The sequence below is a fragment of the Ranitomeya variabilis genome, chromosome 2, assembly GCF_051348905.1.
Source record: "Ranitomeya variabilis isolate aRanVar5 chromosome 2, aRanVar5.hap1, whole genome shotgun sequence".
NCBI lineage: Eukaryota > Metazoa > Chordata > Amphibia > Anura > Dendrobatidae > Ranitomeya > Ranitomeya variabilis.
Genome location: NC_135233.1, coordinates 447582465 through 447724964, shown reverse-complemented (window position 1 = coordinate 447724964; position 142500 = coordinate 447582465). Strand labels below are relative to the sequence as shown.

Genomic DNA, 142500 nt, shown 5'->3' with positions numbered 1-142500 from the left:
TGACCCACCAAGTGCTTCACAGAAGTTTATAATGTAGAGCCGTAAAAATAAAAAATCATATTTTTTCACAAAAATTATTTTTTCGCCCCCAATTTTTTATTTTCCCAAGTGTAACATAAGAAACTGGACACCAAAAGTTGTTGTGCAATTTGTCCTGAGTATGCTGATACCCCATATGTGTGGGTAAACCACTGTTTGGGCGCATGGCAGAGCTCAGAAGGGAAGGAGCGCCATTTGACTTTTCAATGCAAAGTTGACTGGAATTGAAATGGGATGCCATGTCGCGTTTGGAGAGCCCCTGATGTGCCTAAACATTGAAACCCCCCACAAGTGACACCATTTTGGAAAGAAGACCCCCTAAGGAACTTATCTAGATGTGTTGTGAAAACTTTGAACCTCCAAGTGTTTCGCTACATTTTATAACGCAGAGCCGTGAAAATAAACATTCTTTTTTTTTTTCCACAAAAATTATTTTTTAGACCCCAGTTTTGTATTTTCCCAAGGGTAACAGGAGAAATTGGACCCCAAATGTTGTTGTCAAATTTGTCCTGAGTATGCTGATACCCCATATGTGGGGGTTAACCACCGTTTGGGCGCATGGCAGAGCTCGGAAGGGAAGGCGCAGCATTTGGAATGCAGACTTAGATGGATTGGTCTGCAGGCGTCACATTGCATTTGCAGAGCCCCTGATGTACCTAAACAGTAGAAACCCCATACAAGTGACCCCATATTGGAAAATAGACCCCCCCAAGGAACTTATCTAGATGTATTGTGAGAACTTTGAACCCCCAAGTGTTTCAGTACAGTTTATAACGCAGAGCCGTGAAAATTAAAAATCATTTTTTTCCACACAAATTATTTTTTAGCCCCCAGTTTTGTATTTTCCCAAGGGTAAGAGGAGAAATTGGACCCCAAAAGTTGTTGTCCAATTTGTCCTGAGTACAATGATACCCAGGGCCATATTCGCCACTAGGCACGTGAGGGCATGTGCCTAGGGCGCCAGGATGGGAGGAGGGGGAGCAGAGCCACGCATACAAGAATGGGAGGAGGGGGAGCAGAGCCACGCATACAAGAATGGGAGGAGGGGGAGCAGAGCCACGCATACAAGGCTGGGAGGACGGGGAGCAGAGCCACGCACACAAAGATGGGAGGAGGGGGGAGCAGAGCCACGCATACAAGGATGGGAGGAGGGGGCAGCAGAGCCACACATACAAGGATGGGAGGAGGAGAGCCATGCATACAAAGATGGGAGGAGGGGGGAGCAGAGCCACGCATACAAAGATTGGAGGAGGGGGAGCAGAGCCACGCATACAAGGATGGGAGGAGGGGGGAGCAGAGCCATGCATACAAGGATGGGAGGAGGGGGAGCAGAGCCAAGCATACAAAGATGGGAGGAGGGGGAGCAGAGCCATGCATACAACAGGGGGAGCCATGCATACAAAGATGGGAGGAAGGGGAGCAGAGCCACGCATACAAAGATGGGATAAGGGGGAGCAGAGCCATGCATACAAGGATGGGAGGGGGAGGCCATGCATACAAAGATGAGAGGAGGGGGAGCAGAGCCATGCATACAGGATGGGAGGGGGGAGCCATGCATACAAGGTGGGACAGGGGAGCCATGCATACAACAGGGGGAGTCACACAGAGCAGAACAGGACGGGTGGAACCACACACACCGGGATAGGAATGAGGGGACAATGCATACCCGGCTTATACTCGAGTCAATAAGCTTACCCAGTGGAGCTGAAGACACCAAAGATTAAGTGCACGGGGATGGGGGGGATTTATTATGTGTGGAGAATTTGAGTGGGGATGGGGGTTTTAATGTGTGGGGTGAGATTTGGAGTGGGGATGGGGGGGATTTAATGTGTGTGAGGAGATTTGAGGACACAAAATGAATAGCAAAGGGGGAGATTGGGAAACAGTACAGGGGAATGGGCGGCATGTATGAGGAAATAGTACTGGGGGAATGGGGGGCATGTATGAGGAAACAGTACTGGGGAATAGGGGGCATGTATGAGGAAACAGTACTGGGGGAATGAGGGGCATATATGAGGAAACAGTATGGGAGATGGGTGCAGACATTATGGGGAGCGACGGGGGAATGTATGTGGACACAGTATGAGTAGCGATGTGAAAAATGTATGTGGACAGAGTACGGGGAGTGAGGGTGATGGGATGTGTGCAGACACAGTATGGGGAGTCAGGTGAGCAGGCTGTATAGAAAGTGAGGAGGTAAATATATGAGACAGTATGGTGAACAGGAGGAATGTGAGAGGAGACAGTATGAGTAGGGAGGGGAATAGTGTGAGGAGACAGTATGGTGGGACAAAACTGAGTGGGCACAGAATAGAAACTGAGTAGTGGGGGTGTAGCATGGGGGACAGTGTAAGGGCACAGCCAGGAGGGGGCAGTATACCAAGGAGGGGGAGTATGATGAGAGAGTACAGTATAAATACTGGGCCCTATAGGGGGGACACAGTGTGAGAGGACAGTGTGAAGAGGGGGCCGGTATGGAAAGGAGAGGTCAGTGTGAAGAGCATGTACCATAAGAGGAACAGTGTGGGGGTAATATTTTGTGCAGACAATATAGTGAGGGGCAATTTTTTATTCAGGAACATTATAATGACACTTGTATCTTTAAGGGCATCATGTGGATATTTTATGCAAAAGAGCAGAGAAGATGGAAGTCTGCAGAGACGGCTGTGGATGAGAAAACTCATCATGGGATCTGGACAAGATGAAGAAAAGAAGGAGAACGACTCCAGAGACGATGTCATCTATAAGGTACCTGGATGTAAATGTTATTTGTGATACTGACTAACTCTCATGTTTTTATTTATATTAGGAGCATTAAAGGGAATGTCCAAGTTTGTAATGAGTCTGAAGTCATTCTTTGTGACTGCAGACTTCTGAATTTTCACAGTGTGCACTGCACGCTGTCAGGATTCTCTCATGTCGGCAATTTACATACATGCGGTCTTGTGCTGACTAGACATGTGTGGCCTCTCTCAATGTAAATGAACTGAGCGAGGTCGGGCACGTCTAGTCAGAATGTGGTCAGAAGTATACAAATCACATGCTTGTGCTGACATGACTGTCCACCGGCAAGGGAGAATCCTAAAAGTGTGCAGTGCATTAGTTGTGAGAATTGAGAAACCTGCAATGTCAGGATTCTGCCCTGCAGGTTCCAGTAGTCGTCACATGGACACGTCACTCATATGCGACTTTCATACTTATGGTCCTGTGACAGCGAGCTTCTTTTCCTGCTTCTCTCAGTTTTTCACTGAACATTGAGAGCATTAGGGAGAGGAGCTCGTCGGTACATGACTAAGTGTGCAAATCGCATATGTCCGGGGGGGGAACCAAACTGAATTCTTGCCCCAGGTGCCAGAAACCCTAGATACACCTCTGCCGGTATGCTACTGCAAGCAGTGATTACCGGGTCCAGTGGAGGGAGGTCTGTGCACAGTGCAGCACAGGCAGTGAGGCAGGGACTGAGGGTGTGCACAGAGAGAATGGAGACCCGGAGACTGCCAGTCCCTGTCTACGCCCTAGGCTGGAGCCCTCATTATCATGGGAATATGTCAGGTAATAAATTGTTTTTCTAAAGCTTTATAGTGTAGTTTTAGGTCAGGGAGGGATGATTAGGGATGAGCTAGCAAGGTTCAGGGACAGTTAGTGATGGCTACTTGCGGACATGTGCGGCACTTGAGGTTTTGCACTTGTGGGGAGACAAAAAAACACTGCTAGCAGTGTTTTTTTCCATTGCTGCAAGTACCGCATTTGCCGGATTGCTGAAAATCCGCAAGTGCCGCACATGTCTGCAAGTCCCATAGGGAATGAATGAGGCCGAACGCAGTGTTGCCGTAAGTGATCTGTTACGCGGCAGATGCGGAAAAACTGCTGGATCTGCTGCGAAAAGCTCCTTTCACATCAGCGATTTTTGCCAGTCACTGCTGATAGTGTCATATTCACCAATGGGGGAGGCAGCACTAAAAGTGCCTAGGGCAGCAGAAACTCTAAATACAGCCCTGCTGACACCCCATATGTTGGGGTAAACCCCTGTTTGGGTGCACGGGAGAGCTCGGAAGAGAAGGAGAACTGTTTTACTTTTTCAACACAGAATTGGTTGGAATTGAGATCGGACGCCATGTTGCGTTTGGAGAGCCTCTGATGTGCCTAAACAGTGGAAACCCCCAATTCTAACTGAAACCCTAACCCAAACACACCCCTAACCCTAATCCTAACCATAACCCTAACCACACCCCTAACCCTAATCACAAACGTAAATGTAATCCAAACCTTAACTTTAGCACCAACCCTAACCCTAACTTTAACCCCAACCCTAACCCCAACCCTAATTTTAGCCCCAACCCTAACTTTAGCCTCAACCCTAACTTTAGCCCCAACCCTAACCTTAAATTTAGCCCCAACTCTAACCCTAACTTTAGCCCCAACCCTAACTTTAGCCCCAACCCTAACCCTAACTTTAGCCCCAACCCTAACTTTAGCCCCAACCCTAACCCTAACTTTAGCCCCAACCCTAACCCCAACCCTAACTTTAGCCCCAACCCTAACCCTAACTTTAACCCCAACCCTAACCCCAACCCTAACTTTAGCCCCAACCCTAACTTTAGCCCCAACCCTAACTTTAGCCCCAACCCTAACCTAACTTTAGCCCCATCCCTACCTCTAACTTTAGCCCCAACCCTAACCCCAACCCTAACCCCAACCCTAACCCCAACCCTAACTTTAGCCCCAACCTTAACCCTAACTTTAGCCCCAACCCTAACCCTAACCCTAATGGGAAAATGGAAATAAATACATTTTTTAAAATTGTATTATTTTTCCCTAACTAAGGGGGTGATGAAGGGGGGGTTGATTTACTTTTATAACTTTTTTTTAGCGGATTTTTATGATTGGCAGCCATCACACACTAAAAGACGCTTTTTATTGCAAAAAATAGTTTTTGCGTCTCCACATTTTGAGAGCTATAATTTTTCCATATTTTGGTCCACAGAGTCATGTGAGGTCTTGTTTTTTGCAGGACGAGTTGACGTTTTTATTGGTACCATTTTCGGGCACGTGACTTTTTTTATCGCTTTTTATTCCGATTTTTGTGAGGTAGAATGAACAAAAACCAGCTATTCAGGAATTTGTTTGGGAGGGGCGCTTATACCTTTCCACATTTGGTAAAATTGATAAAGCAGTTTTATTCTTCGGGTCAGAACAATTACAGCGATACCTCATTTATATCTTTTTTTATGTTTTAGCGCCTTTATACGATAAAAACTATTTTATATAAAAAATAATTACTTTTGCATCGCTTTACTCTGAGGACTATAACTTTTTTATTTTTTTGCTGATGATGCTGTATGGCAGCTCGTTTTTTGCAGGAGAAGATGACTTTTTCAGCCGTACCATGGTTATTTATATCCGTCTTTTTGATCGCGTGTTATTCCACTTTTTGTTTGACAGTATGATAATAAAGCGTTGTTTTTTTGCCTCGTTTTTTTTTTACGGTGTTCACTGAAGGGGTTAACTAGTGGGACAGTTTTATAGGTCGGTCGTTACGGACGCGACGATACTAAATATGTGTACTTTTATTGTTTTCTCTATTTAGGTAAAGAAATTTATTTATTGGAACAATATTTTTCTTTTTCTTTATTTAGGAATTTTTTATTTTTATTTTTTACACATGTAAATATTTTTTTTTTTACATTGCCCCAGGGAGGGATATCACATTATAGTGACAGATCGCTGATCTGACACTTTGCAGTGCACTATGACAGATCAGTGATCTGACAGGCACTGCAAGGAGGCTTCCCGACGCTTGCTCTGAGCAGGCGCTTGAAAGCCACCTCCCTGCAGAACCCAGAAGGCCCCCCGTGGCCATTTTGGATCCGGGCCTGCAGTGAGGAGGAGGTAGGAGACCCTCGGAGCAACACGATCGCATCGCATTGCTCCGAGGGTCTCAGGGAAGCACGTAGGGAGCCCCCTCCCTGCGCAATGCTTCCCTGTGTCGCTGGAATGCTACAATCATCTTTGATCGCAGTGTGCCGGGCGTTAATGTGCCAGGAGCGGTCCGTGACCGCTCCTGGCACATAGAGCCGAATGTCAGCTGCGATAGTCAGCTGACACCCGGCCCCGATCAGCCGCGCTCCCCCTGTGAGCGCCGCTGATCGGTGATGACGTACTATCCCGTTGGTGGTCATAGGGGCCCATACCACCTCGACGGGATAGTACATCAGATGTCAGAAAGGGGATAAGGGGGTCTGGGTTTTCTTAGTTTAGGGGACTTGGAGGAATCTGCATTTGTTTAAAGAGGAACTCTACTTTCACGTAACTTTTCTTGAATATGCGTTCATGTGTAAGTTAACCCCTTCTCGCCACAGCCCTTTTTCGTTTATGCGTTTTTATTTTTCGCTCCCCTCCTTCCCAGAGCCATAACTTTTTTATTTTTCCATCAATATGGCCATGTGAGGGCTTATTTTTTGAAAAACGAGTTGTACTTTTGAACGACACCATTGGTTTTACCATGTCTTGTACTACAAGAGTTGTTTAATTTTGTATAAAAAAGCAGATCACAAACATGGCACAAAACTAAAGTCATTTCAAATGGCAACTATCTGGCTTTAAGAAACACTAAAAGAAATCAAGAACAAAAAATGTGGTAGTCTGTAATGGTTAACTTTTTTTAACCAATCATAGGGGAAAAATTATGGAATCTCTCAATTCTGAGGAAAAAATTATGGAACCATCCTGTAAATTTTCATACCCAAAAATAACTCCTGCATCAGATTAGATTTGCTCGTTAGTCTGCATCTAAAAAGGAGTGATCACAACTTGGAGAGCTGTTGCACCAAGTGGACTGACGTGACTCATGGCTCCATTACGAGAGATGTCAATTGAAACAAAAGAGAGGATTACCAAACTCTTAAAAGAGGGTAAATCATCGCACAATGTTGCAAAAGATGTTGGTTGTTCACAGTCAGCTGTGTCTAAAATCTGGACCAAATACAAACAACATGAGAAGTTTGTTAACGGTAAACATACTGGTAGACCAAGGAAGACATTAAAGCGTCAAGACCAGAAACTTAAAGCAATATGTCTCCAAAACAGGAAATGCACAACAAAACAAATGAGGAACGAATAAGGAAACTGGAGTCAACGTCTGTCACCGAACTGTAAGAAACCACCTAAGGCCAGTCTCGCACGTCCAGATAATTCCGGTACCGGAGAAATTGATACCGGAGTTATCCGTGTCCATGTGCTCACGTGGCACATCAGTGTGGCACACGTGCGGCAGCCGTGTGCCGCCCGTGTGCCACCTGAGGACCGCACGGACCGTGCAGGAGAGACAGCGCTACTGTAAGCGCTGTCCCCCCTGTGTGTGGTGCGGAAGGTGGCATTCATCTCTTCTCCCCCGCAGGAGAGAAGAGATGAGAAATCAAGTTTTTTTGGGGGGGGTCACCTGTCGCCTCCCACCCCCTGTGCGCCAGCCCGCTTGCAGAGAAATACTCACCCAGCTCACGAGATGCCTTCTCTCAGCGCCGGCAGCTTGTCCTGTGTGAGCGGTCACGTGGTACCGCTCATTACAGTGATGAATATGTGGCTCCACCCCTATGGGGGTGGGAGGCGACAGGTGACCCCCAAACTTTATTTTTAACAAAAAAAAACCAACTTGATTTCTCATCTCTTCTCTCCTGCGGGGGAGAAGAGATGAATGCTGCCTTCAGCTTACTGTAGCGCTGTCTCTCCTGCGGGCGGTACGTGCACACGGAGGAGAGTGCACACTGTTCTCCGTGTGCACGTGTGCGGGACGCTTTGCGGGCCGTGCTGCCGGAGAAAAACGGACATGTCTCCGTGTTTTCAACACGGACACACGGTCCGTGAAAACACGGAGACGTGCATAGACCCATTCATTTGAATGGGTCTAAGTGTTTCAGCGTCTCCGGTACGTGAGAAAACTGTCACTACACGTACCGGAGACACTGACGTGTGAAACCGGCCTAAAGGAAATGGGATTTACATGCAGAAAAGCTAAATGAAAGCCATCATTAACACCTAAGCAGAAAAAAAACAAGGTTACAATGGGCTAAGGAAAAGCAATCGTGGACTGTGGATGACTGGATGAAAGTCATATTCAGTGATAAATCGAGAATCTGCATTGGGCAAGTTGATGATGCTGGAACTTCTGTTTGGTGCAATTTCAATGAGATTTATAAAGATGACTGCCTGAAGAGAACATGCAAATTTCCACAGTCATTGATGATATGGGGCTGCATGTCAGGTAAAGGCACTGGAGAGATGGCTTTCATTACATATTCAATAAATGCACAAGTTTATGTTGATATTTTGGACTCTATTCTTATCCCATCAATTGAAAGGATGTTTGGGGATGATGAAATCATTTTTCAAGATGATATATCCTGCCATAGAGCAAAAAGTGTGCAAACATTCCTTGAAAAAAGACACATAAGGTCAATGTCATGGCCTGCACATAGTCCGGATCTCAATCCAATTGAAAATCTTTGGTGGAAGTTGAAGAAAATGGTCCATGACAAGGCTCCAACCTGCAAAGCTGATCTGGCAACAGCAATCAGAGAAAGTTGGAGCCAGATTGATGAAGAGTACTGTGTGACACTCATTAAGTCCATGCCTCAGAGACTGCAAGCTGTTATAAAAGCCAGAGGTGGTGCAACAAAATACTAGATTGCTGCTATGTAGCTGAATTGCAGGCTTGCTATAAGTGCCGACCACAAGGTGGCGCTCACAGCAAACCGGCATCAGTAACCATAGAGGTCTCAAGGGCCTCTATGGTTACTATCCTGACGCATCGCTGACCCCCGATCATGTGACGGGGATCGGCGATGCACTCATTTCAGGCCGCGCGTTTGACAGCAGCATTTAACTGGTTAACAGCGGCGGGTGAATCGCGATTTCACCCACTGCTATTGTGCGCACATGTCAGCTGTACAAAACAGCTGACATGTTGCGACTTTGATGTGGGCTCACCGCCGGAGATCAAATCAAAGGGGGAGACACAACATGCGTCGTACTAGTACGGGGCATGTCGTGAAGGGGTTTTTGACGAATAACCCAATTTCTGGCCATTATATGACTTGTGTCCTGCATTTTCACAATTTTCTTTCCTCTGAAGACTCTTTCACTTAATTTCAGATTGGGGGAGTAGACTGGCTGCTATGATCTCTCTCTTACACTGCACAACACTAAGGCTACTTTCACATTTGCGTTTTAATCTGCAGCGTTTAATCCGCAAACGCAAGAACACGAAAAACGCAAGAAAATGCATGTAAACGCAGCGTTTTAAAACCGCATGCGGTTAACGCATGCGTCATTAAAACACTGCGTTTACATGCTTTTTTATGCGTTTTTCATGCGTTTGCGTTTTTTGTGCGCATGTTGAAAAAATTTACAGGAGAAAAATCTAGATCACAAGAAACAGCCAATGGGACTACAGAGGGCGTGTATTACGGGATATCTATATATAGACCCTAGGACAGCTGAAATCTTCAGATTTTGCTCCTGTATCCTGTGACAAGATGGATCTTCACATGGATAGCTTTTACTTCAAACTGGATCTAAGCATCAAGATTTTTCTGGCGTGTGTGTTTGCTTGGGAGCAACACCGAAACTGGGAAAGACAGAGAAGGACACGGCATAGGCGTTTTTGGCAACACCCCATTGTAGAACTGCGGGAGAGCCGTGGTGCATATCACACCCTGTATGGCGAGCTCAATGAGAACCCAGGAAAATTCCCGGAATATACAAGGATGTCACAAGACTCTTTCTGGGATTTGCTTGATCGCGTCCAAGGAGCCATCTGGAGACAGGACACACAGCTCCGTAGAGCGATTCCACCAGAGGAACGTCTCCTGGTTACCTTAAGGTACGTAATAATTCTAAACAAATGCTAGTCATAATTTTTGCTGGTCTGACATGTATTTTTGGCATTTTTGTAAATTATTTTTTCTTTCTACAGATTTCTAGCAACTGGAGAGAGCTTGTCATCCCTTCATTTCCAGTACCGCCTTGGAATTTCCACCCTGTCCGGAATTGTTTTTGACACCTGCCGGGCTTTATGGACCATTCTCCATGAAGAATTTATACCCATACCCACGGAGGACATGTGGATGGAAATTGCTGAAAAATTTTGGACTGTTTGTGATTTTCCCAACTGTTTGGGTGCGGTGGATGGGAAGCACATCCGGATTATCAAACCAGCCAGAACGGGATCACAGTTCTTCAACTATAAGAAATATTTTTCACTTGTTCTCATGGCAATAGCCGATGCGGACTGTCGCTTCATTGCTGTGGACATTGGTGCTTTTGGCGGTGGCAACGATTCACAGACTTTTAAAAACTCTGATATGGGCCGACGTGCTTATGGAAAAAATTTTAATTTCCCACAGCCGCAACCACTCCCCAACACTCAAGGCCCACCGCTGCCATTTGTAATGGTTGGGGATGAGGCCTTTCAGATGAGTGAAAATCTCCTGAAGCCCTATTCAAGTCGGGACTTGAACTGCACAAAATGGATCTATAACTACAGACTAACCAGGGCCCGCAGAACAGTAGAGTGTGCCTTTGGGATTATGGTGTCCAAATGGCGCATTCTAGCAAGTGCCATAAATCTAAAAATGGAGACAGTGGATGAGGTGGTAAAAGCCTGTGTGGTTCTCCACAATTTCATTATGGCTAAGGAGCGACCCACCATAGAACTTGATGAACCTGTTGCAAACCCTTTGCCTGATTACCGTCATCACCCGCTGCGGTCAACAGTTGAAGTAGGCCACATGCGGGACCAATTTGCTGCCTTTTTTTATTCTGACATTGGACGTGCGCCATGGCAGGACAATATGGTGTAAAATGTCCTGCTGGCTTCGGGTCTGTAAAGTTATGTTTTAAATGTTAATAATGTTTTTTCTAATAAAATAATTGTGTTTTACTTTCTTCACCATGTCTCCTATCTATTTCCTTAACAAACCACTTTGGGTTTTTGGGCTTAGGTTGTTGGCGTCATTGCGTCCTGTCTCGGTTCACCAGTAGCTATTTGCCGCAGACTGTAGAGATGATGGCTGTTAGGTCTCGCAGTATTTGTCCAGTACTTAACATCAGTATTTGTAAGCCAAAACCAGGAGTGGTAGTTAAATGCTTAGTGGTGCATATGTGTTTATTGAACTTTTCCTCACATAGTTCCACTCCAGGTTTTGGCTTACAAATAGTGCTGTAAAATACTGAGCAAATACTGACAGTGTGACGGCAGCCTACACCACAGATCTATAGTCATCAAGTCAGGTGTCAGAAATAATGAATTCATGATGCAAATGGCTCTTGAATTCATTTTTCCTGACACTTGTCCGGGTGAGTATAGATATGCCATGTATGACGTACATTGTCCCTTCACTTTGTGTGAAATATATGTAATGTACCAAGAAGATAAAATGGAGGTAATACAATGCATTTCTCAAATCAGCAGGTCAGGGGTCATAAATAATGTTTCTGATAAGACACGACCTGTTGAGTATAGTTGTGCTGTGTATTACCACCATTTTGTCTTCTGTGTGCGACAAAAAGTCACGGAGTAAACAGAAAGAAGGGTTTTTGGAGAAAATACAAGTGTTATTTTTGGGGTCAACCTCATATCTCTAAACCAAACACACACCAAGCTTCAGTGTTCTGCTAAGTAAGTACTGGAGGTTGGAGGTGGCCCCCAAAAAAGTGTTCGACGCATTTTTTGTTATTGGCGCATGGTGTGTATTGACGGCGGCGAAATACACAATTAACCAAACCTTATTGGGGCAAAACACAGGTTTATTTTATTAAACACAAACAAGAAAAAAATTTTTTAACTGCGTCTGCTTGGGGTTGAGTGACAATATTGTGGGGTGTCGAGCTGTGAGGTCTGGCTTACTGTCGCCGACATAGGGGTGGCAGGAGAAGGCGCTATAAAACTGCTGGGGTCAGGAAATTCAGGGATTGGGCTAGACACATGAGAGGGCTGAGACACACTGGAAGGGTGAGACAAACCAGACATTACAGACACATTGGGAGGTGAGGGGGTAGGGATAGCTATGGGGTTTTTTTGTTTTGTTTTGCCTTTCCCTTTCTTGGGTTGGCGCGGGTGTCCTGGGAGCCTTGTTGGGCTAATTGGTATCGGCCTGGCCGTGGTGGCCGACCTGTCGCGGTCTGTGTGCCTTTGCAGCGGCATAGTTGTTGTGGTGGCGGGTAACGCCAGGGCAGGGTCCGGCAGCGGCATTGTTGTTGTGGTGGCGGGAAACGCCAGGGCAGGGTCCGGCAGCGGCGCTCTTGTGGTGGCGGGGAACGCCAGGGCAGGGTCCGGCAGCGGCACTCTTGTGGTGGCGGGGAACGCCAGGGAAGGGTCCGGCAGCGCCACTCTTGTGGTGGCGGGGAACGCCAGGGCAGGGTCCTGCGGCTGCAGCATGGTGGTGGCAGTGGAGGAGGTCCAAGCAGGAGCAGCGGTTGTCATGGTGGTGGCGGTGGGCTGTCCGACTGCACTCGCCATGGTGGTGGTGCTATAGTGGTGTCCGGCAGTGCTTGGAATGGAAGTGGCCGTGCAGTGGTACGCAGCAGAGGTCAGCAATGACGTAAAGCGTGACAGTGTGGGCACAGGTGGAAATGCCCCCACTTTCTGCTGAAAATACAGACTCTGCTGCATAGCCTGCACGTAAGCAGCATTGCAGGCCTGCATAACAGTAATCTGGAGATCGGGACTATGGTGTTCCGACATGCCCTGTTCTATCTGATTAAAAAAATGATGTGCTGGCCTCTGGAGGTCGGCTTTCACTTGGGCAAGGGCTGTGGTAACCTCCTGGATACGTGTACTCATATGACTAATGGCAGTATCCAGTCGGTCACCCATCGCCTTGAGTCCCTCGTGGAAGACCGAGCTCAAGTGCAAAAACTCGGGCATGAGTGACCTGTCCGCGGCCCTCTGCCGCTGCCGGGAGGAGCCCATAAAAAATTGGCTAGAGGCAGAGGACTGGGGAAGGGGAACACCTGATGGACCAGCTTCCTGGTCTCCAGGTTGTGCGGCAGGCCCACTTGCTGCAGCGCTGGAGGATGGCTGGGACGGGTCCGTGGCTGACTGATGAAGGACCGCTCCAGAACCTGGGCCAACAGTGGAGCTCCAAGTGCTGTGAAAAAACATTAATACAAAACATTTACAAAAAGATAACTCCAGAGTTATATAAACATTCAGATAGGCAGAGGTCACACTAGCACTATTTGGAGTGAATTTTACATCAGAGTTTGCAAGCCAGGAGTACAACAGTAGGAAGAAAAGTTTAATAAAACCATATGCTCAACTTCTGCATGCATCAACCACTCCTTGTTTTGGATTCAAAATACTGATGTAAAATATGAAGAGACGATGGAGGCGATACAAGCCATATCTCTATACAAGCCATATCTATACTCACCAGGACAAGTGCCAGGAAAAATGAATTCAGGAGCCATTTGCATCATGAATTCATTATTTCTGACACCTGACTTGATGACTATAGATCTGTTGTGTAGGCTGCCATCACACTGTCAGTATTTGCTCAGTATTTCAAATCAGTATTGGTAAGCCAAAACCTGGAGAGGAACTATGTGAGGAAAAGTATTCAAAGAACACGTACCCCACTTCTGCATGTATCAATCACTCATGGTTTTGGATTCCAAATACTGATTCAAAATAGTGACCCAAAAATGCTAGCATTACAAAACTTTTTTTTTTTTTAACCAATATACTTACGTTCTTCGTGCAAGGACCGGTCTCAAAAACGCAAGGATGCGGTGGTACTTGTATTTTCGTATCCTTGCTCCAGAACCACTTGGAAGTCGGCTCTCTTGGCGCAGGTCCTTGTTGAAGCGGTCCTTCATCGATCGCCAACGTGTTTTGACTTTTGACACTGTTGACAAAACAAAACATAATAGTTAGGACAATGGTCTTTTGACCGTGGTCACACAACTGTGTGTGCTGTGAAAAAGTAATGACTTTCTCTCATCATACACAGTTGTGTGAGCATGGCCAAGGTCTTGACTGCATCACACTGCATTGTTATACTTACCAAATGCAGAACGGACCCGAGTCGGGGCATTGGCCCAGCCATCCCACAACGCTGTGGCCACCTCATTCCAAAGCCGCCGGATCATCACGTTGTTGGCGTGCAGTGGATCCCGGGTGTCCCACAACGGGACTCGCTCATGGACCAGGGAGATGAGGTGTTCATTCTCAATGAGGTCCTCATCCCCTTCTGGAATCTAAAAACAAAAAGGACATTAATTTTTGAGACATTAACATAAGGAAGACAGAAAACAGAATCAGAGGAATGGCATGAATATTGAAATAAAAAAAAAACACTGGTGCTGAAGCAAAAGGGAAAGAAAGAGAGAAGTAGAAAGAAATGAAGATTCAAGAATTGTAAAATGAGGATACAATAAACAGTCAGCCAGGTATACTTACACGCTGCCGCCGTGCCACCCGACCGTGACTACGCTGCTCCTGCCCAGTCTCCTGCCCAGTCTCTTCCGCTGTAGAAGAAGTGGTCTGAAAAAAGGAAAATATACATTGTCATATGTGTAGATGTGACAGTGAATACTTACCAATCTGAGGAGGTGAATACTCACTTCGCTGACATGTTCCCCTTGTGCAGGCCCAGGCGTTTGCTCATCAGAAGAAGAAGACATTCTGATGTGTGCAGAAAGAAAGAAATGGCAGAAATTAGGGCATATAGAGACAGAAAATAGAAAAGAAATGCATTGGATAGGATATACTCACATAGTTCTGAGGCTTGTTTGCTGCTCCAAGGGGTTGTGGGGCGTCTAGTCTGCAAGATAGTCTGATGAGTAGTGAACTGCAAATGTCCACTACCTCCCTTTATCACCTTGTATGTGGGGGGTGGCTTATCAGTGTCTAGACATGTTTTTCTCAATTGAGACGCATGCGTCGACAAACGCAACCAAACGCATGTGCTGAAAAACGCATGCGTTTACATAGACTACAATGCGGTTTTTTGGCGCAAACCTTGCGCAATCAGCCGCATACGTTTCCAGGCGGCAAATTGACGCCTCTAAAAATTACTACATGTTGCATTTCCGCACCAAGACGCAGGCGACTAGACGACGCATGCGTCGTCAAACGCGGCAAAACGCAAACAATCAAAAACGCATGCGTTCCTAATGTTAAATATAGGAATACACAACGCATGCGGATATTTGCGGAAGAAACGCTACGGACACAACCGCAAATGTGAAAGCGGCCTAACAGAGGGGTTTTTCCTGATTTTTATTTAATTTTTTTTTATAAAATGAGAAGTAGCATTGTGGAAATGATACAGCAGTACTCAGCAATGTAAATGCTAATCCGGCTCTGGGACGAGGTAAAAGACTTGTTGGAAAGTTCAGTATGTTATCTATGTCTCTCTCTGTCTGTTTTCTCACTCTGCTTGTCTTTCTTCCTCCCTCTCTCCTCTCAATAGACTATGATTGACTGTATAACCTAACACCCCAATATGTTGGTGTTAGGATACCACCTGCACCCCTGCATGTGTCCTCTCCCTCCCCCTGCAGGTACACCGGCATGTGTACTTACCTGTCCGCGCTCCCTTGGCGACTGTCTGTTCCCAGAACCTGTGCACGGCATCCAGGACTCCTGGGAGTGGGCTTAGGGCATGCGTACTCCCTGACTCTTAAAGGGCTAGCGCACGCACTTCTGAAGACATCTTCAGCCAATATCTGGGAGATATTTTGTTTACAAGGCACCCTCCTCTATTAGGAGGTGCCTTACCACCTTAGTTAGTTTGTGCTTTTCTGCTAGTTAGTTGTTAGGTCCCCATTCTCCTGATCCAGTCTGCTCTGTTTATATGTCAGTCCACCCTGCTATTCCCACACCCTGATCCATCTGACCTGTACCTGTGCCGCTTACCTACCCAGTCTGAACTTGCACATAAGTAACTGCATCTGTGATCCCATACACATGCGTAACAGTTGTCAGTCCTTTTTGTCTTGAGCAAGACAGATTTGATCTTTTTTTCAGCGTGGATGATAAATTCAGGAAGCAATTGAGAGGAAGAAGTTGGTAATAAGTGGAGAAAGAAGCAGATTTCTTTGATAAGACATTTCACAGTATTACTTATGGTCTATTCCCCTGTACTATTGATTTATGCAGTTTACTCCCTTTCTATTTAAAGTCTTGTATTTGTTTAGCTGCTCTGGGCATTGTATGCATTAATGGATCTGTTGTGTGTTCTTTATTTTGGGATGTACTAAATGGGAAAATATGTGCTATTAATGATTCAAATTCCTTATGTTGGGAGAAGTTCAAAATAAACAAAGGGGCATTAAGCCCAAAAATGTTTTCTGTTCCTTTCTTTGGAATTTCCCTAATGTTCCTTCTCATACATGGCAGGTCTGACTATATATTCAATAGAGCAGACAATGGGTCAGACGTAAAAGTTGAAGTGGAGTGCAAAATGGCCATATTCTGCTCATCTTTCTTTTCGATTTAATGAGCTTTCTTCGGTAATGTGCCCCAGTTTTTTATAAATAAAGTGGCTCGTGAAAGTATTCCCCCTCCTGGGAATTTTTCGTATTTTGCTACAACTCCCATCCTGGAATTCACTATTTTTTTCAGCGTTTGCATCAGTTCATGTAAAGAACATGCCTACAACTGTGAACATTTGGTTTTCTTTTTATTGTGAAACAAACAACAACTACAACAAAATAACTGAAAACTTTAGTGTCCATAACTATTTATCCCCCTAAAGTCAGTACTTTGTAGAGCCTCCTTTTTACAATTACAGCTGCAAGTCGCTTGGGATAAGTCTCTATCAGCTTTCTACATCTTACCACTTGGATTTTTGCCCATTCCTCAAGGCAAAACTGCTCCAGCTCCTTCAAGTTAGATGGTTTATCTGACGCAGAGTCACTTCTTGTAACAACTCTGCTGGCATCACTACATGGCCTCCCATCCCTCACAGACCATCTTACTCACTGCTCCATGTCATGTTGTGTTCTGTCTGTTGCCAGCTCCATATTCTGTGCCTCTGCTCTCTGCATGCTTCCTGGCTGTGTGCATAGGGGGGCAGCGCCAGAACTCTCTGGTTCTTATAGAATCAGGGCGCACCTGTCTAATGTGTTCCTGACCAATTACCAAGAGGCCTCCAGTATTTAGGGCAGCTCCACCCTGTGGACTGGGCCTGTGCAATGTGTTAACTCCGTTACATAGTTACATAGTTATTAAGGTTGAAGGAAGACTTTAAGTCCATCTAGTTCAACCCATAGCCTAGCATGCCCTAACATGTTGATCCAGGGGAAGGCAAAAAAAACCCATGTGGTAAGAGTAAGCTCCATCATGGGGAAAAAAATTCCTTCCCGACCCCACATACGGCAATCAGACTAGTTCCCTGGATCAACGCCTTATCAAGGAATCTAATATATATACCCTGTAATATTATACTTTTCCAGAAAGGTATCCAGTCCCCTCTTAAATTGAAGCAATGAGTCACTCATTACAACATCATATGGCAGACAGTTAGTGTTTTGCTTCTGAGCTGCCAGGCCTTGCTCTGTGTTCCTCCTTCTCTGAAGGTTCTACTCCTAGCTTTGCCTTGATATTGTCTGTCTGCCCTCCAGGAGGCTGTATATCCTGGTCTCAGTGTTTCTGTTCTAGCCTTGCCTTGATTTTGTTGTCCGCCCTCCAAGAGGCAGAATATCCTGGTCCCTGTGTCTTTGTTCTAGTACCTTGTCTTGTTCCATTACCTTGTCTGAACTTTGTCCTACCTCTGTCTCCTTGTCTGTGGCTTCTCTCCCTGCTGTGTCTTTCCTTGTGTCCTCTCTGTTTGCTTATGCTCCACACTCTTGCGGCTCTTGTGACTTTGCCTGTGCTCTGCTCTCTTGCAGCTTTATCTCTGCTCCGCACTCCTGTGGTTCTGCTCCATTCTACTTTGCTCCGCTCCTGTTGCTGCAGGAATCTCTTGCTGCAGCTCCTCTCCGCATTCCTTGCGGTTCCGCTCTGCTTAGCTTCTGCTGCTGCAGAAATCTCTTGCTGCAGCTCCTCTTCACATTGCTTGCGCTTCCGCTCTGCTTAGCTTCTGTTGCTGCTCTATCTCTTGCTGCTCTACCGCTGCTATCCCCAGCCTTGCGGTTCTCTTCCTGTGTGAACAGGTCCCAACCTGTTCCTTCATACTTTTTTACTTCCTGCTTGTTTCCTTACCTGCATCTCCTGTGTGAACAGGTCCCAACCTGTTCCTTCATACTTCATTCCTTCCTGCTTGTTTCAATACCTGCACCTCCTATGTGAACAGGTCTCAACCTGTCCCTTCATACTTCATATCCGTACCTGTACCTCCTGTGTGATCAGGTCCCTACGTGTTCCTTCATACACCACACCAACCTGCCCTGTGTCTCTGCCGTTCCTGCCAGCCCTGTGTCTCTGCTGTTCATGCCAGCCCTGTGTCTCTGCCGTTCGTGCCAGCCCTGTGTCTCTGCCGTTCGTGCCAGCCCTGTGTCTCTGCCGTTCGTGCCAGCCCTGTGTCTATGCCGTTCCTGCCAGCCCTGTGTCTCTGCCGTTCCTGCCAGCCCTGTGTCTCTGCCGTTCCTGCCAGCCCTGTGTCTCTGCCGTTCCTGCCAGCCCTGTGTCTCTGCCGTTCCTGCCAGCCCTGTGTCTCTGCCGTTCCTGCCAGCCCTGTGTCTCTGCCATTCCTGCCAGCCCTGTGTCTCTGCCAGCCCTGTGTCTCAGCCATGGCAGCCTACTCATCCTAGTTTCATCCGTGCTTATCTGCCAGTCCTGCCTGATGCCCGCACCAATCCTGGTGTTCCTGTTTCCCAAGTGGGATCAGCAGCCACAGCCAGACACCACCCTGGAGTAGCACCTGGCAGCTGCCTGCCACACAAGCCTGACCTCACCATCAGAGGCTCCACTGAAGACCAAGGCAGCTGTCATAGTCATGCCCCTTCCAGGGTAGTCTGGTTTGTGGCACAGTGGGGCCACAAACCCCTGAGCTCACGCCCACCAGTCAGGGCGTGAGCGTGACACTTCTCATGGACAAGCCGTGAGTCGGGATAGTCAAGGAGACTGAGCTCAAAAGTCAGGAGTGTACATCATAAATAGAAGGAAGAGACAAAGGCGTAGTCAGGTAGCAGTCCGAGGTGAAAATACCAGTAGGATAGCAGATCAGAGTAAAGGGGATACACGGATGGTCAGAACGAGGTCCAAGGGCAGGCAACAAAAGATCAACAAACAGAACACAAGGCTTAGAAAGACAAACCACAGCAAAGCTGAATGTACGTCTGGCAAAGGTCTGGGACTAACAGCCCACTTAAGTAGCTTGGCAATCACCTGGAACAATGAACACCTGGAGACAGTAACTACCTCCCAGTCACAGATAGGATGGTCAAGCTGCCAATCAAATCATTGACAGCTCAGCACGGCCCTGCACCAGACTGGCGACTGAGCTGTCAAAGTTCTGAGCCCCCCCCTGTACCAGAATGGACAGCTAAGCCATCAGTAACAGCATCCCACACACACTGAGTGGTTAAATCTTAACAGATTCTTCTGGTGATGTCACAGAGATACAGTGAGAAGAGTCAGAAGATCACAGTGTCTGGCTACACATGCACTTGCAGTGGATGCATCTGCTTTGCCTTTCGGTTAGCTGTGCAGATTTCCCTTGTTGTGGTTTTGCAAGGGTTAAACAGTTCTGTTTCTCTCCTAGAGCTCTGTGTCCTGAGTTATCTCAGCTGTTTTGATTTTCTCCACTCCTCTCTGGTATAAATACTCATATCTTAGCTTGAGTAGTTGCCAGTGTTAGCTTGCTATATCCTGAAGTTGGTTTGGTATGTGGCATAAGAAGCCCTTTCGGAGTCGCCTCTGGAGATTGCTGTTTGGAAGTTTGTTTGGTGTTGTCCTTCTCCTCATCTCCCCTTTAGTTTGTCTCACCCTTTTTCTTCCGTTATTTACCATTCCTTAGTCTGGGTGTGCCCATGCAGTTCTTTATGGCCCCATAGATGCCCCATATAATGCTCCATGCAGTTATGGCCCCATATAATGCTCCATACAGTTATGGCCCCATATTATGCTCCTTGCAGTTATGGCCCCATATAATGCTCCATACAGTTATGGAGCCCCATATAATGCCCCATATAATGCTCCATACAGTTATGGCCCGATATAATGCCCCATATAATGCTCCATGCAGTTATGGCCCCATATAATGCTCCATATAGTTATTGCCCCATAGATGCCCCATATAATGCTCCATACAGTTATGGCCCTATATACAGTAATGCCCCATATAATGCTCCAAACAGTTATTGCCCCATAGATGCCCCATATAATGCTCTATACAGTTATGGCCCCATATAATGCTCCATGCAGTTCTTTATGGCCCCATAGACGCTCCATATAGCATTGTGCCACATGTAATGCTGCTGCTGCAATAAAAAAAAAATTACATACTCACCTCTCGTCACTGCTCCTCAGCGTCCCGTCTCTCCGCAATGACTGTTCAGGCAGAGGCCGGCGCGCACACTAATACGTCATCGCGCTTTCTGACCTGCACAGTCACAGAAAGACGACGGGAATACGGAGCGGCGCCCGGCGAATGGCACGCGGAAAGGTGAATATGAAATACTCACCTGGTCCCGGCGCTCCTGACGCTGTCCCTGCCTGTCCCATGGTACCGCAGCTTCTTCCTGTTATGAGCGGTCACCAGGTACCGCTCATTACAGTAATGAATATGTAGCTCCGCCCCTATGGGAGTTGAGTCCATAGTCATTACTTTAATGAGTGGTACCACGTGACCGCTGAATAGAGGAAGAGCTGCAGCGAGGGAGACCATGGGACAGGCTGGGACAGCGTTAGGAGCTCCGGGACCATGTGAGTATGCGACACTGCTCTCTCCCCCTCACCCGCCGACCCTACTGCCGACCATGACTCGAGTATAAGCTGAAAGGGGCACTTTCAGCCCAAAAATTTGGGCTGAAAATCTCGGCTTATACTCGAGTATATACGGTAATTGTCACGACTCTGTTGTCGAGTGTCCTGGAACCAGGTGCTCCTTCCCTGTCCCTAACGCTAGGAGAAAGCCCTAGCTCTCCCTACTCACTGGATTACTTCTGATGGTGAAGATGCTGGGGCCACTTACCTTGCCTTAACACCTCAATCCGCTCTCCATCTGTACCCTTCCCTCACCCAGGGAAGAGGGAGGTAGTAGTGTACAACAATATACTAACCAGACTTAACAAGGTAATAGAAACAGGGGCAATGGGAAATGCTAAACATACCAAATATACATACACATATAACAGAGGCATGCACCAGGGAGTGGAGGATGGGGTTAAACCAAAGTACGCGAAGACAGGGAATTATCACACACTCAAAAACCAAGTAACAGACACAGATAAATCCAACAACCGCCTACTCAAATAACCACCAACAACCTCCTCCAAGCCACACAGCAAAAGCTAGCTCTGACAATGTGTGTAGGTCAGGACCCAGATTATATAGGAGGTGGGAGTGGCTAGCAGTGCTCTGCTGACAGCCTTAGCTCCAGGAGCTCTCAACAGAGCAGATTAACCCCTGCGCTGGCCAAAGAAATCTACACCATTTAATAAGAAGGTGAAGTACTTCTAATTAGTGCAGGAGTAGGAGAAATGAGACCCTGCGGACTACTGGGTCTTCTCTGTCATGGTAACCCTGTGACAATAATTATATATATACACACGTGGTCAAAATTGTTGGTACCCCTCATTTAATGACAGAAAAACCCGCAATGGTCACAGAAATAACTTGAATCTGACAAAAGTAGTAATAAATGAAAAATCTATGAAAAAGAACAAATAAAAGTCAGACATTGCTTTTCAACCATGCTTCCACATAATTAAAAAAAACAAACTCATGAAATAGACCTGGACAGAAATAATGGTACCCTTAACTTAATATTTTGTTGCACAACCTTTTGAGGCAACCACTGCAATCAAATGATTCCTGTAACTGTCAATGAGACTTCTGCACCTCTTGACGGGTATTTCTGCCCACTCCTCAAGAGCAAACTGCTCCAGTTGTCTCGTGTTTGAAGATTGACTTTTCCATGCGGCATGTTTCAGCTCTTTCCAAAGATGCTCAATAGGATTTAGGTCAGGGCTCGTAGAAGGCCACTTCAGAATAGTCCAATGTTTTCCTCTTGGGTGTTGATCAAAAAATGAAAAGAACAAACATCTAGATTTATTCAGTTTGGAGTATGAGCCACATGCAGAAATCCCGGCACTTACAGCCTCGGCTGCTATCAGTCAGGTTATTAATGATCATCTGAGGAAGGTTCTGCTGCTGAATGCACTTGGGCAAATCATCAAGATCCGCTGCTGGCAGCTCCTGTGTAATCACTGACTAATGACGTCCCAGATGTGCTCAATGGGAAATAAGTCTGGATATGCTGCAGGCAAATGTCAGCACGTTTAGGCCACACACACTGTTCACAGTAGAACCAGCAACATGTGGCCTGGGGTTGTAGTATTGAAAAAGGCTCCAGGGACACTTAGGAGAAATGGCCGCACCACTGGTTCCATTAATGCATTAATCTGGGAGAAGATCCCTCAGGAGAACATCCACCGCCTCATCAGGAGCATGCCTAGGTGTTGTAGTGAGGTCATACAGGCGCGTAGAGGCCACAAACACTACTGAGCATCATTTCCTGGTCTTGGGGCATTTTCACTGAAGATGGATCAGCCTGTAATTTGATTTTAAATATAATTCCAAATTTAGAGCTCAATGAGATATTAATTTTATTTACATTGATCACACACAAAAATAGACATAACTCTCAGACCAAAGAAAAAATTGCAGCATGCCTGAGTTGGAATTGATTATCTGATAGCACTCGGTCATGCAAGTAAATTAGTCTGTGAAAACCATTGGAATGCACTCGGCTGACATCTCAGGGTGGTCCGATTTTGGCGGACCGTCAGAATGAAGAAGATGGAGACATTTATTTCCCATCTTCTCCTCCTCTGAGAAAATTGGATCACACTCTGATCAAACTGTGATCTGCTACTGCGACATAGAGTAAAAAAAAATAATCAAATGTTTTTGTATTTTCTGCCAGTGGTTGCCATAGACTTCTATGCAAGTTTCGCGTGTCTTGTGTGCAGGGCCGGACAGCCATCGGGCACTTCCGGCAAATGCCAGAACGGCCGGTGCCAGTAGTGGGCCGCTGCACTCTTTCCCCCCGCCAGTGCCGCCGCCGCCGTATTCAACTATACCGGCGTCTATGACGCCGGTATAGTTCAATGCAATGATGGAGGAGAGAGCGTCCGCTGACACTCCCTCTCCCATCATTCCCTGCTCTGCCTCTGACACTGCGGGTGCGCGATGACGTCATATCATCGCGCACCTGCTGTGTCCCGGGCAGACTGCAGCTGCCGAGACGGGAGCAGGGAACAGCGCGGGCAAGAGGAAAGGTGAGGAGAGTGTTTTGGTTTTTTTACTGGACTGTGGGGCCATTATCGGGGGGGAGAGAGATGAGATGTGGGCTGTGCTGTATATACCACTGTGTGGGCTGTGCTGTATATACCACTGTGTGGACTGTGCTGTATATACCACTGTGAGGGCTGTGTGTTGTGGATTCTGTTTTTGGGCTCCCTCTGGTGGTTACAACTGGTACTGGGTGACTTTGGTGGGTTGCAGCCTCTGGTTTCCACCTGTCCATCAGAGGCTGGGTGTTTCCTATTTAACCTGGCTTTCCTGTCATTCCCTTGCCGGCTATCAATGTATCAGTGTGTCTCTGTTACCTTTGCTACCTGCTCCTAAAGTCTTCAGGACAAGCTAAGTCTGAATTTCCCTGTTTCATGTTTGCTTCCATGTTTTTAGTCCAGCTTGCAGATATGTAGTTCTCTGCGGCTGGTTGCTCTAGTGGGCTGAAATTACCACTCATGTACCATGAGTTGGCACATGAGTTCAAGTAATTTCAGGATGGTATTTTGAAGGGTTTTAAGCTGACCGGGCAGTTCACCTTTTGTATCCTCTGCTATCTAGCTTTAGCGGGCCTCATTTTGCTGAATCTGTTTTCATAACTACGTTTGTGCCTTCCTCTCATTTCACCGTCATTACATGTGGGGGGCTGCTATTTCTGTGGGAATATTTCTCTGGAGGCAAGAGAGGTCTGTTATTCTTCTGATAGGGGAAGCTAGATCTCCGGCTGGCGCGAGACGTCTAGAGTCCCCCCAGGAACGTTCCCCGGCTGCTGTTAGTTGAGTGTTGAGGTTCAGGATCGCGGTCAGCTCAGGTTCCATCACCCTAGAGCTCGTCCTGTTTTTTGCCCGTGTTCTTTTGTTATTTCCCTGCCATTGGGAACATGACAGCTGTGCTGTATATACCTCTGTGTGGGCTGTGCTGTATATGCCACTGTGAGGGCTGTGCTGTATATACCTCTGTGTGGGCTGTGCTGTTTATACCACTGTGTTGGCTGTGCTGTATATACCACTGTGTGGGCTGTGCTGTATATACCACTGTGTGGGCTGTGCTGTATATACCACTGTGTGGGCTGTGCTGTATATACCACTGTGTTGGCTGTGCTGTATATACCACTGTGTGGGCTGTGCTGTATATACCACTGTGTTGGCTGTGCTGTATATACCACTGTGTGGGCTGTGCTGTATATACCACTGTGTGGGCTGTGCTGTATATACCACTGTGTGGGCTGTGCTGTATATACCACTGTGTGGGCTGTGCCGTATATACATATGTATGGGCTGTGCTGTATATACCACTGTGTGGGCTGTGCTGTATACTATTTATAGAAAGAAGAAGGAAAGCAGCGCAATAAAGGTGCACACACAGTCATTTATATTAAATGTGAAAGAGAAGCTTTATTGAGGCCAAGTTAAAGTGCACATGCATTAAAAACATTTAAAAACATAGAACATACATATTCAATATCCTCTGAATATGGGGATATGAAAAAGTAGCAGGCTACCCTGGGGAGAATAATCCCTAAAGACACCCCAGTGAGTTTCACACAAAAATATGCATAACAGTGTTAGAAGTTACACGTGCATTTTTAGGCTCCGGTGATATGCCTACCCTCTAATGGAACAATCTCAAGCACTATAAGAGTCAATTTGTGCAAAGAATTATATGACTGATAACAGATGATTATATGCAAATGAGTCAGGACTGTTACCTCTGTGGTCAAAAATTCATATATAAACTTGAAATAAGCGACATATATGGTAACAGTTATTGCACAAAATTAATGCTAGCTCATCTATTAGCAAAAGTTGTAAAGTCCATAGTTCCGTATATTGAAAATGAGGGTGCTCCCACCGGAATGCCTATTACATGCACTGCCTATAATCCTCAATAAAATGAACTACCATTAATACTCACTGAGGATGGTGGATGTTATGACCTGGTGGTTAAGGAGCAACATGGGACGAGCTCTGAGGAGGTGGTATCTGTACTGACCGCAGTTCCTAATCCTAACACCAACACTAGAAGTAGCCGTGGGATGTTCCTGTCACACCCTAGACACCTCGTCACAGCCTGAGAACTAACTACCCCTAAAGATGGAAACAGAAAGCTATCTTGCCTCAGAGAAAACCCCAAAGGAAAGATAGCCCCCCACAAATATTGACTGTGAGTGGAGAGGGAAATGACATACACAGAATGAAAACAAGATTTAGCAAAGGAGGCCAATTCTAACTAAATAGACAGGATAGAAAAGGATACTGTGCGGTCAGTATTGAAAGCTAAAAATCCACGCAGAGTTTACAAAAAATCTCCACACCAACTCACGGTGTGGAGGGGCAAATCTGCTTCCCCAGAGCTTACAGCTAAGCTGAATATATCATACAGACAAGCTGGACAAGAAAAAACACAACATTGTCATGTTCCCAATGGCAGGGAATTAAACACATAACACGGGCAAAAACAGAACGAGCTCTAGGGTGATGGAACCTGAGCTGACCGCGATCCTGAACCTCAACACTCAACTAACAGCAGCCGGGGAACGTTCCTGGGGGGACTCTAGACGTCTCGCGCCAGCCGGAGATCTAGCTACCCCTATCAGAAGAATCACAGACCTATCTTGCCTCCAGAGAAATATTCCCACAGAAATAGCAGCCCCCCACATATAATGACGGTGAAATGAGAGGAAGGCACAAACGTAGTTATGAAAACAGATTCAGCAAAATGAGGCCCGCTTAAGCTAGATAGCAGAGGATACAAAAGGTGAACTGCGCGGTCAGCTTAAAACCCTTCAAAATACCATCCTGAAATTACTTGAACTCATGTGCCAACTCATGGTACATGAGTGGTAATTTCAGCCCACTAGAGCAACCAGCAGCAGAGAATTACATATCTGCAAGCTGGACTAAAAACATGAAAGCAAACATGAAACAGGGAAATCCAGACTTAGCTTGTCTTGAAGGCCTAGGAGCAGGTAGCAAAGGTAACAGAGACACACTGATACATTGATAGCCGGCAAGGGAATGACAGGAAAGCCAGGTTAAATAGGAAACACCCAGCCTCTGATGGACAGGTGGAAACCAGAGACCGCAACCCACCAAAGTCACCCAGTACCAGTTGTAACCACCAGAGGGAGCCCAAAAACAGAATCCACAACAGTACCTCCCCCTTGAGGAGGGGTCACCGAACCCTCACGAGAACCCCCAGGGCGATCAGGATGAGCTCTATGGAAGGCGCGGACCAAATCAGTCGCATGAACATCAGAGGCGACCACCCAGGAATTATCCTCCTGACCATAACCCTTCCACTTAACCAAATACTGGAGTTTACGTCTGGAAACACAAGAATCCAAGATCTTCTCAACAACATACTCCAATTCTCCCTCCACCAGCACCGGAGCAGGAGGCTCAACCGAAGGAACAACGGGCACATCATACCTCCGCAATAACGACCGATGGAACACATTATGAATAGCAAACGATGCTGGGAGATCCAAACGAAAAGATACAGGGTTAAGAATCTCCAAGATCTTATAAGGACCGATGAACCGAGGCTTGAACTTAGGAGAAGAGACCTTCATAGGGACAAAACGAGAAGACAACCACACCAAGTCCCCAACAAGAAGTCGGGGACCCACGCGGCGACGGCGATTAGCAAACTGCTGAGTCTTCTCCTGAGACAACTTCAAATTGTCCACCACCTGATTCCAAATCTGATGTAGCCTGTCCACCACCACGTCCACTCCAGGACAATCTGAAGGCTCCACCTGACCAGAGGAAAAACGAGGATGAAACCCCGAATTACAAAAGAAAGGAGAAACCAAAGTAGCAGAACTAGCCCGATTATTAAGGGCAAATTCGGCCAGTGGCAAAAAGGCAACCCAGTCATCTTGATCAGCAGAAACAAAACACCTTAAATAAGTTTCCAAGGTCTGATTAGTTCGCTCCGTCTGGCCATTCGTCTGAGGATGGAATGCAGATGAGAAAGACAAATCAATGCCCATCTTAGCACAAAACATCCGCCAAAATCTAGACACAAACTGGGATCCCCTGTCAGAAACGATATTCTCCGGAATCCCATGCAAACGAACCACGTTCTGAAAAAATAAAGGGACCAACTCAGAGGAGGAAGGCAACTTAGGCAAGGGTACCAAATGAACCATCTTAGAAAAGCGGTCACACACAACCCAGATAACGGACATTTTCTGTGAGACAGGGAGATCTGAAATAAAATCCATGGAAATGTGCGTCCAAGGCCTCTTCGGGATAGGCAAGGATAACAACAACCCACTGGCCCGAGAACAGCAAGGCTTAGCCCGAGCACACACTTCACAAGACTGCACAAAGGTGCGCACATCCCTTGACAAGGAAGGCCACCAAAAAGACCTGGCCACCAAGTCTCTAGTACCAAATATTCCAGGATGACCAGCCAACACAGAAGAATGGACCTCGGAGATGACTCTACTGGTCCAATCATCCGGAACAAACAGTCTTTCTGGTGGACAACGATCAGGTTTATCCGCCTGAAACTCCTGCAATGCACGTCGCAAGTCTGGGGAGACGGCGGACAATATTACCCCATCCCTAAGGATACCAGTAGGCCCAGAGTCTCCAGGAGAGTCAGGCACAAAACTCCTGGAAAGAGCATCTGCCTTCACATTCTTTGAACCTGGCAGGTATGAAACCACAAAATTGAAACGAGAAAAAAACAACGACCAACGAGCCTGTCTAGGATTCAGACGCCTGGCAGACTCAAGGTAAATCAGATTTTTGTGATCAGTCAAGACCACCACACGATGTCTAGCACCCTCAAGCCAATGACGCCACTCCTCAAATGCCCACTTCATGGCCAAAAGCTCCCGATTACCCACATCATAATTGCGCTCGGCGGGCAAGAATTTTCTAGAAAAGAACGCACATAGCTTCATCACCGAGCCAGCGGAACTTCTCTGTGACAAAACCGCCCCCGCTCCAATCTCGGAAGCATCAACCTCAACCTGAAAAGGAAGTGAAACATCTGGTTGACATAACACAGGAGCAGAAGAAAACCGGCGCTTAAGTTCCTGAAAGGCCTCCACAGCCGTAGGAGACCAATTAGCAACATCAGCACCCTTTTTAGTCAAATCAGTCAAAGGTTTAACAACACTGGAAAAATTAGTAATGAACCGACGATAAAAATTAGCAAAACCCAAGAACTTCTGAAGACTCTTAACAGATGTAGGTTGTGTCCAGTCACAAATCGCCTGAACCTTGACGGGATCCATCTCAATAGTAGAAGGAGAAAAAATGTACCCCAAAAAAGAAATCTTCTGGACTCCGAAGAGACATTTTGAGCCCTTCACAAACAGAGAATTGGCCCGCAGGACTTGAAACACCTTCCTGACCTGTAGAACATGAGACTCCCAGTCATCAGAAAACACCAAAATATCATCCAAATACACAATCATAAACTTATCCAGATATTCATGGAAAATATTGTGCATAAAGGACTGAAAGACTGAAGGAGCATTAGAAAGTCCAAAAGGCATTACCAAATACTCAAAATGGCCCTCAGGCGTATTAAATGCGGTTTTCCACTCATCACCCTGCTTTATCCGCACAAGATTATACGCACCGCGAAGATCTATCTTAGTGAACCACCTAGCCCCCTTAATGCGAGCAAACAAATCAGTCAATAATGGCAATGGATACTGATATTTGACTGTAATCTTATTCAGAAGGCGATAATCTATACAAGGCCTCAGGGAACCATCTTTTTTTGCCACGAAAAAAAAACCTGCTCCCAGAGGGGGCGAAGATGGACGAATATGTCCCTTTTCCAAGGACTCCTTAACATAATTCCGCATAGCAGTATGCTCTGGCACTGACAGATTAAATAAAAGACCCTTAGGGAACTTACTGCCAGGAATTAATTCTATAGCACAGTCACAATCCCTATGAGGAGGGAGCGAATTGAGCTTAGGCTCCTCAAAAACATCCCGATAGTCAGACAAAAACGCAGGGACCTCAGGAGGAGTAGATGAAGCGATTGAAATCAGAGGTGCATCATCATGAACCCCCTGACATCCCCAGCTTAACACAGACATTGTTTTCCAATCCAGGACTGGATTATGAGTTTGTAACCATGGCAGACCAAGCACTAGTACATCATGTAAATTATACAGTACAAGGAAGCGAATCACCTCCTGATGAACGGGAGTCATGCGCATGGTCACTTGTGTCCAGTACTGCGGTTTATTCATAGCCAATGGTGTAGAGTCAATTCCCTTCAATGGAATAGGAACTTCCAGAGGCTCCAGACTAAAACCGCAGCGTTTGGCAAATGACCAATCCATAAGACTCAGGGCAGCGCCCGAATCCACATAGGCATCGACGGAAATGGATGACAGTGAACAAATCAGAGTTACAGACAAAATGAACTTAGACTGCAGAGTACTAATGGCAAAAGATTTATCAACCTTTTTTGTGCGTTTAGAGCATGCTGATATAACATGAGCTGAATCACCACAATAAAAACACAATCCATTTTTCCGCCTATAATTTTGCCGTTCACTTCTGGACTGAATTCTATCACATTGCATAGTCTCAGGTGCCTGTTCAGAAGACACCGCCAACTGGTGCACAGGTTTGCGCTCCCGTAAACGCCGATCAATCTGAATGGCCATAGCCATAGACTCTTTCAGACCTGTAGGCACAGGGAACCCCACCATAATATCCTTAATGGCCTCAGAAAGACCATCTCTGAAGTTTGCAGCCAGGGCGCACTCATTCCACTGAGTAAGCACCGACCATTTCCGAAATTTTTGACAATATACTTCCGCTTCATCATGCCCCTGAGAGAGGGCTAATAAAGCCTTTTCAGCCTGAATCTCCAGGTTAGGTTCCTCATAGAGCAATCCCAGTGCCAGAAAAAAACGCATCCACACTGAGCAATGCAGGAACCCCTGGTGCCAATGCAAATGCCCAATTCTGAGGGTCGCCCCGCAGGAAAGATATTACAATCTTGACCTGCTGAACAGGGTCTCCAGAGGAGCGAGATTTCAAAGAAAGAAACAATTTGCAATTGTTCCTGAAATTCAGGAAGGTAGATCTATCTCCAGAAAAAAACTCTGGAATAGGAATTCTAGGTTCAGACATAGGAGTGTGAACAACAAAATCCTGTATGTTTTGAACTTTTGCAGCAAGATTATTCAGGCTGGAAGCCAAACTCTGGACATCCATATTAAACAGCTAAGGTCAGAGCCATTCAAGGGTTAAGAGGAGGTAAGAAGCAGCTAGACAGCAATTAAGGGCTAGGCAGCAAAACTCTGAGGGAAAAAAAAAAAAAAATTTCCCTTCAACACTTCTTTTTCTCCTGCTTCAGCCCAAACAATTAACACTTTGTAGGCCGGCTATACTGTCATGTTCCCAATGGCAGGGAATTAAACACATAACACGGGCAAAAACAGGACGAGCTCTAGGGTGATGGAACCTGAGCTGACCGCGATCCTGAACCTCAACACTCAACTAACAGCAGCCGGGGAACGTTCCTGGGGGGACTCTAGACGTCTCGCGCCAGCCGGAGATCTAGCTACCCCTATCAGAAGAATCACAGACCTATCTTGCCTCCAGAGAAATATTCCCACAGAAATAGCAGCCCCCCACATATAATGACGGTGAAATGAGAGGAAGGCACAAACGTAGTTATGAAAACAGATTCAGCAAAATGAGGCCCGCTTAAGCTAGATAGCAAAGGATACAAAAGGTGAACTGCGCGGTCAGCTTAAAACCCTTCAAAATACCATCCTGAAATTACTTGAACTCATGTGCCAACTCATGGTACATGAGTGGTAATTTCAGCCCACTAGAGCAACCAGCAGCAGAGAATTACATATCTGCAAGCTGGACTAAAAACATGAAAGCAAACATGAAACAGGGAAATCCAGACTTAGCTTGTCTTGAAGGCCTAGGAGCAGGTAGCAAAGGTAACAGAGACACACTGATACATTGATAGCCGGCAAGGGAATGACAGGAAAGCCAGGTTAAATAGGAAACACCCAGCCTCTGATGGACAGGTGGAAACCAGAGACCGCAACCCACCAAAGTCACCCAGTACCAGTTGTAACCACCAGAGGGAGCCCAAAAACAGAATCCACAACACATCATGAGCTGAACGATTAAGTCCACAGCAAGTGGACAACCAAAAGAAAAGCAATGACTTATCTTTGCTGAAATGGGCAGGCTATCAGAGAAATCCAAGGAGAGATCTGAATCCAAACAAGAAACATTGACAGCTGGCACTGGCTGAAGACTAGAGCCAGGCTAAATAGCAGAGCCAGGAGAGATGATCAGTGGAAGCAGCTGCAATGCTAAACCCAAGGAGCAGCAGTTCCACTCAAAACCACCGGAGGGAGCCCAAGGGCAGAACTCACAAAAGTGCCATTTACAACCACCGGAGGGAGCCCAAGAACGGAATTCACAACAGTACCCCCCCCTTGAGGAGGGGTCACCGAAGCCTCACCAGAGCCCCCAGGCCAATCAGGACAAGCCAAGTGAAAAGCATGAACCAAATCGGCAGCATGGACATCGGAGGCAACAACCCAAGAATTATCCTCCTGGCCGTAACCCTTCCACTTGACCAGATACTGAAGCTTCCGCCTCGAAAAACGAGAATCCAATATCTTCTCCACCACATATTCCAACTCCCCCTCAACCAACACCGGAGCAGGAGGATCAACAGAGGGAACCACGGGCACCATATATCTCCGCAACAAAGATCTATGGAAAACATTATGGATGGAAAAAGAAGCTGGAAGGGCCAAACGAAAAGATACCGGATTGATAATTTCAGAAATCTTATAAGGACCAATAAAGCGAGGCTTGAACTTAGGGGAAGAAACCTTCATAGGAACATGACGAGAAGATAACCAGACTAAATCCCCAACACAAAGCCGGGGACCAACACACCGACGACGGTTAGCAAAACGTTGAGCCATTTCCTGAGACAACGTCAAATTGTCCACCACATGAGTCCAAATCTGCTGTAACCTGTCCACCACAGAATCCACACCAGGACAGTCAGAAGGCTCAACCTGCCCTGAAGAAAAACGAGGATGAAAACCAAAATTACAAAAAAAAGGTGAAACCAAGGTAGCCGAACTAGCCCGATTATTAAGGGCAAACTCGGCCACAAAGTATCTCAAATAGGTTTCCAAGGTCTGATTGGTTCGCTCAGTTTGGCCATTTGTCTGAGGATGAAATGCTGAAGAAAAAGACAAATCAATGCCCATTCTAGCACAAAAGGACCGCCAAAACCTAGAAACAAACTGGGAACCTCTGTCAGACACAATATTCTCCGGAATGCCATGCAAACGAACCACATGCTGAAAAAACAATGGAACCAAATCAGAGGAGGAAGGCAACTTAGGCAAAGGTACCAAATGGACCATCTTAGAAAACCGGTCACAAACCACCCAGATAACAGACATCTTCTGGGAAACAGGAAGATCCGAAATAAAATCCATGGAAATATGCGTCCAGGGCCTCTCAGGGACTGGCAAAGGCAAAAGCAACCCACTAGCACGGGAACAGCAAGGCTTGGCCCGGGCACAAGTCCCACAGGATTGCACAAAAGAACGCACATCCCGCGACAAGGAAGGCCACCAAAAGGACCTAGCAACCAAATCTCTGGTACCAAAAATCCCAGGATGACCAGCCAACACCGAACAATGAACCTCAGAAATTACCTTACTAGTCCATCTATCAGGAACAAACAGTTTCCCCACTGGACAGCGGTCAGGTTTATCAGCCTGAAACTCCCGAAGCACCCGCCGTAAATCAGGGGAGATGGCAGAAAGAATCACCCCCTCCTTGAGAATACCAACCGGCTCAAGGACTCCCGGAGAATCAGGCAAAAAACTCCTAGAGAGGGCATCAGCCTTCACATTCTTAGATCCCGGAAGATACGAGACCACAAAATCAAAACGGGAGAAAAACAGGGACCATCGAGCTTGTCTAGGGTTCAACCGCTTGGCAGACTCGAGGTAAATCAGATTCTTATGATCGGTCAAGACCACAACGCGATGCTTGGCTCCCTCAAGCCAATGTCGCCACTCCTCAAATGCCCACTTCATAGCCAACAACTCCCAATTGCCGACATCATAATTACGCTCAGCAGGCGAAAACTTTCTGGAGAAGAAGGCACACGGTTTCATCAAAGAACCATCAGAACTTCTCTGAGACAAAACGGCCCCTGCCCCAATCTCAGAAGCGTCAACCTCAACCTGAAAAGGAAGAGAAACATCCGGCTGACGCAATACAGGGGCAGAAGTAAAACGACGTTTAAGTTCCTCCTGAAAGGCCTCAACAGCCGCAGAGGACCAATTCATCACATCAGCGCCTTTCTTCGTCAAATCGGTCAGGGGCTTAACCACACTGGAAAAGTTAGCAATGAAACGGCAATAAAAATTAGCAAAGCCCAAAAATTTCTGCAGGCTCTTCACACATGTGGGTTGAATCCAGTCATGAATGGCCTGGACCTTTAACAGGATCCATTTATATAGCCGAGGGAGAAAAAATGAAACCCAAAAAAGAAACCTTCTGAACTCCAAATAGGCACTTAGACCCCTTCACAAACAAAGCATTAGCACGAAGGATCTGAAATACCATCCTGACCTGTTTCACATGAGACTCCCAATCATCGGAAAAAAACAAAATATCATCCAAATATACAATCATGAATTTATCAAGATAATTCCGGAAGATATCATGCATAAAGGACTGAAACACAGATGGAGCATTAGAGAGCCCGAATGGCATCACAAGGTATTCAAAATGGCCTTCGGGCGTATTAAATGCTGTTTTCCATTCGTCACCCTGTTTAATACGAACAAGATTATACGCCCCTCGAAGGTCAATCTTAGTAAACCAACTAGCCCCCTTAATCCGAGCAAACAAATCAGAAAGCAAAGGTAAAGGGTATTGGAATTTGACCGTGATCTTATTGAGAAGGCGATAATCTATACAGGGTCTCAAGGAGCCATCCTTCTTGGCAACAAAGAAGAATCCAGCTCCCAACGGTGACGAAGACGGGCGAATATGCCCCTTCTCCAAAGGCTCCTTTACATAACTCCGCATGGCTGCATGCTCTGGCACAGACAGATTGAAAAGTCGGCCCTTAGGGAACTTACAGCCAGGAATCAAGTTAATAGCACAATCGCAGTCCCTATGAGGAGGAAGGGAGCTGGACTTGGGCTCATCAAATACATCCTGGAAATCCGACAAAAACTCAGGAACTTCAGAAGAGGGGGAAGAGGAAATTGACATTAAAGGAACATCACTATGTATCCCTTGACAACCCCAACTAGTCACAGACATAGATTTCCAGTCCAGCACTGGATTATGCACCTGTAACCATGGAAAACCCAGCACAACAACATCATGCAAATTATGCAACACCAGAAAACGACAATCTTCCTGATGTGCTGGAGCCATGTACATGGTCAACTGTGTCCAGTACTGAGGTTTATTCTTGGCCAATGGTGTAGCATCAATCCCCCTTAAGGGAATAGGGCTCTGCAAAGGCTGCAAGGAAAAACCACAGCGTCTGGCGAACTCTAAGTCCATTAAGTTCAGGGCAGCGCCTGAATCCACAAATGCCATAACAGAAAAGGATGATAATGAGCAAATCAGGGTAACAGACAAGAGAAATTTAGGCTGTACAGTTCTAATGGTAACAGACCTAGCGACCCTCTTAGTACGCTTAGGGCACTCAGAAATAGCATGAGCAGAATCACCACAGTAAAAACACAGCCCATTCTGACGTCTGTATCCCCTCTGTTCCGCTCTAGTCAAAATCCTATCACATTGCATAGGCTCAGGGCTCTGCTCAGAGGACACTGCCATATGGTGCACCACTTTGCGCTCGCGCAGGCGCCGATCAATCTGAATGGCCAGAGACATTGATTCGTTCAAACCAGCAGGTGTGGGGAACCCCACCATAACATCTTTAAGGGCTTCAGAAAGACCCTTTCTGAAAATTGCTGCCAGGGCATACTCATTCCATTTTGTGAGCACAGACCACTTTCTAAATTTCTGGCAGTATACTTCTGCCGCTTCCTGACCCTGACACAGAGCCAGCAAGGTTTTTTCTGCCTGATCCACAGAATTAGGTTCGTCATACAGCAATCCGAGCGCTTGAAAAAATGCATCTACATTGAGTAATGCAGGATCCCCTGACTCAAGGGAGAATGCCCAGTCCTGAGGGTCTCCACACAGCAGAGAAATGACAATCTTCACCTGCTGAATGGGGTCACCAGAGGAACGGGGTCTCAAAGCAAAAAAACAATCTGCAGTTATTTTTAAAGTTCAAAAATTTGGATCTATCCCCAAAAAATAAATCAGGAGTAGGAATTCTAGGCTCTAAAAGAGGAGTCTGAATGATATAATCTGAAATACCCTGTACTCTAGCAGCAAGATGATCCACACGAGACGTCAATCCCTGAATATCCATGCTAGCACCTAACCACTGAGCCACCCAGAGGTAAGGGGAAAAAAAAGACAAAACAGGCTGCAAAGAAAAAAAAAAATGGCTCAGAACTTTTTTTTTCCCTCTTTTGAGATGCATTCAACACATTGCCGGCCAGCTGTACTGTTATGACCTGGTGGTTAAGGAGCAACATGGGACGAGCTCTGAGGAGGTGGTATCTGTACTGACCGCAGTTCCTAATCCTAACACCAACACTAGACGTAGATGTGGGATGTTCCTGTCACTCCCTAGACACCTCGTCACAGCCTGAGAACTAACTACCCCTAAAGATGGAAACAGAAAGCTATCTTGCCTCAGAGAAAACCCCAAAGGAAAGATAGCCCCCCACAAATATTGACTGTGAGTGGAGAGGGAAATGACATACACAGAATGAAAACAAGATTTAGCAAAGGAGGCCAATTCTAACTAAATAGACAGGATAGAAAAGGATACTGTGCGGTCAGTATTAAAAGCTAAAAATCCACGCAGAGTTTACAAAAAATCTCCACACCGACTCACGGTGTGGAGGGGCAAATCTGCTTCCCCAGAGCTTCCAGCTAAGATGAATATATCATACAGACAAGCTGGACAAGAAAAAACACAACATGAGCTGAACGATTAAGTCCACAGCAAGTGGACAACCAAAAGAAAAGCAATGACTTATCTTTGCTGAAATGGACAGGCTATCAGAGAAATCCAAGGAGAGATCTGAATCCAACCAAGAAACATTGACAGATGGCACTGGCTGAAGACTAGAGCCAGGCTAAATAGCAGAGCCAGGAGAGACGATCAGTGGAAGCAGCTGCAATGCTAAACCCAAGGAGCAGCAGTTCCACTCAAAACCACCGGAGGGAGCCCAAGGGCAGAACTCACAAAAGTGCCATTTACAACCACCGGAGGGAGCCCAAGAACGGAATTCACAACAGGTGGAGCCCGCTAGCTCCCAACGCGTGTCGCTACTCCCGGTAGCTTCGTCAGGGGAAGTGTCAGACCTGTGGTCACGTCATGTTTATATGTTGTAAGTGCACTTACTATTAAGACCAGTGACTGCCGGCACCTGTGTCCGGCAATCACTGGTCTATGGAGCAGTCCATATGGATCAGGTCAATTCTAAACACTTTAAAGGATGACAGCCCTAGTTCAGTGCCAGGATTTATACTAAGCCGTGAATGGTACTCGGGTGCCCGTGTCTCATAATGGAGGTAGCATCCATTCATGCGCTGTTCCGGTCACCACTGCTGCTGCGCACAGGAAACCCGCCCCCAAAGCTTATGCCTGCCAATCTGGCCGGTCACTGCTTGTGGTATCGGCTCTACATATGGAAATGAGATCTGCGCATGCGCTCGGGTATGCCGGGCACGTCGCTATCAGATACACCACTGCTGCTGCGCAACAGGAAACCCGCCCCCAAGTCCATGCCTGCCAATCCGTCCGGTCACCAATTCTAGTTCCGGCTCTGCATGTGTCAATTGCGTCTGCGCATGCGCTAAGGTATACCGGGCACGTCATTGTCAAATCCACGCCCTTGGCCCTTACCAATGCTTGCGCTGTACTGCAGTGCTTAAAATCCTAGGCAACACTAACGCTAAGCTATGGATAGAAAGGCAACGCATGCGCTATATGATCAAACCCAATCACCAAAATATGGATATACCAAGAAGACCAGATAGGATTAATTACATTTTTATTAGACAGTGATACAATATATAAAACAATTAAGATTAAAATTACAGTACATCATACAAAAAAATGTGCAGCACGGACGGCATATGACAATAAATATGTCGATACCCACATGCACAGTAACAAAAATTACTACATATGTATTATGTGCAAGGTAAATACTATCATATAGAGATATACTAATTCCTGAGAATAAAAGTGCGACAGTACAAAATAGATATAAAAAGTTAATAAGAGATTAATAAAAACTCCAAATACTAGTGCAAAATATGTGCAAAAATTGCTACAGTGCTAAAGGAAGTTAATATTAAATGGCAGGGTATTAATACAGCCCTGCGCAGCGAAAAAATCACAAAAGTGCTAAGTGCTCAAAAAGAAAGATTCCCAGGAAGGAAAATATGCGAATGATATTACCTTGGTGTACCCTGCCCGGCCAGCATACACACTTGCGCCCGACGCGCGTATCGGAAACTTAATTCCTTCGTCAATTCCTTCCAGTATTTGGAGTTTTTATTAATCTCTTATTAACTTTTTATATCTATTTTGTACTGTCGCACTTTTATTCTCAGGAATTAGTATATCTCTATATGATAGTATTTACCTTGCACATAATACATATGTAGTAATTTTTGTTACTGTGCATGTGGGTATCGACATATTTATTGTCATATGCCGTCCGTGCTGCACATTTTTTTGTATGATGTACTGTAATTTTAATCTTAATTGTTTTATATATTGTATCACTGTCTAATAAAAATTTAATTAATCCTATCTGGTCTTCTTGGTATATCCATATTTTGGTGATTGGGTTTGATCCTTGGTTTGAGTGGTTTCCACTTTTTTTCTTTAAAAGACACCCTGGTGAATTAATATCATCATATTTATGGTTATTTACGTAAATACTGTTTTAAGATTGGGTTGTTCTTTTATAAGTTGTCTCTAAGCATGCGCTATATGGTAGAAAGTCCACAGCGCAAAAAAAGTGACAAATAATTCACTACACGCTTATCTATGGCGCCAGGGAAGCATAATCAGTGGCCGCATACAGGAGGCGCCGTCTCGTGCTAACACTAATCTTCAAGAATCTCAAAATGTACTCCCTCGCCTAAGGTTAGCCACAATTGTCACAATGTTTATCCAAAACATGTCTAAATGCTGCCCCCACTAATAAGACAAGCAACAAACAATTAGTAAATGGATTCACCTACAGTGTAGGTTAAGGGTCGCAAATGCAACATAATAAATACTCATGGGATAACCTACTCCAAAAGAACTCCTCTAGACCGCAACCAGGTAAGTCCCCTTACTTTTGTTATAAGTACTAAATACCGACATCAAATAGTAGCTCCAATACTTACCTCCTATTCACTATGTCAAATAGATCTAAATTGTTATATAGGTCACTATTTCCCATCCTGCACTTTTATACCAAAAAATAGTTTTTAGGACAACAGAAAACCCGTATATAAAAGGTCCTCGTTGAGGCCTCCTGGTGCGACTGAGCCCAGCTGGAATATCCAGCGCGCCTCTAGTCTGAGAAGCTCTCCCTGTCGATCTGTTTTACGGAGATTATTTGGAACCTTTTGTAGACCCTGTACACATAGATCATGGGTACTCTTGGAATGTACCTGTAAAAAATGCATAGCAACAGTGGATACATTTTTACCCTTAGATAAATCCTGTCTAGCGCATCTAATATTCGAAATATGCTGCTGAATACGTTTACGTAGCTCCTGTGAAAACCGCAGGGGTAAAAGACGCAGCAAATCCGCAAGAAAACCGCAGCAAAAACGCACAAAAAACGCTGCGGATCCGCACAAAAAAAGCGACAAATCCGCAGCTGCGTTTTCTGCCAGGAGAGGCAGAATCCGCACCAGAAATTCCTAAGCCTAATCCGCAACGTGTGCACATAGCCTTATTGTATAAGGAATTGCAATGTAAGCAAATACTGCATCTAATAAATATTTTATGAAACTTTTGCTCCTACAAGCAGTAAATCCTGGCAGTTCAGGTTTGTAATTGGTTTCGTTGTAGTTTCCTAAACACACCAGCAGGCCAATTGAGCACAGTAATACCATGGTCAGTAAACCATTTACCAGTGGTTTTGGCACTGTGAGCAGGTGCCAGGTCGTGCTGAAAAATGAAATCTTCATCTCCATAAAGCATTTCAGCCGAGGGAAGCATGAAGTGCTCCAAAGTCTCCTGATAGCTAGCTGCATTGACCCTGCCCTTGATGAAACACAGTGGACCAACACCAGCAGCTGACATGGCACCCCACACCATCACTGACTGTGGGTACTTGACACTGGACTTCAGGCATTTTGGCATTTCCTTCTCCCCAGTCTTCCTCCAGACTCTGGCACCTTGATTTCCGAATGACATGCAAAATTTGCTTTCATCAGAAAAAAGTACTTGGGACCACTTAGCAACAGTCCAGTGCTGCTTCTCTGTAGCCCAGGTCAGGCGCTTCTGCCGCTGTTTATGGTTCAAAAGTGGCTTTACCTGGGGAATGCGGCACCTGTAGCCCATTTCCTGTACACGCCTGTGCACGGTGGCTCTGGATGTTTCCACACCAGACTCAGTCCACTGCTTCCTCAGGTTCCCCAAGGTCTGGAATCGGTCCTTCTCCACAATCTTCCTCAGGGTCCGGTCACCTCTTCTCGTTGTACAGCGTTTTCTGCCACATTGTTTCCTTCCAACAGACTTACCATTGAGGTGCCTTGATACAGCACTCTGGGAACAGCCTATTTGTTGAGAAATTTCTTTCTGGGTCTTACCCTCTTGCTTGAGGGTGTCAATGATGGTTTTCTTGACATCTGTCAGGTCGCTAGTCTTACCCATGATGGGGGTTTTGAGTAATGAACCAGGCAGGGAGTTTTTAAAAGCCTCAGGTATCTTTTGCATGTGTTTAGAGTTAATTAGTTGATTCAGAAGATTAGGGTAATAGGTCGTTTAGAGAACCTTTTCTTGATATGCTAATTTATTGAGACAGGTTTTTTGGGTTATCAGGAGTTGTATGCCAAAATCATCAGTATTAAAACAATAAAAGACCTGACAAATTTCAGTTGGTGGATAATGAATCTATAATATATGAAAGTTTAATTGTAATCATTACATTATGGTAAATAATGAAATTTAACACTATATGCTAATTTTTTGAGAAGGACCTGTAGATGTGTGTGTGTGTGAGTATGTATGAGCGCGTGCATATATATATATATATATATATATATATATATATGTATATATATATATATACACCAAGAGGCAGCCTTGTGCATGGCATCAGCTTGAGAAAGAGCTGTCAATAAAAAAAAATGCCTTAATCGCTGTGTATATGTGTCATCATGCATTTAAGAGTTGGAATAAAGACATTTGGTTAGGCATGAAAATTTGGCGCTATCTTCCTGTAGGAATAGGTTTTTATCTCCTTCCAGTGGGAAAGGTTTACAGACACCCATTACAACATGATTGCGGGGTGCTGATGGCATTATCATGGCAACTGGGGGCCTACTGAAGGCTGCGTGTCTGCCATGTTTGTACACCTCAAAGAAACCGGAAACAAATGGGTTAACCTGCGCTGCTGTTGAAGGATGATGGGAAGATGGAAATCCAAAGTATGCAGTTTAATAGTCAACACATTTCGAAGTGTAAAAAAAATCTTCATCAGGACAAACCACGGCCATGTTTGTACATCTATGACACCCAGTCTTTGGATGGTCTTTGTAGGACAGTAATTTTACAAAATACTGCAGCATTATAAAGATATACAATATGTGAAAAGATTTGTATAATTTTTTATTTACATTATAGATTTTTGTTTTAATTTTTTTATAAATATATATATATATATATATATATATATATATATATATATATATATACATACATACATACATACATACAGTACAGACCAAGAGTTTGGACACACCTTCTCATTTAAAGATTTTTCTGTATTTTCATGACTATGAAAATTGTACATTCACACTGAAGGCATCAAAACTATGAATTAACACATGTGGAATTATATACTTAACAAAAAAGTGTGAAACAACTGAAATTATGTCTTATATTCTAGGTTCTTCAAAGTAGCCACCTTTTACTTTGATGACTCCTTTGTACACTCTTGGCATACTCTTGATGAGCTTCAAGAGGTAGTTACCGGGAATGGTTTTCACTTCACAGGTGGGCCCTGTCAGGTTTAAGAAGTGGGATTTCTTGCCTTATAAATGGGGTTGGGACCATCAGTTGTGTTGTGCAGAAGTCTGGTGGATACACAGCCGATAGTCCTACTGAATAGACTGTTAGAATTTGTATTATGGCAAGAAAAAAGTAGCTAAGTAAAGAAGAACGAGTGGCCAACATTACTTTAAGAAATGAAGGTCAGTCAGTCTGAAAAATTGGGAAAAGTGTCTGTCATGATCTCAATGGCAAGAGATCATAGCATCAGCATATTTAGGAACTAGCTCTTGGAAGATGGAAACTGAGCTGACCATGAACTAAACCTAACGCACAACTAGCAGTGGCCGGGTAGCATGCCTACGTTGATTCTAGATGCCCAGCACCAGCCGGAGGACTAAATAAAGCTAGCAGAGGAAAATATTAGTCCTAGCTCACCTCTAGAGAAATACCCCGAAAGGAGACAGAGGCCCCCCACATGTATTGGCGGTGAATCAAGATGAAATAACAAACGTAGTATGAAAATAGGTTTAGCAAATTTGAGGTCCACTTACTACATAGCAGAAGACAGAAAGGACACTTTCATGGTCAGCTGAAAACCCTATCAAAACACCATCCAGAAATTACTTTAAAACTCTGGCATTAACTCATAACACCAGAGTGGCAATTCCTGTTCACAAGAGCTTTCCAGACACAGTAACGAAACTACAGCTGTGAACTGGAACAAAAATGCAAAAACAAACATGGACAAGAGTCCAACTTATCTAGTAGTTGTCTAGGAGCAGGAACAAGCACAGAGAGGCTTCTGATAACATTGTTGACCGGCAAGCAACTAACAGAGCAGCAAGGTTATATAGCGACTCCCACATCTTGATGGGAACAGGTGAACAGAGAAGATGAAGACACCAGTTCAATTCCACCAGTAGCCACCGGGGGAGCCCAGAATCCAAATTCACAACAGTACCCCCCCCTCAAGGAGGGGGCACGGAACCCTCACCAGAACCACCAGGGCGATCAGGATGGGCCCTATGAAAGGCACGAACCAGATCAGAGGCATGAACATCAGATGCATTCACCCAAGAATTATCCTCCTGGCCGTATCCCTTCCACTTGACCAGATACTGGAGTCTCCGTCTGGAAACACGAGAGTCTAAGATTTTCTCCACAACGTACTCCAACTCACCCTCAACCAACACCGGAGCAGGAGGCTCAACGGAAGGCACAACCGGTACCTCATACCTGCGCAATAATGACCGATGAAAAACGTTATGAATAGAAAAGGATGCAGGGAGGTCCAAACGGAAGGAAACAGGGTTAAGAATCTCCAATATCTTATATGGGCCGATGAACCGAGGCTTAAACTTAGGAGAAGAGACCCTCATAGGGACAAAACGAGAAGACAACCACACCAAATCCCCAACACAAAGCCGAGGACCAACACGACGGTGGCGGTTGGCAAAAAGCTGAGTCTTCTCCTGGGACAACCTCAAATTGTCCACCACCTGCCCCCAGATCTGATGCAATCTCTCCACCACAGCATCCACTCCAGGACAATCCGAAGATTCCACCTGACCAGAGGAAAATCGAGGATGAAACCCCGAATTACAGAAAAACGGGGACACCAAAGTGGCAGAGCTGGCCCGATTATTGAGAGCAAACTCCGCCAATGGCAAAAAAGCAACCCAATCATCCTGGTCAGCAGACACAAAACACCTCAGATATGTCTCCAGGGTCTGATTAATCCGCTCGGTCTGGCCATTCGTCTGAGGATGGAAAGCGGACGAAAAAGATAAATCTATGCCCATCCTAGCACAGAATGCCCGCCAAAATCTAGACACGAATTGGGTCCCTCTGTCAGAAACGATATTCTCAGGAATACCATGCAAACGAACAACATTTTGAAAAAACAGAGGAACCAACTCGGAAGAAGAAGGCAACTTGGGCAGAGGAACCAAATGGACCATCTTAGAGAAACGGTCACACACCACCCAGATGACAGACATCTTCTGAGAAACAGGCAGATCTGAAATAAAATCCATCGAGATGTGCGTCCAAGGCCTCTTAGGAATAGGCAAGGGCAACAACAATCCACTAGCCCGAGAACAACAAGGCTTGGCCCGAGCACAAACGTCACAAGACTGCACAAAGCCTCGCACATCTCGTGACAGGGAAGGCCACCAGAAGGACCTTGCCACCAAATCCCTGGTACCAAAAATGCCAGGATGACCTGCCAACGCAGAAGAATGAACCTCAGAGATGACTCTACTGGTCCAATCATCAGGAACAAACAGTTTATCAGGTGGGCAACGATCAGGTCTATCCGCCTGAAACTCCTGCAAGGCCCGCCGCAGGTCTGGAGAAACGGCTGACAATACCACTCCATACTTAAGGATACCTGTGGGCTCAGAGTTACCAGGCGAGTCAGGCTCAAAACTCCTAGAAAGGGCATCCGCCTTAACATTCTTAGAACCCGGTAGGTATGACACCACAAAATTAAACCGAGAGAAAAATAATGACCAGCGCGCCTGTCTAGGATTCAGGCGCCTGGCGGTCTCAAGATAAATCAAATTTTTGTGGTCAGTCAATACCACCACCTGATGTCTGGCCCCCTCAAGCCAATGGCGCCACTCCTCAAAAGCCCACTTCATGGCCAAAAGCTCCCGATTCCCAACATCATAATTCCGCTCAGCGGGCGAAAATTTACGGGAAAAGAAGGCACAAGGCCTCATCACGGAGCAGTCAGAACTTTTCTGCGACAACACTGCCCCAGCTCCGATCTCAGAAGCGTCGACCTCAACCTGAAAAGGTAGAGCAACATCAGGCTGACGCAACACAGGGGCAGAGGAAAAACGGCGCTTAAGCTCCCGAAAGGCCTCCACAGCATCAGGGGACCAATCAGCAACATCAGCACCCTTCTTAGTCAAATCGGTCAATGGCTTAGCAATATCCGAAAAACCAGCAATAAATCGACGATAAAAGTTAGCAAAGCCCAAAAATTTCTGAAGACTCTTAAGAGAAGAGGGCTGCGTCCAATCACAAATAGCTTGAACCTTGACAGGATCCATTTCAATGGAAGAGGGGGAAAAAATATATCCCAAAAAGGAAATCCTCTGTACCCCAAAAACACACTTAGAACCCTTCACACACAAAGAATTAGACCGCAAAACCTGAAAAACCCTCCTGACTTGCTGGACATGAGAGTCCCAGTCATCCGAAAAAATCAGAATATCATCCAGATACACAATCATAAATTTATCCAAATAATCGCGAAAAATATCATGCATAAAGGACTGGAAAACTGACGGAGCATTTGAAAGACCAAAAGGCATCACTAAATACTCAAAGTGGCCCTCGGGCGTATTAAATGCGGTTTTCCACTCATCCCCCTGCCTGATTCGCACCAAATTATACGCCCCACGAAGGTCAATCTTAGAGAACCACTTGGCCCCCTTTATGCGAGCAAACAAATCAGTCAGCAACGGCAATGGGTATTGATATTTAACAGTGATCTTATTCAAAAGCCGATAATCAATACATGGTCTCAAAGAGCCGTCTTTTTTTGACACAAAGAAAAAACCGGCTCCTAAGGGAGATGACGATGGACGAATATGTCCCTTTTCCAAGGACTCCTTTATATATTCACGCATAGCAGCATGTTCAGGCACAGACAGATTAAATAAACGACCCTTTGGGTATTTACTACCCGGGATTAAATCTATGGCACAATCGCACTCTCGGTGCGGAGGTAACGAACCAAGCTTGGATTCTTCAAAGACGTCACGATAGTCAGACAGGAACTCAGGAATTTCAGAGGGAATAGATGATGAAATGGAAACCACAGGTACATCCCCATGAGCCCCCTTACATCCCCAGCTCAACACAGACATAGCTTTCCAGTCGAGGACTGGGTTGTGAGATTGCAGCCAAGGCAATCCTAGCACCAAATCATCATGTAGATTATACAGCACCAGAAAGCGAATAATCTCCTGGTGATCCGGATTAATACGCATAGTTACTTGTGTCCAGTATTGTGGTTTATTATTAGCCAATGGGGTGGAGTCAATCCCCTTCAGAGGAATAGGAGTCTCCAAAGGCTCTAAATCATACCCACAGCGTTTGGCAAAGGACCAATCCATAAGACTCAAAGCGGCGCCAGAGTTGACATAGGCGTCCGTGGTAATAGATGACAAAGAGCAAATCAGGGTCACAGATAGAATAAACTTAGACGGTAAGGTGCAAATGGAAACAGATTTACCAAGCTTTTTAGTGCGCTTAGAGCATGCTGATATAACATGAGTAGAATCACCACAATAGAAACACAACCCATTTTTCCGTCTAAAATTCTGCCGCTCGCTTCGGGACAGAATTCTATCACACTGCATACTCTCTGGCGATTTCTCAGTGGACACCGCCAGATGGTGCACTGGTTTGCGCTCCCGCAAACGCCTATCGATCTGAATAGCCATTGTCATGGACTCATTCAGACCCGCAGGCACAGGGAACCCCAAGGCCAGAAAAAACGCATCCACATTGAGCAACGCAGGATCCCCTGGTGTCAATGAAAAAGCCCAGTCTTGAGGGTCGCCCCGGAGCAAGGAAATCACAATCCTGACCTGCTGTGCAGGATCTCCGGCAGAGCGAGATTTCAGGGACAAAAATAATTTGCAATTATTTCGAAAATTCTGAAACCCAGATCTATTCCCCGAGAAAAATTCCGGCAAAGGAATTCTCGGCTCAGATACAGGTGCATGACAAACAAAATCTTGCAAATTTTGTACCTTCGTGGCGAGATTATTCAAACCTGCAGTTACACTCTGAAGATCCATTGCAAACAGGTGGACACAGAGCCATTCAAAGATTAGAAGGAGAGAAAAAAAAAAATAAAATATCAGCAGACTACTTATTTCTCTCCTTTCTCAGCCAAGGATTTTAACCCTTTAGTGGGCCGGTCAAACTGTCATGATCTCAATGGCAAGAGATCATAGCATCAGCATATTTAGGAACTAGCTCTTGGAAGATGGAAACTGAGCTGACCATGAACTAAACCTAACGCACAACTAGCAGTGGCCGGGTAGCATGCCTACGTTGATTCTAGATGCCCAGCACCAGCCGGAGGACTAAATAAAGCTAGCAGAGGAAAATATTAGTCCTAGCTCACCTCTAGAGAAATACCCCGAAAGGAGACAGAGGCCCCCCACATGTATTGGCGGTGAATCAAGATGAAATAACAAACGTAGTATGAAAATAGGTTTAGCAAATTTGAGGTCCACTTACTACATAGCAGAAGACAGAAAGGACACTTTCATGGTCAGCTGAAAACCCTATCAAAACACCATCCAGAAATTACTTTAAAACTCTGGCATTAACTCATAACACCAGAGTGGCAATTCCTGTTCACAAGAGCTTTCCAGACACAGTAACGAAACTACAGCTGTGAACTGGAACAAAAATGCAAAAACAAACATGGACAAGAGTCCAACTTATCTAGTAGTTGTCTAGGAGCAGGAACAAGCACAGAGAGGCTTCTGATAACATTGTTGACCGGCAAGCAACTAACAGAGCAGCAAGGTTATATAGCGACTCCCACATCTTGATGGGAACAGGTGAACAGAGAAGATGAAGACACCAGTTCAATTCCACCAGTAGCCACCGGGGGAGCCCAGAATCCAAATTCACAACAAGTGTCCCCAAGTGCAGTGGCAAAAACCATCAAGCGCTACAAAGAAACTGGCTCACATAAGGACCGCCCCAGGAAAGGAAGACCAAGAGTCACCTCTGCTTCTGAGGATAAGTTTATCCGAGTCACCAGCTTCAGAAATCGCAGGTTAACAGCAGCTCAGATTAGAGACCAGGTCAATGCCTGTTGTGAACTCTATTTTTGGGCTCCCTCTAGTGGTCACAAGCGGTACTGTGTAGTGTTGTCTTTCTGCAGGTTGGCAGCATCAGCTGGTTCGTTATCCTTGGTTGGTTTCCTATTTAGCTCACCTGGATACTCAGTTCCTTGCCTGCTCTCAATGTATTCAGTGCTCTTCAGATTCCTTGTGACTACCTTGCTCCCAGTCTCTCCAAGACGAGCTAAGTTTTTGTTTGTTTATTTTTTGATTATCAGCATTCATCATGTTTCTTGTCCAGCTAGCTAAAATGTGATTTCCTCGCTTGCTGGTTGCTCTAGGGGACTGAGTTTCTCCCCCCACACCGTTAGTTGGTGCGGGGGTTCTTGAAATCTCAGTGTGGATATTTTGTAAGGGTTTTTTACTGACCGCACAGACCCCTTTTCTATTTTCTGCTATCTAGTATTAGTGGGCCTCATTTGCTGAATCTGCTTTCACCCCTGTGTATGTGCCTTCCTCTTACCTCACCGTTATTATTTGTTGGGGGCTTCTATATCTTTGGGGATTATTTCTCTGGAGGCAAGTGAGGTCTTTCTTTCTCTCTAGGGGTAGTTAGTTCCTCAGGCTGGCTCGAGACGTCTAGGATTTTAGACACGTTCACCGGCTACCTTTAGTGTGTTGGATAGGTTCAGATTTGCGGTCAGTCCAGTTTGCCACCTCTCTAGAGCTTGTCCTATGTTTTGTTACTTAGCTGGAGTATTTTGTGATCCTCAACCACTAAGGATCATAACAAATGCCACACAGAGTTCTAGCAGCAGACACATCTCTACAACAACTGTTAAGAGGAGACTTTGAGCAGCAGGCCTTCATGGTAAAATAGCTGCTAGGAAACCACTGCTAAGGATAGGCAACAAGCAAAAGAGACTTGTTTGGGCTAAAGAACATAAGGAATGGACATTAGACCAGTGGAAATCTGTGCTTTGGTCTCAGGAGTCCAAATTTGAGATCTTTGGTTTCAACCACCGTGTCTTTGTGCGATGCAGAAAAGGTGAACGGATGGACTCTACATGCCTGGCTCCCACCGTGAAGCATGGAGGAGGAGGTGTGATTGTGTGGGAGTGCTTTGCTGGTGACACTGTTGGCGATTTATTCAAAATTGAAGGCATACTGAACCAGCATGGCTACGACAGCATCTTGCTGCTGCATGCTATTCCATCCAGTTTGCGTTTAGTTGAACCATCATTTATTTTGCAACAGGACAATGACCCCCAAAACACCTCCAGGCTGTGTAAGGGTTATTTGACCAAGAAGGAGAGTGATGGGGTGCTATGCCGAATGACCTGGCCTCCACAGTCACCAGACCTGAACTCAATCGAGATGGTTTGGGGTGAGCTGGACCACAGAGTAAAGGCAAAAGGGCCAACAAGCGCTAAGCATCTCTGGGAACTCCTTCAAGATTGTTGGAAGACCATTCCCGGTGACTACCTCTTGAAGCTCATCAAGAGAATGCCAAGAGTGAGCAAAGCAGTCATCAAAGCAAAAGGTGGCTACTTTGAAGAACCTAGAATATAATACATAATTTCAGTTGTTTCACACTTTTTTTTAAGCTTATAATTCCACATGTGTTAATTCATAGTTCTGAAGCCTTCAGTGTGAATGTACAATTTTCATAGTCATGAAAATACAGAAAAATCTTTAAATGAGAAGGTGTGTCCAAAACTTTTGGTCTGTACTGTGTATATATATATATATATATATATATATATAGTGACGGTGAGGGGCGAATCCAAGGGTCGAATCTTCTCCTTTCACTCGATCATCACTGGACCTGCTTTGTAGGCTGCAAAATTAGCATAAATCTCACCCGACACAGTCTGCAAATCCCGGATGCACAACATGCTGCCACCACTTATCAAGTAGTACACTGAATGATGAGTCCCCAAACTATATACTACTGTTCGCTAGTCAAAGACTCCACACTCTCTGAAAGGCTATGGATTCTTTAGAGTATACAAGGACCAAACTTATTAAAGTTTTAAGCCCAGTGCTTACAAGCAAATGTATAAAAGAGAAAAGTTAAGTGACACAAAATAAGCAAAACAGTTATGAAATAAAAATGGAGAAAGAACAGAAATGCCTAAATGTTTCCCTCTAAAGCTATTCTTCTGTTTCCTTGAGGGAAGGATAAATGGTTATGAATCACACACGGCTCAGCTGACCCCACATGCAAACAGCTTCCCATTGAGTTCCCCATTTTTATATGCTTGGTGTTGGGGTCAAGTTTCCAGGTTGGCCTAGATTTAATTATTGAAATTGCAGGTTTGTAGCTGAACCGTGGGCTAATTAGGGGCGAGTACATTGCATATTAAATACAATGTTAATTCTAACCACCCCCCCTCCGTATGGTAAATCGATATCCAGAGTGCCTTAAGGGACCATCTGTCCAAGCTTGGAAGCTGGGGTTCACCAGGTGGAGGTATCAGGAATGACACACTGTAATCTCAGTGATGCCCAACTTGGTTTTTAGTTCCTGTAATAAGGGTATATAGGGTATATATATAGTTTTGAACTTTTGGCTTTCAAGCTCCATATCTCACCATCCACTAATGCTTCGAACATGAGACTACCATCATTTTATAGACAATAATCTTGGCTATCACATACATAAATTTGACTTGCAACTATTTTGCATATGATTAGTCATTCAGTTTCTTTTCATGTGGCTGCATTGTTACTGTTTTGCTCCTGTGGTGGAAAAATCATTTATTCCTGAATGCTACAAATTACAAATTGTTCTCACATTCTCAGTATGTTATTAGGTTGATTCCCAAGCTAAAGGTCACTGGTTTGAATCAAGGAGCAGCCATGAAGATTTCCTAAGAAAAGAGAAACGGCATCATCCAGCTCATCGATAGCAGTCTCTCAGCCAAGAAATGTGGAAAACTGCACCATGTGAACGCCATGACAGATGGAAAAATAAGAAATTAAGTCCGTTAATCCATTCAGAAGCCAAAAGGTGGACGTCCAGGCAAAGTATCGGAGTCAACAAGTCAGCTCATCACAAGGTTTATCAGTTCTGGCGTAACAATCACAGCAGTGGAGATGGCTCATGTGCTTCATAATAGTGAGATCACAGATGTCCATGCAAGCATTGTGCAATGCACATTACAGAAATCTGGAATGGTGGCCCGAAAAAAAGGTGAAGAAGCCTCAACTTCAATATCAGAGTCAATGTAAGGCGGTCATTTAGGAGCGCTGAGGAGGCAGCCCCAGGAATAAGGGAAGTGCCAGGAACCGCCGCAGCTCCAGACGAAAACCTCCAAAGGAGGATAGACACAGGGTTAAAGGTAGAAATCAGTCACAGGAGCACTGAAAGGAGACACTGACACTGGATACAGTTTAGCCACAATGCGTTTCAACGGACATGCCGTCTTCCCGCCTGATGAAGACGGCATGTCCGTTAAAAGGCGTTGTGGCTAAACTGTATCCAGTGTCTCCTTTCAGCGCCCCTGTGACCGATTTCTACCTTTAACCCTCAACTTCAATATCGTCACAAGAAGCGTCGGCTCGAATTTACAAAAAAGTTGATAAGATGATTGGGAAGAGGTGATTTGGAGCAATGAGACGAAATGGATGCAAATGGGACTGAAAGAAAAAAGGTAAAAAGAGGCTAACAAATTGAGAAATTGAAGGAACTGTCAAGTGTGGTGGAGGAAGCCTGATGATATGGGGTTGTTTCACAGCCAATGGTGTTGGATACTTAACCAGGATCTATGATGGTCTCAGTGCTGAGGTATATGTGAGTATCCTACAAGATGAGTTACTTCGTACACTCGAGTACTATGGGTATGAAAAGGACGATATAGTGTTCCAGCAGGACAATGAGCCGAATCATACTGAGAGATTGGTGAAGAAACGGGTCAATGACAATGAAGGAGAGGTGCAGGTTGGCCCCAACAGTCCCCAGACCTCAACCCAATCCAACATCCGAGTGACATCATTGATTCCGCGTACCAGGCTGCATACAATACGAATTGGGCTTCGTTGTTGATACCTAAAGGTACCTTCACACTGAACGATATCGCTAGCGATCTGTGACGTTGCAGCGTCCTGGCTAGCGATATCGTTGAGTTGGACACGCAGCAGCGATCAGGATCCTGCTGTGCCATCGTTGGTCGGAGCAGAAAGTCAAGAACTTTATTTCGTCGCTGGACTCCCGCAGACATCGCTTTATCGGTGTGTGTGACGCCGATTCAGCGATGTCTTCACTGGTAACCAGGGTAAACATCGGGTTACTAAGCGCAGGGCCGCGCTTAGTAACCCGATGTTTACCCTGGTTACCAGTGTAAATGTAAAAAAAAACAAACACTACATACTTACATTCCGGTGTCTGTCCCCCGGCGCTGTGCTTTCCTGCACTGTCAGCACAGTCAGTGCAGGAGAGCACAGCGCCGGGGGACAGACACCGGAATGTAAGTATGTAGTGTTTGGTTTTTTTTACATTAGCACTGGTAACCAGGGTAAACATCGGGTTACTAAGCGCGGCCCTGCGCTTAGTAACCTGATGTTTACCCTAGTTACCCGGGGACCGGCATCGTTGGTCGCTGGAGAGCTGTCTGTGTGACAGCTCTCCAGCGACCACACAGCGACGAAACAGCGACGCTGCAGCAATCGGCATCGTTGTCTAGATCGCTGCAGCGTCGCTAAATGTGACGGTACCTTAAGAAGACTACCGATACAGAATCTATCACACGTCCAATTGGCACATACGATGATCAGTCAGGAAGGATCTACCAGATATTGAAAAAACATTGGCAGATCCTTAGATCTGATCCTGATATCTGTGGGCACGTGTACCCATGTCCCTCAGTTACCTACAGAAGGGGGAGATCACTGAGAGACTTGGTGGTAAATAGCCACTATGTACCTCCAAAGAAATCTAGTACGTGGTTAGAGAATAGGTCCCATGGTACTTTCAGATGTGGACACTGCTCCTTTTGTAGACATGTGGTACCCGCAAAAACGTTTAGTAGTTCTGTGACTGGAAGAGTTTTCCAAATGAGGCATTTTGCTAATTGCAAAACAAAAGGAGTAGTGTACCTCTGTACTTGTGGATGTCCAAAAGATTACGTAGGAAAAACTAAACGCGAACTGCGTACACGTATAGGAGAACATCTAGGGGACATCAGGCATGGTAGGGATACCCCTTTGGCGCGACATGTCAATGAGGTACATGGTGGGGATTCCAACTTCATATGTTTTAGGGTTATTGAGGTTATCTCCCCCTCAGTTAGGATGGGTGATTGGGACAGAAGAATTTTACAACGTGAGATGAGATGGATCTACTTGATGAAGTCGGTGAGCCCTCTGGGCCTTAACGAACAGATGTCTTTCATAAGTTTTATCTAAGACCACGAATTGCTGCTTAAATATCTATTATGCCTGCCAGGTATATAGTTACCTTATAATGAACGAATTTGCTGGTATTATTATTTTCTTTATTCCTTTTTATGTTTGTCCATGTTGATTTTAGAAAACCTTTTTAGGAGCCTTTCACTCGTACAATATTTGGTCAGGTACATGGTATTATTTGTTTATTGTGGTTACCCCCTCCCTTTTTTGTGAACGTTTGTGATGCAGTTAATTAGTTTTTTTTTTAGCTCACTCCCAATATGATTATGGGACTAGAGGTAGGTACCATTTGATGACTTTGTGTACTCATGATTTTGGTCAACTATTTTGGGGGTTAATCCCACAGTACGCGCACTGGTATGTCAAGTTTTTCTTTACATGTCGGCTGTGTGCTTCGGTGACGTGTATCTTGATGACGCGCTGGTGGGTGGAGACCGACTTACCATCTGATAACTTGGTGTACTTACGATCTGGATTATCTGTGTGAACTAACGTGCGCGTTACATTTTGGTGTTAATACCATAGGACGCACACGGTTATGATTATTATTTTTGTTTAACACGCCGGCTGTGTGCTCCGGTGACCTGTACCTTTATGACGCGCTGGTGGGTGGAGACCGGCTTGACGTTCTCTCTATCATGTGAACAGGGGTTACCTCTCCTCGTTGGTCTGAGACGCATTTGCGTTCCATATCATGCATGCGCCGTGGCTCTGGGCGCATTAATATGAGAACGATTTTATGCACGCCGGCACCGGCTCTGACTCAGCGCAGTGTAGTGACATGTACACTGCGCGCTGGCGGGCATTGACCGCCCCACGTGTCAAGATACCCGGAAGGAAGGAGGGTATATATTTTGTACGGGTGAGTGGCTCCTTCACCCTCTCATTGTTTGGAGGGTCTATATCCCCTGATGAACCCCCGCTATTCCCACGGGGGGGAAATGCGTCGGGTATAGCTAGGGATGACGCCCCTATTGGAGATCTTCTAGGTGACATTCTGGATGCCCGCAGCGCTCTGAATGAAGTATCGTAAATCAGATGAGTAGAAGCGCTTTACCTTTCTGCATACATTGAGTTATGAAAATAGGGTACTATCATCTAGATTTGTGTATGTGGAATTTTTTTTAATGATCTCTGGGGTGTGCTTTTTTTTTTGTTTGGGTTACCGCTCTTGTTGTTTATATCTGGATAAAAAAGAATATTTGTATTGTTGGTCGGATATGTATCCATAGGGCTAACTGGGTTATTGTTTGAACCCCCCTCTCTCTTCGGAGCGGTTTCCTTATTATTAAATATGCTTGGATAGATTAGACATTGACATTTTTTACCCTTTACTCTATGCACATATGTACATTTACACCTTATAAAGGGGTCAAGTGTGGAAAAACAATTTTTGTTTTTTTGCTGAGTTTTGACTTTTTGATTTTTTCTTGTTTATTTTTTCATTTTTTTTTTACTTATTTCTATTTTTTGGGTAATGGTTATATCTGCACATTTAGGATCATAGGGATTATTTAGGGCTATCAGGGTGAGCCGTCGTGGAGCGGGGGCGCCTACCGCTGAAACTTAGGGTGCCATCCTCCGCTGTCAGGTAGGGACCAGCATCAGGGCTCCTGACAGGGTGAGATAGCTCATGTTAACCTTTTTTCCTACTCCCTTTGTTGATTGTCTATATGTCTTTTAAACTTGGAATAAATAGTTTTTAACTTTAATAATTAAAAGTTATATTTTAGGGATCCTTGAGTTTTTTTTTTTTTTGTGTTGTCTAGGATTCTGTCTGCAACTTTTTTGGTGGTTTCTGGAAGAGGTGATTTGGAGCAATGAGACGAAATGGGTGCAAATGGGTCTGAAAGAAAAAAGGTAAAAAGAAGCTAACAAATTGAGAAATTGAAGGAACTGTCAAGTGTGGTGGAGAAAGCCTGATGATATGGGGTTGTTTCACAGCCAATGGTGTTGGATACTTAACCAGGATCTATGATGGTCTCAGTGCTGAGGTATATGTGAGTATCCTACAAGATGAGTTACTTCGTACACTCGAGTACTATGGGTATGAAAAGGACGATATAGTGTTCCAGCAGGACAATGAGCCGAAGCATACTGAGAGATTGGTGAAGAAACGGGTCAATGACAATGAAGGAGAGGTGCAGGTTGGCCCCAACAGTCCCCAGACCTCAACCCAATCCAACACTTGTGGGCAGAGTTAAAGAAAAACCTGTATACATACCCAAGGGAGGCAACCAGTATGCACCAACATTGGGAACGTGTAGAAGAGACCTGGGATCAGATCTCGGTGGAGACATGCTTGAATCTGATAGAGAGCTGCCCAGTTGGATCTAGTCAGTGGTGAAAGCCAAAGGTGGATTTACAAAATACTGACATCATAATGCGTTACAATTTAGATTTTTGGGAGCAAAACAGTAACAATGCAGTGACATGACAAGAACTAATCATATGCACCCACTGCACCCCAGAATCCCATGTACTTCTCTCCCTCTGTTCTAACTGGTACGCTGCTGCTTTTTCCCTGACTTTAACTCCATGTTTCATATTGCAAATTTACTGAATGCATATTGACATGTCTATACTCCTCACACCTAGCCCCATCTTTCGATCTTATCCTGCCTCTGTCTTCATCTTTGATGCTAGTCAAATGTTCTATTAACTGCAATCTGTTAATTACTCCCTGGAGTGAACTGTCCTCCTGCTCCTCCCTCCTCCCCTCTCCCTCTCTCACCTGGCTTCATTTCATGGACATTTGAATGGTATACATTGAATGGAGCTGGTCAGATATGACCTTGGTCAGATGTGACATAATTTGGAGTGACAGCTTTAAAGTGTAACATCAGAAATATACCAGAAATAGTCCAGAAATCAGTCAGAAGGTAAGAATAATCACTATCTTCCAATTTTACTAGCCTTTCTTGTCTTCCCCTGCTCTTTAACCATGCTCACATTTGCCCTCACCATTTTTGCTCCACTAATCCTCACTCTCCTTCGCTATCCCCAAACCCCTGCACCCTCAAACCAAATAACTATCTCCCCCTCTCTCTTACCCCCCTACCTCACTTCATCTGCAGACCTGCTCCTTAACCTCAGACCTCTCCTGCTAAAATATAATATAAGCCATTCACTCTCCTTCACCCACCTACTTTCCCTTTCTCTGCTCCTTCTCACTGCTGGCGACATATCCCTCAATCTTGCACCTCCCCCAGCCTCATAAATCCAACTAATCCTCACCCCTATCCTTCTTACACTAAGAGAAACTACCGCAATCCCTCACACTTAATATCTGTGCCCTGTGCCACTGACCCCCACCACCCTGCTTTCCTCTCTCTGGGGCACTTTGGAATGCCCGCTCTGTCTGCAACAAGCTCCACGTGATCCACGATCTCTTTACTTCCCACAACCTTTCCTTCCTGGCCCTCACTGAGACCTAGCTGACGCCCCCGGACACGGCCTCCCCTGCTGCACTGAGTTACGGTAGCCTCCAATTTACCCACACTCCTTGCTCTGGCAACAGACATGGCGGAGGAGTGGGTTCCCTTCTTTCTAAAAACTGCTCCTTCAACCCTATCCAACCCCCACCGTCCCTTATCCTCCCTTCTTTCGAGGTTCACTCTGTCCGTATCTACTCTCCCTCTAATCTTCAAATGGCTGTCATATACCGACCACCAGGCTCAGCCACTGCCTTCATTGACCAATTCTCCACCTGGCTTCTTCACTTTCTCTCTGCTGACATCCCCACCATCATCATGGTCGACTTTAATATCCCTACCGACACCCGCCAGCCAGCAGCCTCCAAACTCCTGTCCCTTACTTCATCCTTTGGACTTACTCAGTGGTCCTCCACAGCCACCCACACAGACAGACATACACTAGACCTCATCTTCACCTCTGCTCCATATCTAATCTCACAACCTCGCCCTTCCCCCTATCTGACCACCATCTACTCACCTTCTCATCCTTGTCCTCCTCACCCGCACCCCATGTCCAGCTACTACCACTTCCTTGCAGAAACCTTGCACACCTGGACATTCACAGACTCTCAGACTCTCTTCTACCTCTGTCCTCCACAGTGCCACCGCTTTCTATAACGCCACCCTTACATCAGCCATAGACTCAGTCACCCCTCTCATGCATGGCAAAGTGCGATGAATCATAGGCAACCCTGCCACAACAATCTCGCCAAAAACTTCGACAAGCATCCAGGGTCATGGAGCGGCATTGAAAGAAAACATGCCTGCCAGACGACTTTACTGCTTTCAAACAAGCTACACTTGCCTTCAAATTAGCCCTCACCTCTGCTAAACAGACCTATTTCACAAACCTTGTATCTTCATTATCCTACAACCCAAAACAACTGTTCATCATATTTAACTCTCTCCTCCACCCAACACTGCCACCTCCAACTCCCCTCATCTCTTCTGAAGACTTTGCCACCTTCTTCAAAAACAAGATTGACCAAACATGGCAAACCTTTATGTTCCACCACCCCAACCACTCCATATACCAGACCTCGGCCCTTCCCTAATAACCTCCCTCTCTAGCATCACTGAAGGAGGACTCACCTCTTTTCCAAATCACACCTCATCAACTGTGCACTTGACCCCATCCCTTCCTACCTGCTCCCCAACCTCACTAACATGCTCATTCCAGCCCTAACCCATCTCTTCAACCTATCGCTATCTTCTGGTACCTTCCCCTCTGCCTTCAAACATGCCACCATCACACCCATCCTCAAAAAAATCAACCTTGACCCAACTGCTATGCCCAGCTATCACCCCATATCACTGCTCCCGTTTGCTTCAAAACTCCTTGAGCAGCATGTCCATGCCCAACTTTCCCCCCACCTCTCATCTCTCTGACAACCTCCAATCTGGCTTCCACCCCCACCTCTCCACCGAAACTACCCTGACCAAAATTCCTAATGACTTACTCACAGTCAAAGCTAACAGACAGTTCTCCATACTCCTCCTTCTCGACCTGTCCTCTGCCTTCAACACAGTCGATCACTGCCTACTGCTACAGATTCTTTCTTCCCTTGGCATCAAAGACCTTGCCCTGTCCTGAATTGTCTCATACCTTTCCGACAGCACATTTAGCGTTTCCCACTCCCACACTACCTCTTCATCCCACCCTCTCTCTTGGTGTCCCTCAAGGCTCTGTCCTGGGTCCCCTACTTTTTTCCATCTATACCCTTGGCCTAGGACAACTCATAAAATCCCATGGCTTCCAGTACCACCTGTATGCTGATGACACTCAGATCTACCTCTCTGGCCCAGATGTCACCTCTCTGCTGTCTAGAATCCTGGAGTGTCTATCAGCCATATCCTCCTTCTTCACCTCTCGCTTCCTAAAACTTAATGTAGACAAAACCGAACTCATTATCTTTCCATCTTTCCTCCATCTCACATATCTCCCCTACTCGATCTATCTATTATGGTAAATGGCATCACGCTCTCTCCCGCACATGAAGTCCGCTGCCTCGGGGTAACTTTCGACTCTGCCCTGTCCTTCAAACCGCACATCCAAACTCCTGCCACCTCCTGTCGCCTCCAACTCAAAAATATTGCCAGAATCCGTCCCTTCCTCAGCCCCTAATCTGCTAAAACTCTTGTGCATGCCCTCATCATCTCCCGCCTTGATTACTGCAACACCCTCCTCTGTGGCCTCCCCGCTAACTCTCTTGCACCACTCCAGTCTGTCCACAACTCTGCTGCCCGGCTAATCCACCTCTCTCCTTGCTACTTCCATTTCTCCCCTCTGCACATCCCTCCACTGGCTCCCAATTCCCCAACGAATCCAGTGGAAACTACTAACACTGATCTACAAAGCCATCCACAATCTGTCCCCTCCCTATATCTCTGAACTAATCTCCCAATATCTTCCCTCACGTAATCTTCGATCGCCCCAAGACCTCCTTCTCTCCTCCACACCTATTCGTTCCTAACACAACCGCCTCTAAGATTTTTCCGGAATATCCCCCATCCTCTGGAATTCCACATCTCAACATGTCCGACTATCCACCACCCTCAGATCCTTCAGATGGAACCTGAAAACCCATCTCTTCAGGAAAGCCTACAGCCTGCAATAACCATTCTACCACCTCACCACCACCCGAGCTGCCGCCTCACCATCACCCGAGCTGCTGCCTCCCACCACCAGAGCTGCTGCACCCCCGACCTTCTGTCTCTTCCCCATTATCCCATAGAATGTAAGTCCGCAAGGACAGGGTCCTTTCCCCTCTGTACCAGTCTGTCATTGTAAATTTGTTTACTGTAAACGATATCCATTCTGTATGTAACCCCTTTCTCATGTACAGCACCATGGAATTAATGGTGCTATATAAATAATAATAATATGCTAAATAGTTGCAAGTCACATTTATGAATGAGATAGCCGAGATGATTGTCAATAAAATGATGGTGGTCTCATGTTGGAAGCAGCAGTGGATAGTGAGATATGGAGCCTGAAAGTTAGAAGTTGTCACCCTTTTGTGTGTGTGTGTGCGTGTATACACACACATACAGTTGTGACTTGTATTGTTTAGGATTATTGTACTTGCTTTTATTTTGTATACCCCTCCTCACATGTAAAGCACCATGGAATAAATGGCGCTATAATAATAAATAATAATATACATATATATACCGTATATATATATATATATATATATATATATATATATATTCATATCACCCATATTATAATGCTCATTCTTCATAGTGAATGCAGCAACACAATAGAAAACACAATGCAGAATTGCGCTTTTTGATTTTTTATATATTCTTTTCATTTTTGTCCCAAAATGGAATAATAAGATCAAAAAGTTGCATGTATCCCAATGAAAATCTACCTGAAAAGCCCTGATACAACTGATAGCGACTGAAAAGTAAGAAAACTATGCGCGAGGAAGGCAAGGAGGAAAAATTGGAAGGTAACAGTTGATAACTACGACTCTATAATCCATTTTAAGCCTATAAAGTAAATGATGGCTGTCTGTGGTGGAACCTCACTAATGGTCACTAATGAGAGACAGTACAATGCCACTGTGCCTCTGTGAAACCTCACTGCAGTCTGAACCGCTGCCTACCACAACCAACATGGCGACAAGATCCTGCCACCAGCAATATGGCCACCTCGAATCTCCACATCCTCCCACCCAGTGTTTTCAAAGCTGGCTTCTGATTGGAGGACGCATCCAGTGGCGCAGGAGGCAGAGACGTCTCTCATGCTAGGGCGACCATTGGCCGGCTGGTGACAGGGATTGGTCTGATTGGTTGGCATGGACACCCGGGGAGCCGGCGAACGTCATTGGCTGAAAAGTAGGTTAGTGGTGCGACATTTAGTGAGGGCAGAAAGTAGGTCACGGACGCGGCTGTTTGTGTGAGGAGCTCGGTGCGTGCGGCTGACGGGTGAGTGACGGCCACGGTTCCTGGCTCTGTACCGGCCCGGGACAGCTCTGTTGGCTCCCAAAGGGGGCGGGGCCTAGTCCTAGAGTGCAAGCTCTTGGGGACAGAGGGTCTCCCCTAGGCTACACGTGCAGCTGTGTTATTCTGATTCCTGGGCTTCGGGGTTATTATTCCATACAGAGTCCTGGGAGGAGCATATGCTGTCTGTTAGTTTGCTGTGCATGGGCCCCTGGGGGCCCCCATTGTGCCTGACAGCTCTTAGTGCAGGGTTTTATTATCTGTGGCCCCTGAGAGAGGATAGAGGGGGCAACTCTGCAATGTTTACAGCCAATTACTGAGTAACTGTTGTCATAGAAATGATCAGCGGCTCCTGAACCTTAAGGTTACGTGTTTGCACCCTGGTAATGGCGCGATGGGTGCGATTCATGGCAATGCCGGACTGTAGCTTCATTACCACTTTATTATCATTTATTGTTGTCTATTATTTACTATTGTTATTATTAGATCTATTGCAGGAAACGCTCTGTTTTCTGTCACATTTTGAGATTATATATATATATATATATATATATATATATATATATATATATATATATATATATATATATATATATATATATATATATAATGTTTATGTTGACGTTGCCGATCATTCTCCTCTCGTGCCAGTTTTTCCAGTTTTGGCTATATCGACTATTACTGAGGATGCTCTTATATTGTGGGTTTTCTTTTTTTTGTTCGGTATCTTCCACTGTCTTATCTTTTCTTTATTATAATCGATCTTTGTGAAATGATTTCATTCTAACCTTTGCTTGGGTAACTCCTGATTAATTTTTGCAGTGGTTTACTTCCTGTTTCTCTTAATTATGAGTTTTTCACCCAGGTTAAATGCTGTTTGTTTGGTTTTTTTTTGTTGTTTGTTTGTTTTTGGGAGGGGGGGTTAAGTTGCCAGTTGCAGAATGTAAAGTTAAAGGGGCCCCAATACGATATCAGTAACAGGGCCAACAATTATCACGAGTCTTTCATAATATTTGTTTTCTCATATGGATCAAAGGAACCTATTGAGCTCCAGGGCTTGGGTGCACCTATTGTAGTTACACATGAACAGTAAGGGTGTGTACACAGTGCGGTTTACCTGCAGATTTATAAAAACAGGTGCGGAAAAATCTGCAGAGATTCCATCGACGTGTGCACATATCCTTATTCTCCTTTTTTTTCAGTTACGTACAGTAAAACATTTCTTTAAAGAGGTTGTCCAAGATTAGGCAAAAAAAAGTTGCTTTGTTCAAAGGACACCTATCAAATGGTTGCATCTAATATTGCAACTCCGTTCTGCAAAACTGAACGCGACTGAGTTGCAAAACCAAACACGACCTGTAGAAGGGTTAGGGTTTGTTTTTGTAAAAAAAAAAAAAATCCTGTACAACTACATTAAGTATTAGCTTGTGGTCAGTGAATTGGAAAAATCAAAGGATGAAAACTTTTGGTTGTGGGTTTCTTACAATGTATCAGCCTAGGTTCCTTCTATCAGCACAGTTCATGATAGGAGAGTTCCGTGCTGTGGGTGTACTTAGTGCAAAGAAGATAGACTGGCTAGATTTCATTGATACCTTGACCAGTTTTGGCTTTTCATAATACTTTTATTTTCAAAATGCAAGCAGAGGTTCTGAAATTTGTGATTGAAATGATGGATGTTTGAAAGCTGCAGAACTTTTCATCATGCAAAGGATAAAGTTAATGCACATGTTTTAACATTGTTTCTTTTATAATATCATCTTATAAAGATGCATGATACAAAACTCCATGTTCTCTGCTTCCCTTCCCACAGATAAATGTTGACAATGCTGATAGCTGCCTGCAGTCAACACTAGAGGGAGCTCAGGTGCTTACTGCATACTGTTCATTTATTGAATGTAATGGCTACAGGAATCTGTACTGTGATTTGAGACCCTAAACCACCACCTTTGCATTAAACTACCAAGCTATAAAGATATTACGGTTGAATAGTCATGGGTGGCAGAGCACTAACCTGAGTAATGCCAGCCTTCATGCCCTCTCTTCTAGCCCCTTGCTTATGGTTATTTAAACTGAAATTGGTGCCCTGTGCATTGTAAATAATTATTGAATTTGTTTATTTGTGGTACTTCTTTATAAAGCTATATTGCAGTGCACAGGGTCTCAAAATGTACCTTGTGTTCTAGATATATGGAATTTTTAATGTAGTGCTATTTTTTATGGTCTTGACAAAGGTGGGATGGTTCACAGGATCCTCGGAAGAGTTTTTTGGGGTTTTCTTTTTTTTTTTTTTAGACTGCTCTGCATCATTACCCTGTGGGCAAGACCATAAATATTGGCTTCAACTAGAAAGGCCCATACTACTAGAACTGTAAAAAAAAACAAAAAAAAAACACGCTGGCCACTTCTGATTTGGTGACGTGACCGCTTTTAAATTCTGTATTCCTTTGTGTAATATAAGAAATTATACTTTCCTTTCACACCGGTGTCATTCCAACGATATTGGTCGTAACATTGTTATGCCACATAAGAGCTGCAGCAATCTTCCCTCGGATGAAACTCTGACGTCCAAGGGAAGCGTGAGAACTGCCGCTCATTAATGGCCGTTGATTGGCTGCAACGCCCATGCAGCATAAAAACGTCACGCGAGACCTGTCATCAACAGCACTGGATCGGCTCCGATGTGGGGATTTGAGTTTCTGTTGTATTTTTCTTTTATCATGGGGATTAAAATATATAAGAAGAGGTAGTTTGAGTAGTGGACAACCCCTTTAATTTCTCTAGCTCTTAATCATTGTTGTCCAGCTGTTAAATACTTGACCACAATGTTGAGTTGTTTTTACATTTCCGCAAAATCTTTGATTGTTTTTCTATCATTTGTCTTTTACCATCTAAGTTTGGTAGATTACCTATCAGGGATGTGGAGTCATTAAGGCTACGTTCACATTTGCGGTCGGCGCCGCAGCGTCGGGCGCCGCAGCGTCGCCGCATGCGTCATGCGCCCCTATATTTAACATGGGGTGCATGGACATGCGTTGTGCTGCGTTTTGCGCCGCATGGCCGCAAGCGTTGGACGCAAGAAACGCTTCAAGTTGCATTTTTTTTGCGTCCAACTTTCGGCCAAAAAGGACGCATGCGGCGCAAAACGCATATAGCGTGCGTTTTGCCGCGTTTTTGTTTGCGTTGTGCGCTGCGGCGCCGACGCTGCGGCGCACAACGCAAATGTGAACGTAGCCTAAGCCAAGCCTCCGACTCCTCCATTTCCCTGACTCCAACTCCACAGCACTGCAATAGCTTGAAGTAGGAGATGTGTTAGGCTATGTGCACACGTAAGAAAAGAGGGGCAGAATTTTCTGCACAAAATCCACAGCTCCTGGCAGAATCCGCAGCCGCGGATTTGCTGCGGTTTTTATGCGGATTTTGTGCGGTTTTTATGCGAAATTGCTGCGGCTTTTGTGCGGATTTTCTGCGGATTTTGCCACACTGGATTTTTAACATGGAGGGGTGCAGAAACGCTGCAGATCCGCCCAAAAGAAGTGACATGCACTTCTTTGAAATCTGCAGCAATTCCGCACTGATTTTTCTGCACATTTTATTTTTTATTTTTTCCATTAACTAACATTGTACTGTACATCACAGTGCGGATCTGCAGCGTTTCTGCGCGGTAAAATCCGCTGCGGATCCGCAGCAAATCCGCACCGTGTGCACATAGCCTTAGTGTGACTATAGGACCAGATTACATGATTGTTTGCTTACTGTAACCACGGAGGCACATAGGTCTGATAGTGAGCTTTCAGCAAAATAGAAGTCTACTTGCAGAGTTGCCTGTTTTTTATTTATTTTTTTCATTTATAGCTGCAATTGTTGAAATATCAATATCTTTTTAGTTGGTTTAGTTAAAATGTAAAAGGGGGGTGGAAGTCTGGCTTGTGATCTTGTTTACTTACATCCTTCAGAACCTATAATATGTGCAGTTCCGCTCTTACATGGTAACAGACATATAAATAGTAGAGTATATGATGTTAAACAGTAGCCCTTCTCTTTTTTTTTTTTTTTTTCCAAGTTGCTGAAAAATGGATGCAAACCTTCATATTGTAGGGACTGTCTTTAATTCTGGTGCAGCAAAATGCAGAGATGTAGGGCACCTTGTGTACGGTTTCTCTTAAGTTTACTTATGTATTTCTAAGATTTGTGCTTTACAATTAAATAAAATGCTGTATTTAACTTGGCTCCACATTAGTTGGGATGAAGGTAAGAACGCCGCTCTCTCCTTGGCACCTTCATCGGGTGCAGTGACCTTCACTGGCTGCTAAATACAACTTTATCTCTCTTCACATTTGCGTTGTAATTTCTGGTATAATCAGTAAATTCGGCACGGTGGACACAAAAGGTGCGTGATGCACTTCATTCTATTTATTCTCAACCTCAAGTATGATACGTTTTGCGCAGATGGGAGCATGGCATCAAACAGGGGCCGGCATATCATTGGTGCAACCGCACAGGCCACCCCTTCTGCCTCCAAAGCAGGTGGAATTATTATGATGAGCTCTTGGGTTGCAAAAAGGCCCATAAATTGTTCTTGCACAGGGGCCCTTTTCTGTGGCCTTAAGTACGATACTATGTACTGAAAAGTTTTTCCACTTTGTAACGTTCTTTCTTACATTTCCTTAACTGTTCGGTATTTCTGCCTGATTGAAACGTTCATTGTTTGCATCTAGGGGCCGGAAACTCATATCCACCTGTCACTGGTGTAGGGCGCAGAACAAGTCACGCAGGTCTCACAATGACATGTGACAGTATGGTTCAATTTACGGCAAGCGGAGATCTCGAAATTGACTTAAGAAAGTGGTTTTATTCACAAATATTACATTGCCTGGTGCCCCACTGGTAGGATCCTGATTGATCACTTCTAGGAAATGGAAAGATCCTTCTTAGCAATGTGTCTGCAATACGGAGGTTTCCTTAAGGAATGGCAGCTGAGCGTGCCCGCTGCCACTCCACCCAGACCCTGTGGGATCAGCCGAGGTATGCACTCTGTAATCTCCTAGTATTTGTATACAGTTCCTGAAGAATAGCAGAAATTCCTTTTTAACACCGGGTATATTGGGAACAGTAGTTTCACAATAGCAGCGAGTTGGTCGATTACTGGCACAGGATAACTTATTTTCATCACACCAGCCTTGAGATCTGTGCACCACCTCTTACGTATTGCCAGTGTCTCTCCTCCTCTCCCTCTTTCTGAAACATTTAGGTCAGTAGGTTAATGTGAGACCGTGGGCGAGGCGCTGTCATCCGCCTTACGTAAAAGTCTCCTTCACATTCTGTGCTCAGAGGCGATGCAGAGGGTGAATTGATATTTCTTGTGCACTCGCCTATCGCTGAATTAAGGACGCGACTGCACAATCTGACTGCGGTCTCAGTAGCTGTTTAATTCGGTGCGTGAACCCGCAGCGTTATTAGCGAGGTGACTCACCAGCTTTTTTTTTTTTTTTTCCCCCCTTTCTTTGAGCTTATAAAAGGCTGTTGTGAGTAGGAGACGTTTGTGTCGTCGCTGTCACACTTGAAACAATATCACAATGAAGGATAAGTGAAAAAAAAAAAAAAAAAATCTGATCTACTTCAACCCACTCCCTGTTTGTGTCACTGCTCGTACTGGAAACAATGCGTCTCTATTATACGGAGTATGTGGGTTTTATTCTTAAATCTTTCTCTTTTGTGGATGTCGTTAAGTGGCGGTGGCATAGCAGCATCAATTATAATTTACATGGAGATAAATATAGTTACACTAGAATGGTTGCCTTATTGTTAGTGATGCAATCGTTAAAGAGGTCATCTGGTTTTATGTAACTAAAGGTTAATAGGGTTTTCCCCATTCTGCACGCGATTGACATGCCGGTGTGTAAAATTATAGAACGAACTGGTACCCGCCCGCCCCGGCGCGGTGCCATATCTCTGCCACTGTGACGGTGGTTGTTTACCGGCTGCAGCTATGATGTCATGTGAACAGAAGTGGAAGCAAAGCCCACAGGTCAGTGGCTCATGTCGTCTGAATCGGCAGTGATTGGACATAGCGCCATTGATGTGACGTAACCGCTGCAACCGGTAAAGATTCACTGTGTCATTTAGTGACTGTGCGTGATTAGGAAAAGGGACCCTGAACCGTCCCTAGGATTGGGGCCCTAAATATCCCTTCTTCCAAAAGTACCTCTAAAGGTGAGGAGGTTTGGCCACCAGCTTTGCTGTTCTCCTGTTACTTCCTAAGCTGTGTCCTCCCTGTTCCCCAGGAGGCCTGGGTCTGAAATGCTAGTGTATTAACACGTGAGACAGGTTTAACATACAGCAAAAAAAACATACAAAACAACTCACCAAAGGTAGAGAGGTATATAGGGAAGTATAGGAATGTACCAACCAAATGGGAATAGGACAATGAGGAAAGCATACACCCAAAAACAGCACACACCAATCTCAAATTCAGAACAGCGTCTCTGAGGAGTTAAAAAGCAAAGCTTTCACTGGCAAAGAGCAGGTCTGATCAGATTTTATAGGGAGAGGAAATGACCAGGTCAGGAACAGCTGTGAGATGGTGCTGCAAGTTTATAACCAGCATAAAAAGAGTCATTAACTTCTTCAGCAACAAAGAAAAATAAATTCATTTAATATGAAACCCAAACGCAATGGATAAATGGAAGATCTGTGATTCATAATATGTAGTGGCTTTCTAACCCCAGATCTCCCAGGAGGATGTGATCCGCTCGTAATACACGTGAAAAATGAATAGTGACTGTTTGTATTAACTCACACTGGCACAATGGCTGCAGAATGCTGCGTAATGTAAAGTTCTGCAGCTTTTAAATAATTGACTTCTCAGAAATCTGCCTAGTTGAGAAAAAGCGTAACTTTTTGCATTTTTACTGCTGCTCCGATTTTTAAGTTTTTGAAAAGAGCTAGGAACTTTCACAGAAAGGACATGGTCGAGCACAGCCGACAAATTTCTACATGGTGTACATGCAGAAGTGCTGTAAATTGTGATAGAAATGTGCTCCAGCCCCTCGACAGCTGAAAAATGCTCAAAATTTATTAAGAGGCAAGCCTCTTAATGAATTTGGCGTATTTTACCCCAGTTCACCCTTCATCAAGACGTACAGAATGCAAGCCTTGATGGATTGGGGCCTTCTTGTAATTCCTTGTAAATCTTTATAATTTCTTGGAGAATGAAAATACTTTATATTCCACTCCAGAGGCTGAAAACCTGTAGAAATCTAATACTATATTGCTGCTGAGTTTGCTTTGACGGGATACAACTGTATCAATCTTCTTGTGAGCGAAGTACATCAGTTGTGTGTAGTGATAGTTTCATACACAGCTATTAATTATTTTTTTTTTATGCCAAAGCCAGAAGTAGATCCATTAGGAAAGAGAAGTAGAAGGCTGGGTTCAGACCATATGTTTTCCCCTGTTTATGACTTTGTCAGCGCTTACATCTGAATCCCACTTTTAAGTGCCCTCAACTGAGCCATTTATTTCAGATTGTTATCCAAAGTAAAAAAAAAGAACCTTGTACTCCTTAGTAAATTAACCTATTGCTTTCGATAACCTCTTGGACCCAGTTTGTGCATTTAAACCGTCCATTGACGTGTCAGTGATGCTCCACCTATAAATAATTTGTGGATTTATAGCCAAAAAATCTTAAATTGGCATCCTGGTAGTCTTAATTATACTTTTTTTTTTTTTTTTTGGTCTGATCATTTATTGTCATGGATGTCTGCATAAAAACATCCATAATAAGATCTGTCAACAGCAGCCAACCTGCTTGTTTATGCCTCCCATCAACTTCTTTGCCATGGCTGCTTCGGTTCCCAGTATTACAATTAAATAAGCTTTTTCTTGTTGTTGAGCCTTCCTCCTCCTGCTCCTGTTCCCTGTCTTCATGTTTGCCTAATAGTTTTGCTGGTAAATGCAAATATGTAGGAAGTTTAGAACACGCTGAGATTCGGATACTAAAGTAGCAATTTTCTGAAAGCAGATAGAATAATGCAGTTTTCTTATTTGAACCCTTATCAAATTAAACCGCATTTAAAATTCATGGTAAAGGCCCCATACACATTGGACTGATAGTCTGTGTTTGTGGGGCCTCCTGGTTCTACCCTTCCCTCCAACATATGATGTCGCAGGAGGTAAGGATCTGACATGTCGGATTTCTGACTGCCGATCCTTTTTTGTTCTTGGCAAGATAAGTCACTGCCATGGGAGTTTGGCAGCGACTATCTCATAAGGACTACAAAACTGCTCTGCAGAGCAAGTGCTCCTGTGTATGGTGAAATCAGAAGAGAAAAGCTGCTGGCTACATGGTTCGGCCGGCACCTATGTATTGTGTATGAGGCCCAAAACGCCGTATCCAACTGCAATTATTCCAGGTCTGGTTCCAGTCTGTAGTCAGCAGCATACCCTTAGGCCGGAGACACACTGGTGCGAGAGACGGCCGAGTCTCGCTGGTTAAAAGCAAGCTGTGGCACCTGCATTCCGGAGCTGAGCGTGCAGCTCCATGTATTGCTATGGAGCCGCACGCTCCGCTCCGGAGTGCAGGTGCCACAGCTTGCTTTTAACCAGCGAGACTCGGCCGTCTCTCGCACCAGTGTGTCTCCGGCCTTATTAGCTACTTCTGCTAGCCCATCAGACTGCATGATCATTGTGACAGGTTTCCTTTATTGGACTTTTCTTGGTTTGACACTTGCTGCTTTTTATTGTAGTCCAATTTGTGTTTTGGTCTGAGACCTCCATTTTTCTTTTGTTCCAAGATTTAACTTTGGAATTATTATACAGTTCCCATTCTGCTAAAGGGGTTCTAAAGTACTTAAAAATCAAATTGGAACAGTAAAAAAACAGTGACGGAAAGGTTTGGGGGTTTTGCTTGCTGTGCCCTTTAAATAAGCTGATGGGCAGGTTCTGACATTTCAATGTTGCAGTGTCTTTAAAGGTCCATTTACAGAGCAGGAAGATTGTGCCTCGTTTCACGAAACTCTTGCCATCTAAACCGGCCGACGAACAAGCCGAACGCTTGTTTGTTGGGTGAAATGATCTTTTGTGCTGCACTAAATCGATCATCGTTCTCACCAGGACTGTGGAGTCAGTAGGCTAAATCTCCGACTCCTCAATTTCCATGACATCGACTCCAACGCCTCACACATGGCTCATGTTTAAGTTAAAGTGACAAATTTACTGTGGTAAAATGGTAACATCAGACTTTTAATCGTTTATTATGATATAATAACCAAGCCATTTAGATAGAACATCCAATACAACTTTAGAACAAAAAACTTTTTCATATTTATAATTTATTATACACTCTGCAGTAAGTGGAGGGGGGACTTCAACAAAAACGTACTGAATAACATTTGTGCAGTCTACTAATTTGTTCTGAGAAATAGTGTCACCTCCATCAGATCCTCCTTTATGGATGACCTCAAATATGACCTAATTTTTTTTTTTTTTTTAAGGCTAGAGAACAACCTCTCTACACTAACTTGGGTTGGTGGCAAAGCAGTAACTACATAGGCAACATCTCTAACAATTTCAGGATATAAAGGAATTGTACAGTCAGTTTAGATCAGTGATTTTCAACCTTTTTTGAGCCGCGGCACACTTTTTATACTTAAAAAATCCCGAGGCACACCACCAACCAAAATGGCACAAAATGGTGCGTCCAGGTTTGAGATGAAAGTCTGCAGTCATTCTATGTGACTGCAGGCTTCTGAATTCTCACAGCGCAAGCACTGCACACTTTCAGGATTCTCCCTTGCCGGTGGCCAGAGTGGACGGTCATGACAGCACAAGTATGTGATTTGGATACTTCTGGTCACATTCTAACTAGACGTGTCCGGCCTCAGTCAATTCATTTTCATTGAATGAGGCCACACATGTCTAGTCAGCACGTGACCGCATGTATGTAAATCACCAACATCAGAGAATTATGATAGCAGTGTGCACTGTGAGAATTCAGAAGTCTGCAGTCACATAGTATGACTGCAGACTCATCACAACCTTGGACATCCCCTTTAATGTTCCTAACAAATAAAAATGAGAATTAGTATCACAAAAAAAACACATTTACATCCAGGTACCTGATAGATGACGTTGTTTGTGGAGTCGCCTCTTTCTTTTCATCTTCACCTTGTCCAGATGCCATGATGACTCTTCTCATCCACCGGCAGAGCTCGTTTCTGCAGACTTCCATCTTCTCCTGTCTTCTGCAGCACATCCCGACACAACACCCTTAAAGATAGCAGTGTTATTATAATGCTCCGGAATAACAATATCTGCCCTAGGCTGAGCCTCTGAGTAAATAATTGCCCCTCACTTTATTCCCAGCACATAATATGACCCTCACTGTCCCTCTTATGGTACATGCCATCCACACTACCCTCTCTCTCTTTTCCATACTTCACACTGCCTTCTCATACGGTGTCCCTCATAGAGAGCCCAGTCTCTCTACTGTGCCCCTTCATTACACTCCTCCTACTTGGCATACTGTCTCCTCCTGGCTGTTACCCTCACACTACTCAGTATCTATTATGTGTCCACTCACACTTTCATCCCCCCATACTGTCTGCACACATTTCTAATAGCCTCCTCCTGTACATCCCCCCCCCCGCCCTGCTAACATACCCCTTTGCTCTCTCCATATTTCCTCCTCACACATTCCCCCCTCACACATTCCCCCGACTCCCCATACTGTCCTCACACATCCCATCACCGTTGCTCCCAGTACTGTCAGCACTCATTTTTCCCCTCGCTACTGAGTCCACCCCCATCTCCCCACTCACCCCCACAGAATATATCCACTGCCCTTCCGATAGAATAAATCCATCCCCTTCCACAGAATAAATGCACCCTGCCCCACACATGCTAAATAAATTCCAGCCCCCCCACGTACACACTGAATAAATCCCCCCACACTTAATAAATCCCCCCACATACTCCCCATAAACCCACCCCACGCTGAATCTTCGGTGTCTTCAGCTCCACAGCACAGGAGCACTTACCACCAAGTCTCTTCTTTCTCCTGCGCGCCGGATAGTGACGTCAGGAGCGTGATCACATGACTTGATCACGCTGCTGGCGTCGCTCTGACCCGGCAGTCAGAGCCTCAATTGTACTCGCAGCTGGTAGATGTCTGCGAGTACAATTGATCTCCGGGAGCCGGTGCGCTGCAGCTTCTCTGTGCCGGCTGTCAGCTTGACAGTCGGCACAGAGAACAGCTGACTCCCGTTCCCCGCGGCATACCCGACCATGTGTCGCGGCACACTAGTTGAAAAACACTGGTTTAGATAAACGATTAAACTCTTCTACTTCTTTGAGAGCAAGTGAAAAATGTTGCTGAAATATGGTCAATCTGTTTTCTATGGGAGTGGAATCCTTTTCCCTGCAGTAACGCTTTGCCTGCTCCATGTCGTCCAAATACTTGTCGAAATCAAACTCCTCATCTGATGAGGATGAAGGAACGGCAGCAGCAGCACCTGAGTCCTCTTGCTCTTGGCCGTCCTGTAGCCCACTCCTCCTAACTGCTACCTCAATCAGAGCTTCTTTTCCTTTAGTAAGCTGTTGATCATCCTGCAATATACATAGTAACGTAGTTATTAAGGTTGAAGGAAGACTTTAAGTCCAACTAGTTCAACCCATAGCCTAACCTAACGTGCCCTAATATGTTGATCCAGAGGAAGGCAAAAAAAAAAACATGTGGCAAAGAGTAAGCTCCACATTGGGGAAAAAATTCCTTCCCGACTCCACATATGGCAATCAGACTACTTCACTGGATCAACACCCTAACAAGGAATCTAGTATATACAGTCATGGCCAAAAGTATTCATACCCCTGCAATTCTGTCAGATAATACTCAGTTTCTTCCTGAAAATGATTGCAAACACAAATTCTTTGGTATTATTATCTTAATTTAATTTGTCTTAAATGAAAAAAAACACAAAGAATTGTTCTAAAGCCAAATTGGATATTATTCCACACCAAACATAAAAAAGGGGGTGGACAAAAGTATTGGCACTGTTCGAAAAATCATGTGATGCTTCTCTAATTTGTGTAATTAACAGCACCTGTAACTTACCTGTGGCACCTAATAGGTGTTGGCAATAACTAAATCACACTTGCAGCCAGTTGACATGGATTAAAGTTGACTCAACCTCTGTCCTGTGTCCTTGTGTGTACCACATTGAGCATGGAGAAAAGAAAGAAGACCAAAGAACTGTCTGAGGACTTGAGAAACCAAATTGTGAGGAAGCATGAGCAATCTCAAGGCTACAAGTCCATCTCCAAAGACCTGAATGTTCCTGTGTCTACCGTGCGCAGTGTCATCAAGAAGTTTAAAGCCCATGGCACTGTGGCTAACCTCCCTAGATGTGGACGGAAAAGAAAAATTGACAAGAGATTTCAACGCAAGATTGTGCGGATGTTGGATAAAGAACCTCAACTAACATCCAAACAAGTTCAAGCTGCCCTGCAGTCCAAGGGTACAACAGTGTCAACCCTTACTATCCGTCGGCGTCTGAATGAAAAGGGACTGTATGGTAGGAGACCCAGGAAGACCCCACTTCTTACCCCGAGACATAAAAAAGCAAGGCTGGAGTTTGCCAAAACTTACCTGAAAAAGCCTAAAACGTTTTGGAAGAATGTTCTCTGGTCAGATGAGACAAAAGTAGAGCTTTTTGGGCAAAAGCATCAACATAGAGTTTACAGGAGAAAAAAGAGGCATTCAAAGAAAAGAACACGGTCCCTACAGTCAAACATGGTGGAGGTTCCCTGATGTTTTGGGGTTGCTTTGCTGCCTCTGGCACTGGACTGCTTGACCGTGTGCATGGCATTATGAAGTCTGAAGACTACCAACAAATTTTGCAGCATAATGTAGGGCCCAGTGTGAGAAAGCTGGGTCTCCCTCAGAGGTCATGGGTCTTCCAGCAGGACAATGACCCAAAACACACTTCAAAAAGCACTAGAAAATGGTTTGAGAAAGCACTGGAGACTTCTAAGGTGGCCAGCAATGAGTCCAGACCTGAATCCCATAGAACACCTGTGGAGAGATCTAAAAATGGCAGTTTGGAGAAGGCACCCTTCAAATATCAGGGACCTGGAGCAGTTTGCCAAAGAAGAATGGTCTAAAATTCCAGCAGAGCATTGTAAGAAACTCATTGATGGTTACCGGAAGCGGTTGGTCGCAGTTATTTTGGCTAAAGGTTGTGCAACCAAGTATTAGGCTGAGGGTGCCAATACTTTTGTCTGGCCCATTTTTGGAGTTTTGTGTGAAATGATCAATGTTTAGCTTTTTGCTTCATTCTCTTTTGTGGTTTTTCATTTAAAACAAATTAAATGAAGATAATACCAAAGAATTTGTGTTTGCAATCATTTTCAGGAAGAAACTGAGTATTATCTGACAGAATTGCAGGGGTGTGAATACTTTTGGCCATGACTGTATACCCTGTAACATTATACTTTTCATGAAAGGCATCCAGTCCCCACTTAAATTTAAGTAATGAATCACTCATTACAACATCATACGGCAGAGAGTTCCATAGTCTCACTGCTCTTACAGTAAAGAACCCGCGTCTGTTATGCTTAAACCTTCTTTCCTCCAGACGTAGAGGATGCCCCCTTGTCCCTGTCTCGGGTCTATGATTAAAAAGATCATCAGAAAGGTCTTTGTACTGTCCCCTCATAGGTTTATACATTAAAGGGAACCTGTCACCACGTTTTTGGAAGATGGGATAAAAATAGCGTTAAATAGGGGCAGAGGTGGGCGTTACATTAGTGTGTGTGTTATGCGTTTATTACCCACCTAAGTTGCCGAAATAACTTTGCAAAGTCTCCGTTTTCGCCTGTCAATCAGGCTGGTCAGGTCACATGGGCGTGGTGTCTTCACCCAGATTTGGCGTAGTTTTCCGTTGGTGGCGTAGTGGTGTGCGCATGCCCAAAGTCCGGAATCCTCTTCCAGGGGATTTAAAATAGCGCGGTGTTCGTTATTGCATTGGTGATCGGTGGGCGCGGCCATCTTCCTTTGGCCGCGCGTGCGCAGAAGCGGCGCTCTGCTGGCCGCGGCTTCAGGAAAATGGCCGCGGGATGCCGCGCGTGCGCAGATGGATATCGCGGCGGCCATTTTCCTGAAGCCGCGGCCAGCAGAGCGCCGCTTCTGCGCACGCGCGGCCAAAGGAAGATGGCCGCGCCCACCGATCACCAATGCAATAACGAACACCGCGCTATTTTAAATCCCCTGGAAGAGGATTCCGGACTTTGGGCATGCGCACACCACTACGCCACCAACGGAAAACTACGCCAAATCTGGGGGAAGACAACGCCCATGCGACCTGACCAGCCTGATTGACAGGCGAAAACGGAGACTTTGCAAAGTTATTTCGGCAACTTAGGTGGGTAATAAACGCATAACACACACACTAATGTAACGCCCACCTCTGCCCCTATTTAACGCTATTTTTATCCCATCTTCCAAAAACGTGGTGACAGGTTCCCTTTAACATAAGATCACCCCTTAGCCTTCGTTTTTCCAAACTAAATAGCCCCAAGTGTAGTAACCTATCTTGGTATTGCAGACCCCCCAGTCCTCTAATAACCTTGGTCGCTCTTCTCTGCACCCACTCCAGTTCAGCTATGTCTTTCTTATACACCGGAGACCAGAACTGTGCACAGTATTCTAAGTGTGGTCGAACTAGTGACTTGTATAGAGGTAAAATTATGTTCTCCTCATGAGCATCTATGCCTCTTTTAATGCATCCCATTATTTTATTTGCCTTTGTAGCAGCTGCCTGACACTGGCCACTAAATGTGAGTTTGTCATCCACCCATACTCCCAGGTCTTTTTCATTGACGGTTTTTCCCAGAGTTTTAGAATTAAGCACATAGTTACACATCTTATTACTTCTACCCAAGTGCATGACCTTACATTTATCCCCATTAAAGCTCATTTGCCATTTATTAGCCTCAAGTTTACATAAATCATCCTGTAATATAAAATTGTCCTTCTCTGTATTGATTACCCTGCAGAGTTTAGTGTAATCTGCAAATATTGAAATTCCACTCTGTATGCCCCCTACAAGATCATTAATAAATATGTTAAAAAGAGGGCCCAATACTGACCCCTGTGGTACCCCACTGCTAACCGCGACCCAGTCCGAGTGTGCTCCATTAATAACCACCCTTTGTTTCCTATCCCTGAGCCAGCTTTTAACCCACTTACACATATTTTCCCCTATCCCCATTATTTTCATTTTATGATGTATCAACCTTTTGTGTGATTGTAGATTGTAAGCTCTCACGAGCAGGGTCGTGTTATTTTGTCTTATTTTGCTTTATTACTATATTGTTAACATTGTTACCTATGACTGTTGTGTTTGAAACTGTTAAACTGTAAAGCGCTGCGGAATATGTTGGCGCTATATAAATAAAGATTATTATTATTATTGTGTGGCACCGTATCAAAAGCTTTTGAAAACTCCATATACAGTACGTCCACTGGGTTCCCTTGGTCCAGTCTGGAACTTACCTCTTCATAGAAATTGATCAGATTAGTCTGACAGGAACGGTCCCTAGTAAACCCATGTTGGTATTGGGTCATGAGGTTATTCCTCTTCAGATACTCCAGTATAGCATCCCTTAGAATGCCCTCTAGGATTTTACCCACAGTAGAGGTTAAGCTTACTGGCCTATAATTTCCGAGTTCAGTTTTTGTCCCCTTTTTGAATATTGGCACCACATTTGCTATACGCCAGTCCTGTGGTACAGATCCTGTTATTATGGACTCTTTAAAGAATAAAAATAATGGTCTATCAATGACTGTACTTAATTCCTGCAGTACTCGGGGGTGTATCCCATCTGGGCCCGGAGATTTGTAAATTTTAGTGATTTTTAGACGCCGACGTACTTCCTGCTGGGTTAAGCAGGTGACACCTAATGGGAAATTTTTGTTATCACTGATCATATTGTCTGCCATGGAATTTTCTTGTGTAAATACTGATGAAAAAAGTGTCATTTAGCATATTGGCTTTTTCCTCATCCTCATCCACTATTTCACCCAGACTATTTTTAAGGGGGCCAACACTGTCATTTTTTAGTTTCTTACTATTTACGTAGTTTAAAGTATATTTTGGGATTATTTTTACTCTCTGGCAATCAGTCTCTCTGTCTCAATCTTAGCTGCCTTACTGACTCGGGTCCACATAAACAGCTGCCAGAAGAATTTTATTTTCTAATAGCAGTGTCTCTCTTCATTTCACTGAAGTAGCAATACCATCTGCAATTAAACCTCCTCTTTGGGACAGGCAAAAAAAATGCCAGCAGTTAAATCTCAGCTTGTAACTTTTTAGTCACTGTAAATGGGTGATGTTACCTGAGGGTTGGCCATATCTACAAGGAAGGGTTTCAGCTCAAGCAATCGCTCAATCATTAAATAGGTGCTTCCCCCACCGATTGGCTTGATCCACGATTGCCCCTTTTCCAGCATGTCTCTTCAAGTTGGAATTAAGTTTAGGGGTTCTTGCAGCAATAGCCAATTTCCTCACTTTTCTAATCAGAGTTCCAGCATGTCCCTCTTGCAGACGATCTCTTGTTGCCAGCTGTAGCGTGTGCACAACACAGCACATGTGATGAATAGGAAAGAGGTGTGAAACAGCTTCAACAAGATCATCTAATTGTAAAGAATAATTTTGCTGTTATTCTGTAGTAATATCGGTTTGTTCCTCCATTGTGGGAACAGGACTGTGGCCTTCCATCTCAAACATGCTGAATGTGAAATGTTCTTCTAGCTGCTATTCACCTTCATTATTCTCATTCATCAGTTCAATTGTACTTATCATGTTTGCAGCATTATCAGTTACAATAGCAAGAACCTGTTCTTTTTGAGTTCATAATCTTGCAGAACTTTTTCCACTAAGGTCTGGAGACACTGGCTGTTGTGAAGAGCGTTAGTATCTTTTACTGACAGCATCTTAGTAACAATTTTTTTGTTGTCACAAACATATCGAACGTTGACAGCAAAATAGTTCACTCTGTGACGTGTGCAGGCATCCATTTAAAGAAACACTCTTAAAGAAAGACTCTTGAGAGTCTTTTTAAGATCTTCCTTTTGGTTAAGAGCTTCTTCAATCACTAATTTTCTAATACTTTCTCTTTCAAGAGAAACACCAAGTTTGTTGGCCATTTCTCCATTAAGAGCTGTAAAAGCTGGTTGTGCAAATAGTGATAATGGTACACAATCCTTCACAACAAGCTCAATGAGCTGTCTTTTTAAACACATCTTGTCATTGTTAGGCTACTTTCACACTAGCGTCGTGCACTGCACGTCGCTATGCGTCGTTTCGTAGAAAAAACGCATCCTGCAAAAGTGCTTGCAGGATGCGTTTTTTCTCCATTGACTTGCATTAGCGACACAGTGCAACGCATTGCCACACGTCGCGACGGTTGCGTCGTGTTGCGTTGGACCGTCGCCACCAAAAACGTTGCTTGTAACGTTTTTTGGTGCGTCGTGCCCATCTTTTCCGACCGCGCATGCGCGGCCGGAACTCCACCCCCGCCTCCCCGCACCTCACAATGGGGCAGCGGATTCGTTGAAAAACAGCATCCGCTGCCCCGTTGTGCGGCGCTTCCACAGTATGCGTCGATGCGCCGCAACGTCGCATTGCGACATGCAGTGCACGACGCTAATGTGAAAGTAGCCTTACAGTAACTGTCACTTACAAAATATATTAGAACTGATGTGTGAGACGCTCTTTTCTCCTCCTTTGCCTGGCGGGATATGTTGGTCTCTGGTTTCTAGGTGCTGCGGTGATCTTTTTCAATTACAGCTTTGTAAACTTCTGGGTGGCAGCGTTGTAAATGTCTTCTTAGATTGGAAGCTCTTGAAAGAGCAATTTTATCACTGCCTGATTTTGGCATCACAGCATTTGTTTTCTTCTTGGTCACTTATACACTGACACACAAAATGTGTTTTTTTATCTTGAGTCACTGTAAAATGCTCAAATACAGCTGACTTCATAAGATGCTTCTTAGACATTTTGTAATTATGCAAATTTGCATTCAAAATTTTGTCCTGTAAAAAAATAAGGTATATTGTAATTCTTGTAAGAATAGGGAATCATACACTGTATAATTTAGGATATAAATAAAATAATCTTTGCATAAATCAATAGGACAGATAAGTATAAAGTTTGTAAAATATGTTAGCTTTATGCTTGAACTTTCAATGTCTGGCTTGTCTCAGGGTACAGCTCACTAAATGCTTCACATCATATTTCTTCAGTCTATGAAGAGGGGAGGAGGGAGGGAGCATGTTTGTGCTGAATCGTATTGCAGAACACACATACATATATATATGTCCTCATTGATCCTGTTACTGTATTTCTGAATTTGAGATGTTAGAATATAAGGGGAAAAACTGTTTTATATGTATAGTGTGTGTATAGAAGTCATCAGGGCAGCTAATTTCTCCACAAATGAGCCAAGAGGAAAAACAAACTAAAACAAACATCAAGAATACGGAGACAACATATACTAGACTATTGATTTATGTACAGTTTATTGAAAGTTTAGCTATGCTTTAAGAAGTACTTGCCTTAATCCTGCTTTTCTGTTCACTCCAGAAGTTCTGAGATAAATGCGGGCATTCCTTCCCTGTGTTTATTTTTCCCCTTCTCTGTAGAGGAGGAGCTTCACTGCTTATCATGAACATAAGCTGCAGCACAGATTCATCTCAGCTAAAAGTCTAGACCTTAGATCAGGAATAGGACAGACATTTATAGGACATTTCATAACTTTCCCAAATTCTTATGATAAAAATATTCCCCACAAACTGCATTGAACTACTGTACCCAATTTATTATATATTTTAGGAGTCGGTCCATTTTATTCCGACTCCATCAAAATGTGTTCAAACTCCGACTCCACAGCCCTGGTTCTCACGAGCTCTTTATTCTGAGTAAACAGAACTTGCGCTGTGAGAACAATTGTAGCCTATGTGCACTGAACAATGTATTACATATAGTTCAGTGCGCATGTGCAGACAAGTGACCAAACCAGGGCTTCAGAGTCGGAGCCCATTTTTGTCAGTCGGTGTCATGGAAATTGAGGAGTCTGAGTTGGAGGTTTGGCTTACTGACCCCACAGATCTGGACCAAACAATCGCCGATAAGCATACAAGTAGCTGATCGGCCTTCTAAAAATTAATAAAGATTGCAAAATTATAGCTAGTGCAATTTTCTTCAGTAAAGTTAACCATTAACATATGTAAAAATCATTTTAAAGGTGTCCATAGCCAAAGTCTAACATTTTGTCCAGTAGTCTGATAATAAAGACTTATAACTATGGAGACTTTGCTAAATTAGGTGTGCCTGTATTTGTATACATGGTCAGGTTGCTTGGCGGTGCATCCTAAACCCCTGAGGCTTTTTATATCGGTGAAACTTTTTGTTGCGTGGCTTTTAAAGTTAACAAAAAATTGGCTCTTGTAGTGGTATAACTGGTTCTCTAATTTTCTCTTTACAAGATTAGCCGCTGTGCTCTGACATTGGCATTTAAAAAAATTCTGCAAGAAAAAATTATATGTAGCGCAAGGGTAAAGAGGGCAAAGTATGGCACAGGAAATCGGCTAAAAACAGACTCCCAGGGCCATGTACTGCCATCTTTGGCTTTCCAATGTGCATAACTCATGGTTTAAGTACAATGACACTGTCACATTACCATATTTTTGGTCCAAGTGCTGACTGCTGTGGGGGAAAACACCAGCACCCAGACGAGTATTATTCAGTAGGAATGTTCAGATATATTCCACATCTTATTATGAGATATATATATATATATATATATATATAAAAATTTTATTGCCCAAATACATACTCAAGGAAAAAAATCAGGGCATGCACTGGTTTCCTCTATATTCTGGATGAGACTCGCCTATTCAAGACTATGGTTGCGCAAAAAAATCAGATCCTGTGCTGATCAATCTTACAGCATCCAATTTTTACTAATACATTACCATTATTAATTGGGGGGGACTACCGTAATTGGTCTTGTTAATTTTCTTCACTGCTGCTATAACAATGCTTGCAGTATGGATGACCATACATTTTTTAAATTGTTCATTTTATAACTTTAACCTATGTACATATTTTCGATTACATCAATTATATTACATCTTTTTAATTGTACTAGCCTAGTTATTGAGTGCTGTTGCAGTAAAAGTAACAATTTCAAGTTATAATGGACATCTAAGATACAAATGTGGAACCTTTTTTTTTTTTTCTGTAAAACGTGTTGAAAATGTATTATATTTTTCCAATTCTAAATACTGTATTTTAAAATGGTGTTGGTGGCTTAAAAGTGTCTAAAGAAAAGGCATTGCTTTTAGAAACCTCAGGAAACTAAAAAAACATTTGGATTGTGCAACACCCTTAACAGTCCTATTTTATTTTTTTTTGTTAAAAAAATATCTAATATAATAGAATGGGGTCTTAACTACAATTAGTAAAAAACAAAATATAATTATTGTTCAATTCAGAGTTTGGAGCTTTCCTTACTCTGTTTAGGACTCTGGGTCCATTTTTGGGAACACCCCAGTAATCAAATTTTTTTTTTTTTCAGTTATTTAAATATATACTGCAATTTCACCACAAAAGTTGAAAATATATATTAAGACATATGTTTCTACGATAAAAATGAATGTAGTATATTTCTTTATAATTTATTTAACCCGTAACAATGAAATGGTCCTTGGGAGTTTTGTTTTCTCGTGTGTGTGTGTGTGTGTGTGTGTGTGTGTGTGTGTGTGTGTTTTTTGTTTTTTTTTCTTTTAATAGGCTTGTGTGAACTTGGTTTCTGTGTTTCCATTAGGCCTCTTCACACGTCCTGATATTACAGGTACTGGAAAAACTAGTACCAGTGCTATGTGTCCATGTGTCACATCGCTGTGCACTACCAGTGTAACACGTACCAGCGTCTAGGAAAAAGCATTACAGTTAACGCTGTTCCCAGGCATCGGGTGCTGAATTCAACTCTCCTCATTGTTACCTGCGATCAGTTCGACCAGACGATGCTATGGAGAGTTGGGAGTCTGTGTATCGCTTTTATTAAATTTAAAAAAAAAATAAAAAAAATGGTGGGTGTCTCCCTTTATTTTTTTTCAACCTGATTAGGGAAAGCCAATATCTGGGGGCTGGTGTTAATATTCTAGAAAGGGGGAAATGGCAACAAAGGTTCCCAGCCTATTAATAACAGCTTACAGCTTTCTGTGTAGCTTTCAGTGATTAGTAAAAAGGGGGGACCGAAAAAAAACAAAACAAAAAACTTGCGGTTCCCCTTCCCCCTTCAAGTTTTAGTAACCAGCAATGTCAGCTGTGGGCTGATGTTAATAGGCTGGGAAGGGGCCATGGATATTGGCCCCCTCATCGCTGGACTCGGGGAGGGTGAGTAAAGCAAATTTTGTTTTTCAAAACAAACTGCTGACGACGGACTGTGATTTTCTTTTTTTTTATAAAGAAGTAAAATTCTTTCTAAAGCTAGTTAAACCAAAGAGTGCGTTACAGAGGTCTGTGACCCAGTCACTCCAGGGATAAGTTGGGATCTCCATTCTAAGTACTCAGACACAATGTTCTCTTCTGAGAGGGGATAACTAAACTTGGTAAATCCCATTAAGCACAATACATTCGTGTTCTCTGCATCTAATGGTAGTCAGTACTGAGAATTTGTGCGGCTATTACATCAGGGGATTTCAAGTGATCCAAACATTACCAGCTCTGCTTCCTGATAAGTTACAATTTAATAAGAAATATCCTTTTTCTTTCTAGTAGCCCTGGATCCCACAGACTGTATCTGAATCAGTTTTTTTTAGAGAAGCTGTTTCCTGGATAAATCCATGGCTAATTAGACTGGCTATCATGGCCTCCGAAGATTCTCTGGAAAAACACTTGTGTACCAAAATTAATATTACTGTATTTCATAGTTACCTGGCAACGAGCGGCAATAGCGAATCATGAATAGTGATTAAATGTTCCATCTCCTGACAGTCTGGAATTGATTACCCAGACGTAAACCTGGAGCTGTTGGAATAGGCAAACAATTTAGTTTTCAGAGCACCGCTGACCAGTCTTGCTGTAAAACAAGGTGATAGTCACTCTGTCAGCACCATTGTAACTATTAGCTGCTGAGTAATGGTGGACCTCATACACATTAGATGGCATTTAGCTGATCACTATCTCTTCCGACCTTGTACCCAAGAACGCTCCCGTGTTCATTGAGAGCCGTTGCCAGATTCCGCACAAAGGAAGTGGCCATTAAAAATGACTTTTGTGGGATCCTTCTCTCCCCTTGTCATAATCTGTCGGTCTGGAGACCCCCTTATATTTTAGTCAGCTGATCCTGACAAAATCTTTGTGTTCAGATGACTTTTATCTAATGTGTATGGGAGTACGAGGCTCCTAAACCGTAATTGGCTAGATCTATTTGACAACATGCATAATGACAACAGTGGGAAGTGAAAGCAAGTCAGTTCAGACCTATAGTGCTGGATAAATACTGATGAAGATGAACTGACCCCTGAATAATAGAGCATGGCGAGGAGATGTGGGATAGTTCTTTGCTATATCAGAGTGGTGTATGCTCTAAAAGTAAATGTAACTTGTTGTGGAGGATAAAGGAAATGTAAGCCCACGCTGTTCTATAGCATTTATTTTTCTTAGTGTGTGTGAACAGGTGCACTGGATCAAACTTACTTTACAGTTTTATTTTTATTGTACCTATGCTACGGTTTTCTTGATTTTTGTCTTTGACCAAGTGATGTTGCCCTCTGAGCTTTCTCTATTTTTCTCATGACACCCCGTCTGTCCCAAGTCACGTTCTGATTGTCATAGCAGGTATCACTTATAAGTCCGATCATAAATGCGGATACTTGGCGGAGTTGACTAACTAGTATGCCATCGCTTTACAGTATGGAAATGATGGGAAATTGAGACCCAAAACTACTGCTGACCTTAAAACATTATTAAAGGGGCTTAATTTGATATGAATGTGGCCAGATCTTTTTTTAATAATGTGTAGAAGTAGCAGAAAACCCCTTTTTAAGGCCAATTAATCTTCCTGTGATAACAAGGCTGGATGGATACATGACATGGATGGGGAGTCGGGTGGCTCAGTCTGAGTGACTTTCCATCCAAAGGCACAAAACTGTGAATCCTTGGTCCTACTTCTGGAATATAATGTTGTGACATCTGCTCTACATGTAATAGTGGGAAAATTAGATTATATCTACTGCTTTGATGGAAAGCTGAATGAAGGTCTATATGTACATCGAATAGGAGTCTGATAGTTGACGCTAAGGATTTGTTACCTTTTAATAGAGGGTTTTTATATATTGGTGTTAGAGCGCTTTCCTAATTTAGTTGATTTTAGCTTCCCCTTCTTTATTTAGGAGTACTTTTTTAATATTTGTCTGTCCCCATTAATTTTACAGTGCTGCAGAATATGTTGGCACTATGTAAATAACATTATTGTTATAGGAGAAAGTGATGAGTCTTTAGCGCTGCTCTTTACATTTAGGGTATGTGCCTAGGTTGCGGATTCGTTTGCAGATTTTTCTGCGTGGATTCTGCAGAATCCACAGGTAAATTGACCTGCGGATTTTGAGCAGATTTCGCCTGCGTTTTTACACCTGTGGATTCCTATAAAGAGTGTAAAACGCACAAAGAATTGACATGCTGCTGAAAATAATCCGCAGCGAATTTTCCACAGCATATGCACAGCGGATTTGGTTTTCCATAGGTTAACAAGCTACTGTACACCGCATGGAAAACTGCTGCTAATCCGCAACGTCAAATCTGCGGATCCGCAGCAAAATCTGCAACGTGTGCACATGGCCTTAATGTTCATGTCTTTCAATGCAGAATTCTGTTGTCGTTCTTCTTGCAGGACATAGTTCAGACTGCAGATGATGACTCACGAGGGACAATGTGCAGTAAACGTCAGAATGATTATTATAATCAGCGTTTGGCTCGACAACGATCTAGCACTGGTTCTGCCAATTAGCTGCTGTGATGATTGTTAGCCATCGAAATACATGGCAGGGAAAACTGAGTGTCAGGCACAACTTCATCAACATATATATGTATATACTTTTCCTACAACAAATTTTCAAGGACAATCTTGTCTTATCACTGAAATGCAATGCAAAAAGTAAAAAAATTGTGGTATCCCTAGCTGATGCAAAAAAAACCCCTCAAACTCCAAAGTTTGCAGTTTTGGGAAAAGTTATTGTTATACTTTATTATTCTAAGTCTAGTGGGAAAATATATTGATGCGACCCTTTAATTAAAAATCTGTTTTGTGTATGCAGCTCCTATGCAGTCCTACCTGTCTCTATGGTTACAGAATGCAAATAATGTGTTGTCTCTGTATTAGAGTAATGAAAAAAAATGTTGCGTTCCCTTAAAATGTAGGTATAGGTAAGTGTCTTAACATTGCCTTTTAGCTACAGTGATCACTACTTGGCACTGAAATGCATCAATTTTTCTTGCGGCGCCTAATCTCTCTGTAATTGCTGCGTGGTATCAATGCAAGTCCTTTCTCTGAGAAGTTTCACAGGCATTATCTAAACTCTGAGCCAAACCTGTACCCAGATGCTTTGTTTTCATTGTCAGGATAGGATTTGTTTACCTTTCGCTGCCTCTTTCCCATGTTGGACTCTGTTCACATCTCCTTTTGGGAAGTGTTGGTTCATCATTCTCTGCAAATGTAGCAGTAGATAAACTGCTGCTTTTTTTTTAATGCCATTAACCTATTATTGGACCAAATCAGGGGCAGAAATGCCTCTTAGTAAATCTGCATCACAGGGATCCAAGAGGTAAAGGAGCCCCTTGTACCTGCCAAAGCAGCAGGCGTCTTCTGTCAGAGTCCGTTAAGGCTATGTGCTCACGTTGTGGATTTTGATGCGTTTCCACGGTGTTTTGGCCTCACGGATTCGCATTAAATCCGCAGTGTAGTGAACAGCCAATGTTAGTCTATGTGAAATTGACATTTGCTGTGCACATGCTGCGGAAAAAAAAACCATGTGCTATATTGACAGACTCCCAGCGCACAACCCTTGAGATGCCTATTACATTAATAGAGATACGCTCTGCTATCAAAACAATGGCAAACTATAAATCTCCAGGACCGGATGGTTTACCTGTAGAATATTACAAATTGCTCTCCCCTGATATAGACCCCCTCCTCAAAGACCTACTTAACTATTATTTAGAAGGAGGTGCATCCCTAACCTCTTTTAACTCTGCATTAACTTCCCTAATTTTAAAACCGGGTAGAAGCCCAACACAGATAACATCATACAGACCCATATCCTTGTTGAATCTGGATTATAAGTTGCTGGCAAAGATTATGGCTAATAGAATACAGATGTTTCTCCCCGAGATTCTTTCGCCGAACCAGTATGGTTTTACCCGTGGTAGACATTCGACCATTGCCATCCGCACGGCAATTGCGGCCACCATAGTGTCAGCTAGAAACAAGAACTCTCCTAATATCTTACTCAGTCTGGACGCGGAGGCTGCGTTTGATAGTGTAGAGTGGCATTGGATGCACGCAGTGCTTGAGAATCAGGGATTTGGTGAGAAATTTGCGACATTGATTAGACTTTTATATAATTCACCTAAGTCCAAAATTATAGTTAATCAACAACTAACGGAAGGGGTGGAGTTAACCAGAGGCACTCGTCAGGGTTGTCCACTTTCCCCCATCCTATTTAATCTTGCCCTTGATCCTCTTATACGTGCTTTAGAGTCCCTGCCATTGTTTAAAGGGATACGGGTTGGGAGACTTAGGGTACCGTCACACATTGAAATTTTCATCGCTGCGACGGCACGATTCGTGACGTCGCAGCGTCGTATAATCATCGCTCCAGCGTCGTAGACTGCGGTCACACGTTGCAATCACGGCGCTGGAGCGATGCCGAAGTCCCCGGGTAACCAGGGTAAACATCGGGTAACTAAGCGCAGGGCCGCGCTTAGTAACCCGATGTTTACCCTGGTTACCAGCGTAAACGTAAAAAAACAAACAGTACATACTCACCCGTCGATGTCCTTCAGGTCCCTTGCCGTCTGCTTCCTGTTCTGAGTGCAGCCGTACAGTGAGAGCAGAGCGCAGCACTGCTGTGATCTGCTCTCACTTTCCGGCCGGCACTCAGAGCAGGAAGCAGACGGCAAGGGACCTGAAGGACACCGACGGGTGAGTATGTACGGTTTGTTTTTTTACGTTTACGCTTGTAACCAGGGTAAACATCGGGTTACTAAGCGCGGCCCTGCGCTTAGTTACCCGATGTTTACCCTGGTTACAAGCGAACACATCGCTGGATCGCTGTCACACACAACGATCCAGCGATGCCAGCGGGTGATCAAGCGACGAAAGAAAGTTCCAAACGATCTGCTACGACGTACGATTCTCAGCAGGGTGTCTGATCGCAGTAGCGTGTCAGACACAGCGATATCGTAACGATATCGCTAGAACGTCACGAATCGTAACGTCGTAGCGATGGAAATTTCAATGTGTGACGGTACCCTTAGTTTAAAGCTTACGGCATTTGCAGATGATATTTTGCTTTATATTGCCAACCCAGAGGAGGCCCTCCCTGGAATAATAGCCCTTATGGAAAGACTGGGGGCTATGTCCGGCTACTCTATTAACCCAACTAAATCTAAGGCACTTAACCTGCGCGCTTCGCGCAAACCACCATGGGCAGGGTTGTATGCTTTTGAATGGTGCAAAAAGGCATTGCCCTACCTGGGTGTACTTATAACTAAAAACCCTCATGATCTTCAGAGAAGTAATCTTTTTCCTCTTATACAAAAAATTAAAAAAGAACTGGAAGGATGGCAACATTTAACCCTTTCATATTTGGGTCGGGCATATCTGTTAAAAATGATTGCTATTCCACAGATACTTTATTTTATACAATCCCTCCCAATATTGCTTTCTCCTAGTGATTTGCGGGTAATAAATGGTATGTTTTGTACTTTTATCTGGGCAAAGAAGCATCATGCTATTAGTATGGACATATTGGAACAACACCCATCAAATGGAGGTATTAATTTTCCAAATTTAGAAAATTACAACCTGGCGGCGCTGCTTCGTTATCTTAAAGACTGGATTCATGATACTTCCATATTCACTAACACTCAAGTAGATCAGAATCTGATACCTCATACCAACTTATTATATCTACTACATACACATAAGGAACTGTTACCCTCCTCAGTGCTAGATAATCCTTTGCTAATGGTGATATGGAGGGTATGGCATAAGTTACGACATAGACTTTCTCTTAATGCACATTCTTCACTTTTCTTACCAATATTTGGGAATCGAGATGTTGGGTTGAGAATGGGAAGGGAGGACTTAGATGCCAGATATCGGGTCGTGACAGTGGGTTCCATATTAGACTCTTCGACACGCAGACCACACTCCTGGTCAATTACTAGGAGATACCTTCCCTTGACAATGGGGTGCCTTGCGAATTGTGCGACCTTGGAAGTCTATGCTATAAAGGTCGGAGAGAGGTTATCGGATATAGATTGGGAAAACCCATTTGATACCATACTACGTAATAGGTCTTCACTATTCCACTCTACCTCCAGATTTTATCTCTTTTTGAAAAAGGGGATGGACTACACTAAACGAAAAGCAGGCCTTCCAAGATGGCTCTCTCGTTTCCCAGCCTTAACCCCAGAGCATATCCTTAAGGCAATGTTTTATGCTTGGAAGGCTTTACCGGCCTCTTCTTATAGGGAAATGTTGCTCAGATTGTACCATGGCACATATATATCCCCACATCGTTCGTTTCTCATGGGCCTATCTCAATCGGCTAATTGTTTAAAGTGTGCAGCTCCTGGGGCAGACCTTTTTCATCAATTTTGGGATTGCCCGGCTATTGTGAGGTTTTGGGGGGAAGTGAGGAGCTTCTGTTTAGATCACCTCTTGAATTATCTACCTTCCACGGCAGAGTGGGCGATTTTGGGAATATGGCCTGGGGAAGCTTTAAGAATTACAAGAGGGGCCAAACGTTTGGCATCTATAGTGTCCATGGTAGGGAAAAAATGTATATTACAACAATGGATAACAGCGGAACCTCCAACACTGATAATGTTTTTGAATAAGCTAAAACATGTGTTCCGTATGGAATGGATAGAGACACAGTTGGGGGAAGATCGTATGGTATCCCGCTTTTTTGATACTTGGGAGAGTTTTATTGACATGTTCTCTGAAGAGGTGAGAATTCATCTTATAGCTTGTTTTGAACAGTCCCCATGGTATATTACTAGGATGGTGGCAGGCGATCCCCCGATCCGATCTAATGGACAGGATAGGGTGGGATAGGAGTGACAAAGCATCAAATAATTGTTGCCAGTGGGTTGGATGGTTTTTACAATGTAAGGATATTGTTGGTTCGATTAATAGACATGATAGGGTGTGACGGAAGCGACATTACACTAAATAATTGTTACTTGTAGGTTATGATAGTTTCAATAATGAAAAGTTATTGTTTGTTTTATAATCTTTATTTTGCTGTTTAAAAATGAAACAAAAAAATAAGTTAAAATGAAGGTTATCTTTCCTTTGAATATGTGATACTGTCGAGCTTACTATTCTCATGGTCACTAATTGTATTCACACATGTTTCAACTATTTGATGCCCATGAGACGCTGAATTGTATACTAATGCATGGATCTCTGTATTGCATAATTTTGTGAATATGAATATTATATCCTTCAATAAAAAACTTTTAAAGGAAAAAAAAAACATGTGGAATCGCAGCTCTTTTTTTTCTTTTTTTCCGCAGCATGTCAATTCTTTTGGCGGATCTGCAGCGTTTCTGCACCCATTGACTTCCATTGTGTCAGGCACATCTGCAGCAAAACCGAAAATGTAAAAATGGTCTGCGGTTTTGCTGCGGATGAAACGCTGAAGATCGCATGCGTGCGTGTCTGTGTAGGCATCCATTGTCTGATAGGACTACTGCTCCCATCCGGCTGTTAATGCTCGGTGACAGCAGCCGATCATGGGAAAGTAGTCCCATCAGACAATGGCGGTGTTCAGTAGTTAAAAAAAAAAAATACAGCATATAACATACAGGACGTACACATAATATACAGTACATACTTACCAAACACCTAGTCCCCGAAGTCCTCGATTCTCCTGTAGTAAAAGTAACATAATAAACCAACCAATACTTAACTTTCCGCAGTAGTCCAGTTAATAACGAGTGTCCGATGACGATCTCCCATGTCGAACAGTGACATCGGGCGATGTCCGTGCTCTACAGGGGCCCCGCGATCAACTGACAGCGGGGGTAATCCTCCGCCATGTATATCCCTCCGCCGTTGCTTGCGAGAGAGGTCACTTAAGTTCATTCTCTCGCAAGCAATGCTGTGTGAGAAAATTCCCATGCAGCATTGCCATAAAGTGAGAAAATGAATGCAAGTAACCGCTTCAGCGATGCACTGCAGGAGCCATTGTCTCCTGTCAGTGCATCGTGGGAGGCCCTATAGAGCGGTGACATCACCCGATATCACTGTTTTATAGGGGAGATCGTCGTGGTACACTCGTTATTAATTGGACTGTCGGAACAGGGAGTATACGGTTGGTTTATTACTTTTTATTTTTTGCAGGTGATCATGGCTTCGGGGAATTGGACGTGGTTGTAAGTATGGTAAAATTTAAGAATATTAAAATACTTTTTTCTGGATTTTTTATTTTTTAAACTTTCATACTATAGGATTAGTAATGGATAGGTGTCTTATTGACACCCCTCCATTACTAACCGGGCTTAATGTCGCCTTACAATACAAAGGTGACTTTAACCCCTTATTGCCCCATATGCCACCGCTACAGGGGAGTGGGAAGAGACCGGCTAAGTGCCGGAATTGGCGCATCTTACAGATGCGCCATTTCTGGGGTGTCTGGGAGCTGGTATTTGTAGCCAGGGGGGAGCCAATATCCATGGTCCCTCTCTAGGCTATGAATATTAGCCCACAGCTATCTGCGTAGCCTTTCTGGCTATTAATTATACGGGTACCCACACGCCATATCATTTTTTTTTTTAATTAAACAGATATTGCGTTTAATAAAACAGATTTTGTGTCTTTATTTAACTCTTTATGTTCCATTTTATTATGTTTATTACTAAACATCGGGCTTGGTATTTATCTATCTATAGATGTATCCATCTGTAGATGTATCTATCATCTTCCTGTGTGTGTAAACCTTATTCTTCAGTGGAGTATGTAAATGAAGAGGTTGGACAAGAAATGACATCACAATTCTTTTATTTTTGTTCAATAATAGATCTTTATTTAGCTTTTCAAAAACGCATACAAAACTGCATGAAAAAAAACACATGAAAATCCGCATCAAATCCACACCTTCGTTTTCTGGCAAGAGAGGAAGAATCTGCACAGAAAATTCCACAGTCAAATCTGCAACGTCTGCACATAACCTGAATGTTTCAGAAAATGAGCTAATGGACTGCAGAAGGCCCATGTACTGTTCTTACACAGGATCCTCTTCTGTTTGTGAATGTGTTTGGGCCAAATATATTTGGGCAATAGTTTTGCAAATTGCCTTGAATGTAAGGATCAGTGTTGCTACAACTATTTTACTTGCAAATAGTTTTTTTCAATGTTGATGCACAATCGTAGGAGCTTTACTTTGCAGGAATAAACTGAAGGCTTCTTGGTCCCTTAGGCTATGTGCACATGTTGCAGATTTGGTGCTTTTTTTTTGGCGCAGATTTGTAACTAAACCTGAAGCAACACTTGATGCCAGCAAAGTGAATGAGAAACCTGAAGTTTTATACACATGTTGAGTATTTTTCACTTGCAGATAAACTGCTGCATGTCAATTCTCTGTGCGTTTTTCACCATTAGAGTGAAGTCCATCAAAAACGTGGGAGAAAAACCGCTAATTTTGCAGCTGCGTTTTTCCTGGCAGATGGAGGACATTCTATTTTAGCCAATAGCGGGGAGGGGGAGCCGGGGAAAGTTGGGTGACTGCAGCACTTAAATCGCCACAAAACGTCTGACCTGTGTCTCTGACATGTCAGAAGTGCAGTTATTACCCAATACACATTGTATATCACCCCAGTTTTGGTCTGACCAACTAATGTGTATGTGTAGCTCCCTATTCTTTCCCCTTCCGATGATGTTTGGAGAGAAGGAGTGGGTCGTTGGAATTTCCGTGTCCAATCCGTCTGCTCCCTGGAGAGATAAGCCGCTGATTGGAGAAAGGCGCTCCTGGACTCCAATCTGTTTTTCCGGCTTTGCACTTTAACATGATTTCCTGCAGAACGTCGCTTTAATTTTTGATGCGCCCTTTTGAGCGACAACTAGATACTGATCCGAAGTTGAAGTCCATCACTTATGTTTATTTTTTAAATCCACTTTTGGTTTGGCTGAAAAAAAAACAAACTACAGAACACTGTGAAACTGGTGAATATTCTCTGCTAGTGCCAAGATCCGGATCTTCTGCTGGTGTCCCTGCTGTACCAGGTTACATCAGCTATGCTGCCTGTGTAATCTGGTAATTGACACTTGTGCAGTCTGAGGTGTAACCTCACCAGTCCTTGATACGTATACACCTTTCTTCCATGTACGGGTCTAGAAGTTTCAAATATTCCTGTAATTCACACCCCTCTAGTTGAATATGCACTTCTGTAGACTGTATGTATTAAAGGGATATTTAAAGGTCCAGTAAACCCAAAGCAAGAGTCATGAGTAGAACTGCTGATGTCAGGTCTGTGTGGCTAATAAAATGTCTGTGCTTTTGCAAACCAAGTCGTCCACCCCCAAAAAAGAACAACTAGGATATGTCTAGTTTGGATCCGATGCAAATATATACGTGCGTGGAAAGCAGACAGCACACGGATGCAGTTAGTTTGTCCATTTTTTAACTTTTATTTCTTTTCATTAGCGCGTATGTGAAAATCACCGATAACTTAAACTGACGCGTTGAATATCCGACTCAAAATAAGAAAAAAAAACAAACAAAAAAAAGCACAAAATCACCGATGTGAATGGGGCCTCACACATAAAGATGTGAATAAGTCTAGCAGTATGCCATAACGTAGTGTTCGATTCATGACCGGTTTCTGTTGTACTTGGTCATAACGTCTCCCCCCCTTTTGTTCTTTTTCCATTTGTAACATGCATATTTTTTATTTTTTCAGAGGTGCTGTAAAAAAAAAAATGAAAATGAAAGAAACGCCATTAAGGCAAAAAAGGCTACCAAACCGCACAAAAAAGCATTTTGTAGTGTTTAGATATTTCCCTCCTCCCTTTTTTTTTTTTTTTTTTTTTTTTTAACTTGACCCTAAAGTAGAAGGAAGCTGTCCCAATCATACCCCATCATGTAATCTCTATTTTCAGCACTTTATTATTATTATTATTATTATTTATTTTATTTTTTTTTATGGGATTTTAAAATGTTACTTTTTGGGGGAGGAAAAGGGCGGCACAAATTTCAGTGATCATGATACAATTATAATAGATCAACCTGTAATAAAAGCACCTTTGTCTTCCTAGAAATGATTAGAGATGTAGTTGTGATAACATAAAGGTTCATTTCCCCCGGTGCGGCATTGATCCTGGACTTGCTGGTGGTCACTAGGTGGAGGTGTTATGTGGGTGCTGGTGGAGGGGGCTGTGTTGTATAACGTGAGGACAGTCACTGGCTGCTCGCAGTGTATCTAGGTCCTGATTGTGCCTGGTGTCTTAGCGGAGTCAGTTGACCTACTTCTTGCTGTGACCTTGATTCGCTCAGATAGGTGTTAGTGTGCACATGATTGCCTTATCCATGCAGTTAGTCCAGTCATGTGACCAGCGGCAGCAAAAGGCACAGGTTCTCAATGTGTCCACCCTACAGCTCCCTGGTCTTTACCCTCTGATGCCTTTTACAGTGTTGCCATTGCAAAATATCTTGTTTAGTGCTCTCTGTTATCAGCCACTTCAGCCTCTGTTGTATGTGGGGGTGGGGAGAGGCTGACTGTACTTTCTTCTCATTGAATGTTACAGAGAAAAGAGAAACTAACAAACCACTCATGATTGCTACTTTGTCTTGTGCCAAGACTACCAACATTCTTCCAGGAGCCTGTTTTCATGATTCCTTAAATGCATTTGTATAGGCACTCATGAATTGCTTTCTTACATACTTTTCCATTTGGTAACACATACATTGGCCTGTTCACTCAACCTCCTCATGGAAACCAGATTGCGAGCCCCTCTTACTTTAATGACCGATGTACCGTAATTACATTTAATCAGTGCGTGCAACTCATAAATGCTTTACTACTTTTGGAATGAAGGCTAATTATAGCAGAATATATCATTAGAATTTTTCTTCTGACTTTTTTTTTTTTTTTCTGTCGCCATTTTTGGTTTGACAGCGCAAGAACTTTTTACCCCTTGAAGACCCTTTTTTTTTTTTTTTTTTTTCTTTTTATGGTTAAATTATATCCAAATATATAAAAGTAGCAAAACAGCTCTTTTTTTCTGATGGACCGAAGAGGCTAGAATCATCAAATGTAGTTTTTGTAAAAGGTGATGTCACAGGTAGGTTTTATTCACATGTCCATTTTTGTTGTACATTTTCTTTTAACTTTTTTTTCCCTTGTATCTGAGCAGCTTGAGAATCTGGTTTATGCACAGATATGATGTAAAATGGAAGACCAGTCTTCGTTTGGACTCTCACGGTTGCCTGAACAAGGGACTTAAGTTTTTCATTGCTTCAGAACTACAGCAATGAGGAATCATAGAATGGTAGAGTTAGAAGGGACCTCCTGGGTTATCTGGTCCAACCCCCTGCTCAAAGCAGGATTCACTAAATCATCCCGGACAGATGTCTGTCCAGCCTCTGTTTGAAGACTTCCATTGAAGGAGAACTCACCACCTCTCGTGGCCGCCTGTTCCACTCATTGATCACCCTAACTGAAAAAAGTTTTTTCTAATCTGTCTCTCCTCCCATTCAGTTTCATCCCATTGCTTCTAGTCTTTCCTTGTGCAAATGAGAATAAAGATGATCCTTCTACAATGTGACAGCCCTTGAGATATTTGTAGACCACTATTAAGTCTCCTCTCAGTCTTTTTTGCAAGCTAAACATTTCTAAATCTTGTAACCGTTCCTCATAGGACATGGTTTGCAGACCGGTCACCATTCTGGTAGCTCCTCTCTGAACTTGCTCCAGTTTGTTTGTCTTTTTTTTAAAATGTGGTGCCCAAAACTGGACATAATATTCCAGATGAGGTCTGACCAAAGAGGACTGGAGGGCAATAATGACTTCACGTGATCTAGACTGTATGCTTCTGTTAATAAATCCCAGTATTGTATTTGCCCTTTTTGCTGCTGCATCACACTGTTGACTCATGTTCAGTCTGTGATCTATTAGTATACCCAAGTCTTTTTCACATCTGCTGTTTCTATTCCTCCCATTCTGTATATGCTTTTTTCATTTTTATTGCCCAGATGCGTACTTTGCATTTTTTTCCCGGAGTTTGTTGCTGTGGACAATTGCCTTTCACACTACTCAATATCTACTTGATACTGTTTTATGTCTTAATTTGGAAGATTGGAATACCCCTTAAATGTATAACTATGGATGTGATCATTCCAAAAATAAGTCCTATAGTGTCCTAGTGTCCTACTCACAGTAGCGTATAAATCGGAAAAGTGCAATCGGATAAAAAAAAAAAAATCAGATTGCACTTGAACAAATGTTCTATGAGGCAATGCAGATCTGATTATTAATAAAAATAATTATTTTTTACTCAACTATATTTAGCATGAAAAAAATCACCGCAAGCTGCTATTTCACTCTGAATCTGTACAGTGCGATAAAAAAAATCACATGCCATGCAATCAGTATAACATCCACAGGTTACAGTGCTAGGGTCATGTGTTTTTTTTGTTTTTTTTTGTTTTTTTTTTTTTTTTTTCTAAACCAAGCAATATTTTGCTAATTTTGTGGCTGAATCTGTCCTGTGCACACAATTGTCATGTCTCCTCATACTGACAGCGAAAACAGTTTTCTTATGATCGCATCTTGTGACTCAGATCTCCTTTTCCCTCTATATGACATTTGGCACTTACAGATTTTTTTTTTTTTCCATGTTTACCTTTTTGAGAAATGAGAAGACTAATGTAAAACAGACATCATCTACATCCCTGTGCCAACACTGTAACCAGGCCAACAGGAGAAAGAGAAATGACCTTGTGTTTACTGAGCGGAAGGAGTATAAAAATTGGGGGTTGAGAAAACTTACCTATTCCTCCTGCTAGGTGCAGGAGCTATGGAACGGTGCGGGCTACAGAGCTATTGGTGTGAATTGAGTCAGATCTAGCCTCTCTAGGTGAGGAGGTTATTCACAGAATCACATTATTTTTCACAATCCGAGTAAATGCATGCTTATTGTTACTATATAGACTAAGCCCAACATAAAGACAAAGTTGTTTCTTGTATCTTTTTTTTTTCCAATTTCTATCTGCCCCCCCTGGGTAGCTACCATCATAGCAGCAGAGTGGTCTGTCCTGCTCTTACCTGCTAAGATGGCATTTCCCAGCAGCATTTGCCCCTCCTCGATGCTGCACGCTCCACCCTCCCTCTCAACTGGGCTCCTTGCAACCTCACCTCACTTGAGTTATCATCAAGATAGTCTTAAACTACACTCTCTACTTCTGTTCCTTACCCTGCCCAACTGTCTACATCAGTCCTTTTTTTTGTTTTTCTGGTTTTACACCATTAAGTGGTTCTTGCTCAAGTGTAGAGCTGTTGTTTGTGTGCTGCTGTCAGAGTAGTGATGTTAAACTGCAAATTCTGCTTTGCTGATGCATACGGCAGAAGGTAATCTTCTGCAATATGCATCAATGCAGTGGCTTATACATCACTGTTCTCTCGACAGCAGGCAACAAACACAGCTCAACTAGTGTCTGTGCTTGTAACACACAGCCCCATCTTGCAGAAAATCTTTTTTTTTTTTTTTTTTTTCTTTTTGTCCTATATACAGCCACATCCTGCCTTATAATACTCTTCTCTGCCCCTTTTATATACAGCTCCATCCAGTCATAGGTCATCACTCACTGTGGCCTAGGGATGCTAGGAGTGACAGTTCAGCCATCCTATAGGATCTGGAGTGTGCTGGACTGTCAGTATTTTGAGTGACAGCCCCGTCATCCAATCTGGTGCTGGGCTGTCAGCATTTTGATTGACAGCTCTGCTTCTCATCTGGCCTAGCCTGCTGGTGTTCTTCCAGGTGTCTCCCTTTCTTGATAATTTGTTAGATATATACCTGGCTAGCTATGAGCCGGCCATTGTCAGCTGTAGCTTTGCTCTGTGTCTGTCTGACTTACTGATCTTGTTGCCAGACCTTGGATTTATTGTGACTATTCGTGTGTGTTATGCCTTTGCCCTTGATGCTCTGACTTCAGGTAACTAACCCAAGACTTGGCCTCTGACTATCCGTTTCTCTAATCCCCATATCTTGACGTACCCTTCTGGCATTGGACCCCGTACTGTTACTTGAACACGCTTTTCATTGCCCTCCTGGTATCTCACCTCCTCCTGACTACCCTGTCTCACGGCTTGTCTGGGAGTAGTTAGCGTTACACATCCTGCAGTAAATCTCTAATCTTTGTCCCTCTATATACAGCTATTACTCTAGCATATCTCTGCTTTCTGTCACCTATACAAGCAGCCTAATCATGGAGTATATCTATCTCTTAGTTATCAGCACACAGGCACTGCTGCTTCCTTTCTTGATATATTAGTTTCAGAACTGTTATAGTGTGTGTGTGTGTGTGTGTGTGTGTGTGTGTGTATATATATATATATAAAATATATATATATATATATATATATATATATATATATATATATATATATATATATATATATATATACACGCCATAAGTGTCCATTGTTGTTGCCTCTACTGTCCATAGTTGGACCCCCACCTATCAGACGTGGGGAAATATTTCACGATCATCTTTTAAAGCGGACATATTTCTTTGCCTTCGATGTCGTGTTTTGATGTGACCGGAAAATCTTGCTGCGCCGTGACTTACACGTTTGGGTCAATGTGCTGCAAATATGTATTTAGGATTGCATCCTGTTCATGTGATACTCAACACGTGGTATTCCTAAAGCAGAAAAAAGAAATGTAATCTAACATCCCCTTCTTGTTCAATGTCTCTACGGACTTTGCTTTGGTGATCTTATTTTTTTCCAGAAAGGGATTTATCTGCACCAGGCACTGTAAAGTCCTATGACAAAGGGAAAACTTTACTATGGGTATTATGGGGAAGGCAGCAATATTTCAAAGTAGAAACAAAACTGAATGCACGTACCGTATATGCCGATTTGCCGTGCTCACAATCGTGGGGTCTCCACTTCACCTCTGCCAGGTGATTCTAGTCCTTGGCAACAAATGGAGTCCACCATGACCTCCGGAGTCAAGGGCATAGGGCCGAGACGTGAGATTTTATATTCTAGAGATCCTGTGAACTTTAAAAAAAATAAAAAATTCTAGGAGAAAGTGTAATTTTATTTTTTATGTGGTCATCCATTAGGCAACTCCTTTTTATAACCAGTTTTTAACCTATAACTGCACAAGATTTATTACCTTTTTTTTTTTTTTTTTTCCCCCTCCATTATTTCAGTGATTAACAGACAACGGGACCATGATCAGCAGGTGACCGACTTTCAAGTCTCCCCAAAATTAAAAAAAAATAATCTTAAATTTCTTACGGCTTTTCGTTCACCACAACAGTATTTTTTTAGGTGAGTGTTTGTATTTGCCTGGTCTTGCATTGTGTCCCATGATTATATAACCTGCTGTTTATGTATCGTGTAACATGGAAGATGTCCTGAAACCGGTAGATAACGCATATAATAGGTAATGCCATACCCCAACCTCTGACTGTTGTATAAGGGACGCTCCGCTCGCTGCCATTACGCCCTCCCCAGCTTCTGCTGCTTTCTGCCCATTTACGCTTTTGTGTCTCTCTCCTTCAGATGTTCCAATGGCTGACCAAAGAATGGATATCACTTCAACTATTGATTTCATCTCCTCGGGTCCAACTGACCTCATATCTAGTTCTCTCAGCACAGGCGGAATGGAGTGTAGCCGAAAAAGGAAAGGCAGTCTGACGGATTATCAGTAAGTGGCGTCCTAGTGGGCGAGACATTCCGGTTAGCTGCTGTACGGATTGTGCATAACATGGGGAAGTTGGGGGACTTGTAACACGGCATCCAGGACAGGCTTTCAGCGCTATATGCGCCACTCATTTATCGCTGCATTACTGCCAAATTCAGTTGGCTAAAAGTGCATATAATATGGGATCTACTGGACAGCTTGGAAAACGGTCCAGTCCTAGCCTTTGTCAAGAAAAAAAAGCTGATGCACTATTGTCTGGCTTCAATCAGCTGAAAAATAGAACTAGGTGGTAAATCTTAAAGTGTTAACTTGATATAAGAGTGAAAATAAAAAAAAAAAAAAAAAAAAAGTATAATATATATATATATATATATATATATATATATATATATATATATATATATATATATATATATATATATATATATATATATATATATATTTATCTTCTTGTCACGCTTTGTCGTTTTCTCCCATAACCTTTAAAAAAGACGAAAAAACCTTTTACACATTTTATTTCTTTGCACTTTTTTTTTTCCCGCTATTTAAATTTGGTAAGAATAAATTGTTGAATATTGGATTGCTACAATTGTGGGTTGCCAATTATGTATTTTTTCTCATTTTAAAGGGAGTATCCTGTACTTTTGAGAGAGATAAAATATATATATATATATATATATATATATATATATATATATATATATATATATATATATATATATATATATATATATATATATATATATTTATATATATTATCTCTAGGCTACTATGCTCGATGCTATCTCGATGCTACCGAGCATCAGTGTCCACACTTGGGCCATAAACATGGATTTGTGATTTTTAGCTTTTAACAGGCTGACAGTTACTCGATGAATAAGCAAAATGCTCATATTTTATTTATTTTTATTTTTTTGGTCAGCAAGCTTAAAAATCATTCTTGATGTGATCAGGAGAAGGACTGCCAAGAACAAATATTCTGTGAACATTGATGTTCGTTCAACCTGTGTAAATGGGCCATTAAAAACCACCGATCAGCTCGTGTTTGTTTCCAAATGGGGCCCATAATTTTGGCCATAATTCACTCATCCCCTTAGTATGATCATTTTTTTTACTGTGCAATCAAAAATCGACAATGTATTTGATTGCACGCAATCTAGAAGACTGGGAGGAGTACTGGTAATATTTTCTCCCTTTAAATGCAGTACAGGACCCCTTGCTGAGTCGCTCACTTGCCTGATATGCATCTGTACATTTACACTTTTTTTTTTTTTTTTTTTTTTTTTTCTTATTTCTATCCTGGTTTTGCACCTTTCTTGCTTTCAGCCTTTTAATTTCTCTCAGCAGCAGGTTCCATAAGACCCTTGCGCTCTTTATGTAACTGCTGCACATATACAGCTTAAAGGTGTTATCTCAGTAAAGGTCACTATGAAGTTATATAATCCCTTACTGGCCAGCTTGTCCAGGAAAAACGAATTACTAGACCCGTTACATGCAGGATCCTGACAGCAGGGAGGGGAATATATAATGTACATAGGATCTATTTTGCAGTTAGATACCGTCTGGTGGTGACTCGTGTGATGGGACCGGATAACTGTGGCACTTGGGTCTCCAGTCATCCAAGCTACGCGTCTGTTTTGGTCATTGTATGAATGAGCCACCTGCCCGACCCCCGTGTGATGGCTCTTATTCCACATCTACAGCACCTCCGGTGATATCCCCCATTATCTATGGTCGTACATGCTATAAAGTTGCACCTTATCCCAATTTTAATTACCGGTATCCATCCCCTTTCTAAATACTACGTTGTTTTAGTGCACTTGTTTTGTGTTTTTTATCTTTATCGTAGTAGATGACAAAGTCATGACAACTTTCTGATCGACGGAAAAAAAAAATTGCATTCATTATGTTTTTCCCTAGAAGGATTGACAATTTTGTCCTATTTTATGGACTGCGGCATATGAATTTTCATCAGTTTTTTTTCTCCCTTGTTTCCATAGCAGCTACAGTATACGCTGTGTGTATCTATAAAAAAAATAAAAATAAAAAAAAAAATACATAGGAATAAAATGACTAGATTAGCCTTCAATTCTAATGTCCATGAGTCCAGAAAATGGCTCCAAGGGAGAATAAGATCCGTGGGAGAATGTAGACTTTATTTTTCCTTTATAAGCCAATAGCTATGGTTTCCCTCTGAGTTAAGCTTTGTTACGCTTTCTGATTGTGCTTATTTTATCATCCCAAATATGTAAGTTCAGACCAACGATAAACTAATGATGCAGCCTTTTTACCTCTTCCAAGTGTATTAGCCGCACCTGCAATAGACATCAACTGGTACAAAATTAATCCATGACTCTAGTGACTGTCATTGCCTGCCTAAACATGCAACATCCTACTTCATGGCTTCCAATCTCGCACCAATTGCTTCCCTCCAAATATACCTGCAGCAAAGTTAATCCATTTCTCCCCCTTTTTAATAGCTCCCCCTCCCATACATATCAGATGAAAATTGGCATCAAGAGCAGCCAACCATCCGAGAGTCCTCCCGACTCTTCCCCAAGAGATGATGTCAAGGGAGAGAAGGATCGAACCGTTGATATTTCAATGCCCGATCCTTTTGTTTTCATTGAGTCTTTTTCTCCCCCATGAACAAAATAAAGAAAAATTAAATGTGAACATTAAGCGGAGCCACATATTGACTCGGGAAAGATGGCTGATTGCACAATGAATGGTTATCCGACTGCTGTCTACTGTGTATGGCCGGCTCCAACCTGACGATCTGTGTGTGTGTGTGTGTGTGTGTGTATATATATATATATATATATATATATATATATATGTATGTGTGTATGTATATATGTGTATATATGTATATATATATATATATATATATATATACACACACACACGTGTATAGTATAATATTATAGTTAGTGACCTGCTATTTAGTAACTTGGGGTTATGTTCTCAAAATATCAAGTACTTAATGCAATGTCTTCTTTTCTTTTAGGCTGGACAGTTTTTCTTTCGAGTAAGTATTTTGTTTAATTTCTCCCATTTAGTTTTATTTTTATACTTGACCCTTAATGCATGCATTACTATTTTATCTTTCATAATTGACAGTACAGCACATTGACCAATGGCCCCAATTATAAGTACGGTAATGACGTGACCGATCAGTCACCGCATCGAGCCACAATGGTGGTGTGAACACAACCTGGGGCATTACAAATTATGGTGTCCCTTTCGCATAAGGGCACATTTATATGGACACTGTCCCAATCGTTCTGTGCACATGGAACATAATTTTATCGGCAGCATATCTCCTTTTTGGACAGGACAGTGTTCTGCAGAGAGCAATTATTTCTAAGCAAACTTACAAATCATTATACTCCACAAACGAGTGTTTTGCTCATTTGCCCAGTGATTGCCGACTTGTTTAGAGCTTTCCTCACACCCAGTTGTCAGACTGTCCATTGAAATGGGCCTGTAGTCTGTTATGCAGATTCCTTTTAGACGTTATCTCAACCAAAAAAAAACAACTAAAAAAAACCCCCAAACCTGGCATGCCTGAATTTTGATGAGTAATGGAATGAAAATGACACATTGATCTGTTTCTCCTGTGTTCTAATGGCTCTTCTGGAAAATTTTCAAAAATCATGAGATTTCTAGAATTAGAAAAACAATTCTAATTTCTTACAAAAAATGACTAAACACATGTGAATGGGCTCTGTCTGGCATTGCAGCTCTACACCATCAGGTTATTACACGTGGCCGATATCCTGTGAATGTTCAAATTGATGCAGACTCTCACAATGGATTAATTTGCAATCTATAGGCTGCACTCCATGACAAAGCTACAAATCACACAATGGAATGTTGTTGCAGAACTTGCATTTATGAAACTGCGTCTTTAAGTGAATGGGGCTTGAGCTGAAATGTGCTGCTTTGGTGTTTGTTTTTTGTTCAATCTAAAAATGTAGATGTTAATTTCAGCTTATTGACCACCGGTCCATTCAAACACCTCTTTTTTAGAGTCTCTGGATCAGTGGGGGTCCCAGCGTTCAGACCGCCAGCGCTTGGAATTTATCCCCTATTCTATGTGTCTTATTTAAAAAGTCAGCCTGAAAATTACAGGTGATGAGTCCAGTGAAATTGGGAGCATGCTCAGAAAACTGCATATTTTCCTTTACTGGACTGAGCAGCAAAATGCATTTACACCCAATGCCCCCTAATTTGTGTTTTTAATGGGCTGCCAAACCCAAAAACTTGGGACCAGGGCTGTGGAGTCGGTAAGCCAAAACCTCTAAATTTCCATGACTCCGACTCCACCAAAATGGGCTCGGGCTCCGACTCTACAACTCCACAGCCATGTTCGGGACATGCATTTTTTTTTTTTTTTTTTTTTTAAGGTTTACTCTCTTAAAAGGAGATTTGCATGCATTTTGTCTGGCATGGTTAAATCATTTTATCTGTGTAAACCGGTTGAAACCCTTTATGATCTAGTCTTCATTCATCACAGTGCATCTGCCACCTGTGCATGATGTGTAGCCTTCAGAGATTAAGTCTTATTTTTAATACATATCTTGTACAATGTAAAGAGCAGGACATCGACCTATAGTTGCTGATGGTCACTTTGCTTTTGTTTTCCTTGTCCTAGCCATGGAGAAGGCATGGATACCGATAAGGACGATCCACACGGGATGTGAGTATAAGTCTTCCTGGAGCGTAACAATATTGTATCTTACAGTTATTACGTTCTTTAGAAGGACGTAGATCTGGGGATTTATTCTGACGGAATATAGGCTGAACTGGATGAACTAATGTCTTTTTTTTTCAGCCTAGCTAACTGTTACTATGTTATACATATAGGCAAAAATTTAAACCGCTCTGTGGTTTAATATGACCAAGGACCACCGCTGCATAGCAATTGGATATTCTTCATAGTTATGTTCGCGACTTGCATTTTATAATGGGAAAACAATCATCCAAAATTTCATGTTCAGTAAAATGGATGCATATTTTATTTTTTATTTTATCTTATTTTTTTTGAACCGTTGAGTTTTGTTGATAAAGAATTTTAAAATTGGGTCATAAGATGAAAATGAACATACTATTGTATGTGTTGTTTTAAATAAAACCCTATTCCTGCATTTACCCTTCATTTAATTATTTTTAAATATTTTGTTTTTTAGGCTTGAATATGCAGAAGGTCGGATAAAAAATGCAAGGTAAGGTTTTATTTTTATTTTTTTATTTCCCACAACCTAGCCATGCATGTTGGATAAGTGTCAACCCAATCTCCAGATTGTGGATCGTGGAGATTGTGCAAGGGATCGGGCGTGCTAACTTCTTGCCTGATCCTTTGTATCCCTGGAAGACAAGCGGTGCCAGTCTGTTGAAAAGAAAAAAACTAAATTAAAATTCTGTCTAGAAGTCTGAAAACCTCTTGTCTAACGATCTGCATGTCGTGATTACAGGGAGGCTCACAGTCAAATCGAGAAGAGGCGCAGAGACAAAATGAACAGTTTCATCGACGAGTTGGCTTCTCTTGTGCCCACGTGTAACGCCATGTCTCGGAAGTTGGACAAGCTGACTGTGCTAAGAATGGCCGTGCAGCATATGAAGACTTTGCGAGGTGAGGAGGCGACTTCAGGGAGTCACCAAACGTCCCCCGTCACTTCTATATTCTATGTGGTTGAGTTGGACGCATTGCTCCTGTTATCAGCCATTGTAGGGTGAGAGCAAAGCTGTGAGATTTAGGGTTAGTGGCCTTATTAATGGATCAACTTATCATATCGTCCTTCTACAGGTGCTACAAATCCATACACAGAAGCCAACTACAAACCCTCATTCCTATCGGACGATGAAGTAAAGCAATTAATTCTCAGGGTAGGTGATGAATTCTGCTGTTTTCATTGCTAAACTTTCCCAGCATCTCCTGCTTTATCAGTGTCTGAACATGGCTTGCTTTTATTTTTGCTTTCTGGGTAGTGTCCTCATTACACAAGACATTGTACAGTAATCTGACGGAGGAAGAAATTATTTGAGTGCAGCTCTGGAGTATAATACAGGATGTAACTCAGGATCAGTAATGTAATGTATGTACACAGTGACCGCACCAGCAGAATAGTGAGTGCAGCTCTGGGGTATAATACAGGATGTAACTCAGGATCAGTAATGTAATGTATGTACACAGTGACTGCACCAGCAGAATAGTGAGTACAGCTCTGGAGTATAATGCAGGATGTAACTCAGGATCAGTAATGTAATGTATGCACACAGTGACTGCACCAGCAGAATAGTGAGTGCAGCTCTGGGGTATAATACAGGATGTAACTCAGGATCAGTAATGTATGTACACAGTGACTGCACCAGCAGAATAGTGAGTGCAGCTCTGGGGTATAATGCAGGATGTAACTCAGGATCAGTACAGGATCAGCAATGTAATGTATGCACACAGTGACTGCACCAGCAGAATAGTGAGTGCAGCTCTGGGGTATAATACAGGATGTAACTCAGGATCAGTACAGGATCAGTAATGTATGTACACAGTGACTGCACCAGCAGAATAGTGAGTGCAGCTCTAAAGTAGAATATAGAATCCATTTAAAAGCTTGGCTAAATATGAAAAGAAAAATCCTAGTTGTGGATGGGGCTAAAGTGACGTAATAGTTACAAAATGTGACTCCACTTCATTGAGCAGAGAGCCTCACTGAAGGATTTCGCCATTGTGGTATAACCAGGTACAAGACGTCAGTGGGGCCGTCTCCTCCGCTGTAGAATGAGCCTGAACATGTCGCCCAGTAAAACCTGTTGGCTGGGAGGTGTCGGACTGTGTGATGGCGTGCACTCCAGAACTGACGTCTCGCATCAGACGTAGGGGCAGAGGCCTCCACCTGTGTGATCCCAGGTCCAGGCCGCAGAGCTGGGACACGGAGGTGTTATTTGCTTTATGTGCGTGGCATTTCCATCATGAAAAGGAAATGATATAACATTGGGCAGCTGGCAGCAGTGAGTCACTGGGTGTAACCGAGGCGAACCTCGGCATTGGTGCACCCGTCTGTCTCGTTCGTACAGATGTCTACATGCATTTTATCCGAATTAAAGGTGATTTATGTCAGAAACTTCTGCTGCTCGATTATGAAACAGTTCAGCAAAATTCTAATACAAATTCTTTATTTTCAGCATCTCTACTTGCTGTCAGTGAATAGTAACATTCATGTTTACTCTTAGTGTTCTAAAAGCTTGGTTATGTCTAGAATTATGTGGATCACAGCCTTCTTGTACAGAGATTTATCACTGATGTGCTCCAGAGATTTTCCAATTTCAGAAATCTTAATTTTTAATAAACAGCTTGGACCTGGGAGGGCAGGAAGAGAGCAGAGTCGCCATGGCCGCTCCTGTTATAGTCTGTAAAACAACCCAAACAACCAGAAAATAGATCCACAGAGAAACATCAAACAGGGAATAAATTATAAAATGCCTTTATTATAAAAAAACTGGCAACAATGTTAATCAATCATATGTGCGTATAATAGGACTAGGAGCCAACTTATATGCTCCAATATACAATGTAATGGCAACCCTGTTTACATATGATAAATCCCTCAAAAGTGCAAGTAAAAAAAGTGCAGCTGTGCAAAATTATAAAGATCCTAAATCCAAAGTGCAGCTGTGCAAAAATATAAAAGTCCTAAATACACAAAGAGTGTGTTTTTTGTATATAGGCCAAAGTGCCTGGTGCCTCAACACATTAATAGTGTAACCGAACCAATCATATACCAGGGTTAAAATAAAGTGCAGAGTACTATCAAAAAAGAGAGGGTGTAAACAAGGGAATATATCCAGAGTATTACCTTACAAGGTCGCCACGTCCTATTTAACCCACCCCCATACTCTGGATATATTCCCTTATCTATATTCCCCTATCTGTCGGAGTCCCGCAAGGTTCAGTCCTTGGGCCCCTGCTCTTCTCCATTTACACCTTTGGCCTGGGACAGCTCATAGAATCTCACGGCTTTCAGTATCACCTCTATGCCGATGACACACAGATCTACATCTCTGGACCAGATATCACCTCCCTACTAACAAGAATCCCTCAATGTCTGTCCACTATTTCATCCTTCTTCTCCGCTAGATTTCTGAAACTTAACATGGACAAAACAGAATTCATCATCTTTCCCCCATCTCACTCGAACCCCCCAACGAACCTAACCATTACAGTAAATGGCTGCCCACTCTCCCCAGTCCCACAAGCTCGCTGCCTCGGGGTAATCCTTGACGCTGATCTCTCCTTCAAACCACATATCCAAGCCCTTTCCACTTCCTGCCGACTTCAACTCAAAAATATTTCACGAATCCGTTCATTCCTCAACCAAGAATCTGCAAAAACCCTAGTCCATGCCCTCATCATCTCTCGCCTTGACTACTGCAACCTCCTGCTCTGTGGCCTCCCCTCGAACACTCTCGCACCCCTCCAATCTATTCTAAACTCTGCTGCCCGACTAATCCACCTGTCCTCCCGCTATTCCCCGGCCTCTCCCCTCTGGGCAATGGGGAGCCAGTGAAGGGATTGACAGAGACTCCAGTACAAAACCCTAACCATGACGTACAAAGCCATCCACAACCTGTCTCCCCATACATCTGTGACCTCGTCTCCCGGTACTTACCTACACGCAACCTCCGATCCTCACAAGATCTTCTTCTCTACTCCCCTCTTATCTCCTCTTCCCACAATCTCATACAAGATTTCTCTCGCGTATCACCCCTACTCTGGAACCCTCTACCACAACACATCAGACTCTCGCCTATCATCGAAATCTTCAAAAAGAACCTGAAGACCCACCTCTTCCGACAAGCCTACAACCTGCAGTAACCACTGATCAACCAAACCGCTGCACGATCAGCTCTATCCTCACCTACTGTATTCTCACCCATCCCTTGTAGATTGTGAGCCTTCGCGGGCAGGGTCCTCACTCCTCCTGTACCAGTTATGACTTGTATTGTTTAAGATTATTGTACTTGTTTTTATTATGTATACCCCTCCTCACATGTAAAGCGCCATGGAATAAATGGCGCTATAACAATAAATAATAATGTAAACAGGGTTGCCATTACATTGTATATTGGAGCATATAAGTTGGCTCCTAGTCCTATTATACGCACATATGATTGATTAACATTGTTGCCAGCTTTTTATAATAAAGGCATCTTATAATTTATTCCCTGTTTGACGTTTCTCTGTGGATCGATTTTCTGGTTGTTTGGGATGTTCTTCTTGCTGGGTATTACTCATCCATGGTTTCACAGAGCACTGATACCACGTTTTATGGTTAGTTATATATATATATATATATATATATATATATATATATATATATATATATATATATATGTCCTTCTCAAAAAATTAGCATATAGTGTTAAATTTCATTATTTACCATAATGTAATGATTACAATTAAACTTTCATATACTATAGATTCATTATCCACCAACTGAAATTTGTCAGGTCTTTTATTGTTTTAATACTGATGATTTTGGCATACAACTCCTGATAACCCAAAAAACCTGTCTCAATAAATTAGCATATTTCACCCGACCAATCAAATAAAAGTGTTTTTTAATACCAAACAAAAAAAACATCAAATAATAATGTTCAGTTATGCACTCAATACTTGGTCGGGAATCCTTTGGCAGAAATGACTGCTTCAATGCGGCGTGGCATGGAGGCAATCAGCCTGTGACACTGCTGAGATGTTATGGAGGCCCAGGATGCTTCAATAGCGGCCTTAAGCTCATCCAGAGTGTTGGGTCTTGCGTCTCTCAACTTTCTCTTCACAATATCCCACAGATTCTCTATGGGGTTCAGGTCAGGAGAGTTGGCAGGCCAATTGAGCACAGTAATACCATGGTCAGTAAACCATTTACCAGTGGTTTTGGCACTGTGAGCAGGTGCCAGGTCGTGCTGAAAAATGAAATCTTCATCTCCATAAAGCATTTCAGCCGATGGAAGCATGAAGTGCTCCAAAATCTCCTGATAGCTAGCTGCATTGACCCTGCCCTTGATGAAACACAGTGGACCAACACCAGCAGCTGACATGGCACCCCACACCATCACTGACTGTGGGTACTTGACACTGGACTTCAGGCATTTTGGCATTTCCTTCTCCCCAGTCTTCCTCCAGACTCTGGCACCTTGATTTCCGAATGACATGCAAAATTTGCTTTCATCAGAAAAAAGTACTTGGGACCACTTAGCAACAGTCCAGTGCTGCTTCTCTGTAGCCCAGGTCAGGTCGCTTCTGCCGCTGTTTATGGTTCAAAAGTGGCTTTACCTGGGGAATGCGGCACCTGTAGCCCATTTCCTGCACACGCCTGTGCACGGTGGCTCTGGATGTTTCCACACCAGACTCAGTCCACTGCTTCCTCAGGTTCCCCAAGGTCTGGAATCGGTCCTTCTCCACAATCTTCCTCAGGGTCCGGTCACCTCTTCTCGTTGTACAGCGTTTTCTGCCACATTGTTTCCTTCCAACAGACTTACCATTGAGGTGCCTTGATACAGCACTCTGGGAACAGCCTATTTGTTGAGAAATTTCTTTCTGGGTCTTACCCTCTTGCTTGAGGGTGTCAATGATGGCCTTCTTGACATCTGTCAGGTCGCTAGTCTTACCCATGATGGGGGTTTTGAGTAATGAACCAAGCAGGGAGTTTTTAAAAGCCTCAGGTATCTTTTGCATGTGTTTAGAGTTAATTAGTTGATTCAGAAGATTAGGGTAATAGGTCATTTAGAGAACCTTTTCTTGATATGCTAATTTATTGAGACAGGTTTTTTGGGTTATCAGGAGTTGTATGCCAAAATCATCAGTATTAAAACAATAAAAGACCTGACAAATTTCAGTTGGTGGATAATGAATCTATAGTATATGAAAGTTTAATTGTAATCATTACATTATGGTAAATAATGAAATTTAACACTATATGCTAATTTTTTGAGAAGGACCTGTGTATGTATGTGTGTATATATATATATATATATAATTTTTATTGCTATATATTTTTAGGGTAATCTGCAGTGTATCTGTGATTTTAATCCTGTTATAGTCTGCAGTGTTGACAGCGCTGCAGCCAATCTGTGTGCTCAGGCTCTCTGCCAGCGTTAACGCCAGTGTTGCACCCTATAGGAGTCACCAGGACTCATCACTGGACCTGGGGAGGGTGAATAAAGTGTTTTTTTGTTTTTCCCTTTAACTTGAAAACCCCTTTTAAATACCTGAGGTTCAAGAAGACCTAGTAGAATTGTAGCACACCCTCACATATCAAAATGATGACATTACCATTTATTGACAGCAAGCAGAGATATTGGGAAGGGTTCAGAATTGAGAAGATTTACTGGGAAGATGCAGGATGTTTCAACATATGATGACGGATTATGCGAGGTCTAGAGAAAATCTGGCTCAAAAGCATTACTTATCTGGTTAAATTGCTGCGATGCCCAGCCGGTCTAAATTCTGTAAACACGTGACTACTGCACACAATCAATGGGCTCGGAGGTAGGACCATGGAGGTCGGTCATTGGCTGCAGCGGTCACAAACTGTCAACAGGGTCCTTCGTCGCAGCAGCCAAGTGAGAAGTAATGCCCTTATGTTATGCATCCACCCAACTCGCTTGACCCATTTTCTCATTATCGTGGACATCCCCTTTAAGTTTTATATAAGTGAAATCCTTTTAAGTCAGATGACGCAGTATAACCTAAGCATTGGTTGTTTATGTGCAGTGGGTTTGTGTGTAGTTAACACTTGTCGTCCTCTCTTACAGGCAGCAGACGGATTCCTCTTTGTGGTGGGCTGCGACCGCGGGAAGATCCTGTTTGTATCCGAATCCGTCTTTAAAATCCTTAATTACAGTCAGGTAAGGGCAGATCATTGGCCTCGGTAACATGCAGCTCCTCGCTTTACATTGCACTCTCCAGGCTTTCCATTACTAGTAGCATGACACGTATGGGTGGGTGGGTTTGTGCCCATTATGTGGGGTCTGAGATTGCTGAAACGGACGTTCTTGTTACTCGGAGGAAGGAGATCGGCTGCACAGTCCTATGCGGACCAGTTGGTTAGGAGATGTGCTCATGTCTGTAACGCGTTTCGAAGAAATTCACTTCCAAACCCACTTTAGGGATCACCCTATACATTGGCTTGGTTACAAATGGATCCCAAGTAAATTGCAGGTGCAAATAGGGAAAACTTGCACATGCAATTTTTGCAGATTTTCCACATCGTTGCTTTGCTGATGCATTTTTGCAGTACTTAAAGTGTTAGATAACAGGATAAAAAAACAATAAAATTAGTGGCCAAAGTGCCGTAGATGGGCATTTGCAGGCCAGCACAAAGTAAGTGTTGCCATAAGGGAGCAGAGAATCCGGAAGAGGAAATGATGGCTGTCAATAGCCAGGAAGCAGAAGGGCATAAAACATGAAAATTTGCAGAAAAAGTACATGGGCTTCTCTAGAGGAGTCGTCGTTTAGGCATTTATGGAAAAAACAGTAACTGAGTTCCGGTAGTGGATGACCCCTTTATTGTTGCTAAGATGGAAGGAGAGCTCTGTACAGGAACTGATGATGTGAACAATTCTCCATTATAGAATGATCTGATTGGACAAAGCCTATTTGATTACCTACATCCAAAAGACATCGCCAAAGTAAAGGAGCAGTTGTCGTCCTCTGACACGGCCCCACGGGAGAGGCTCATCGATGCAAAAAGTAGGTTTCAGCTTGTGGTAAACAAGTATTTTTAGTTTTATCTTTTATACAGTTCCCAAACTTTTGCACGCTCTTCACGGGAACCGAGGTGGATTAGTCCATGATCGACGAGAGAAGACCCTGCCTTAAGGCCACAGTGTTGGTCTTGTGTGGCACAGAGACCAGTGTGACTCCCAACCACCGCAAACCCCAGAAGACTTAAGGGCCGATTCATCATTTGTGATAATTTTTTTTTCCCACTTTTTTGTTTTGTGGTATTCGTTGATGTTTTTCTAACCAAATTCACAGTTCCTAAAGTTTATGCAAAATCAAATATGCTCCTGATTTTATTTTTTTCTTTAATCAATTATGGGGCTTTTTGTAGTAAAAGTGTGTGTTTATGCAAAACACTAAAAAACCTTCATGAAAAACAGGTTCAAGTTGGGCCGAAGACCCCCAGCAACCACTTTCTGTGGCAGGCAAAAGTTCCAAGATATTTAAAGATCCGACCCCCAAAATCGTAAAGGATCCGGGCGTCCATGCCTGTGATGCTTTCTATCTGTACTTTGTGTAATACACCTGAATTAGCACTCATGTACTTCTTTATGGCTTTGATCTCGTTTAGCCGGTCTCCCCGTCAAGACTGACATTACCCCCGAACCATCGCGGCTGTGCTCTGGAGCCAGGCGCTCATTTTTCTGCAGGATGAAGTGTAACAGACCCTCTGTAAAAGTAGAAGATAAAGATTTCCCATCCAACTGCTCGAAGAAAAAAGGTGAGAATGCCCTCGGGATGGGTAGGTAGCTTGTACCACGTCTGGTGACTTGACTCTCGCGATCATTGTGTGTGTTTATTTTTTTTTCTTTTTATTGAGGGGGCGAGAGATGGAGAGATATAATGTTGACCTCCTCACCTTATTGGTCCAACAATGCTGCTATGTAGACTCAAATCTCTTTGGTCACCCCAAGAACCCTGTGTGATGAAGAGATTGGCAGTGAGCATGTACGACCACCACTCCTATAGACAGTGATTGGAGCAGTGGTCGCACATGCTCCGTTCCGCTCCATTCACACTGGGCCCTTTGCGACCTCCATTCTCGATAGGTGGGAGTTCCAGTGGTCGGACCCATCATACATTTATCATCTAGCCTATGAATAAGTCCTTTATATTTATAAGTCAACTTTACATAATTTTTCCCCTTTTTTCTTCAAAGAAAATAGAAAATTCAGTTTTGGTTATGGGACACTGTCATCAGGTTGGGAAATCATTAATTTAGTGAATTTAATAGAAGAATGGTGTCATTTTTGGTCTGATGACTAAATCAGGCCTTAAAAAAAAGAAAAACGCACCGTGTGGGGCCGGCCGGCTTTAAAGGAGGATGTGCTTTTCTATTAGATCTTATTGTAGGATTAAGCAGATACATGATAAATATTCAAGGACCCCTCCCCACCTCGTCTTTGGATGTGAGGCAGCTGGCTATTAGCAGGAGCCCGTCACCCAAGATGTTTGCAATAATAGATCAAATTTGCTCTTCACCCAACCCCCACAACCTCCAGGACCGTTTTAGTACCTGCATTTGGTTCTGACTAGTCCTGTTTTTGGTTTGCAGGAGACCGGAAAAGTTTTTGCACTATTCATAGCACTGGATATTTAAAGAGCTGGCCACCAACAAAAATGGGCCTCGATGAGGACAACGAGCCCGACAGCGAGGGCTGTAATCTTAGCTGCCTTGTTGCCATTGGACGCTTACACCCGCACATAGTACCGCAGCCTGCAAACGGCGAGATCCGAGTCAAGTCCACAGAATACGTCTCTCGGCACGCCATTGACGGGAAATTTGTTTTTGTAGACCAGAGGTAAGAATTATACTAGATAATTATGGCAGAGGAGGGTTTCATAATGTAGAGCTCAAAACTATTTATTGCGGAACTTCACGAGCTGGAGAAGACACAAGATATGTAATAATTCAGCGCTGGAACACTCTGCGGTTCTGCATTTTAACTACTGTTCTTTTTATATTGCAGAGCCACCGCCATTTTAGGGTACTTACCACAAGAACTTTTAGGGACATCGTGTTATGAGTATTTCCATCAAGACGACATTGGGAATCTTGCAGAGTGCCATAGACAAGGTAGGCCAGGGTTACAATACGGGATTACAAAAACATGACTACACTGCAGCATTTTTTTAATTTTCTCATCGTTACCTAAGGCTGAGTACACACGATCCAGAAGTGGCAGCGCTTTGGACGCAGAGCATTTCCGCTGTGTCCAGAGCACTGCCGTCTATTGAATGCAGGTGAATTCACATGTGTTCACTGAACCGTGCGGATTCAGCGCATCATTGGTTAAACTTCTATTGCGGAGACTGTGGTCTCCTCAAGATAAATAGACATGCTGCAGTCTGGAAAGAAGCGCCGCATGTCCGTCTCTGCGGGTGTCCATCCACTATGCTGTAACATCTGGACGCTGCGGATTGGACGCTGCACAAGTACACAGCGTGCAACCCGCAGCGTTTAATGATCGTATGCACATAACCTAAAGGTTTTGCACAGGTCTTTATATACATACGTGTATATATTTTACATTTTGTACGTATGCATGTACATATTACATATAACATACAAAATACTTGACTCCTCCTTTTTTGTGGGGTTGGAAATGGATAAAATTAGAATTGTGAGGGTAAACTGATGAAGGGGTCTTCTGACCTTATGATATTGATAATCTATCAATTGAATAGGAGCTGACCTGCAGTATCCGGTAATAGCCGCTGCTGGAGGTAATAACAGCTGATCCGCGGTGGTGCCGAATGTAAGACCCCCACAGATTTGCTGATGATTCTAATTATCAATAAGTTAATGGCACGATTTTTTTTTTCCCATGATGATTATGCCCTCTAGTGGTGGAAAACTGCAATTGCTCCCAGACCCAGTCACACAATGTGACATCAACAGTGTGTTTCATTCTCGCAACCGGATCAGCAATTACTGATCATTTTCCTTTCCTTTCAGTGTTACAGAATAGAGAAAAAATTACAACAAATTGTTATAAGTTTAAAATCAAAGATGGCTCCTTCATCACCCTGAAGAGTCGCTGGTTCAGTTTCATGAACCCTTGGACCAAAGAAGTGGAATACATTGTCTCTACCAACACCGTTGTATCGTAAGTTGTCCTAAAATCTGAGGCGATTGTCATTTTGTAACTCGCCAGTTTTGAACCAGATCTTCTTACTCCCCTCCTCGACCATGCAACTTTTTTTTGTTTTTGTTTTTTGAGCAATTTACATTTTTTTTTATACGTTTTTTTTTTTTTACCATACAGAATACATTTTATTTTGATAATCAGACTTTTGCAGATGTGGAAATAAAAAAAAAAAAAAAAAAAAAAAGTAAATTTAAAATAAGTGTTTAAAATAATATCATTTGATTGCTTGACTATAATACTGAAATACTTGAAGTTAAATTAAGTTTCCACTGAAGCCCAGCCACAGTTGGTGGATTGCTTCATAGGTGTACAACAATGGCAGCCATAAGGGCCTTCTGTAGTCCCCAGCTTCACTAGCAACCCAAGCTTATATAGCTGAGGCTGATGGGCATCCATACGGACTCCTGTCCCAGGTCATACCACTTGAATGCTACTATCAGATTGACAGCAGCATATAAATGGTTAACCACAGTCCACACCTGCTATCTATGCCCAATACATCCGCACCTGACACAGGACGTGCCATTACATCCAAATGAGCCAAAATTTGTTAGTTTCATGTATTCCAAATAGACAGCTGGGAATGAGACAAGTAGCTGTGCCTGAGGAATATATTTCCTGTAGCTATAAGCGTAGGTGATGGAAACAGTGTCTTGCAAAAATGGCCAAGATTTGCTACTTTCTATTACTCAAAATTAGAGTATAGGCCTTCATAAATTCCCCTCCATTTCCTTCGCTCATTGTACATCTGATCCAACTTCTCCTCTGTGACACTCTTTACCTGGTAAATAATAATCCTAATTAATTCTTTATTACATATCATTATGGGGAGAGGAACAGCTGGGAGCTATGATGCATGTATGTGAGTTTATGAACAGTGTTTGTTTTCTTGCAGAGCAAACATTTTAGATGGTGGAGATTCAGCCTTTTCACATTTGGCATCCTCCCCACCCAGCATGGACAGCGTCCTGCAGTCTGGAGAAGGTCAGTCTAGAATGCGTCTCTTCTGGCCCCTATAAATATCCTCCCCCACGCCAGATTTCTGGTCAGTGACCTAAGGTGACATCAATCTGGTGCAAATCAAGCCTCGTGCTATTCAAATAGTACCGTGATAAAATCCTTCACCCCTGCACGACTTGGCAGGTGGCAAAGAAAAAAAAAATGATTGCAGTAATTTGTGATCTTATATCTTTGCTATGTTATCAGGTGGTACAAAGAGAACCCATCCAACAGTGCCTGGCATTCCTGGTGGAACCAGAGCTGGAGCCGGGAAGATTGGAAGAATGATTGCTGAAGAAATCATGGAAATTCACAGGTGAGCAGCTATTAGAGTTTGTGTATATTCAGCTAGTATTCTTAAAATGTATGGATTTGTTCTCCTGGGATAGTGCACGTGAAGTCGTGATGAGCAGCCCCCCAGCACCCTGGGAATTACATGTCATGTTCTCTTCAGGAGAGCCACTATTTCAGGAACCAGAAATGCTTGTATGATGAAACTGCATGGGACTGTACAACAGGAATTGTTGTCCAACCCCCCCTGGAGAATTTCAATCACAGTCACTGATGATGATTGCACAGCTCCTGTGACCGTGTCATAATCTAACTTATTTAAGGGAACCTGTAATACTATCCATACAGTTTTTAGTAACTTTGGCCCTGATCCAGCAAAACTTTTATGGTCACACAGCGGTGTAAAAGCCATAAAAAGGTCACAAAATGTTGGCCAACTCTGAGTTGTGGGAAACTGACTCTTGGTATTTTCATGCCAGTTTTTCACAGCTCGTGAGACAGGGGGGGCAGCCACAGCTTGTCTAACTCATGATGAGCTGTGGCATTCCTTATGCCAGAAATCTCACTCTAGTCTCTGCCTGGAGTAAGAAATTTTTTTTTTTATAAAAAAAATTTTTTAAGAATGTTGGCACAAGCACTATAACAACAAAGATAAATAAAAGAAATCAACATTTGCTTTCTTTAAGAGGTACACATTTCTAGAGAACAGGGAGGGGGAGGATGGAGGGGTAACAAACGGGCAAGAAGGTGGAGATGGTAGGGTAGAGGTGATAGCCCTTTTTATTTTTTTTAAGCGGAGAAATTAAAACATGTAAAGCTATATGTAGCACAAACAAGCTTGGTGGTTAATTCCAATAATTAGAGCTTAATCTCAAGAGTAATGGAGTAAGATTTTTAGCATGGTGGACACCACTCGTCAAATGCTCTACATTAATGAAATCGTGCGCATTTAGTAATTTGTAATGATGAGCCACATACAATGTCTTGTATGGACCACTCTGCAGGGCGTATACCAAAGCTGTCTCATTTTGTAATTTGTTGTGTTTTTTGCACAGAATAAGAGGGTCTTCACCATCAAGCTGTGGGTCAAGTCCACTTAACATCACCAGCACTCCCCCTCCTGACGCATCATCCCCGGGGGGTAAAAAGGTAACATTCCCAGAGCACTAGCACAACATGGCTTGGTAGTTTTTCACATAGAATTTCACCAAAATGGCAGCATCTGCAACAAAGTAATTAAGGACTCAATGGAAAAAAAAAATATAGCTCCATTCCCACATAATCCCTAAGGCTACTTTCCAATGTGCAGTATGTGATTTTTGCAATATTATGTTTTTTTTTCTTCTATAGATTATGAATGGTGGCACCATGGATCTGCCAATCTCTGGATTAGGTACAGGACAGCTGCAAGATAACTCCGGCTTCCCATACTCTGACAATTCCTCAATGCTTGGTAAGGGAGTGGGATGATTTTTTTTTTTTTTTTGATTTTTTTTTTTTTGGGGGGGGGGAGGGGAATATTGTGCAGCTGCGGTTAAAACTTCCTCTATTAATGTGCGGCTCTTGCTGGGAATGTAATTTAGCCCAATGTCCAGGCTTCTCCTTCACCCCGACACTGGTTTTGTGTCTATATTATGGCTGCAAATTCAAGTTTGTTAGCTGAAGTCAGTAAACTTGCCAGGATCTACATTCTGACTTTATATACTTATTGGACACTGGCATTAACATCTAGCCACATTATCTAGTGTTAACATTTCCTAACTGTATCTGAAAGTATTTGTAAAAGAAATAAACAAATAGAATTGGAAAATTACTCCAAAAACAAGCAAAATGCTCATTTGTTTGGTGAAACTTATTTTTCAGCTTGCTTAAAATTGATCATTCATAGCGTGTAATTATCCTGTGTAAACAATGTTCTGCCGCGAACAATGGCAATATCCTATGCATGTCTAATGAGCGTTCTGTGCCCCTCTAGTCGGGCTCTTAAAGGACAACCTTCTATGTATCCAATCAGCAATGGTTTATAGGGTGTTAGCACAAAATGACTGCTTAAACCAAGCACTGGTGCACCCTTTGAGCAGCCAAGCAATTTGGTGCACCTTCCCACCCACTTCCTTCCTTCTCCACCTTGACAGCTCTGGCTGCACGGGAACCAGAGAGGGGAGAGATGGATGGGAGACAAGTTGGTGTAAAGGTGCACTGAATTGTTTGGTCACACCACAGGCCTGAGTAAAACTGCACCAACAAGAACAGAACTATAAGGCTATGTGCCCACGTTGAAGAAATGTCCGCAGCATTTACGCAACTCCGTGCCGCAGGTAAAACGCATGCGAAATTCACATGCATTTTCCCGCAAAACACAAGCGTTTTGCAACCGTTTTTAGCTTGGAGAATGCTTGCGCTTTACAAGTGATTTGAAGCATCGCTTGGAAAACTGATTGACAGGTTGGTCACACTTTCCAAGCATAGTGTTTGACAAGTGTGACCAACTTTTTACTATTGATGCTGCCTATGCAGCATCAATAGTAAAAGATAGAATGTTAAAAATAATATTATTTTCGCCTTCCGACGGCCTCCAATCTCCTCAGCGGCGCTCCCGGTACGTTCCGTTCCCAGGGATGCTTTGCGTGAAGGACCTTTGACATCACGGTCGTGTGCCCGCGACGTCATCTCAGGTGATTTGCGCAAGGCATCCCTGGGAACGGAAGCGGCCACGTGCACCGCTGAGAGCCGGGAGCCATCAGAAGGTAAGTATATCCCTATTTTTTAATTTAATTTTTTTTTTTTTTTTACAGGAATATTGTACCCAAGGCCTGAAGGAGTCTCCTCTCCTCCAGACCCAGGTACTGTCCGCACATGAAGCGCTCACTTTACGCATGGTGGGCATAGCCACATACGTAAAGTGAGCGTTTCAATGCAATCCTATGGCGGCAGAATCGCCGCGATTCCGCAGAAATAGTGAACATGCTGTGGATTTTACCGCTATGCGATTCCGCAGCGGGAAAATCCACAGCATGGGCACAGCAATTGCGGAATCCCATGGGAATGCGTTTAAGCTGCGGCAAAACGCAACGTGGGCACACAGCCTAAATACATATACATTAGTGCCGCCAAGATGTTCCTGACACATTAAAACAGTAGACAACCTATTTAAACCAGAGAGATAAGTGTAAAGCAATGTGCACACACAGATGTTTAGCAGCAGGTGATGGGCAGTGTAAAATTCACTCATTGGGCCACGTTCATATAATTCTTGCAGCATCCATTTAACAGGACTACAATATTAAATAACATTACTCACCTAGTTTTTAAAGGGGTTCTCCAGCACTGCTCACTTTCGCATCTGGACGTGATTGGTGCTCATGTTGCACCACAATGTGCCCTTCTTGAACGTCATTTGACTAGGACAGCACCAAAGAACAGACCTGATCGTGCAAGTGTTGTAGTAGGTATTTACTGATGATCCATTCACCTGCCAGATGTGGGAGTGAACAGTGACAGTCAAACTAAATGGTAATTAGTCATTGTCTGCCACTACTTTCAGAAGGGATAGCAAATGTTCCCGATTCCAGTAATATCACTTACTGGGCTACTTGCTGTAGTTTTGATAATCACTTTTCTCTGCTGTAGGTCTAACTGAAGACCGAGCTGTGTATAACTCCCCCCAACAGTGATGGGGTAGCTTTCTGCATATCAGTGGTGGGGTTGACTACATGGCAGCTTGTTTACTAGTCCTACCAATAAAAGTGATCAAAACTACAGCAAGCAGCCCTGTAAAAGACACATTGCTGGAATCAAGGTCTCTATAGTATGCTGCTCCCAGATTAGGTGGCAAACTTGTCTATTATTCACTTTTAAAATCCTCCACTAGTGAATGATTACCCTGCAAGAATGTTTGAACACTTAACTCTAACACCAGATGTGGAAGATAAAGGTTTGGTAACATTTTCTTCCCCTCTTTCTACTCTCTGCAGGTGAAAACTCCCAAATGGCGATCGATATGATAGAAACGGACCACGGCTCGAGCAGTCCCTCCAATGACGAAGCTGCCATGGCGGTCATCATGAGTCTCCTGGAGGCAGATGCAGGACTCGGGGGTCCAGTAGACTTCAGTGACTTACCGTGGCCATTGTGAATAGGACTAGATCTCCCTCGGCGTCAAAGTGCATTTATGGGGGCTTTAGCTACTGCAGCCCATGTCTGGCAGTAAGAGGTAATCCGGACCCCAAAATCACTTGTATGTCATCAAGCCATATCAGCTCACTGTCCACTGTGTTAGATCCCGCTCCAGTGATCCGACTCGTGCTGTATAAGCTTCGCATTAATTGTATATTTTGAAAATCATTGTCAGCAAATCACATCATTTCAGATGTATGATGTACACACTGCAGAGCTCCCCTCTATGGATATTTCTTATTTACTTGTATAAAAGATGTTTTATTGTAAATCCTTTGCTATACATGGTACAGTGTAATAGTTAAATATTTTTTAAATAAATTAATTGTTCTATAACAAATGTCTAATCATTTGTTTTGCTACAGGGGATTTACATAGAGGGGTTTCAATACTGATTTGCAGGGGATCCTGGAATGTGCCTCACAATGGCGCCATCCATATAGTCGTGGTTGTGCCTGGTACTACAGTTCAATACCCTTCACGAATTTGAGCAGCAGAACCACAACTGTTATACTCATGACATTTCTGCAACGTGCTTACTCGTTTTTAGGACTCATACAAATCAATGTAAAATCATGCATGCGGTGCCACCTCTTTACTTACAGGCATGCACAATGGAGACCACCTACCATACACACATGTAGGTATGCCATTAATGTAGGAGAAACCCTCCACACCTCACCTTTAAATCTCAACTATTAAAGGGGTGATGAACGTTATCACTCAGCTGGTGATCAGACCACTCCAATATCTTAATGCAGTGGTGGTCGTGCATTTAGAATTAACCCCTTCATGATCGATGACTTACATTTACAGCATCAGCAGTGTCCCTGCGTTTTATGCAGGCTCATACAGTCCCCCCCGCACTTGATGGCTGACTTAAATCAACCATCAAGTGCCTCATAGCTGCAGCTGTTAACCAGTGAAATGCTTCAATCACTGACCGCAGCATTTAAACACTCGCAGACGGGAAGCGCGTCATTGATCTAGTCAATCGGCGTCCGTCAAGTGATCACAGGGTGCAGATGGGCTGTCATGACAGCTGGGAGTCTACTGCAAACCCCCATGCCTGTCATCGTGAGCTTCTTGTGAACGATGGCTTGTGGCCAGTGTTCCTAGATCATGATTTTAGCTATATGCACACAGGTGACTGCACACCTGCAGTTTCAAGTCCCCTAATTTAGTACAGTAAAAAGTGAAAGTTTAAAAGTTTAAATCACCCCCCTTTGTCTTATTAAAACTAAAGATATATTTGGTATCGCTGCGTTCAAAGATGTCTGATCAAAATTATCTAGAAAAAAAAAATTTAAGCCAGAATTTGTTGCTGCAACAAGAGGCAATCATAACATTGTTTTTAATTGATACTAGCTAGATATTCAGTTCAGGATGCAAAAAAAGTTAAGCCCACACATAGCACCCTATCGCAAAAAAATAAAACGTTACGGGTCTCTGAAAATGGCAACAGTCATACAAATTTCAGAATTTCTCACCGAAAAAAACCAAAACACAACCCCTAAACATGTTTGGTATCTGTGTACTCATACTAATCTGGAGAGTAGTGTTGCCAGGTCAGTTTTTAACCATATAATGAACATGAAAAACAAAATTCCAAATGTAGTGACATTGCAATTCCATTTTTTCAGTACACTATATGGGTAAAATCAATAGTTTCTCCTTCGCCACATTGGGGGACACAGGACCATGGGTGTTATGCTGCTATCACTAGGAGGCGGACACTAAGTTGAGACAAAAAAGTTAGCTCCTCCCCTGCAGTATACACCCTCATGCTGGCTTCCAGAGACCCAGTTCAAGCTTAGTGTCTGTAGGAGGCACACTGGATTTAAACCTTTTTATCCCGGACGAAGGGGGCGGCGGATTCTTTCATGTTCCGATCTCCCCCGAACCAACAACAGGCGAGCACGGGAGTTTTACCTCTCCGTATCCTCTCCTGCGACGTGGGATGCCACTGCCTGAGCTGACTTTAGGGGCGACGGGCCCCTTCAAGGGCACCGATCTCCCCCCTCCCGTATCAGACGAGCACTGGAGTGTCACCTCCAGTATCCTCTTCTGCAGCCAGGCCTATTGCTGGACATTCTGCCCTGCCCACCAGGTTTTCCCTCGGCTGTTCAGAGGCACCTTGCATTGTGGCGTCCGTGCAACCCCCACTGCATCACCACTGACAAAGCGGATGATGGAAGGAGGCGGACGGTTCCTCTCCACCCCCCTTTTATGGGGATGGTGGATAGAGGCTTCCCCCAACCCTGCACCGTCCTAATCACCCCGGGCACAGCTCACCTGCAGCAAGCTTCTCAGCGTTCCCCCTCTATTTGGGGTAAGTGCCATAACATGTGGGGGGGGGGGTCGTTCGTCCCAGCGATTCCGGAGGGCTCCTTCACCTTTTTTTCACGGTCTCCCCTAGGGGCCGGCGCTCTGCGGCCGCGCCGAAGCCGCAAATTTAGTCCCCGGCTTCGGCCTAGCACAGGCTGGATTCCGATAGGCCCGCCCCCTTTTTCGCGTCATTCTGCGGCTCCGCCCCCCCGGTCCTGGCGCTTCTCGCTCTCTGCGAGATTACCCTCCCAACCCCCGGCGGCCATCTTTCTCCTCTGAACGCCGGCTGTCGCTCCTTCTGCACCGCCGCTGCTTCTTCTCCCTCTCTGCGGGACACAGGACCACGGGTAAGGAGACCACATTAGGTTCTCCCTTGCAGCGTCGCCCTCGCTTCCACAGCTTACAGACCCTTCTTACATTAGGGTACACCATGTCCCAGTCAAGGACCAAAAAGACCACCAAGGTGCATTCTACCTTTTTTTACTGCGTGTACCACCTGCCAGGCTCCACTTCCTCAGCCTCAGAGTTCCCCCCTCTGCTCAGCCTGCGATGCCCCAGGAGCCCTCCGCCGCCACCGACCCCAGTGTATCTAGTCCCCGAGTGGGTTGCGTCACTGTCACAGTCCGTGGATTCGCTAGCCAAAGCGATTAAATCCCTTCAGGACCCCTCTGGGGAGCGGGGCTCTCTTTTTTTCCTGGGTTAAGAGATCCCTCCGTAACAGGGGAATCGTCAGCCAGCAGGGGCCGCTCTCACCGAAAGGAGGCACGGTCATCCAGAAAACGGATCCGCACTACCTCCCCTGAGCACTCACCATGCCAGTCAGCCTCTGGTAGCTCCACTTCTCGCTCACCCTCTCTAGGGGCCCGTAGCGATCACGACTCTGAATATGAGTCTGATGCATCCTTAGACCCGGATGCTCCGGAGTTTAGGTCTACTGTCGACTCCCTCATCGAGGCAGTCAATCATGCACTAAAAGTGGACAATGACTCTAATTCTGCTCCGGACCATTCCGTTTCCTTTACGAGAAACAAGCGTTCCTATAAGACGTTCGCCTCTCACCCAGATTTCCTGGATATAGTCAGGCGACACAGGGAGCGTCCGGATAAGCGTTTTACAGGCAAAAAGACCCTGGAATCGAAGTATCCCTTTTCCGCAAATCTTGTTAAAGATTGGACGGAACCTCCACTAGTAGATCCTCCGGTTTCGCGCTTGGATAAACTCTTATCCGTTCCTGATGGTGCTTCAATTAAGAATCCCATGGAACGCCAGCTAGATTCCCTAGCTCGCTCAGTGTACGAAGCCTCAGGTTCCTCTCTCCCTCCTTCGCTGCGGCTTGGGTTGCCAAGGCAATGGTTTACTGGGCAGATGCCCTCGCAAAATCCATTCAGGAACGGGAACTTCCGTCTGAGGTGGCGGACCTGGCCAAACAAATTGCCATGGCTGGAGATTGTGACGTATGCGTCCCTCGACGCAGCGGACTGTGCAGCAACTGCGGCTTCGAATGCCAGCACCATTAGGAGAGCTATCTGGCTCAGAGCGTGGCGTGCAGATTCCTCCTCGAAAAAGTCTCTGATTTCCCTTCCTTTTCAGAGCGGCCATCTTTTTGGAGAAAAGCTAGACCAGCTTATTTCCGACGCTACAGGAGGAAAGAGCAAGTTCCTCCCGCAACACAGGCCCAAAGCTGCTTTTCAGTGACAACAATATTTTTGCTTTCGGCCCTTTCGCAGTAGCCCATTCTGGTCCAATTCTGCCCCCTCATCCAGATCAGAATGATCCGCACGCTCAGACAGAGACTCTCGGCCTTCTTTCAGGCCGAATCAGTCTTGGCGAGGAAAGCCTAGGCAACCCAGAACCAGAGGGTCCAGGCCTGCCAGATTCCCTTCGCAATGACTCGGGGACTATTCCAGTCAACACCTCCAAAGTAGGCGGACGTCTGCTTCTTTTTCAACAAGTCTGGCTCTCCGTCATCCACGACGAATGGGTCAGGGATCTGGTGTCTTCTGGCTACAAAATAGAATTCTCTGCCTCCCCTCCAACACTGTTTTTTCCTTCTCGTCTCCCGAGTTCAGGAGCTCAGTCTCACGCCCTTCTCTGCGCCATCGAATTCCTCCGCCAAAGCGGGGTCATCGTTCCGGAACACGAGAGATTCAGAGGTTTCTACTCAAACCTCTTCGTCGTCCCAAAAAAGGACGGGACGGTTCACCCATCTTGGACCTGAGCTCCTAAACAAGTACGTAAAAGTACGGCACTTCAGGATGGAATCTCTCCGGTCAGTCATCTCCTCGATGGAGAGAGGGGAGTTCCTAGCATCGATCGACATCAAAGATGCTTACCTTCACATCCAAATCTTTCCGCCACATCAAAGGTTCCTCAGTTTTGCCATCCTAGAGAACCGTTTTCAATTCACGGCCCTACCCTTCGGTCTTGCCCAGGGTGTTCACGAAAGTCATGGCGGCTGTCATGGCCACTCTTCATTCTCGAGGAGTGGTCGTGTTGCCATACTTGGACAACCTCCTCATAAAAGGTCCGTCGTATCAGGCCTGCGAAGCAAGAGTCCGCATTACCTTGGATTCTCTTTCGCACCTGGGCTGGTTAATCAACTTGGACAAGTCCTCTCCCATTCCTGCCCGACGGATCTCCTTCCTAGGCATGATCCTGGACACATCAAGGGGACTAGTCTTGTTTCCTCGGTCCAAGGCCCAAGAGCTTCAGCAGGGAGCTCGGATGCTCAGTCATCCTCGTCCGCGGCCCATCCGGTTTGCCATGAAGATCCTGGGAAAAATGATGGCCGCAATAGAAGCGGTCCCCTTCGCTCAACTCCATCTCCGCCCCTTACAACAGGCGCTGCTGGACAACTGGGACAGGAGTCCCTTATCCCTTGATCGGCCATGCCCTCTGTCCCCACGGATCAGGAAAACCCTCACATGGTGGACTTTGGGATCATCTCTCCTCCAGTGGAAGTCTTTTCTCCCGATCCGCTGGCTGGTGGCAACTACCGACGCCAGTCTCCTCGGTTGGGGAGCGGTGTTTCTACACCACTCTGCCCAGGGGCATTGGACAATTCGGGAGTCGAGGCTCCCTATAAACATCCTGGAGATTGGAGCGATCAGACTCGCCCTGAGACGCTTTCACCCCCTGCTCACGGGTCACCCAATTCGAGTTCAATCGGACATCACAGCGGTGGCGTATATAAACCATCAGGGGGGTACCCGCAGCAGGGTGGCGATGCAGGAAGTCTCCCACATTCTTCGTTGGGCCGAGACCAACCACTCTACCATTTCCGCGGTGCACATTCCGGGCGGCGACTTTCTCAGCCGTCAGGGTCTTGCCTCGGGGGAGTGGGAACTTCATCCAGAGGTTTTCCGGCAAATCTGCCTTCGCTGGGGAACCCCGGACGTGGACCTGATGGCGTCCAGACTGAACGCCAAAGTTCACAACTTCATAGCACGTTCTCGGGATCCTCAGGCCATCAGGGTGGACGCAGATATCCCCGTGGCATCGGTTCCAACTCCCGTATGTGTTTCCTCCGCTTCCCTCACTACGAAGGTGATCCGAACAATCAAGACGGAGGGGGTTCCGGTCATCCTTGTCGCCCCGGATTGGCCACGTCGCGCATGGTACGCGGAGCTCGTATCCGACGTCCCCTGGCGGTTACCAGACCGCCCAGATCTGCTTCGCCAAGGGCCGATCTTCCACCAGAGCTCAGGGGCCCTACGTTTAACGGCGTGGCTGTTGAAACCTGGATTCTAACTCAAGCCGGTTTCTCTCAGCAGGTCATTCCCACCATTATAAGCGCTCGCAAAGCGTCTTCCGCTTGCATCTATCACCGCACCTGGAAAGCCTTCTTCTCGTGGTGCAGGCTCCGAGGTCGCCCTCCTCTCGTTTTCTCTATCTCTTCCATTTTGGATTTCCTACAGTCCGGCTTGGATTCCGGCCTGGCGCTGAGTTCCCTCAAAAGGTCAGATCTCAGCTTTATCCGTGTTGTTCCAACGTAAGATTGCTGCCAATTTTCAAGTCAGGACCTTCATTCAGGGGGTCTCCCATGTGGTACCCCCCTACAGAATGCCGTTAGAGACCTGGGATCTCAATTTGGTTCTTTGTGTTCTTCAGGAACCTCTGTTTGAGCCTCTGCAAGACGTCCCGCTACCTGTCCTCTCCTGGAAGGTTGCCTTCCTTGTAGCGGTGACATCTATCAGACGGGTCTCAGAATTGGCTGCTTTATCCTGCCGGGTGCCTTTCCTTGCCTTCCACCAGGACAAGGTAGTCCTACGCCCATCTCCGGTTTTTCTCCCTAAGGTGGTCTCATCTTTTCACCTTAATGAGGACATCATTCTTCCCTCCTGCCCACAGCCAAAACACAGGGTCGAAAAGGCCCTTCATACCCTGGATGTGGTACGGGCCCTTAGGAGGTACATTTCCAGAACTGCTCATTTCCGCAAATCGGACTCCCTCTTTGTTCTCCCGGAGGGTCACAGAAAGGGTTTGGCTGCGTCTAAGGCCACGATAGCCAGATGGATTCGGTCTGCTATCCAAGAATCCTATCGGGTCAGGGGCAAACCAATCCCAGCGGGGATTAGAGCACACTCCACTCGGTCGATGGGTGCTTCCTGGGCCATCCAGCACCAGGCAACAGCGGAGCAGGTTTGCAAGGCCGCAACGTGGTCCAGCCTGCATACTTTCACAAAGCACTACAATGTCCACATTCATTCTTCTGCGGATGCGGCCCTTGGCAGACGTATTCTGCAAGCGGCCGTCGCGCATTTATAGTCAGATGGTACACGGAGTTATTTGATTGTATTGTTTCCCACCCAGGGACTGCTTTGGGACGTCCCATGGTCCTGTGTCCCCCAATGTGGCGAAGGAGAAATAGGGATTTTTGTGTGTACTCACCGTAAAATCCTTTTCTTCGAGCCACTCATTGGGGGACACAGCACCCACCCTGTTAGCCTTATGGCTTGTTACCTTTTTGATTCCTGACATTCTTTGACTTGTTGTACTCTAATATTAGGTATTGTACTGTTATTAATCTCCCACTGCTTTTGCACTGAACTGGGTCTCTGGAAGCCAGCATGAGGGTGTATACTGCAGGGGAGGAGCCAACTTTTTTTGTCTCAACTTAGTGTCAGCCTCCTAGTGAGAGCAGCATAACACCCATGGTCCCGTGTCCCCCAATGAGTGGCTCGGAGAAAGGGATTTGTGTGTACTCACCATAAAATCCTTATTTCTTTCAAAAGTACAACTCATCCTGCAAAAAACAAGCCCTCATATGGCTATATTGAGGGGGGGAAAAATGGCTCTGGGGAAAAAAAAACACTGAAAACCACCCAGGGGTAATGCGAAACATGAACAAGCTGATTTGCAAGTCTGGAAAAGCCAAAAAAAGTAGTCACCCTTTGGTGTGCAATCTGCAGCAATTTTTACAATTCAAACACATAACCCATGTTTTTTTTTGCAGCAGAAGTTGAGTGGATGTTGGTTTGTTTTTACTAAAATGGATGCACACTGCTGACATACCGTAACTTTCTCACCAGGGGGCAGCATTTCTGAACCAGTCTCAAAGATGACAGTTCATTTTATGCAGCTTTTGGTTGGGACTATATATGGACCAATGTCTCAAAGCAGCTATTTCCTTCCCGATGGAAACAGGCAAAACACTTCATCGGGTGAAATCATCATTTGTGCAGAATAAGGTTCTTGGTGGTGCATCGCCCTGTGTGAACAAGCAGACTAGAAGTGATGTGCAAAACAGACACTTACCAATTGGGAATCGCATCGTGCCACTGGTTGGTAAATGCCCGTTTTACTTGGTCTGCTTGTGTAAATGATGCACACTGATCGTTAAGTGAATGTACGATGCACCACCAAGAACCTTGATCCTTTGTGCTGCACAAAAGAATCACACTATAAACTCGATCACGATCCTTCCAGTGTGAATGCAGCCTGACTTGTCTTACAGGCCTTTCCCAACAATCTAATGTAATCGCGGGTTATTTATAGGCAAACAATGCATCTATTATGGGATTAAAATGAGCTTTACACATAAGGATGACAGAGGCAGGTTTAAGCCCTCTCTGGCCTTAGACGACTATTCCACAGCGTCTCAGACAATATAAAATAATTACTTTTATTTAAATGCAAAACATACAATCATTTATTGTAAAACAATTCTATTGGTAAACCTGGCCCAGCAAAGATTGTGGTGTAAGGCATCGTTTGCTTCAAGCCGCACTGACCGACATCCCGGCTGCTCCGGACACTGCAGTTTCATGATGATATACTGTGAGCGGGAGGATTTTGTGTGAAGCCCTCCAGCTCTGGAAGAGACGACCCCGCTTGTGCTCAGAATATATTTAGAGGGGATTAATAAGCTCACTATATATCCAAACATTTTTCTATATAGATGCACTTTTTAAGTTAGTACTAATATACTATAAAATAACTTTACAAACACCATCTGAAACCATCCATAAAGTGCCACTACGAAAGACTGGGTGTACTTAATAGAGGGGGGACCCTGTGATATTGCCCAACTTCCACTGTGTAGCAGAGAAGGGATCCTTACAATGTGCGGGGAAGAAGTGAAGAGACAGCCAACATCACAAGACAGCGGGAACATCTGCTCGTTCCTTTGGTCTTTAAAAAAGTCCACACTGCACAACAAAAACAGTTTGTTGGTATAGTATATGTCCCACATTTGGCGTTAACGCCACATCGCCGTTTAGACCTCTTTTTGTTTGTACTGATTGTAGAGGAAAAGTAACTGATCACCAGTGACTGGTGGGATTCACCTCCTGAAACGGTGAATTACACATTGCCTCTGGATGTCAAGAACTTTGCACCCTTTCCCAGCAGCTGTAGTGAAGCCTGTATTATAAGGTGGAGTTCTGCCCATCTGGTTCTGTGTCGTTGCCTGGGGTGGGGTGATTTGGTAAGATATCGAGCTCGTCTACTTGAGGCGTTGGGTGCATAACCACCAGTTGGTCCTGTGGGATGTCTGCGGCGGCTGCAGCCAGGTTTGTAATGGATTTGCTTTTTACACACTGGAAGTCCACATGCCTGCTTTTCCCCTCTTCCTTCTCCCAGGACATCCTGATGAAGGGCCGCTGCACGTAGTTGTAGATCACCTCTGGCCGCCCACCTGGCCTCTTCTTGACTTTTTCCTTATATGTTGGGTAACCTAGAAGAAGTGAGAAACTAGGTAAGATGCTGCTTGTGTCTCATCAATGCGCGCAAGCTATGGAGGCACAAATGGTCTTGGAATTTCTTCGAACTGATAAGTGAGGGAGGCAAACTAAATACATGCCATAATCACACATTGGGTCTATAGGAATGTATACATTTTCACAATTTGCTAACAGAGGAGACAGTGTATATTAAAGTCCTAAATAAGTGTAAAATCAGCTCACCCCTGAGGCGTAATTCCAGGATAGGCGCACAGGAATCCTGCTGCTGCACAGCAATCCTGCTGCTGCACAGCACTCGGCAAACCTGAACCATGTGAACATGGATCCAGCTCACACACCAGGGTGTTGATCCAAATCAAGCCGAATTACAGATTTGTAAGAATTCTTTTTAAAATGGTACATCATCAATTAGGACGTCTCATACATCACCTCCTATTTAATATATGCAATGTTGTCTAAGAACCACCATATGCGTTTCGAACAGTAACGTTCTTGAACACTGGTCACATGTGTTATACATCACCCCCTATTTAAAATATGCAGTGTTGTCTGAGACATCCTAATTGATGTTGTACCATTTTTAAAAGAATTCCTCCAAATAAAGCCGAATAAAAGATTTTTATCAACACGCTGGTGTGTGAGCTGGATCCATTTTCACACTGTTCATAATAAAGTCCCGCTGACAGGTTCTCTATGTAAACTAGGGAAGGGGCCTATTAGTGCTGTAATACTGATTAAAATGATACCTGCGGTGAAGAAATCAGTTTTGTGGTTCTTGTGTGATCATGTCCTCATGCATCAGGACAGGACTATGCGCAGTCTCTTTTCTTGTTGCTCTGGCTGCTCCATTTGCCTCCTGTTTGATTAACAGGTCACTGATCAGTCAGTAACCCCTTTCCTATATTAAATATCACGCCCGTGCACTTTTGTCTCCAGAAAACAACATTAGGTCTCCCACCAAATGGAGGGGGCGCATGTGTTGTCACATCCAAAAGTCTATACTAATTCTCAATCTGCGCATGCCCCGACCCAGCACAAAGTTTACGATCTCCTGTCCTGCGCTGGCTCAATAGTCAAGGTGGGTGGCGCATGAGCAGATTGAGACTTAGTATAGACATTTAGATGCGACAGTGCATGCGCCGTTGGTGCCATATTTTGGGAGACCTAGTGTTTGGAGACAAAGGGCTGCGCAGGCACAATATTAAAAATATCTGGCAATTTACTGACTGATCAGTGACCTGTCATTTAAACTGGAGGCAGACTGAGGGGCCAGAGCACCAAGAAAAGAGACTGCCCACAGTCCCGACCCGATGTACAAATACATGCTTACAGCAAAACGTTAACACATTGCACAAGAACCACAAAACTGATTTCTTCACTACAGGTATCATTTTAATCAGTATTAGAGCACTAATATGGCCCCGTCTCTAGTTTACATAGCAAAATCCTGCTGACAGGTTCTCTTTAAACAAAGTATTGAATACTCACTGTGATCATCTGTCTCAATATAAGCAGTGTGCAGCTTTGGAAGGACTTGTTACTTTAGGTAATTTCTCGGTTAATATGGTTTATTCCATCTTTCATGAAAGCCCGGCTGCTTTGCCTCACTGCCAATGGTGGTACCCCTCCTGCAGATTGACAGTTCGGACTAGGAGCATGCCCCAAACTGAGCGCTGCAGCAGATGCAGGTTTGCATATACCTTACAAGTGATGCAAGCTCTTTGCCTAGGTAACCGGCCACTCAGACTACAAGGTGGCTAGTAACCTAGGCAAAGAACTATACACAATAGAATTAAAAATCTCTCCATTCTTGATTCCAGAGAATTTGATAAGTGAAAGGTAAGAAAACTCCATTAACTGCCCACGTTATAAATATAGACAGGTAGTGGGGGAGGTGCTCACCTTCAATACCTAGCCGGATCTTTTTAAGGCCTCTCTCCTTCAGTACGGACTTTGCTACATCTCGGTTTTCAATATATTTAAAGAACCTGTACAACTTCGTGCTGTAAATAACTTGAGAGAAAAAAAAATATATATCATAAAAAACAATTTCATCATTCTGCGTTACCGGAGAACTCTCCTTATAAAATGCATTGGGAAATATAACCTAGTCGTACATCAAAGACTGTCTGCCAGGAATCTGCTACTTTCTCTACCTCATAGAAAAAAAAAAGCTAGATACTTTCCATTGCTTAGATATTCCCAAAACTTATTTCACTTTGGGAGATGTTATGATTATACCTAGCACCTATGAGCTCTGCTTTACATGGCCGGTTAATTGCATGGGAAGAAATTAGCTGTAGCATTATCAGATGCTTGTACAATGATATAAATATTACACATCCCGGGGTCCAACCTCTGTACAGACACTGAACAAGTAGGAGATCCTTTGAAATGATAACCCAGCAACATGCAGAAATGTGGATGGGAAACAGTACCAAAGTTTGAGGTTTGTTTTTAGGTCGTAATGATAGAATTGTACGGATCAAAGGCTGGGGGTCTCGATCGATCGCTGCCTGCAACAACTTTGAGTTAGGCAAAAACGTAAAACATTTCATGCAGGTTTACTCCAGAATTCCAACTAAAACTCCTTGATGAACTGGGACCTAAATCTGCTAGACTTCAAGAATAAGAACATATCTTACTTTGTGAGTATTCTTCTCCCATCTGCGGAGGGTACTCTTCATCCCAGTCCACTACGTCGTCATCAGTTAGCACCACTATGTGACATTCTCGCTCTCCACTCTGAGCGCTGGCAACCATCAAGGGCAGGATCATCTCCTCCAAGTAAAACTCAAACTGTCTCCGGGCTCCATCGTTGGACAGTTCATGCATTAGCGCACCTGAAATATGCAAGAAATTAATGCATCTGAAACATCTGCTCTTCCAAGATATAGGCAGTAAGTAACAAAAAGGCAAAGGAAGTTACACTGAGGTAATCAGTAACAAAAGGCACAGGAAGTTATACTGAAATAAAGCAAAAAAGGTACAAGACACAGAAAGGGAATACCAAACGAGAAAGAAGCTACATGGATGGTGACTGCATCATTGATCTGTGCTGCCACACAAGAGAAAAGTGTGAAATGGAAAGAGCTGGACAGACGCAGAGAAGTTTCTACCATATACTTACTGAGGTCTCTGCATTTGATAGTGCTATATTCAAATGAGATACATAGATAGTCACACGCTTCTCTTAGCTCAGGGATAGATATTCCATCAGGACAGCGAATTATCCCCGTCTTGTAGTAATCCTTATAAAACAACAACAACAAAAAAAATTATCAAAAAAGCTCTGTTCACACTTGTACTATGATGCTCACAGCAAATATATTTTTTAATTTTTTTTTTTTAAATGGCAAAAATGATGCAATCTGCAGATACCTCCCACCAAAAATACCATAGTCCAATTAAAGTCAAGTCCGGATCTGTAATGTGATCTGTCCCAGCAGTCATGGCTCGGTTATAAGAAGCTAGGATGCCGGCATTAGCACAACCCATAACTGGAAGGGGAAATCCTCGTCTGGCTTCTATATATGTGCACTGGTCCCCATTTCTCCCATGTAAAACCCTTTACTGCCTTGTCTCGGCAATTACCGGTACTTTCATTTTACATATTCGTAACAAAGCTGCATAATAGATTTGTGACTGTCTGTCTGCAGTCTCCAACATCATGTCCGCTCTCTATCTGAAACTCAACCTCTCCAAAACTGAACTTCTTCTGCTCCCGCCTTCTACTAACCTCCCTAAATCTGACATTTCCCTCTCCGTGGCTGGCACCATAATAACACCCCGGCAGCAGGCGCGCTGTCTGGGTGTTATGTTTGACTCCGATCTCTCCTTCACCTCCCACATACAATCTCTTGCCCGCTCGTGCCGCTTACACCTAAAGAACATCTCTAGAATCCGCCCTTTTCTCACCATGGAGACAACAAAAACTCTCACTGTCGCCCTAATCCACTCCCGCCTGGACTACTGTAACGCTCTACTAATTGGCCTCTGTTACTCGACTTTCCCCTCTCCAGTCTATCCTTAATGCGGCAGCTAGGGTCGTCCATCTGGCTAATCGTTACTCGGACGTGTCCACTCTTCGCCAGTAGTTACACTGGCTGCCCATTCATTACAGGATACAATTCAAAGTACTTGTTCTCACCCACAAAGCTCTCCACAGTGTGGCACCCCCTTACATCTCCTCCCTCATCGGCCTAGCCGACCACTGCGCTCTGCAAACGACTTTCGACTAACCTCTGCACCTCTGTACCTCCCACTCCTGACTCCAAGACTTCTCCCGTGCTGCGCCAATCCTCTGGAATGCTCTACCCCCCCCAAGATATTAGGACCATCCACAACTTGCATAGTTTTAGGCGCTCGCTCAAAACACATTTGTTCAGAGCTGCCTACCATATTAACTAATCAAAGTCATTTTATGTTTGTGTGTGTGTAGCCCATTCACTATCTCCATCTACCCCCCACCCCCTGAAGATGGCTGGAGGCCCCTCCCCAATGTGAGCACAATGCAGCTATGGAGAGGAGCAGAATACAGACCACTTCATAATGCAGGGCTGAAGCTGCCGCGGCCTGGTATTGATCATCATCTACTAGACCACATGTACACTACAGCTGAGACCGCGGCATCACAGATGAGGAATCGACGTCTCAGTCTGGAATGTAAAGTCTTAAGTGCTAAGATGATATAAACAGCTGCTCCGCCACAGCGTCATAACCCACTCTCCAAAATCTCATATGGTTTTAAGTGCTCCGCAACATACTTCAGCAAGAAAAAAGTACATGGTGCAGCCCAATAATAAACTCCAAAATAGACTCTCGTGATGCGAGACAGGAATAGTTGCAGGGTTTATTATGAAGAATGAGGATTGCAGATGTACGTCTCGGTGTCTCCACCTCTGCCCCAAGACAACTGTCGGGATCGGTCCGCAGGAGAGGCCACGTCCCATCAGAGTTACCGCTGAGGTCCTCGTATGGACCATCTAAATAGTTGGACACTGATTGCTATCGGATCTTTTTCTAATAGGGAAGGGACAGCATGTCGGACCGCTCTTAACTTCCATTACACGGTGGGCTAATGTGTCTCAGCCACTTCCAGTAGTTCACTCACCCCTATTCTGCATCCCTCAGCCATTTCCAGGTCCCTCACCCCTACTCTGCACCCCTCCGACTTCCTGGAAATGTCTGATACTCACCCCTACTCTGTACCCCTCTCTCAGCCACTTCCAAGAGGTCACTCACCCCTACTCTGCACCCCTCTTTCAGCCACTTCCAGGAGGTCAGTCACCCCTACTCTGCACCCCTCTATCAGACATTTCCAGGAAGTCACTCACCCCTACTCTGCACCCCTCTATCAAACATTTCCAGGAAGTCATTCACCCCTACTCTGCACCCCTCTGTCAACCAAGAAAAGAAGGACTAATATGGTATGCACTACCACAATTATTGAAACCAGCTATATGCGTTTATGAATATGAAAAAGCACCTTTATTCAACACCTCAAAAAAAACATTAAAAACATTTAAAACATGATATCCAAATCAACCCACACATCATACCCAATAGTCCATACAGTCCCAATGATGCCGACAATACCTAATAGACATATTCATAGCCCTATCTGCACCAAATCCATAACCCTGCATGAAGTATCTGTTCGGGCTAAAGTCACGTGACCAATATAAAGACTGAAGCACCCAGAATAGGTGACCATGCTGTGGACTGTCCCTAGGTCAGAGTAACTAACCATAGAGCTGCACAAAGGCAGTGAATACAACCTGTAATCAGTCCAATAGAGCCCGCAGCACGTAGCAGGGATTGGTAGCAGAGGGTTTTCACGGCAAAACTGGCATCCCCATGAACCAGGGAGCCAAACGGGCCAAATAGCCCAAAAATGCGGGTGGGTATGGCGGGAGCTAACCCAACGCGTGTCGCTGCCGCAGCAGCTTCGTCAGGGGAAGTGCTGCACCCCTCTATCAGACATTTCCAGGACGTCACTCACCCCTACTCTGCACCCCTCTATCAGGCACTTCCAGGTCACTCACCCCTACTCTGCAGCCCTCTATCAGGCACTTCCAGGTCACTCACCCCTACTCTGTGCCCCTCTCTAACCCCAAAAGTAATGGAAACCCTAATAAACCCATTCGGTTGCTCTCTTTCCCCTAAAAGTCAAAACGCATTAAAAGGGAACCTGCCGCCACTCTGGCAGTTCTGATTTACTAAATACTTGTACCTTCCCAATGTAAAAGCATTTCAGGGGCATATTTTCTTATACCTCTGCATTGTGTAGCCACTCTTAGGCTATGTGCCCACGTTGCAGAATCCAAGCAGAATTTTCCTCATCAAAACTGGACTCCCTTGCCAGGAAAACCGCTCACGTTTTTATTGGGCATTTGTCGCTTTTTCTCTTGCGTTTTTCTACCGTTTTTTTCCATGCGTCCCAATACAATTATATAGCTGCAAAATCGCTGCGATTCTGCAAAATTAATGAACATGCTGCCTTTTGTTCCGCGATGCGTTTCTGCTGCGGAAAATAACGCAGCATGGGCACAACAATGCGGAATTCCATTAAAAATAACGTGATGCATTTTGTAAGTGTTTTTTTAAGCGTTTCCGCAGTAGAAAAAAAACGCAACATGGGCACATACCCTTAATCCTCCTGGAAATGCATGATTAAATGACAAGGTTGGGTCCATGCCTCTTCTCAGGCTGCATATTCTGTGAGTGCTAATTAAAGGGAACCTGTCAGCATGATTGCGCACAGTCACCTGCAGACTGTCAGGTCGGCGTCATTATACTGATTAAAATGATACCTAGTGATGAAATCCGTCTTGTGGTTACTTTATCTTTATTTTTTAGTTTTGAGTTCATGATATGCTCGTGCTCTGGGGCGGGCCTTAAGGGGGGAGGGTCTTTATGTGGTGCTCTGCTTAGGTATTCATCAGTATGGCCTCATCCTCATCTCTACTGAGGGCTTTGCCACACACTTTGAACAATGAAGACTTGCCTTGTCTGGTTGATCTTATTTTTAACCACCACAACCCCTTGGTATACCAGACCAATGCCCAAACCCCATAACCTCCCTATCCTACATCACTGAAGGGGGGCTTAATTGTCTCCTCTCCAAATCGCATCTCACCACCTGTGCGCTTGACCCCATCACATCCCACCTCCTCCCCAACCTCACCATCACTCTTATCCCATCCCTTTCTAGGACCCCTACTCTTCTCAATCTATACACTTGGCCTGGGTCAACTCAAAGTCCCATGGATTCCAGTACCACCTCTATGCAGATGACACTCAGATCTACCTTTCTGGCCCAGACGTCACCTCTCTGCTGTCCAGAATCCCGGAGTGTCCCATCCCTAACCCACCTCTTCAACCTATTGCTAACTTCTGGGACCTTCCCTTCTGCTTTCAAACATGCCACAATCACGCCTATCCTTAAAAAGCCAACCCTCGATCCAACAGCTATGTCCAGCTATCGCCCAATATCGCTGCTCCCATTCGCTTCCAAACTCCTGAAGCAGCACGTCCACACTGAACTTTCCCCCCCACCTCTCAACTAACTTGCTCTTTGACAATCTACAATCTGGTTTCCGCCCCCATCACTCAACTGAGACAGCCCTGACCAAAATCACTAACGACCTACTTACCGCCAAAGCTAACGGACAATACTCTGTACTCCTCCTTCTAGAGCTGTCCTCGGCTTTCGACACAGTTGACCACTGCCTACTACTACAGACCCTCTCCTCCTTTGGCATCAAAGACCTCCTCGTACCTTTCCAACCGCACATTCAGCGTCTCCCACTTCCACACTATCTCCTCATCCCACCCTCTCTCTGTTGGAGTCCCAAAAGGCTCTGTTCTAGAACCCCTTCTCTTCTCAATCTATACACTTGGCCTGGGTCAACTCAAAGTCCCAGTACCACCTCTATGCTGATGACACTCAGATCTACCTTTCTGGCCCAGATGTCACCTCTCTGCTGTCGAGAATCCCGGAGTGTCTATCAGCCTTATCCTCCTCCTTCTCCTCTCGCTTCCTCAAACTCAATGTGGACAAATCTGAACTCATCATCTTTCCTCCATCCCATAGATCTTCCTTACCTGACCTATCTATCGCAATCAATGACATCATGCTTTCCCCCGTACCGGAAGTCCGCTGCCTCGGAGTAACTTTTGACTCTGCCCTGTCCTTCAAACCGCACATCCAAGATTGTCCACCTCCTGTCGCCTCCAGCTCAAAAATATCTCCAGAATCCGTCCTTTCCTCAACCGTCAATCTACTAAAATGCTTGTGCATGCCCTCATCATCTCCCGCCTTGACTACTGAAACATCCTTTTCTGTGGCTTCCCTGCTAACACCCTTGCACCTCTCCAGTTCATCCTTAACTCTGCTGCCCGACTAATTCATCTCTCTCCTCGCTACTCCTCCGCTTCCCCCCTCTGCAAATCTCTTCGCTGGCTCCCATTCCCTCAGCATCTCCAGTTCAAATTACTAATACTGACCTACAAAGCCATCCATAACCTGTCTCCTCCATATATCTCTGAACTAATCTCCCGATATCTTCCCTCACGTAATCTCCGGTCCTCCCAAGACCTCCTTCTCTCCTCCACACTTATTCGCTGCTCACCCAACCGCCTCCAGGACTTCTCCCAAATATCCCCCATCCTCTGGAATTCTTTGCCCCAACACGTCCGACTATCAACCACATTCGGATCCTTCAGATGGAACCTGAAAAGCCACCTCCATGAAAGCCTACAGCCTGCACTGACCCGGCTGCCTCCTCACCTCTACCGGAGCTACCGCCTCACCAACACCAGAGCTCCTGCAACCCTCAACCTACTGTCTCCATCCCCACCATCCTGTAGAATATAAGCCCGCAAGGGCAGGGTCCTCGCCCCTCTGTATCAGTCTGTAATTGTTAGTTTACTGTAAGTGATATCTGTAACTTGTATGTAACCCCTTCTCATGTACAGCACCATGGAATCAATGGTGCTATATAAATAAGTAATAATAATAATAATAATAATATGGCTTCTGACAGGTCACTGATCCCTCACTGACCTGTCCCCTATTTTACATAATGAATATTATATATAGAAAAACAAAACAAGCTTCTGCAGGCAGGCACCGCCCTATGCTGCAACATGATCGTATGCATAATGTGTACTTTATTTGATGGGATACAAATTTTGAAACTAATTTTTTATGAATTTATGCACACCAAATAAAAAAATAAATAAATACACATTATAGATGCAATCATGCTGCAGCACCTGCCTGCAGAAGGCGATTTTTATTTTTTTCCCCCCCATTATCTATAACATTCATTATTATCCCTCACTGACCTGTCAGAAGCCATACTGATGAATACCTAATCAGAGAATCACATGAAGACCCCCCACAGGCCACTCCAGAGCACGAGCATATCATTAGCTCAAAAACTGAGAATAAAGATTAAAACAACAAGACAGATTTCATCATTAGGTATGTATGTATGTATGTATGTATGTATGTATGTATGTATGTATGTATGTATGTATGTATGTATGTATGTATGTATGTATGTATGTATGTATGTATATATATATATATATATATATATATATATATATATATATATATATATATATATATATATATATAATCAGTATAACGGCGATGACCTGACATTGTGTAGGTTACTGTGCACAATCCTGCGGACAGGTTCCCTTTAAGCAGTGTCACCATCAGGGTACAATGGTTCAACAAAGAAAATGTCAATATCCTATACAGTTGTCTCTCTATACATTTCCAGGAGGAATAATAGAGAAACACCACAACCCCCAGAAATGTGGTTATCTCGTGGGAAATACAAGATTTCAGCAAAGCGGCGAGGTCCTCTCTAAAGAGAATAATTCATCGGTGCCACAGCTTCTGGAATCTAAGAACATTTCTCATATCAAGCAGAAATGAGCACAGAAAGTTACAAAGGAAATAAGACAGAAGAAATATGCAGAAAGGAAAAGGAAGATACCAGGCCACCACAAAGAGCATAAAACATGAAGAAAAACTGCAGGACAGAGTGACGGACACAGAAAACCCTCAGAGCATATATGTAAGATCATCAGGTAGGAGAAAAGCAACAAATGTCAGCAGGCAGCACGATTTCTCACCAAAATGGCCCGAAACACAGTGGAGCTGATTCCCTCTGCCACGTCAAACTCTCCCTTGTCATTAGGACGCGTGAAATTATGTTCTCTGCCAGATCCAAACATCCTGCACAACGAGATCGGCACGGGTGAGAAAGATTAGAGGAGTCACAGAAGCAACTCTGCAAACGGCAGATTTTTTTAAATCTCATTTATTTATTTATTTATTATGTACACCGCTCCTGCGCAGACCCATGTGTAGCTCGACCCTGCGGTCATGTAACCATTTCATCCTTCTCATTAGGCCGGGTCACACGTACGAGTCTCTCGCATCAATACCCGGCACTCGGATCAGAGCGTGTGGCTGAATAGAAATACATGCAGCCGCACACTCCGCTCCCGAGTGCCGGCGGCAGTGCCGGGTATTGATGCACGGGTTTCTCGCATCACACTCGCAAGTGTGACCCGGCCTTACAAGTAGGATGGCAAGAAGAAACAGTTGGGAGTAAGGATCCTTTTACAGGGCTGATGAATTACCCTAAATAAACTCTGATATGATATAGGAAGTCGATCGTCGCTTGTTTCCTTCCATTCACAATGCCGGTGAGGGGGTTCCTACGAATCATCGGCCATTCGTTATTTTATATCGGCACTAATTCTCGGTTTACACCATGAGACAAGCTACCAACTAATGAGAATCTTTCTATATGAATAAAAGTTGTAATCAACAAGCGTTTTCTCATTTGTCGCTTGCTTACTGGGCAATAATGGGAAAGTTTGTCTGGTGATCACTGCCCTGTGCAAAAAGACCCTTGAGGCGCAGTCAGACAGCCGTATAAAACAGACAGAGATCAGACCACAATTCACAGACTGGCTAGTGGCTCTCCCGACACAAGCGCGACAGCATCATGTATTTCTAGGCAGCTGTCACGAAAATATATAACGGAATAGGAGCAGAGCTGTAGTTTTCAGCGTGGAGCTTTGCCGTTTCAGGTCCAATTGCAATTTACATCCGGCTGAAAACCAGCCGATGGTGGGAGTGCTGGACCTTAAATGCAACACTGATGACCTATGCTAATAATTGGTCATTAATATCATAATGCTGGACAACTCCTTTAAACAGATGCGTACAGAATGTTTGGAACCATAGAGAGTTGCCGGTCTTAAAGGTGAGCGGTGAACACTAATGAGATCCAGACCATTTGCAAAGTTTTGAAAAATACATTTGTTTTAGATGCTTCAATTGCAAAAAGAGGACAAACCTGTTAAAAAAGGTAATCTGTCACCAGGTTTTCCATACTCAGAGCAGCATAATGTAGGAGCAGAAACTCCATTCCAGCAATGTGTCACTTGCTGCAGGTTTGATAAAAATCAGTTCTCTCGGATGCAGATCTAGCAGTTCTCCAAATGCTGAGCTCTGTGAAACCTCAATCACATTACTAATTGGCAGCTCTCTGTGTACCCCATGTATTGACAGAAGGTTGTCAATTAGTGATGGGGCAGGATGAGACACCTAGTCCTGTAGTGATAATCTCCTGCTGATAAAACAGTAATTTTATCAAATCGACAGCAAGTAGCACAGTAAGTGACACTTTGCAGGAATCTGAGTGTCTGCCCTAACATCATGCTGCTCTCAGATTAGGTGGAAAAACTCCTTGGGTGTCAGTTTCCCTTAAAATAGTTCAATATTCAGCAATCAGAACAATTCCTATACACAGCAGGACCAATCAAAATAAATATGCCCTCCAACTATGGACTTCCCAGGTTGCGAGGAGTGAATTGGAGAGACTCCAGACTGTCAAAACGGACAAAAAGTCACCTGTGCTTTAGACTATAAAGTGGGCCACAAATGAGATCGATGAGGCCATTCGGCAGAAAGCCATCTCTCCCGATTGCCCCATTATGAGTTTGGCCAATCATTCAGGTGTTATTAACAGGGATAGGGGAGAAGGTCTGGCGACGGCCATCTTTACTAAAAGCAAAAAGATTGAGCTTTAAAATTCCAACAGCCCAATTCTTCTCCCCATCAAGGCTCCCCCATACACAGGAGATGGTTGGCCAGTCTCATCAAAGTTTCATCTAAACAAAAGCTTTACATTAAGGAACTGCTAAATAGGGTAATTGCCTTATAAGTGGACACAAGACTAGGTTTTTGCTCAATATTGCAAGGACACGGCCTGCAGCAAGATGACAGAATGCCATTATCCGCCATAAAAAAAATCATAGACTGAGCCGAGAAGACAGCCTCATAGCGACTGGACCATGAAATGCAAAATACCAACCTGCCCAACATTGTGTTCGGCTGCGCTGTGAAAATGGCCGGGTCTACAACAAATCTGGTGTTGTCCACTATCAGGGTGACCCTCTCGGAGGTGCGGATGTTCCGCGCTCCTTCCTTTACATTCTCGTACACATACACCATCTCTCCCGCCGTCTTACAGTTCCCTTCTGAACTCGACTGGCTACTGTTCCGGCTACAGAGCCCAACGCTACTACTGGAACCGTTGGGGGAGATTTTCTGAGGGCGGGGGCTGCTCGGCCGGGATGAACAGTATTCCTTCTCTCGATCTATAAAAGAAAACCAAGTCTTTCTTTATAAACATGTGGATGGCAGGCGAGACATTTTTCAGGTATAGACTTACAGAGCCACAATTGTGTGTATATAGCGAGTA

The 142500-nt window shown here is 44.0% G+C and overlaps 2 protein-coding genes across 8 annotated transcripts in view; one reads left to right on the top strand and one right to left on the bottom strand.

Moving 5' to 3' along the window:
- The first annotated feature begins 60309 nt into the window (after positions 1-60309).
- Positions 60310-120519, top strand: BMAL1 (basic helix-loop-helix ARNT like 1). 3 transcript variants are annotated; one of them, XM_077287227.1, is made up of 19 exons: positions 60310-60435; positions 98275-98395; positions 98630-98774; positions 101782-101802; positions 103432-103476; positions 103967-104002; positions 104252-104409; positions 104584-104663; positions 110592-110684; positions 111411-111528; positions 112133-112282; positions 113117-113363; positions 113532-113638; positions 114521-114671; positions 115609-115697; positions 115920-116028; positions 117059-117152; positions 117354-117456; positions 119978-120519. In XM_077287227.1, the coding sequence occupies exons 3-19, from the start codon at positions 98638-98640 to the stop codon at positions 120136-120138; spliced, it is 1899 nt and encodes a 632-aa protein (XP_077143342.1). In that variant the 5' UTR covers positions 60310-60435; positions 98275-98395; positions 98630-98637; the 3' UTR covers positions 120139-120519. The 3 variants fall into 3 exon arrangements, with proteins under 3 accessions (XP_077143342.1, XP_077143340.1, XP_077143341.1); XM_077287225.1 differs by having other exon boundaries at positions 60409-60521; XM_077287226.1 differs by lacking the exon at positions 60310-60435 and adding an exon at positions 62347-62400.
- Positions 120520-128610: 8091 nt separating this feature from the next.
- Positions 128611-142500, bottom strand: part of BTBD10 (BTB domain containing 10) — a 58762-nt gene continuing 44872 nt past the window's right edge. For all 5 annotated transcript variants that reach the window (XM_077287223.1, XM_077287221.1, XM_077287224.1 and 2 more), the window contains 6 exons: positions 142111-142396; positions 139853-139955; positions 132822-132942; positions 132337-132534; positions 131594-131704; positions 128611-129684 (listed from right to left, as the gene is read on the bottom strand). In XM_077287223.1, the coding sequence (XP_077143338.1) occupies positions 129377-129684; positions 131594-131704; positions 132337-132534; positions 132822-132942; positions 139853-139955; positions 142111-142396 (1127 nt within the window). In that variant the 3' untranslated portion in view covers positions 128611-129376. The remainder of the gene's footprint in view (positions 129685-131593; positions 131705-132336; positions 132535-132821; positions 132943-139852; positions 139956-142110; positions 142397-142500) is intronic.

Excerpts from the sequence above, each read along its gene's own strand:
- BMAL1 (XM_077287227.1), top strand. The coding sequence starts at position 98,638 with ATGGCTGACCAAAGAATGGATATCACTTCAACTATTGATTTCATCTCC. Across the intron at positions 111,529-112,132 it reads GAGGCTCATCGATGCAAAAA|CCGGTCTCCCCGTCAAGACT; the intron begins GTAGGTTTCAGC and ends GATCTCGTTTAG. Across the intron at positions 113,639-114,520 it reads TGCAGAGTGCCATAGACAAG|TGTTACAGAATAGAGAAAAA; the intron begins GTAGGCCAGGGT and ends CTTTCCTTTCAG.